The sequence below is a fragment of the Lytechinus pictus genome, chromosome 3 (genome assembly GCF_037042905.1).
Source record: "Lytechinus pictus isolate F3 Inbred chromosome 3, Lp3.0, whole genome shotgun sequence".
NCBI lineage: Eukaryota > Metazoa > Echinodermata > Echinoidea > Temnopleuroida > Toxopneustidae > Lytechinus > Lytechinus pictus.
In genome coordinates, this window is record NC_087247.1 from 17,696,165 (window position 1) to 17,820,283 (window position 124,119).

General features: G+C 36.3%; 2 protein-coding genes across 3 annotated transcripts; one reads left to right on the forward strand and one right to left on the reverse strand.

The window, feature by feature from the left end:
* Positions 1–714: 714 nt before the first annotated feature.
* On the forward strand, positions 715–10,371 carry LOC129257704 (carbohydrate sulfotransferase 1-like). Of its 2 annotated transcripts, XM_054896093.2 has the most exons (3): positions 715–1,246; positions 4,457–4,631; positions 8,664–10,371. In XM_054896093.2, exons 2-3 carry the CDS (start codon positions 4,535–4,537, stop codon positions 10,100–10,102), a joined length of 1,536 nt encoding a protein of 511 aa, XP_054752068.2. In that variant the 5' UTR covers positions 715–1,246; positions 4,457–4,534; the 3' UTR covers positions 10,103–10,371. The 2 variants fall into 2 exon arrangements, with proteins under 2 accessions (XP_054752068.2, XP_063952610.1); XM_064096540.1 differs by lacking the exon at positions 4,457–4,631 and having other exon boundaries at positions 796–1,246.
* A 4,991-nt stretch (positions 10,372–15,362) lies between these two features.
* LOC129257703 (atrial natriuretic peptide receptor 1-like) lies at positions 15,363–108,050 on the reverse strand. The gene is made up of 22 exons (XM_054896092.2): positions 107,392–108,050; positions 65,305–65,450; positions 63,765–63,923; positions 61,741–61,876; positions 58,210–58,304; positions 54,941–55,091; positions 48,674–48,755; positions 47,012–47,123; positions 45,227–45,301; positions 42,404–42,481; positions 41,312–41,416; positions 37,918–37,989; positions 37,162–37,330; positions 36,540–36,689; positions 33,991–34,159; positions 32,622–32,771; positions 32,158–32,281; positions 31,266–31,334; positions 30,237–30,411; positions 20,820–20,918; positions 20,205–20,296; positions 15,363–18,996 (listed from the first exon to the last, which is right to left on the reverse strand). Exons 1-22 carry the CDS (start codon positions 108,047–108,049, stop codon positions 18,949–18,951), a joined length of 3,114 nt encoding a protein of 1,037 aa, XP_054752067.2. The 5' UTR covers position 108,050; the 3' UTR covers positions 15,363–18,948.
* Between the last annotated feature and the right edge of the window lie 16,069 nt (positions 108,051–124,119).

The window sequence follows — 124,119 nt, forward strand, 5'->3', positions numbered from 1 at the left end:
CCACTAAAACACTCAATTCATAAACAGTTTCCAAAAAGACGTCGACTACGCCTGGCCGCCTGGCACACGGGACTTTTTTTTCCGACTTTTTTTCTTCACACTAGTGTGTATACTGCTATAGCAGTCCGTGTTGAGCATACCCTCCCTTCTGCATCAGGGGGGGGGGGGGCAGTCAAATGTATTGCTGTACACACGCGTGACCAAATTATTTCCAAACACCCGTAAACGAGTTTTTCTCTGTGTGCAAAATACCCCCTAAACAAGTTTTTAGCGGGCTTCATTTTGGCCGGCCCTAAACAAGTTGTCGCAAGAATATGACCCCTAAACAAGTTTTGTCTACTTGCTAACAATAAGCTTTAAAGAGGCGAGACTATATACATGGGTATTGCATGCCCCCCCCCCTAGTGCAGTTAAGGTTAAAATACCACAGTCGGGAAGAACCCGAACACTTTTCAGAAACGAGGAGGAAAAAGCCCCGGTGAAAAAACATACCCGACACCCGTTTGGCTAGTCTTTAAAAAAAAGCTTTAGAAAAAAAATACCCTAAATATATACGTTTGTCCCCGCGGGTTAACCACTTACCAGTCTTTCAAAATCACCTTTTTTAAAATAGGTGTTTTTGATACCCCTAACGAGTGCACGCGCGGCCCTCGTCCAAAACTGAAAAAACACCCCTTTAAACGCGCTTTTTTTTTGGGGGGGGCAGGCATGTGTACAGCAATATTGCACACCTTCCCTCGATCACACACTGAAAAACATAATATACTCTGATTTTGTCTAAACAGTTGTTTTATTGTTCCCGGTTCGTACGCACATAATAGTTTTCATACGAAACAATACTTTCTTTAAGTCAACAAACAGCATTATTTTGGTTTCGGTGGCATAATGCCTGGATTCTCTTGTCAGCCTCTGACGTAATCCTCGCATTAAACGCCACTGCATCAACTGCACTGCGACAGCAGCAGACCGAAGGCGACGGACGACGATACGTGGAAAACTCGACTCTCGCTTGCACCTGTAGAACATACTGCATCTTCAACCCAGAAATGATTGATGTCTTACAATGTATCATGGACGACTGATGAAAAAACTTGAAGATATGTCGAAGGTTTAACATCTTTGATTCGGGAGAATACACTAATTGAGTCAATGCAACCGGCAAATGATTATATAACTGTACCAGGCATTAATGAAAAAAACGGACAGAACAGAGAGAGCTAGAAATGATGTTATCATCCGAATTGCGGTGAGTTTTTTTTTACTGGTCAGATTAATTTTTCACCATGATACATTATCTTAAAAACCATTTCGAAATATTATTAAACATTCGTTATTATGGGTCGCTGTGCCCTTTCGTTTTTTTTAGGACAATGCAATCCCCAAATGATCATCAAACACATTTGTCTCTTACATCGTATACTCACAAAGATACATGGCATATATGCCCGAATATTTCATTGCTTGCACATACATAATTATATAGACAATAAAATTCAACTCGGAAAGATGTATGGGTACTTGTTATACAGTGGATAGAACCAGTCACTGAATAATACACTCGCTTTAAATCGATTCAGAGAGCGTAGTTAAAGCAGACGTATTACATAACGACCTTCATTATTTTCGCTTTTAGTGCTCAACATACAGCACAATGGTTCAAGTGTTGGTATTGGATTTAAAAACCAAACTCGAGTGATGACGCATATGCTATTCTGATAAGCTACCTTCAGATTAAATTTTAATCTTAAACCGTTGTAGATAAGATTAATCAAGGAATATACGAGACCATATGGATAAACTACACGGTATATGCGGACTGGGATATAATGTTATATGTTACATTTACCCATTCTAAATATCCAATAAGCCATCCGCTTCATGTACAAGATGTGAAGTACCAATTATCTTAAGCGTTTCGTGAAAATCCTCGGGAACATTCGATTTTTGTAAATTGGGTGAAGTTAACTGTATTTGACATATTGACTATTGCGAATGCGCAGTCCCCAAAAGGATAAATATTTTTTTTTCACCACAACAAATCAGTCGAAAATAATCATAGTCACTAGTACGTGAAATAAATCAAACATCGTTAATTTGAATAAAGGATTTAATTTTTGATACAAAGAGAAAAATAAACAAGCCGAACGCTGATAATTTCATCAAAATCTGATTGATAATAAAAAAGACGTGACATTTTAAATTTCACGCTTAATTCTGCAAAATAGTCATAATTATGAACATTCTAATCGATCAGGGAACCGATTATGTCATCCGCTCACTTTTTCTTTTGTATTTTATTATATGAAATATGGATTATTTTTATTTTCTCCTCGTTATATGAAACAAAATTTGATTCCTCCTTTAACATATGGTATTGTCATTATGACAACAGTATGGTGCTCCGTTGAAGGGTCTCCTTATTGTTGAATCTGCAAATAACTGAAATATCTTATAATTCTTATAATGAAAATTAAAACGAAACATCAACTCTCTTATTTGCATGAAAAATAGAAAAAAAAGTTGATAGTCAAAACTTCTAATATTCGCTTTGATGAAATTTTCAGCGTCAAGCTTATCAATTCACCGCCTTTAATTCAAATGAAATACATACATACATACATACATACATACATACATATATATATATATATATATATGTATGTATGTAGTATGTATTTATAAAACACGCAGATATTTTCATGTACTTCGGTATTTTTATATACTCCATATCATAATTGATTTAGGGCATACCCGTTTATGTGTTATAAAGTATTCACTGTAATAGTCATAGACGCATTAAATATGTTGTTATATAGACCAGAAAACCACTGAAAACTGACTTGTTTTAAAGGAAATCATTGATACTCTCTTCATCTCTCTATATATCTTTCTTTTTCTTTACCCTCTCTCATCCGCCTCGCTTCCTCTCCCCCTCTCTCATGGGAGAAGGTATTATAAATACCTACTTCATCAATTTACAAATATCCTTTGCAAACATCCACTGATGCAATATTATTTTGGTTCATGTCACTAGGTGCTCTTGAAAAATACTACAACATAAATTGCAAATTACATGGAAGTTGAAATATGTCCAAGCGATAGCAAATGCAAGTCTCAATCGATGAATTGATCTGGTGGAAAGGAAATAGTGTTTCCGGTCGTCGAAGGATCGGCATCCGGATAGGAATTGTTCGGTTAGCGATCGCACCTGTTTTGGAGTAAACGTATGATTATGATTATTATTATGAAGGACGAATAATGTCGCAAGATTATACAAGTACGTACATACATACACACACATACACACACACACCCCCACCCTTTAATACGCACATATATATATATATATATATATACATGTATACATACACACACACACATATATATATATATATATATGAAGAGCTCACTTGCAAAAGGGGTTAGGTCCATTTTTCATCAAATTAGATTTTTTGGTCTCAATGTATAGATTTTTAGTAGCTCTATATTATAGAGCTACAGATGATACCATAGAAAAGTTGAAATTCCAATTTAAAAGTGATCAAAAATGGCAAAGAAAAATCACTTTTTTTTCAAAAGGGGTTTGGTCCATTTCAGTTTAGTTGCAAAAGGGATTAGGTCCACACCGAATTTTTTTGGAAAAGAATATTTCAAAAAATATGAATAAAGGTAGATTTCTTTTATACCCAATTTTATGTTGTCATGGTAGGGAATCTTGAAAATTTAGTTTCGCATAAGAATATGCAATATAGGAGAATTAAAAAAAATGATTTTCTTGGAGTGGACCTAACCCCTTTTGCAAACAAACTCTTCTGAAGAGCTCATTTGTCAAAAGGGGTTAGATCCATTGTTCAAAAATTTTATTGTTTTCTGTCTCAAAACCTCTAAATTTTTAGTCACTCTGATGAAAACAAAGAAAATTTGAAATTTACATGAAAACGTGAAAAAAGTGAGAGGGAAAAAAAAATCACTTTTTTAATCAAAATAGATTGGATTCATTTCAGTTTACTTGCAAAAGGGCTTAGGTCCACAATGATAATTTTTAAAAGAATTTATAGAAAAAAATTGAAGACAGGTAGATTTCTTTTATACCCAATTTTATGTTCACATGATAGGGTAGTACATCATGACAATTTAGTTTTTCATAAGAATATTGCAGTAAGTGAGAATAAAAAACATGGTTTTTCTCAGAATGGTCCAAAGTGGACCTAAGCCCTTTTGCAACTAAACTCTTCATATATATATATATATATATATTCTGACTATTTTTATTATATATATATATATATATATATATATATATATATATATATATATATATATATACCACTTTGCATTTTGTTTGAAAAGAAAGTATTGCGTATATATAAACGTATACTATGCATCTTCTCCATCGACGCCGCTATAATATAGAAATGTTAAAATATCATTCATTATCTTTTCGATTTTTCATCAGGAGCGAGTTCCATAATTTTGATTAAAATGGAATCTACTATAAACGCGTCTTCCTACAGCACCATCTGCCTACCAAACAATGAATACTACAAAGTCAATAAGCTTCAGGTCGTTCTTGTCTCTCATCTTCGTCGTTTGTCTCCTCATCGTTTTGTACATTTTTCTGTTTGAAACAGGTATGGAAAAAAAACCCGGTGCATTATATTATATCGAATATCAGTTATGAAAATCAATTATAAATTCGGAGGTTTTCTGAGGACTTTCACAGAATCCTGCCGCCACATTCGGTCTCAATGCAGCAAGGGACAACAATAGTTTTGTGGATTTTCGAAACGACAAGGGGGAGAGGGCGAGCCTTAACCACTATAGATCCGATCGTAACATTATTGCTCTTGCGATTGTTTGCGATAATTTGGTCACAATATATGTTGCACACAATCGCAACGGTTGTAAGCAGTCGCACCACCAATTGTGAAAGGGGCTTCATGCATAGCCTGTACGGATGGACAATTCCACCCCTCCTTTTGCATGTTTTGGCATTGGTATTTCACGGATCAATTCTCCAAACTGACCTAGAGGAAGTGTACATCGATTTTTTTTTCATTAGGAATTAAAAATCGTCTTCTTCAACCCGTTGCTATTGTTATTATTCAACTCCAAATTCAAACTCCATGATTCAAGTCTAATATTGATCTTTGAATTCTGATGATAGCTAAATTCAAACTACATGCTAAAGTAGTTTCTAATAATGAAGAGCTCAGTTTCAAAAGGGATTAGATCAATTTTTCGTCAAATTTGATGTTTTTTGTCTCAATGTATAGACTATTAGTAGCTCTAAGATGATACCAAAGAAAAATTGAATTTCCCATTAAAAAGTGAACAAAAATGGCAAAGGAAATCACTCTTTTTCAAAAGGGGTTAGATCTATTCAAGTTTAGTTGCAAAAGGAGTTAGATCCACAAAGATTTATTTTTTGAAAAAGAATATCAAAATACCAAACAATGGTCAAGAAAAAAAAGACTACAAGATTTTTCAAGTTACCTTATGTTGGTAAAGCATCAAAGGAACTTGGAAAGAGAATCAAAATTATGGTTAAACAATATTGCAAAGATCTTCATATTACTCTTTCTTTCTCATCTTTCAAGCTCAGTTCTTTACTTTCTGTAAAAGATTAAATTCCCCAGGAACTTCGTGCTCGTGTCATATACCAATTTACATGTGCGAGATGTAAAGCTCGCTATATTGGTCAAACCAAGCGTCATTATAAGACACGAGTACAGGAGCACCTGGGGAAGGACAAAAACTCCCATATCTGGAAACACCTGCAATCATCACCCCAATACTTGTTACAATGCAATACCCACTGTTTCAAAATTCTCGACACTGCTCAAACAGATTTTCAACTAAAAATAAAAGAAGGGCTTTTCATCAAATGGAAACAACCTCAACTAAACCAACAGGTGTACAATTACCAAATAATGTTATCCATTTAATTTAACCCACCCCTATCTGATAAATCCATAGACGCTGTAAATTTTTACTTCACTCCATTTAACAATTGAATTCACACCTTGTAATCTTATGTAACTACATTCTTGAAATTTTACTTGACGTCCTAACTGTATAAATGCAAATGACTCTGTTCATAATTTTCAGGCTGATGATGAGGTGCGACACCTCGAAACATGTTCCGTTTATTAAAATGTTATGTTCTATTCTTTATTTTTGTCTTCAATATCAAAATAATATGAAGACAGGTAAATTTCTTTTATACCCAATTTTATGTCACATGGTAGGGTATCATGAAAATTTAGTTTCGCATAAGAATATTGCAATGTGGGAGAATAAAAAAATGATTTTCTTAGAGTGGATCGAACCCCTTTTGCAACCAAACTCTTCTGAAGAGCTCATTTGTCAAAAGGGATTAGATCCATTTTTCTTTAAATGTCATCATAACTTAGAAGGTATATAGACCTAGTTCATGAAACTTGGACATAAGGGTAATCAAGTATTACTGAACATCCTGCCTAGTTTCAGGTCACACGACCAAGGTCAAAGGTCATTTAGGGTCAGTGAACTTAGACCATGTTGGGGTACTCAATATCAAAATCTTAACCAAGGTTAAGTTTTTGAAATGTCATCAGAACTTAGAAAGTATATGGACCTAGTTCATGAAACTTGGACATAAGGGTAATCAAGTATTACTGAACATCTTGCCTGAGTTTTATTTAGTATTTTTAACTTTATGATTCATACCAAAATCAATTACCGATATATTATGTTTTTTACGTAAAGAAAATTGTATTGTATACAAATGTTATGAATGCAAAAGAAAACAATAAATCAAATCAAAAGTTTCAGGTCACATGACCAAGGTCATTTAGGGTCAATGAACTTAGACCATGTTGGGGGATTCAATATCAAAATCTTAATCAAGGTTTAGTTTTTGAAATGTCATCATAACTCAGAAAGTATACGGACCTAGTTAATAGAATTTGGACATAAGGGTAATAGTGTATAATTGAAGATCCTGCCTGAGTTTCAGGTCACATGATTCAGGTCAAATGTCACTTACGGTCAACGAACTTTGGTAATGTTGGGGGTATTTGTGGAATTGTCATCATACATGTAACTTTAAAAGTTTATGGATCTAGTTCATGAAACTTGGAGATAAGAGCAGCAATGTATCCCTGAATACATTGTGCGTGTTTTAGGAACATGGTCATGATCAAAGGTCATTTAAAGGTCAAGTCGACCCCAGAAAATTGTTGATTGAGTCGATAGAGAAAAATCAAACAAACATATGCTGCAAATTTCATCGAAATCGGATGTAAAATAAGAAAGTTATGACATTTTTAAGTTTCGCTTATATTTCACAAAACAGTTAAATGCATGCACAATTCAGCAATATGCAAATGAGAGACTCGATGATGTCTCTCACTCACTATTTCTCTGTTTTTTATTGTTTGAATTATACAATATTTCAATTTTTACAGATTTGACAAGAAAGGACCAACTTAACTTAACCATAAACTGTTAAAATAATGGTAATTATACATGTTCAGGGAGAAATAAAACTTTGTTTCAATTGACAAGGAGGAGAAAATAAGAACATTTCATATAATAAAATACAAAAGAAATAGTGAGTGGGTGACGTCATCAGTCTGCCAATTTGCATACCGACCAGGATGTGCATATAACTGTTTTGTGAAATTAAGTGAAACTTTGAAATTTCATAACTTTCTTATTTTACATCCAATTTTGATGAAATTTTCAATGTTTTGCTTGTTGGATTTTTCTCCTTTTTTTCAAATCAACTTTTTGTTGGGGTGGACTTGTCCTTTAAAGGTCAATGAACTCTGGCCGTGTTGGGACTAAGTGTTGAATAGGCATCATAACTAAAAAGTTTATGGATCTAGCTCATGAAACATCGACATATGAATCACGTATAATGATTGTTTTGCACATGTCTTAGGGCACATGATCATGGTCAAAGGTCATTTTGGGTCAATGGACATAATATTTTATTATCATATTAGTGTTTTCTTCTGTGAATAATTATTCATTACCTGTTTTCAAAGGCAGCACTGCTGCTACATCGAATTGCGTAATGCAGGCGAGACTGCCAGAGGCGTTACACTCGTTCATAAATTTTATTGTTGTTTGTCTCAAAACCTATACCAAAGAAAATTTGAAATTCACATTAAAACGTGAGTAAAAGTGGCAAAAAAAATCGCTTTTATTATTCAAAGAGGGATGGGATTAATTTCAGTTTGCTTGCAAAAGGTGTTAGATCCACAATGATAATTTAAAAAAAAAATGTATATAAAAAATGAAGGCAGGTAGATTTCTTTTATACCCAATTTTATGTTCACATGATAGGGTAGTACATCATGACAATTTAGTTTCTCATAAGAATATTGCAATATGGGGAATGAAAAAAAAACATGATTTTTCTCAGAATGGTCCAAAGTGGATCTAACCCCTTTAGCGATCAAACTCTTCAAAGAGAGATGCCGAAATAAACAGTTTCTTGTTCCAAATATAAACCGAAACCTCCTTTGGAGCTGTGGTCTTTGATATTCAATACGTGTCAAAGTCGAAAAGATTACGTTAGTGAGCAACAAATTTTCCCTCGCTTCTCAATGTTAATTTATATTCTTGAGTATGTGTTTCAGGAGTAAAGTGTTTATACATTTCATTCACAGGTAAATATCCCGTTCTGCAGAGACACAGGGAGACGGAATCTCGAAGACTCTTTAGCATATATGCAACAAATCAATCACAACCGGTAAGTGAGTCTAACACCAATTCATCAGACGATGACTGGCTCAACGAGATATTACAAACAATGTCTGAAAATGAAGATTATTCTTCTGAAGGAGCCTGGTTGAAAACCACAGAATCCCCAACTCAAACCACATCTAAACCTTATCAAATCGACCGACGGCAGTACCACAAACCAATCTTCGTCCCAGCGAGCAAAGAGGTAAAAATGCATGATACATTAACTGGCAACACTTCTCGTGTCCAAGTAGTAATCCTTACCTCTAAACGATCCGGTTCGTCCTTTCTTGGGGAGTTGTTCAACGCTAACCCGTATGTGTTTTATGTATACGAACCTCTATATGTGCCGATGGAAGATGTTTATACTCATAACTTGGCTGGGGATTGGTTCAAAAGGATTGCGGACGATGTTTGGAATCACACATTGAGGTGCAATTTTTCAACCAAGTATCCACCCGATCATTCCTGGTTAAAGCGCGGAGACGCCTCGTTTGATTCCTGCGAGTCCAATGCAGCGATCAAAAGGTCCAGTTTGCTATGTCCAGTGCTGAGGATACCTCTACAGAAGATAGGACCTGTCGTTTCTGGCCTGTGCCATGATCGCCCTTATACAGTTCTCAAGACAATTCGGGTCCAGAGTATCTTAGAACTGAAGAAATTTATTGAGGACCCTGGCTTAAATATCAAGATTCTCCACCTGGTCAGAGATCCAAGGGCTGTCATGAGCTCAAGATGGAATTTAAAGGAGTCAAATAAAGATCTTTTTCGACGGAAGGGTCCTGGAGCGGACGAGGTCTTAGACTTGTGCGACCACATGCAGCAGAACGTAGCACTTGGTTCTAGCACCCCCGACTGGTTGAAAGATAGGTACATACGAGTTCGAATGGAAGACATAGCCCAAGATCCCATTGGCGAGACAAAACGACTGTATGATAAGCTTGGAATGCGGTTACACGACGACGTTTTGTCTTGGATAAAAGAGAACACTCACGGATCGACGGATGGTAGTGAAACATTCAATCCCTATTCTAGGACACGTGACACTAAAAAGGTGGTTAACTCTTGGAAAAGTAAACTGTCAGTACCATCGATTCAAAGAATCGAATCATCATGTTGGAAATTGATGAACGCTTTATCCTACGAACGTTTTTCATTGAAAGACAGAACAATATATAAGAAACCAGAAAAGAAAGATAACGGCCTGAACATTCAAAGGTCATCTGATGTCATTAGGAGCAGGAAAAAATTCCCACCAGAAAGGCACAAACTTTCAAGATTTCAAAGAAATCAATATATTGGAAAGCCTAACAATACTCACAGACAGACACAACTGCAATTAACTCGGCAAGATAGGGTTTGATACTAGTAAAATTGCAGTGAATGTTTGGCAAATAAGTTGTCACTTTCACAATCCGCAGTTTGTCCATTTTACGTGACCCTCTTGAAGATCCCGGCCATGCGACCGGACCCAAAAGTGAAATTGACAAATCATATATCAATCGAAAATTTATAAACTTCTAAACACAGCGATGCAAGGTTTATGCATTATCACCGGTTCCCAGCTGAGTAGTTTGCTAAAGAATAGTTCCACTTATATCGGGCTTTGAAAATAACGTGCTTTTCGCCGGCCTGAGATTAGTTCAGATTCTGAACGATTTTATTTAAGAGCAATCCCCCAACCGCTGCCAGGCCGAGATATGGCGTGATCCCGAATTGTACGGGCGAGGAATCGCCCGTACAATTCGGGATCACGCCATCTCTCGGCCTGGCAGCGGTTGGGGGATTGCTCTTAAATAAAATCTTTCAGAATCTGAACTAGCCTGAGATGCGCGACGTCATTTTGTGTTAAAAACGATGTGGTACCACTAGCGTACCTACGGGGGGGGGGGGGGGGGGGGGGGGGCAGGGGGGGCACTCTGCCCCCCCTGACGAGTCACAACCAATGCAAAAGACGTATATTTGCCCCACCTGACGGACTTGAGAAACCTTTTTGCCCCCCCTGACGAGCTTAAAGACCTTTATTGCCCCCCTGACGAGCTTGAAGACCTTTTTTTTTTTTTTTTTTTTTTTTTTTTTTTTTTTTGCTTGTCAAATTTTTTGGCCTAGGTACGCCTATGTACGCCTAGGTACGCCACTGTGTGGTACCATTATGTTTGTACACGGAAAAACTGGGTGATTTTGCTTTTCAGATTACGCAATTGATGTTCGTAACCTTTGTAACAAAAATATATCAAAAGTACATATTCGTGTAAGCTTAAATTGATGAAATTTATAGCTTTGGACTCGTTTTTGCCATGTTTCATTTACCTTTTTTTTGCGCAGCTTTCAAACTCTGTCTGCATGGAGATTACATTTTCCTGCCATTGCCAATTAGGCCAAGTAAGAGCCAAACAAAGAAATCACACAAAATAGCGAAGAGTTGTAGGTTTCCATCCATTTGAGCACTGAATGATTGTTAGTACCATTTTTAATGGGAAAAAATCGAATTCATAATCTGGAAATTCGAAAAAATAATCTTACTGCGTACAAAATGATGTAATCACATTAACCATTTTGACACATTGTGACGTCATGTAAATCAGGACGTTAAGAAGCTCACTAGATCCTATTGTCAAAACCCGTTAATTTGAGGCTTAAGCAAAATTATACTCAGCTAGCAAGCGGGGAATGTGCACAAAACTTACATGGTCTGTAGCTTATATAGTTCCCATTTGTCTATTTCACTTTTAGCCCCGGTCTGGGCCTTTAAACCATAGTTACACTGTAGAGCCCACTTCCCATTTTCACGGATTTTATTTAGTCCTTGTGCAATTTCGACATCACCTTGAGCAGTTAGACAATCAGTGTTTTTTCTGTGTGTTATTAATCCTACCGTTTTATCCATATTTGTATGTATATCATAATATGTTGCTACATTCCTTTAGACTATTTTAATTCTTTTTCGGGATCTTTTTCATTGTTCGTGATGTGGTAATAAATATATACAATGAAGTTATTATGAATTCATATTTCATAAAGGCTTGAATTTCATGGATATGAATGATTTCGAGAATCATAATCCTATTTCGTTTCTGGTAACTATGGCAACATTTTTAAAGGCCTTGATATAGGTAGATTATTTGTACCCAAACAAGCAGTGGTTATAACAAAATGATAGGGAGTACGTGGGTATATTTTAATGTTGATAGATACTCTAAGCTCTTGACTTTCAGATTAAATCAAAATAAAATAAATGCTTTGTTCATGCCCAAGCAAATACCGATCTGTTTTGTAATGGTGTACAAAATGTCCTGCACTATGTTAAACTTGAATATCTCCAATTAAAAGAAAATAACCTCTTGCATAAACTTATAATGTTAGATTGATGTGTCAATTCCGCAAAGTAATTGTCATAAGGAACATTTTCTGGTAGATTAAACGTTTAGTCTAGTAGTCAGAAATAGGAGTTCCCGCTGTCGTAGAATAGGGGAAGACGGGGTAAGTTGTGACACTTTTTGTATTATGCACGTTAGAATTGATATGACTAATAATACTGTAGAAATAAGTACCTTGCCTTTAAATTTGATTCTTGGGAAATATTTTTCACCGATATATGACTTTCTACCCCCACTCTGAAAGTCATTGTGACCTTTGAAAAAAAAACGATGTCAAATGGCTCAACTTGCCCCATTTGTGGGGTAAGTTGTGTCACCTGGGGTAAGTTGAGCCACAAAAACTATGTACAAAATACATGCGGGAAGAACCAGCATGTCAATTTTTTATTCAAAGTCTTTTCACTTGCTAATTCTCTATAAATACTAACATCCTCTAAAAGTAAAAGAACTGCCATGTGAATTTGCTCCTTTCTGCCTGCATACCAATGGCTTTTTAAGATTTGTTTGTTTTTTATTATACATTACCATAATAATTACCATGGCTCAAATTGCCCCATGTTGGCTGGCTCAAATTAACCCAGTCTGAACTTCATGCGATATTTTCACATCCACACATTTCTTATGCATCCATCATGTAAAAGACTATGACAAGGATGAGTATCCATACCTGGACTAACAATATTTTTCTTATTTCTTTATTATATTTAAAGACGTGTGTGAGTGAAAAGCACTGATCTATTTCACACCCTTTTTACCTTTTTGGCTGAAATTTGTATTTTTCTTTCGAAAAAAGTAATTTTTGTTTCAAAGTTGAAAACAATGTGGTGGGGTTAAGGGTTATGTAATGGGTCATCAATACATGACACCACCACAATGTCTGACTCATTCATTATTGGCCTGGGGATGGTGGCTTAACTTGCCCCTATGCTCAATTTACCCCGCCTTAATTCCCCTACTCTTTAACTGACATTTTGTATTGACTGAAGTGTCTCGTTAATAATTATGTCCAAATCGTGTCCAAAGAGTTCGAAATCACAATTCCGTCGGCCATCTTTAAAGCTTAAACAACAATAAAAAAAAATAAAAGGCTATATTATTTTCATTTTCTGTGACCAAGAAAAAGAAGGAATACATTTTTACAGCATGATTTTGATAGTGCAAACCGATTGCAACTATTATCTGGAAAGTCCATGTGGTATTATTGGAAGAAAAATTAGGATTTATGCAACAAATTCGCATTATGTTAATTACTGCCTCGTATAATGAATGAACTGTGCGTAGCATATAAGTGAACGGTCTACTGCAGGAACTAAATGAAACCCCGTCTTTCAAAATCTCTTTGTATAATGTATTAATATCGTAAGAGGATTGAAAAAATAAAAGTGGCTTTACTATGTAGCAAAATAGTTTTCCCCGCAATGAAGGCATTGAAAGTCAATATTTGTGAAAAATTTGTGAGGAAAGTTTTGGAATGCCTTCGACAGGTTTCCGTGGGTGACCTGAAAGCATCCAACAAAACTAGTAGAAAATCCATTCATATTTTTACAAAATGCATATTGCGAAAATATATTGTTTTAATCACTTTATCGCTATGGCGCTTCTTCAATGAAAGAGGGGACGTGCAATATTTTTACTTCAATTTTTATCAAACATGGTGTTCTCTGTTTATTTCATACATGGTTCTTTCTATGTGTAAATAATATTTTATTTACACATAGATGAACTTAATTTGATACGATAATTCATTTACAAAGTTTAACATAATGGATGTAAATATTTGTGACATTTAATCGAAATGAATAATGTAATCAATAAATTGATTATCTAGTAAATTAATTCCATCGTGTCCATGCTTCGTCTGTAAATCTACTGCGCGTGAAGAAGAAACAAAATCCCACAGTCTAATATATTTCCTTATGTTTTTACTGCCCATGCATGAGATATTTTTTAAACTCCCCCTATGGGATGTCCAGAAAAAAATATGCACGTGAAATGAGTTTAGTTTGCATTGATTTCGTGCGGAGTGTTGGTATCTGAAACCATATTTTGTGTAATCCTCATAATGTGCGTTCATGGCTATCAAAGCGTTTCTTTCAGTCTTCATGTTCTTTGAAGCGTTTAGGGGGCGGTGTTTTTCTTCGTTTTCATAGTTTGCCATACCTTCAAAGAAAATTTATTCTATTCACAAAAAAGTGATTAACAAAGTAACACCCCGTCTCTCTTTACCCATGTTTTAACTTTCTTTCTCAAATAATCCCTTTTTAACCTTTTGTTTTTTTATCATTCATCGATGGTTTCCATTTTGTAATTCTCACATTCTTGAAAAACATTGACATTCATTTCACATTAGATTTATTGTATCAAAAGGTATTGTAAACCTGTCAACCGAACATAATGACATTTTATATGAATATAATCAACTTTATTAAAGTGAGAACTATCAATCAAACTAATAAAAGTGACACCCAGATGTTTGGAAAATCATCTCGTCATGTCTAAAATCCTTGGAAAAGACGGTGAGATGCCAAGATCTGGGAGAGATGATCAGAAGACAAGATCTCGGATCTTGTCATGTCTATATCCTGTGGGAGAGATGATCAGATGACAAGATCTCGGATCTGGTCATGTATACATCCTGCGGGATAGATGATCAGATGACAAGATCTCGGATCTTGTCATGTCTATCCTGTGGGAGAGATGATCAGATGACAATATCTCGGATCTTGTCATAATTATCCAGTTGGAGAGATGACCAGATGACAAGATTTCGGATCTGGTCATGTCTATCCTGTGGGAGAGATGATCAGGTTACAAGATCTCGGATCTCGTCATATCTGCATGTTGTAAAAAGGGATGATCAGATGACGTGAACTTAGATCTTACCATGTCTACATCACGTGGGAGAGATGGTCAGACGACAAGATCTTGGATGTCGTCATGTGTACAACCCACGTGAGAGATGGTCGGATGACATGATCTCTTATCCAGTTCATTTTTAGAAGAGATGATCAGATGACATGATCATGGATCCAAGATCTGGTTATCTGATCATCTCTCCCACAGGATCTAGACATGACGAGATCCAAGATCTTGTCATCTGATCAAGGGAGAGTGAGAGATATTACTCTTTCCTGTGATTTTAACGTTGATTTTACTCCATCTGAACTCTTCAATATTCATGATATTAGTCACACAATGTAGATATTCAGATTGTTTGAAATGCAATACACAGTGCACACAAAGCTATAGGGAAATTACTTTTAATGAATAAAGATAAAGTCCGAATAAGGACTGCCGGGAGAAAACTTCGAAAAATGAAATTGTAAGATAAAGATAGTCTCTCATTGTAATACACATTCATGCCAGAATGAAAATAAGTACATGCCATTGTAAACATCTTCAATATAAAGATTTGAAATATAGGCCTATTCCACGCTTTGCTTTTTAAATGAAAGGAGATCATTCATAATAATCAGATCGTAAACTTTTTATTAAATTATGGAGTTTATATATTGGATCTCTTCGCCACGAAGACAGCCTCTATGACATTTGACATTGTGACATTATATCAGATCAAATCAATGCCCCCAGGGGGGGGGGGGTCCCTCATGTATGTACAGACCGCGTACATTATAGAGTTTGAAGTTGATCCGTCAAACAAGGGTCCATGGCCAAACGATTTTTCATCGCAAGAATGAGCCATTTCCATGAATATAATGATATCTGCAATTGTTTACCTTATTAACCCCAAATCTGATAGGATCGTTGTATCTTTCACAGGTCTAAGTTTGTAGGCTAAAAAGGAAACCGGTGGTAAATCTCAAACCCCGTATTATTGAGCTCGAAAGAGAGTAGATGAGAAAACTAGAGAGTCGAATATCGCAATGAATATAAAGTCATGCATAATCCAGTGATTTACTTCCTTCATGGAAAATTAAACCTTTTTTTCAGTCAAAGGCTCAGTTCGTGTTACACAAATATACCGGATTTGAGAAAGTATAGTGGAAATATTTTATCCGAGGCTGGTTCGGATGCAGTTGTGTTTTTATAAATACGCGGGAATAGTATTCGAAGGTAATTCAATCGGAACCGAAAGCTGCGCATATTTATGCGGGATGAAACATTTAACCACCCATAGGAAAATGTGTTGCTGAAAATGAATACATTTGGACCGTTTGTGGTTCTACTTTTTGTTATGCCTTTAGCATTTGCATTTATTCAATGTAGAAAAAAAGCATTGTGGCTCAGGGGCATAAGTGCCGTGGCCGTGAATCGAACCCCGGATTTTTGTCGGTATAAATTTGAAACCGACATAAAGAATTGTCTTTAGAAATGAAGAAAAGAAAATCAGGAAAGCTCGCATAGTAACGTTGACATCTATAATGAAGAAGTTGTAAAGTATTTTCAGAAAAAATATTCCCTAATACTTTGGTATAAAACAGTACATAAGGACATGGCACAAATTGTATCAATGAAGGCAAACAACTATAGAAATGTGAGAAATTACAAAATAAAATACTAGTTATTTATAGACAATGAGGTACCTTCTAAAATTTACGATATATATTCAACAGTATATACATACAATATATTTAGTATAATGATAAATTCTTAAAAACTCCTTTGCACAATATTCTGTTGGGTTGGTAGTTGTATTGCACAAATATGACACTTTGTATTGCAAAATTAATGTTTTTGGGCAACATTTTTATATTCCGTTTAAATAATATTTATAATACACTAGTCGCCAGAACGACGGTATTAACAGTTAGAAAAAGAGTATGCATTACAACAAGAGGAACACAATTAGTTTAATGTACTGTATGCTATAGAGAGAATGCTGAATCTGCATAAATTTAGATTGAAAAAGCATAAAGATGCCTTATAAGAGACAAATGTTATATCATAGCAGAACCTATTATTGTTGTGGGGAGGAAGTGGGAAGGGGACTGTTTCAAAACGCAATCTATTTTTTATACATGAAATAGACATATCCCTACTATACCGCACATCTGTAAAGGTTAACAAAACAATTGTCATTTATTTTCTCTTGATTGTTGTGTAAACAGGTCTTTAAGCATGATAAACTGCAATACATCTGGTCTAAATATCTTGTTTCAGTATCTGGTTAATCTCCGTCAAACTTCACGTTTGGTTTCTCGGCAACAATATGCATTTGTTTAGGAAATATATATATATATATAAAACTAAAATCAACCTCTCCACTCCATATACTTTCCATGATTGATTCCAATAGTCTAAACTAAATCTAAAATATACGTTCTTGCAACCAACTCTGTGCAGAGGATATATAATAACCATGATAACGAGAGGAAATATTAGAATATACTTTTATACAACTTTATCATCATTTGCAATCATTACAGTACTGCACATATCAAGTACAATAAAATTGTGCAATGTTTTCTTGAAGAACAAAAACAAGATTGATTGTTATGACAAATGCTTGTCACGTGAGGAGTTGTATGTTCAAATACAAACCACTGCAGTGCCAACTAAAATACTTTCGAAACATTATCAGGATTGCATGAATACAATTTCAATTGACGTAACTATGACATGATAAATTGGAAGAAACTCACTATAACTGACGGAGTTTTCTTGCGGATTTTTAAAGCGCTCTCAAAAGATACACTCTAAAAGTGTTGGGCAACATACTTTCCACACAACAGTTGGTTAAAAAATGTATCCAACTCTGGGCAGATTTTAACCAATACTGTGTAGTTTTCGCCTAAAGCACACATTATTGGTTTAAAGCTACCCAGAATTGGATAAAGTTTAAACCAATTGTTGTGTAGACAGAGTTGCCCAACATATTTAAGTGTGTAAAAGCTGCTTGTGTAAATGGCGTCAAACAGAATTCCCATATCTGACTAAATATTGCACGTTTCCCACATCTTCTCAGTGTATATCACAATGGGTGATATTATAAAGAGAGGCATGTAGCTCTGATGAATTTTATACATAAATATAATTACCCTTTCCATCGGCAATTTATTCTAATTGGTAACAAAGAAATAACAAAAGATCGATTTGATAGTTGATATAAAGTTTGAATTGTGGGGAATTTATATCGTATACATAATACAGTTTACACGGAACGTGGGGGACTAGGTGGTTCACACGGTGATTGGCATAATATAGTGACACAGTGTTAACCCCATTTCTAAACAATATAAACAGTATGAACCACGGTGCATTACAAAGACTCATTACACATTGCAGCAACACTGCAATCACAATCGTTGAAACAGTGTGATGTAGAATGTATTAACACTAATTGTATAATTAATTCAATGCACTGTGTGAGAGCACTACGACACACACTGTGGCAACACTGGGATGAGTGACGTCATAATATATGTAAAACACTATGGTAACATCGGGATGCACACACTTTGCTGTCACTGTCTGATTTTCTTATGTAATTTTATTTGTGTTCGTCTGGGCTGGCGGGGTGGTCTCAGCATGATCTAGCACAGTGGACACAAAATATATTCCCTCTTCGCGATGTCCATCGGTCAAGAAGAACTTGTTCGTTTTTTTATAAAGAATGGATAACACAGTACCTGTCTGTTCCATTTTATGTTTGACAGGATATGGACAGCTGTAGCTCTCCTGTATTTGCAATTCATCTTTATAAGTGAATGCCCCATGCATACCTATGATAATAGGTATGAAGTTGTCACGATTGTGTCAATGTGATGTCACAATGGTGATTGAAACGTCTACATGTGACAAATTAGTGGCTATCAATCCTTTTCTCAATACAGAAGGCCATGTAGTTGAAGGCTAGGTGAGCTATGTATTGTTATACATCCATAGAAAGAAGCCAGTAGGTGAGATACGATCCTTTACCCTATAGGCAGTAGGGTGGAGAAATGAAAATTTATTTAAGATGTTTTTGTTGTTTTGCTTTATAAATACACCTTTGTAAATTATCTCGATCATGAATACAGGTAAAACCGACCTACTAGTACTACCACAAGACTTTTCTCACAGCTCTGTTTCCGGTCTGGTATATAGTAACTTTTGCGCCGTTATCCTACCGTCTGCAAAACCGCCAACGATGTTTTATAGTAATTTGTCGCCGGCCCTGTTGTCGGCTCAGTTTCATAATATTATCATAATGATACATTGATACCATATACTCTCAGAACTGTTGTGTGATTGGTCTCAATTCTATACGATCAAGTTGATTCGACAAGACCAGGGCATCGTAACATAAAGGTTAGTGATTGAGTTTTAATTTGAACATGTTGAAAGAGCACTTCTGGTTGGCTCCTAGTCAGTCTACTGAGCAAAATGTACATAAAAGGATGATTTTGATAGGCTGATTCATCTAGCGATTGATCGCTAACTTTTGTGTAACGGAGCTGAGGGGCCAATTGCAGAAAGATTTGGATCAAGGTAACTTAATTTTCAACCAATAAAACTAGCGTAGCTGCGTAGGCTTATTAGGGATTTTTCTTCAGAAACGTTTAACGGACCACCAGAATTTCAAACTGTGAAAATCGTACGACTGTCCTCGCTATTTTTACATCATGCTTATATATTCCCATTACCTAACAGATCGAAACGATTAAAACCCATCAAGATAGTTTCAGTCAGGTCAGTAGGACTCGGAAAGATGTTTGGAGTCACTCTCCCAAGACCAGGAGAATCAACAACGCTCTGGCTAAATATTCCAATATTTGTACATAGCTACATGGCTATTGATCCCGTCTTCCCGGGTTTGACCGACCCAGCTCCGAAATACCTCGATCATGTTGATCGTACCTGATTAAGTTGATAGATCTGTAGTCAAACCTACCACATACATATATCATGTATTACTCAAGACCAAATATATTTCTAATTAATTCTGTTAGTATTGTTTGGCCCACGTTATTCGAGGGTGAAACGAGGACGAGACAAGTAATGAGTCGTTCTAACATGAGAACATTTCGATGTAAATTTTGTCATTGACTTACATGTTTCAATCTCTTAATTTCTTTCGATCATTTCACATCTGTAGCCTGTACAGATTTAGAATAATTGAAATATATTCAGATGGTTTTCATTTACCTTGAGTTCGACCTTTCCCCTGAGAGTAGTCTGAAAACACTTGAACTCGTCCAGAATTTGTTTGGTTTTTTCGCTGACGTGGATCTTCATTGCTGTAACAATTGAGACAAATTAGACAAGAAATAAACAAAAGCAACCTGGAAAGGTAACATCATTGTCATATACCGTAAATGTTCGGCTGCGCGCAATATTTCTATTCATGTTTTATTATTTCTATAAACCTGAAATATTCCACTAAAACATACAAGAATTATATATGTTGTTTAAAATGAAAATATAATTAAACGCAGATGACCGTTCATTAAGTGTATTTCAACTAGCCTGTTTTAAGAGAAGGGTATTGCGAAAATACCCTAGTGCCTTGCCAAACGAGAATGCCGGTGGTGAGAAGGGATTATGAAAAGGCAAGTTTTGGACTGACAGTCCATTATTAGCCGCATATCCACTTCAAAAGTGAAGATTTGTACTTCGAGTCTCCGAGTATCCCATAACTGCGTCTTGAAAAATGGAACATACTTAACGGTGGATTGGCAGCATTTTGTAATTATTTTCATAATCATGATAATTGGTTAGCCTTTTGATTTACCCCGGTGATTTATTCAATATTACACTTACGTTCACCTGTAGATTCCATTCGAGAAGCAGTGTTGACGGTATCTCCAAATAGGCAGTACCGAGGCATCTTCAACCCTACAACACCCGCAACACAAGACCCTGCAATTTGATATATTTTGCAATAAATATATATTAAAGATTAGGCCTAACCATTCCGTAATCATCAGAGCTCCTTGATAGAAACTAAGAGATAATTGTTTTAACATATGACCTCAACACCATTTACCATGTACATCCAACCGTATGATCGCGGCAACAGTCAGGGGCGGATCCAGCTTTCGCCAAATCTGTTCACCCATATTTTCTCCGATCGGCAGCTCAAAGATGATCTTTGTTTGTTCATTTCAAGGGGTAGTCCTAATGGTCACTTCTTAGCTTTATTCTTTTAAAACAACATAAATGTATTTAACCTCATAAGCCCTATTCAAATATTGCGAACGCGAAGCGCGAGCTAATTTTTTTTTGAAATTTCATGTACACTACTCAAAAAAAGTTAAGGACCACTTTTTAAAACGTACATAAAGATTTTATACAAGGTGTTTTATTTCTGGAAATACCTCAGTACAACTGTCCTAAATGTCCTCAAACACGCTGTAATCAATTTCACGCATGGGTGGTTTCAGTTGTTGCACAATGTCTCTCGCATCACTGCACATCCTGAAAAGTGGGCCCCGAGGGGTATCAGCTACCGACATGAAGTGGTAAAAACGAATGTCTGAGTGTCTTTCAGGCAGTTCAGTAACGAGTGTGACCACCTCCTGCAGCAATAACGGCTTCACAGCGCTGTCTCATGGAGCTGATGAGGCGATTGATGTCTCTGACGTCCAGTGCATCCCATGCAGCCTCCAGAGCCACACCCAGCTGCTGCAGTCCAAGTGGATGGGCTTCGAGCTGCTCGAGACTCCTCCCCATCATGTCCCAGACGTGCTCTATCGGGTTTAAGTCCGGGGACCTCGCTGGCCACTCCATACGCTCAATCCCCTGGCCCTCAAGGAACTCGGTCACCACCCTAGCTCGGTGGGCACGGGCATTGTCATCCATGAAAATGATGTTTTGTCCCACATTTTCTGCAAATGGCACCACTATAGGTTCAAGGACCTCATCCCTGTACCTCACTCCTGTCATTGCTCCCCCTGGGACCACGTAGAGACGAGTACGGTTGGCGTAGGTGATGCCTCCCCACACCATGACGCTGCCTCCTCCATAACGGTCATGTTCTGCAATACAGGGGTCTGCAAATCTCTCTCCTGGTCGCCTCCAGACTCTCGAACGTCCATCATTGTGGTCAAGGGAAAATCTGCTCTCATCTGTGAACAGAACTCTACGCCATTGCTGTCTGGTCCATCTGACATGCTCCCGGGCCCAGTTGAGACGAATTCTTCTGTGAGCAGGGGTGAGTGGGACACACTGAGCTGGCCGTCTGGCATGCATATTGGCTCTGTGAAGTCGGTTACGGATTGTTTGAGTGGAAACAATCACTCCAGTTGCTGCAGCGAAGTCATTGTTGAGGCGGCGTGCACTGTGAAAGCGGTTGCGGAGGCTGAGATTCGTCAAGTAGCGATCATCTCTAGGGGTTGTCGAAACTGGTCGGCCACTGCGGGGTCTCTCGGAGTATAGCCCTGTCTCTCGGTGTCTTTGATTTGCTCTGCTAATGACACTGTGTGACACGCCCATCATTCTGGCTACTCTTCGCTGACTGAGGCCAGCTTCCAGCATCCCTAGGGCTCTGGCTACATCTGTTTCACTTAGGTGGTGTCTTGGCATTGCTATCCAGCTGTCCAGGATGCCATCAAACACAATGAAATCAATTTCACACATGCAGTTCTTTCATATCTCTTGCATCATTGCAATGTGCCCGTACAAAAGTGGCTTCCAAAGCATTTTCTGTCTTTAGTCTCTACAATCAACAACTTGCTGACAATAGCAATGCCAAGATACAGCTGTCCAGAATGCCATCAAACACAATGACATCAATTTCACACATGCAGTTCTTTCATGATGTCTCTGGCATCATTGCAGTGGGCCATAAGACAAGTGTCTTCCAAAGCATTTTCCGTCTTTAGTCTGTACAATCAACAACTTGCCTACAACAGCAATGCCAAGACACCACCTAAGTGAAACAGATGTAGCCAGAGCCCTAGGGATGCTGGAAGCTGGCCTCAGTCAGCGAAGAGTAGCCAGAATGATGGGCGTGTCACACAGTGTCATTAGCAGAGCAAATCAAAGACACCGAGAGACAGGGCTATACTCCGAGAGACCCCGCAGTGGCCGACCAGTTTCGACAACCCCTAGAGATGATCGCTACTTGACGAATCTCAGCCTCCGCAACCGCTTTCACAGTGCACGCCGCCTCAACAATGACTTCGCTGCAGCAACTGGAGTGATTGTTTCCACTCAAACAATCCGTAACCGACTTCACAGAGCCAATATGCATGCCAGACGGCCGGCTCAGTGTGTCCCACTCACCCCTGCTCACAGAAGAATTCGTCTCAACTGGGCCCGGGAGCATGTCAGATGGACCAGACAGCAATGGCGTAGAGTTCTGTTCACAGATGAGAGCAGATTTTCCCTTGACCACAATGATGGACGTTCGAGAGTCTGGAGGCGACCAGGAGAGAGATTTGCAGACCCCTGTATTGCAGAACATGACCGTTATGGGGGAGGCAGCGTCATGGTGTGGGGAGGCATCACCTACGCCAACCGTACTCGTCTCTACGTGGTCCCAGGGGGAGCAATGACAGGAGTGAGGTACAGGGATGAGGTCCTTGAACCTATAGTGGTACCATTTGCAGAAAATGTGGGACAAAACATCATTTTCATGGATGACAATGCCCGTGCCCACCGAGCTAGGGTGGTGACCGAGTTCCTTGAGGGCCAGGGGATTGAGCGTATGGAGTGGCCAGCGAGGTCCCCGGACTTAAACCCGATAGAGCACGTCTGGGACATGATGGGGAGGAGTCTCGAGCAGCTCGAAGCCCATCCACTTGGACTGCAGCAGCTGGGTGTGGCTCTGGAGGCTGCATGGGATGCACTGGACGTCAGAGACATCAATCGCCTCATCAGCTCCATGAGACAGCGCTGTGAAGCCGTTATTGCTGCAGGAGGTGGTCACACTCGTTACTGAACTGCCTGAAAGACACTCAGACATTCGTTTTTACCACTTCATGTCGGTAGCTGATACCCCTCGGGGCCCACTTTTCAGGATGTGCAGTGATGCGAGAGACATTGTGCAACAACTGAAACCACCCATGCGTGAAATTGATTACAGCGTGTTTAAGGACATTTAGGACAGTTGTACTGAGGTATTTCCAGAAATAAAACACCTTGTATAAAATCTTTATGTACGTTTTAAAAAGTGGTCCTTAACTTTTTTTGAGTAGTGTATTTTGTTCTGAAAATGGAACATTCCGGGAAATGTTTGTGATCCTGAACATGATGCGTATTTAATTAGATGATTAATGCTAAGCTGCTACTTTGTAGAAAAGTCGGGATTTTTTTTGTGTGAAAACTCCGGGGGAAACTCTGTCGAAAAGTGAGAGCTGTTGGTTCCTTTTTTTCCGCCATGTCGAAATCGGGCTACTAGTATGTCTTTGTCTTACGGCCTAACTGAGCGCATATGGTAATCCTCCTATTAGTAGACTTGTTAACTGCAAAAAAAGGGGTGAACGCTGCATTTTTGAGTACAAATGTCCCACTTGGCACAAATGTTCCTTGAGTCAAAAGAAAAGGATTCATCCAAAGAGACACGCTGTATATATGCAAATAAGCAAGTAATTTGCATAATTTGCATATTATGTCGATATAGTAAAAACAAGTATTTCAGAATATATTTTTAACCAGAACTGCCCTAAAATTGGAAATAAAGACTTAGGGTAAGAAAGGGAAGAAAATTGTCATAAAATAATTGGGATATCCTTGTTTATTATTACCTAATTTACATAAATTATGCAAATTATGATTTAAAAAAAAGTATTTTTTCATGAATCCTGAACTGTTTTATAAATCACAATAATTAATACACAATGTCAACATTCTACATGGAAGAGAATATATTAGCGAAAACATCGATATGCTTCATGACAGTATTAGTGTCTTAATTTGCTTAGAAAGAGGGCAAATATGTCAAAATGTATGACGTGATATTGCGCTAAAACGAGACCAAAACAACCTCTATGTCACAGTCACACTCACGAATCGGACAATAAAGCGATCAATGGTATGTCATTCGAGATAACACAATCTCAACACAATAGCTTCCATCGGCTTCTCGTATCGCTTTTGTTGGTTTGTCTGCCACACCGTAATCTATGGTATATACGGGCAAAATGCATTTCGGTATCGGTAAAACACTATTAATTTTGTTTTATTTGTTTCTAATTTGTTTCTCTTGGAAAATTTACAGGAGACATTGCTTTGCAGGTTACTGCTTTAATGAAGCTCTGGCACATGAATCATGACGAATGTACCCCACCTCAATCCATATTTTAACTTTATTAAAATATATATCTTTTGGAGACCCCGAAGTGGCAAAACTGCATTCCCCGCGGCATTCCCGCTACTTTACAAAACCAGTTTGACTTGTATTATCGACTTGGAAAAGACAGATGTATGATACATCAGTTAACATGTTTCCAGAAGATAGTTTTTTTTTTTTATTTAAGCCTACGTCTATGGGAGCCCTCCGAATTTACCCCATCCCCTCTCTGTATTTCGACACTAAATAAAAAAAAATATCGTGTTTTAAAGCCACCGGCAAGGCAAATTGCGTTTTTGGTATAATAAAGCAACTTTTATATCTATATTTCATATTTATCTATATTAATATTATTATTATCATTAATATTATTATTATTATTATTGTTATTATTATTATTATTGTTGTTGTTTTGCAGTTTGTAATAATGCTCTAGTACAGTAAAGGCTATAACCCAACAGGAGCATGCATAGGATACCCTTTCCCCTTTTGGTTTTATGTATTCAAAAATAGTTTATTGTCTTTAGAACTCATATCTTGGAATAGATTGAGGTGAAAATACTCTACAATTGACATGGAGAAGAGCTGTGGTACATTGAAGAAAAGCCACACGTAAGCTCTAAAATACCCCTTTATTGATTCCACTCTATGTTAAATTTAAATATTTTTAGAGTCCATTCGGAAGAAAGATACATTTCTACTACACACAGTAAAGCCTCTTTACTTTCTCCTCTTGAAAAAAAAAAACATAGAAGGCATTGTTTTATATCGCATAAAATAAGTTCGTGTACATGACGGTGGCCTGTCGAAGTTGCCCAACCCTTTATTTTGTTTTGACAATATATATTTAGAATATCGTCTAAATGAAGCCCTCATCTGGAAAAGGGCACTTATTAAAGGCAGCATCTACATTATATAGAGGAGGCCCTGGTACTTGGAAGCGGGGGCTGAAGCACCCGCAATATTTTTCTGAAGGGGGGGGGGTGGGCTGTGCTGTGCTGCGTGTGTTATTCTCCATAGATAGCACCCCCTGGAATTCCGGCAGATGTGACAAAACGAAAAAAGAAACGATACCCAAAAAACCCCTTCATTTTGTAGTGCAATCCATTTTGTTTATTTGCTTGTTAAATTTCTTGATGTTAGTTTGAAAAGCAAAAAAGTTTCAATGAAAAATTTTGGTCCCAAGAAATAATTTAACAAGCTTCAGCCCCCTCTTCCCAGTGCCAGGGCCTCCTCTATATAATGTAGATGCTGCCTTTAATAAGTGCCCTTTTCCAGATGAGGGTTTCATTTAGACGATATTCTAAATATATATTGTTGAAACAAAATAAACGGTTGGGCAACTTCGACAGGCCACCGTCACGTACACGAACTTATTTTAAGAGATATAAAACAATGCCTTCTATGTTTTTTTTTTTTTCAAGAGGAGAATGCAAAGAATATAAAAATATAGATATAAAAGTTGCTTTATTATACCCAAAAACGCAATTTGCCTTGCCGATGGTTTTAAAACACGATATTTTTTTATTTAAAGTCGAAATACGGAGAGGGGATGGGGTAAATTCGGAGGGCTCCCGTGGGCGTAGGCTTAAATAAACAAAAAAAAACCTTTCTTCAGGAAACATGTTGACTGATGTCTCATACATCTGTCTTTTCCAAGTCGATTATACAAGTCAAACTGGTTTTGTGGCGGGAATGCAGGGGGATGCAGTTTTGCCACGTCGGGGTCTCCAAAAAGATATATATTTTAATAAAGTTAAAATATGGATTGAGGTAGGATACATTCGTCATGATTCATGTGCCAGAGTTTCATTAAAGCAGTAACCTGCAAAGCAATGTCTCCTGTAAATTTTCCAAGAGAAACAAATTAGAAACAAATAAAACAAAATTAATAGTGTTCTACCGATACCGAAATGCATTTTGTCCGTATGTATCATAGATTACGGTGTGGCAGACACACCAACAAAAGCGATACGAGAAGCCGATGGAAGCTATTGTGTTGAGATTGTGTTATCTCGAATGACATACCATTGATCGCTTTATTGTCCGATTCGTGAGTGTGACTTGACATAGGGATTGTTTTGGTCTCGTTTTAGCGCAATATCACGTCATACATTTTGACATATTTGCCCTCTTTCTAAGCAAATTAAGACACTAATACTGTCATGAAGCATATCGATGTTTTCGCTAATATATTCTCTTTCATGTAGAATGTTGACATTGTGTATTAGTTGCTGTTTTTTAAAAGCAGTTCAGGATTCATGAAAAAATACTCTGTTTTAAATTATAATTTGCATAATTTATGTAAATTAGGTAATAATAAACAAGGATATCCCAATTATTTTATGACAATTTTCTTCCCTTTCTTACCCTAAGTCTTTATTTCCAATTTTAGGGCAGTTCTGGTTAAATATATATTCTGAAATACTTGTTTTTACTATATCGACATAATATGCAAATTTATGCAAATTACTTGCTTATTTGCATAGATACAGCGTGTCTCTTTGGATGAATCTTTTTCTTTTGACTCAAGGAACATTTGTGCCAAGTGGGACATTTGTACTCAAAAATGCAGCGTTCAACCTCTTAACAAGTCTACTATATGTAGAGCTACTCGGCCGTTGATGGCGTGCAGGAAACCCATGTGAAGGAGAATGTCTTTGATAGGCGCGCAGGTGCGGTAGCGTGGTTTGCGTACAGAACGCGGTGCCACTGCGAGTAGGCCTATGGGCGTCGGGCCGGCCGTTACGAGGCCGTAAATATTAAACATGGGTATAATACCTCCAATCTTACTTTTCTTTATGTTTTTTAAGCGTTTCTCTGCAGGTTGCCCCCAAAATAGGGGCGGGGCCGGCTCGCTCCCCCCCCCCCCCTTGGATCCGCGCCTGACAGTGTGGCTACAAGCAGAAATCATTGAGAGGTGAAAATATAATCCTATCCAACATGTCTAAGAACACTTGAAAGCGAGTAAGCGAGCTGAAATTGAACGATGTACATGATGTAGTGCACACTTTGGGTTCGCGTTCATGTACAATTTTACAATCCCGACCTTTCGTTGGAGAACGCGAACACTTATTTGCGACGGTAGTTGATTTTGGAAGAGACTTTTGGGCCCGTCGTCATGGTCGTAAAACTCTGTCCTGCAATGCAAATTGTGTGACATGATATTTTTTTTCGTTTCGCATCTGGAACGGAAACATTCAATCTGCGTTTCGTGTGCAAAATTCTGGTTGCTACTATGGTAACAGCGATATATCCGATTTAGGACGACTTTCCAAATCCACATTTGGTTCCTCCCAGAGCTCGAGAGGCCGCCCGGGGGGCCCCACTTCCATTGAAGAGTGGATACCAGGCGCGACCACGCGTAAAAAGGGAAAGAGTGGGCAAGTACGTTACGTATAGGCCTATGTAACGTTACAAGGGTGTCAAAACGATGTTTAAAATACTGAAAAAGGAGGATATGTTTTCAATACTTGTAGGGTTTCACTAGCTAAATACTTGTTAAGAGATGCATTTTCATAATCTGGAAAGGCCTTGCTTCCCTTGTTTAGGGTGCTTTTCGAAACCGCATGGTCGTGCCTGGTATCCACTCATCAATGGAAGTGGTCCCCCGGGAATTCGAATCTTATCCCCCATTTCTGGGGAAAGTAATACCTTGGTCACATTTGCTCTACGGCGGCCGTACGGAGAGTCGAAAACAGCCGTTCTAACATTTTCTTGTCCAACTACATATAGGTGGTTTGAATTGAAATTAATAAAACGGCTGTTTTCGACTCGCCGTACGGCCGCCGTAGAGCAAATGTGACCAAGGTATTAAGCATAATGCCCATTACATTGTGTGCTAGAGGCATATCGTTTGTGTAGGAGTAAACAAAAGAAAAAAAACCCGCACGTATACATGCTGTGTACATAATCAACGCATGCGAAATGGTTTCGGCTGGAGAGGTGATTTGACCCATGGAATCAATTGCCAGAGATCCACCAATAATCCACATTAAATGTAATATCGATTCGATGGACTGTAATGATCTATATCTAAGCCTTAATTCAGTAACTTTTTCCTCACTCAATATGTACTCGATTTGTTTGAAAACCACTTTTTTATGTCTTAATCTATTTTAGGTCCTGCATTTCGAATATCTCCAGCCATCAGTCGTAATGTACATGCATGTATGGTGCGGGTGTCGCGGGAAAGAATTTTGCACACGAAAAGCAGATCTGTAGGGCCTGTAACCCCATGTAACACAAAGCTTAGCATTGATTGTAGAGCAGTTCTCTACGTTTGATCCTATTGACTATAATGTACAATCAATCTTAAAAATCAAGCGTATGATTAAGCGTTAACTTTTGTGTTAGGGGACCCTAATATTAGCGTCCGTGAGGATTGCGAAAGGTGGCAAATTACAAGCTTTGGACATCGGGACATGGAAATTTTGCCACTTCAAATGACTGAAAGCAAGAGGACATTGTTACATATGCAATGCGCGTTATTGAAGCCATGGACCTACTACTTGTAGTAGGTCCATGTTGAAGCAAACACGCATGGACCCATGGCGTGTGAACTTTCTCTGAGCGTGCGACGAACAGAAAATTCAAGAACATTATTAATGTGTACTTTCAAGTGCCCATCAAATTATCAGGGATACAACGAAGTATGTCGAAAATTTGTGAACCATTAACCCATTTCGGTACAGATTCAGAGGAACAATGAACTGTAAATGATGTCGTTCACCTTGAATTCGCAAGCGATTTCATGTTTGATTTTCTGCATTTATCATATGACTTTATTTTGGACAAGATGAAGGCGCTGATCGTAAATGTTAGAAAATTTAAATCTAAACGATTATAAGTCTGTTCTTATTTGCTATATTTTTTACCATGACTTAATTGATATCTTTTCGTGGACCTGCTATTTTAGTTGAATATTATATAGGCCTACTTACCTGAGTGAATGCCTACTCTTAGTTTGAGCTTTTCTTCTGGTCTATGGCATATTCTGAATGTTGAAACCTCTCTAATAAGAGCTAGGGACATGGCAGCTATCTCCCTGGCGTGAAGCTTACCATTACTTATTGGTAGACCAGAGACAACCATGTATGCATCGCCTATAGTTTCTACCTACGATTAACAAAAATTGGAAAACATGCAATGTCATAAAGATTTATTGCAATCACGGTTGTACAAATTGGAAGACTTGGGACATGGACCACCAAATTTTACGAACAAGAAAAGGAAAGAGAAAATGAAGAAAAGGAAAAAAGAAAGGGTTGATATATATCATTTGTTTAAATATAATTATGTCAAAATCTATCACAGAATTATTTTTTGTATTTAAAAATGTGCTCGCTCGCCATGTCAGGCCCACTTAAGTTTTTTTGCGCATTGCGTATTCTACTGATTAAATACTTCTGACAATAATTCTTCGTTATCAAAAAGATAACCAGCAAAGTATTTGTATGTATACCTAAAAACAAGATGCTGAATGTTAATTGTAGAAAACGTATAACTGCCCTAACATAATTTACAGAAAAACATATGGATTAACTGATGTTACCATTGAGGTATGTCTGATATGTTAGCAATATTTTGCATTCTCATTTTCCATCTTGTAATTGTTGTTTTCCTTGCTTCAACTATGTCAATTCTAGATCTATCTATTATCATGATGATATAATAACAATTCATTTTCATTCTAAAAGCCTTGCTCTCGAAGTGAGGTTCACTGCGACTTTCGATATTGGTTCTAAATGTCGACTTAAATTGGCCCGAGATAAACTTGAAACCTTGCAAATTAGCAAAGGCAGGAATACATGGGTTTATTTTGTAGACAGTCAGACGAGTTAAAAAAACAAAGAAACAAAGAAAGTTAGTGTGCACGCTTCTGACTGATTGATTGTTGGAGTTCATTCGTTTCAAAGTTTTTGTTTCATGCAATGGCTCCCTGATCAATGGTTATTTCAAAGACTTTTTACCTTGTAAACATCGTAATGCCCAATAATTCCATCAAAACATGTATACAAATCGTTGAGAAGGGCTACCACCTGTAAATACACGAAACAAACGTTAAATGCGAGAATGTAAAAGCCTAATTATTGGCGTAACGAAATAACATGCGATCAACAGAGGTCACATGATATGCGATGTCTGTTGATCATTATATTATATTATAATAGTTAGGTCAGTTTATTAAATGTAAAAAATTGACCCTTTGACCTTTTTTCGTTTTTAAACATTCCAATCGAAATTATAACATGGAGTAAGCTTTAAATTTGTTCACGTCGCCTTAATTTGGTTAAATATCCTCGCTTACATATAAATAACCAACTGAAATAATCAATAATGAATCAAATCTGCCCTTAATACATATATTTTCATGATCATTCAACAAAGTGAAATTCATTTTGTGGTTATTATTTTGCTCCTAAAATACATCGGGAGAAAAAAGAATTATATCCTACTCTGTGATTGCAAAATAGATGATTGCAAAAGAGATAATCTGGTCACGCATCACACTCCTATAATTGAGACAGACTAACCCCACGATCCAACCCCACGATCCTCAGTTGGACCAAACTGCTAGTCTATCTCCTATATGAGATTGATAAAGGGATCAGATCGGCTCTTTTGCATTTATAGAGTGTGTGACAGCTATAAGTATTAACTGAACATTCAGAGCAAGGATGGACCTATTCAGTATTTTTAATAACCGAATTTGGCGAATGACCCAACAAATAAAAACAATCTTTTAAAATGGTATACAAGATATATAACTTTGCTACAAATGCAATATCAACAATAATGACAGCAGTCTTGCTATTCATATTACATTATTGCCGAAACCAAATTCTACCCTAAAAATCCTACCTGCATCGGGGTACTATCCGCTGAGAGTGTTGTGAAACCCACTATATCACTGAAGTAGATTGTCACACTATCATAAGATGTAGGATTGACCGCCTCCCCTCGCTTTAGTTGCTCTGCTACAGATCTGATAAACATGTAATTGATTGATATATATCAAGATTTAATAAAAAATGAAAAATAACAACGACAAAAAGAAAATGGAACCAATGAACTTGAGAAAATGGATAATCACACGAATTCGTAAATTAGCTTATTTTTGAAAAACGAAAAAAATATGCTCATACATTTTAATTTTTCCATTTTCAGACAAAGGTCAGACTGGCGAAAATCTAAGCTTGGGCATATTAGCATTCAAAGGATTCATTCATCACTGAATACGAAAGTTTTGCAAAGGATGTGAATGTCGTCAAAAATATATAATTCGTAGGTTTGTGAAAGAAATTATGCCCTATCTAAAACCTTACCTAGGTAAAACCTCATAGAGGAGTGTTTCAGATCTTTTCTTTTCTTCTAGGAATGCTGCCGTCCTTTCCTCCACAAGAGCTTCAAGGTTAGTGGCATACTGCTCCATACGATTCAACAGGTTATCCAATATACTACCTCCTGAAAAATTTCTGGAAAGGGGAAAATGTCACATACTATTATCTGGACACCGTTCAAATATTATTTACGCATATAATAAGGGAACAGTCCACAATCAAACTGAAGAAATTCTCTAAAATGACATATCTGCATTGTTCATTGCATTGGTTAAAAATAAATGCAAATGCATCTGCAATAAGAGACCGATCGAATGTCTAGATTTAATTTGGATCTTAAAGATACATAAAACAATCTCAAGGGTTTGAATCCGATCCTTTCAGATTTCAAAATAAAACTTAGGCATTCAAATACCATATCGATAGTATAAAGAATGTAAGGTTGGGATAAATCCTCTGTTTCCTCAAATGTACAAAATAGCTAATGTACAAAATATACAAAATAACTTGATTTAATCCTTTTCAAAAGTATGTATGTATATATGTGTGTATGTATGTATGTCTTATGTCAGGGTGTATGTATGTATGTTGGTGCGTTGATGTGATGATAGTGTGCTTGTGTTTGTATATATGTATGAGGTATGTTCTTCATTTTTATTACATTACAATTTTTAAAAATAATATGTGTATATTTCTTTATTTTGTACAGGACCCCATACTCGCAAGCTATGCTTTTCTTAGGGCCCTTCCGATTTTCTACTTGTAAATTTTGTATGTATTTGCTTTACTTATGCTTTTAATGGTAAATAAATGAAATGGAAAAAAAAATTACCCAGAATTATATTTCATGAAGATAGGTTACAATGTATACTATGGAGTTTCCCCGACACTAATCGCATTTACAAAACAAAAACCAAGAACTCCTTACGATACATTACAACTGAAAGAGTTGTCCTCATTATCTGTCACAATCCACTTACCAACCTGTCCATTTCACATTAATGCTGACTTAGTGCTCTATTTTTCCAGTCAGCCATACCCTTTTCTTCATTGCTTTGTACACCTTGTCCGATTTTTTCTTGTGTTTTTCCAATTCCCCTTTCTATTTGTTTCAAATCCTACAAAGTCGCATTTTTTTATAATCTGGCGCTTATATGTATAAAAAAGAATTGCCATTAAGTTGGACAATAAAACAACAATATAAGATTAATTCATTATTCTAAAGTACATTTAAGAAAAAAAGGCAATATATTTTGCTGAATGGATTTATAAGCCAAATTAAGATATATGGAAGCGAAAAACGAAACAATTTTCAATCAGTTTTAAATTCTTGGAAGGAAAAAAAAGGATTTACTTGTTGAGTTTCTTCATAGTTGATAGAAGCCATGCAGTGGATGGTCTTATCTCAGGCTGTTGTTCCCAACATGACGTCATCACTGCATGTATCTCTGGACGGCATGAGTTTGGCGCCACCTTGGGTCTGAAAGGAGGATCACTTTTTTCTTTGATCTTCATCAGAATATCTGCCAATGACAATTCAGTGACAATAAACAGAAATACAAAAGTGCAAATAATATTCTGTTATGTATATTCCCATTATAGAGTATTGTTGTGGATTTCTTTACCTGGAAAGAAATCTACGTTTTGGAGTGGGGTTTGGATAAAAAAAACAGGGTTGGAGGGCGATCAGCCTAAATCAGAGTTGATGGATGAGTATTATATATCTCATATTTTTTTATATATTATTTTCACCATTCCATATAAATATCATAATGATGATCATCTATAACAAATTATAACATTAAAAATTGTTACAATTCTACAAGAAAAGAAGGAAAGGGCTACAATGAAATATGGATATATACTTTAGCTTCAATGCAGGACTGAATTGCCCAAGCAGTGCATCGATTGGTCTAATCATGTTGGATTATGTTGCATAGTTCTAGAGCAGCATAAGGAAACGCCGGGTTACCATTATATTATAACTTGTTATCAAAGTAAAATTAAAGAGCAAACTATTTTTTCCGACGATGTCAGGGTGCCGCAACTCCTTGGTTGAATTCCGATCGATTTATGCTGCCTTTTCCTAAATATTAACTTCTTTGTTGATGTAGAGCTACCTATCTACTGTATCAATTATGCTCTTTGATCTCGCTAGAAAACTATTTTCGAAAAAAAAAAAACCTGATGGAAGACAAATTATATCGTGGAGAAAAATAAAAATTGATCTGAACATATTCCTAGTTGTTACTGAGCACTAGAGATGCATACATGTGAATACTAACTGAATCTATTATCCATGGGCGGCGGAACGTATTTTCCTTTTTTTTTTGAGGGGGGGCAAAGCCAAACAAGGAACTTATGTCAAAATTGGCATTTCGGTGCAAACGGATTTTTTTATAATGGGCATTTGTATAGTGCCATCTATCTAGAAACAATCTATTCTGAGGGGCATTGTTATTGTTATTACCCCGGCTTTAGCTCGAGCTGCCTTTTAGCGCTCGTGCATTCAAGGAATTGATAAGACATAACAATTAAATATTCCAGGCAGATTTTGTTATCATAAAAAATTTGTGTATATAACTAAAGAATTGACGCGAGCGCGAAGCGCGAGTTAAATTTTTAAAATATACTTACCAAAAAAGGGACCTGATAAATTCATATCTCACCAATCAAATAATGCGAGCGCGAAGCGAGAGCTGAAAACCTGTAATATTCCATCCTGAAAACGGGACATTCTAAGCACTTTTTATAACCAAGAACAAAATGTGGCCCAGTGGATCAGTCTCCGGACTTTGAAACAGAGGGTCGTGGGTTCAAATCCCAGCCATGGCGTAATTTCCTTCGGCAAGAAATTTATCCACATTGTGCTGCACTCAACCCAGGTGAGGCGAATGGGTACCTAGCAGGAATTTATTCCTTGAAATGCGTGTGCGCTGTAATCTTAGTAATTACGGCAGCCAAGCTACAGCTGGGGTAATAATATCCAAGTCCTTTGGAAGCGCATAGAGACATTATTCATAATTGTGATATGCGCTATACAAGAACTGTTTATTATTATTATTATTATTATATAATTAAAGCGAGCGCGAGCCCCAAAAATCGTGATTTTCTAACCTTAATTGTTTTATGAGTTACTTCAAAAAGGTTTTTTTATTTTGAAATAGGACACACTTTATTTTGAAAAAAGGGCACTTTCCATTTTGAAAAAAAAAAGATTTTGTTTCCTAAGATGATTTTTTTTGGGGGGGGCCGGGGGGGGGCACTCGACCAAAAAAGTAGTAGGTCTGTGCCGCGGGCGAGACAAAAAACGGGGGCCTTGGAGCGGGATTATTGTAAAAAGGAGGGTCCTTGGAACGGGCTTCGGAACTACAAATGTTTGTGAAAACGGGGGTCCTTGGAACGGGTCGCCTGCTTGTGAGTGCGTATTCATCCCTATGGAACGGGCATACGTGCATGCAGCTATAGCCCGGCGGCACGGGCGCCGGTTGCGCTAGCGCAGAGGCGATGGTCAGACAGCGCTTTGCGGCCGCTTTTCACCAAAATTGCAGCTCATTGTAGCAGATAAATACGGCCGGAACGGCGTAACGGAAAATATGCGAAGCTTTGGAGCGGATTTCTTTCTTCTTTTTCCTCGATAAGAAGAAGATGCTATGCTTTGGAGCGACTTTCTTTGCTCTTTTTCTCAATAAGACAAAAATGCTAAGCCTTGGAACGGAAATTTGAGTGTAAAAATGGGGGTCCCCTCCGCGGCACATACCCACTATGCATTATATACTGAGTGCCCCCCGGGCCTGCCCCCCCCCCCCCGGTTCCGCCGCCCCTGCTACCATCCCCCTTTTTTTTAACTTCCGTCACATTTTCGGACGCTCTCTATTTTCAAGTTGAATACATGGCTCTTACCATCGATATCCATGATCTGACGAACCTCTTCGTATGGCGGGTTTCTAGTAACTATCTCCTGCAAAATGATGCCAACACTGTATATATCACCCTCCTGCGTCGGTTCAACAGAAGGATTGTGGAGCCCTTCCGGTGCTTTCCATAACAACTCTGAAAGAGAGAGAGAGAGAGAGAAAGGTAGAGGGGGGGGGGGGTAATTTGTTTGGCTTCTCGCACTCAACGGATCCTAAAGATTTATTTTAAATCTCAAAAGATTTAAATTCACATCCTTTGATATTTAAAACTAAATTCTAAATTTTGATTGGTCCCTAAGCACAGCTCATAGGGAATTATTCATGTAAATTGTAGGTCGTATAGCAAATAGATGATATTGATGATCATATTCCCCCAAAACGTTTTATGTATCAAACATTAAAATATATGTTGGAAACAGAAACGTCAACCGAAAATAATCTGTTGAACAGACTGTTCAATACTAGTTTCATAACAAATCGATAAATGTGGTCATCTTTAACGCTGCGAACGTTCTGGGCTATTACTTGTAGAATTTTACAGTCTTAGAGTATTCCAAGTATTCACTAAGGAGACATCTAGCTTCTAGATGATAATTTATTTGACGTACTTTGTTTCTTTATCATTGCATCATCTTCATGCGAAACGATGTCCGATTTGCGGAATCTTGGAAGACCGAAGTCTGTTAGCTTGAGGACAAACCGGCTATCCACCACGCAATTTGATGACGTCAGTCGTCCATGTACTCCAATAACACTGTTGTGGAGGTAATGAAGTCCCTGAAATCGGTGTTTTAAAAAAAAAATCGATTGAGTCTCATGCACTACTACTACTACTACTACGACTACTACGACTACTACGACTACTACGACTACTACTACTACTCACTACTACTACTACCACCACCACCACCACTACTACCACTACTACTACTACTACTACTACTACTACTTCTACTACTACTACTACGACGACAACTACTACTACACTGTAAAAATGAAGTGCTAATTTAGCACTTACAGTGCTTGTATAATGACTGCACTACGAGTGCTGATTTTCTAATTCAAATTTAAACTAGAAAATCGGCACTCGTAGTGCAGTCACTATACAAGCACTGCAAGTGCTAAATAAGCACTTCATTTTTTTACAATGTACTACTACTACTACTACTACTACTTCTACTATGACTACCACTACAACCACTGTTACTACTACTGTTACTACTACTACTACTACTACTACTACTACTACTACTAGTAGTAGTAGTAGTAGTAGTAGTACGACTATAGCACAACTATCCTGTGCTAATCCTATTATTTGGTAAACATAGGCAAGCGGCACACACGGTAATACATTAATTACTTACCCGAATGATATCCATTATCAATGAATCCTTGAACATGGCATCCAACTTCAAACTGTCGTTTCCTAAGATATCCTTGAAGAAGAAACATTACAAAACAATTTTTCCTCACATTTGTTTTAATTTACACATTTACAGTTGACTGTATGATTTTATATATTTTAAGGACTTTTGAGACAGAAGAAGAGAGAAAGAGAGAGGATGAAAAAGGGGGAGGTAAGACATGGGGAAGATAGAGGGGATATGGATGGAGGGAGAGGGAGAAAGAAAGAGATCATTCTTCAAAATTCGTTCAAATCATTTATTCATTCATCCTATTATTTAACAAGATATAACTCGCATAAATATGTAAAACAAGAGTGTCGCTATACGCCGAGCAAATAATACGCCCGCCTGTAGCGCGGAAAATAGAGTTATTGGTCAAGCAAGAAAAGTGAAGGTGGCGACTTCACCTTTAACATTCTGACTTCAAAATCAATATAATTCCTCGGATCTATGCTAGTATCATACACACCAAATTATATGAGCCTATAGGTTAAGTTAAACTTAAGTTATCGTGTAAACAAGGACTTCAGAAGGGTAAGATGAAAGCATGTCACTGTGACCTTGACCTTTGACCTTTTGACCTCAAAATCAATAGGCTTCCTGGGATTCATGCTAGTATCATACATACCAAATTATATGAGCCTATGTTCAGTTAAACTGAAGTTATTGCGTTTACAAGGAAAAGTTAACGGACAGACAGACAGACAGACAGACGGACACCGAGCGTGATACCATATTACGTCCCGTAGGACGGGCGTATAAAAACGAAATAAAATTGGCCTTGCTTGCTGATGATATCCTCCGATGTGAAATAATAACAGGATACTTAGAAAAGGTCAAACTAGAAAACACAGTTTCCCTTAAGCACGGTGCAATTCATTTGAATTTTTATTAAAAAATTATTCATTTCCACTTTTTGATAGGCGATGAATCATTCTTGACCAGGAAGGGCATACTGGGCTGGTATCATAATTTTTTTTTAAATCTATTATAATTCACCTATCATAATCTTTCTACTATTGTAATAAAGCACGTGGAATGGACAATCAAGTATTTTATGACCATACAGGGGCAATTTAATGTAGCCATATACTCTTAAATCTTTGTTTTTATTTCCTTTACTGCTTACAATTCGTGCCCCCTCCCCACCCCGTGTAGCGCCGTAGTTAAATTGCCAATTCGTCCACTCAATACATGGTCTACCTTCATTTAGTCTAATGCCATTCCGTCCATCAACATTTCGTCGGACAACCATTTGGTCCAATCAACACTTCATCTAATTATCAGTTCGTCTATTACCATTTCATCTAATAACCAGTTGGTCTAATTTTCATTTTCTTTTCATTCCTTTTGCACAATTTAACACTTTAGTTTAATTAGAGCAAATGGTATATGGATTAAATGGCTATTGGATCAAATGGTTATCAGACGGAATGGCATTAGACTGAATGAAAGTAGACCATGTGATGAGTGGACGAACTGATGGTAGACCAAATGACAGTAGACGAGTTAGCAATGGGCAAATTGGCATTAGACTAATTGGAGATAAACCGCGCCGTATCCAGGTATGAAAATTATGTAATTTGCAACGTGTCGTATGTTGGAAACATAGGTCTGAATATACTACGCTCATAGTGGCGGATCCAGGGGAGGGGGGGGCACAGCCTGCCGTGCCCCCCCCCCCCCTCCACTTGAGAGGAACAATTACAATTCGTAATGTAAAAATGCCGGTAAAACACAGGTGTGCCCCCCCCCCTTTAGAAAGTGAAGACCCCCCTTTTTTTTGCTCGTCAAATTTTTCCTCGGAAAAATGTGCCCCCCCCCCCCTTTGGAAAATCCTGGATCCGCCCCTGACCACGCTGTTTTTTTTTCATAAAATTAAAAAGTCTATGGCAAATAGTCATTTGCATTTTCTTTCTGTATTTATGTGCGCCATCTCATGGAGTGAGACGATCTCACTCTTTTTGGAGTGAGATTTGCATCATTTGAGAGTGGATTTAAAAAGATAAAAATTTCGCTCCAAAAAGAGCTACAATGCCCTCTTTAAGAATGCAAAGCTTAATCTAAAGGGATTGGTCCCGATTCTCATCCCGAGAGGAGTATGAAAAGGAACGAGATTAGCTCTTTTTGCATTTATTACCAATTCAATTCAATTCTTTATTCCATTGCCATTTAAAACATAATACAAAATAATATAAAGTAATACAAATCAAATACAATTTTACAGACGAGCATTCTTACTTCGTAAAAAAGTATAATATTGAGCATAAATGGAAATGAGGGGGGGGGTCCACTACCTGGGTTGTCATAAAGAAATAAACGTTTTTTATTTGTTTTTTTTTATACATATATACTTTTTATTGTTTTTGAATGGAAATTATTGGAAATATTTTTTTCCAAATTATTAAAGAAAAAAGAACAAATAATGATACGGATTCAAATTTTGACGAGAATTCACAATTGGCTTAATACGTGAATCACGTTTTTGAGCAATTCGGGGTCTGACATGCATTTGTTGTGTTATATATTTCATAACCGCATAGCGCATACCAATGCATGCAGCCCTAAAATAGTCTTGAACGATAATGATGTGACCCTGTTGTGTTTATTACTTTATCATAGAACACACATTTTTGAGGGGGTCTTTACGGTCCCCGGCGATTGTTAGGGTTAAGTTTTGCTCGCTGATTATCTTATACTGTTTAATGTACTTTTCTTCATCTTTACGAAGCGCAAAGTTTCACCTGCTTTCGTGTGTACCTCAAGAGTACGATGTCAATTTTACAGTCTATTTGTAAAATATTATTATGCTTGTGCTAAACTTCCATTTCATTTAAGTACTACTATTACATGTACATGTATTTGAGCTTATTTCAAAAGTTTCTGTCCCTGTCCAAATAGTGAGCATAACACTCAGATATATTTGTTAAAATGAGAATATTCTCAATATGGATTGATGTGCACAATTGAAAAGGGAGGAAAGGTACATGAGAAAGCGATGGAGAAAGGGAGAATAAAGGGGAAAAGGAGAAAATGAGTGGTGTTGAGAAAGAGTTTTAATTAGTTAAAAGAAAATAATACACCAGTTCAGAAATAAAAGTATAAAAATTTCATCTAAAATCACATCCATGCAAATTTACAACACACAAGCCTATATGCGGTGTTTTAAAACTCGTTAAAAAAAAAAACCCGGTGTTTTAAAACGCGTCTTAGAACGTTTTAAAACACATCGTTTAAAACGTGCCCACCCTGTTCATTACATGCAGAATAAAAATCAATAAATAAAAAAAACCTGAATCTAGAAAAAGAAGTGTGTGTGCCAACGCAAATATATCCCTTTTTTATGGTTTACCTGTAAACTCCCTTTAGGGCAGTATTCTATGACAACACAGACGTTTGGGATATCCACACAGGCTCCTACAAACCGGGCTAGGTTGTTATGTTCGACTTGCCGCATCTGTGTGTATAGAGAGATGATTTTGAACTATTAATATTTTGGGTATTTATTACCGAGATAATGCAAATGCCCGGGGCACATTGATGAGCGGTGATATTAGAGACAATTTCAGCGGTGATACATAATCTCATTGCCATATAGCCTGTATGATTGTCGCATTTATACCAATTAAAACATTGTAAAGAAGTGGGATTTTATAATGGTACATGATTTGTAAAAGTGGCCAGTTTACGGCCACATTTGATAATTCAGAACAAGACGTCGCAACAACAAAGAAAGTTCATTTACTTAAAATCGACGGTTCACGTATATAAATTTGAATTGCAAAACAAATTTTACAGCAGTGCACGTGCCATAATCTCAGCTGTAACATTATTTGAAAAACGTTTTTAGAATGATATTCAAATAAATATGATAATAAAATGAAGGTTAGGAAAAATACAAATTTAAGATTGATAATAATGATACCTTTGGATTGGTAGACGTTCTCAGCCTTTAACACTTAATGGACTTATTGTTCATAATATTATCCAGTCACGTATGGACAAAAGAAATAACTTTTAATAGCAATCACACGTTGTACAGATAACATAGACCCAAACATCCCCTGCACAATATACATCTTTACCCAACACGCACATGTTTATAGTGATGTTTATTATGTTCCAGATTTTGGAGAGTGGATATACTCAAGAACTCACGGGCAACCACATAGGCTCAATGGGCTGGAAGAATAACTAAAATACATTAATTACTTGTTTAAAAAAAAAAACGAGGGGCATTAGAAAATGGGTTTTCTCTCTTTGTTCCCATGCCAAAATGTCCTATATTATCTGACGCTGCCGTGCATCTGGTGACTTAGAAAGATTCATTTGTGTGCTCTTTTCATTCAGCTTGTATAGCAAGCCACTAACGGATTTTTAGTTAAGTGGTGCTTTCGTGTTCTTACACAATAATCTACATGTATGATACAATCTCGTGACTTACGTTATTGAAGTCCTTCAATTCGGCTCGTGTTAGATCGACCTTCGTTTTCTCTATTCGTTTAACCATCACTAATCGACCCTGCAAAAAGAGTGATTGTAGAATAACATTGATTCAGGAAAGGAACTGACAAGGTGATTAATCAAGATAACAACCCATTACCCTAATGTACTTCATTAAAATATGATACCGGTGTATCAAAATATGCATGTAAAACATTCACATTTCTTGTCTTCATCAGAAGTCTTTTAAAGTGCTCTACAACAATCCAGTATGGTAAGTAACATGGCTATACATGTATATTACGTCGGCTGTTGCGCGCTCTGCATTTAAAAGGAATTCATTTCACTTTGTAGTTCCTCAAATTACCTGGGCTGCATATGGATGAATATTTTGCTGAAGGTATCTGGCGCCTGGGGATATTCACAATTATTACCATACCCACATTATCACTTAATTTGCCCCCCTCCCAGCCTGTCTCCCCTTTTCTCTCTCCATTTTCATATGGTTAGAATGTGTAACATGGTTATTAAAAAAAAACATTTGGTTTATATACATTAGAATAACGCCGCAGGGCTAAACCCATTTGGTCAACAATAAATTCGCTATAGCAAGGGTGTGATCTGACCACACCTCACTTGGTCTAATATGCACTTAGTCTAATTCTCTTTTATTCTGATACCCAGTTGGTTTAATTTCCACTTTGTCATGTTTCATTTTTTAATTCTCGAAATAAATTTTTTTATTAAATAGAACTACATAAATATATAGATTCTGTGGTGTCAGGCAAATTGGATATTATACGAATCGGTAAAGTCTAACCGGAAATAAAGACAAAATGGCAGATGGGCTAAAATAAAGTTAGATTATTATACGAACTGATTGCAGATGAAGTAGGATTAGACCATGTGGGATGGGACGGAAAGTAGACTAAGCGGATGTAGCCCAATTGACAATTTACCAGTATTTTTCTTTACTTGATGACTAAAGATTTAATTTTGAAATTAGATATATTCCATGCAATGGTTTATCTTACACTTTGCCACGATCTGAGTCAAACTTATAATAGAAATGAAGAAAGGAACGATCACAATCCAATTCTACAAATCCATATAAGTACTTTGAAAAGAACTGGAGCAACTCGTAATTGACTTTCGGAATCAAATTCAAAAGGCATATATAAAATTATAGTGCACCGTACGTATCAAAAGCCTTTCACAAAATCAACCCAATTTATTTCGTTCTGATAAATGAGGTCTGGATAGTAGTAGGCGATTTAAGACGCCACATCCAGAAGGATCATTTTGATAGTAACCCATTACTCTTTCACAGTAATACAACACAATGACGATCATGTAGACACTGAAATTAGATATTGAAGTCATGGATGTAGACCATTTTCCACTTCTCATTTAAAATGACTCAAGTTTCTGTTGCAGATCCTAGATAATTACAGAGTAAAATTAGATCATAATCCATGTCTATTCATGTATTTCTTCAATCACAATTAGCAAAGGGATTCTCATGATCTGAACCACATTAATTAATCATAATCTACGCCAATACAATATGATCGCCTTTACGGTTGTTCACGTACATTATTCTCATGTAAAAGAAAGTAGTATGTATAGTCTGGTAGGATCATCCAGTAATATATTATTATAATTATATGCAATTTACAATTTCGTTTAGAGCAGATGAAAATTATTGTGGAAAATACTGGAAAAATACTAAACGGGTATATGAAATGTTGGTACAGGGCTACAGAAAAAATATAACGATTTTTGTTGTTGTTGTTGTTGTTAATTGCTTAATGAAAAATATGAGCTCATTTTGTATGTAAATTCAATAGTTTTTCATGCAGAGCTCCAACAATCAGAAGACTTAAAGTATCACAAGAAAGCGTACATTTTTTATGTACATGTTTATTTTTTTATTTATTTTTTAAGTGATAAAATATTAGTAGGAAAATGAGCTTATCATTAAAATCGTCAAATAGGCATTACGATGAAATCATTATACAGGATCATTGGAAAGAATTTGCAATGAGAAAAATAGCAATATCGCCAATTCGAAAAATGGTATATAATATATCAACTTACTTTTTTAATGATTTATTATCTAGAATAAGTCCATACAAGATTATTTTGAGCTTCCAGAAACATAAAAACCCCATTTTTATGTAATTACACATTAAGCGAAAGGGCGGTTTCCTTTTCTTTATAAAATAGTAATGATATAAAACTGATTTCCAGCTAATATGTTTTTTACCACCCTCTTCCCAAATCGATTCATTTCGACAAATACAGGATTCGTACGTTGAGCAAGTCATTTACTGAACCATTTTTTCAGACTAATGTGATATATCCATCGTAATATTGGCTTACTCAACCAATTTATTGTTTTTTGTCTTAAATATACAGAATTAAATGGCGAGTTTTCAATAATCATTACGATTTGAATGGGAACAACTCGGGCCTGAAATTAATCCCCGAAGTTCATATCATAATTACAATAGATAGCAGCTGGATTTATACTGTGTTTTTTTTAATACGATACCGTAGTCTTAATCATGGCATAATATTGATGATAACGTGCATAGGCTACAACTGGTTTAAATGAAATGCAGTACTTAAGACTTTGGTATTTGTTAACCGAGTTTGGAGAAATGATTAGTATCTCGCTAGTTTGTTCTTACTTAAAACCTTTCTCATTTTATAACAATACCATTCATAAATTATAAAGAGCCATCGACCACCATTAATTGAGAAGCGAATTTTAGAGTTAAACAAGAAATGCTCAACAACTATAATCACAATGAATTACCTTGTAGTGTGCAATAGTAGCAAACACTTGTTTGGGATTATTCACAATGTTACCTCTCTCACTCAGTGCGCTAACCTAAGATATAAAGTGGAAAAAGGGAAAGATATATATATATACATTCATCATTACTGCACTTACTGTTGCAATTACAATTATGGTTTGATAAATTTCATCTTTATAATTATCATTACCAATATTATAGCTATTACGAATTTGATGATACGTTCGGACACGCTGGTTAATGAGTTTCGAAGTAAAATGCTGATATATTTTGCAAAAAAGAGGGAACAGACTGTGCGCATACACACATGGCCGTATTGGCGTGTGAGTGTGGGTGAGGATGTGTACATGGATATAAAGCTGGGTGTATGAAGGTGCGTATACTGCATACGTAGCATTGATACCTAATATAATAGTATGTTTTACAACAGAAACTTCTTTTTCACTTTGCTTTTATTTAGTAATATTGAAGAATAGCACCACCAAACCTTCCTCGTCCTACCAAAAAAAAAAATCCTCATCACGAATAGATGCCGACATTTGAGCTGTGTGCTATCATACATTATTAAAACTATTGATTGACGGATGAAAGATGGACTGACAGATATTCATATTAAAAGAGCTGCATAATTATGCTCTTCAAAAGGTCATTTCAAAGCGTATCAATCTAGTATACCGACACCCACCTAATGACGAGGAAAGCGAGATAGTATTATCGATGTTCATATAAATGTCTAGACTTATATTCACTCAAGTATAGTAATGCGTTTTGAAATCTACAGTATATAAAAGTGAGTGGTTGTGTATATGCCTATACATTTCCCAAAGATAATCTGCTTTAAACAAGACAAATAAAAGTAATTAAAGATTAATGATCCACTAGTACTTGATTTATACAAAGTGTCGGATGAAAGCTTTCTCAATATCGAACATTATTAAGGATAAACTAGAGGCATTGAGTACAGTTTCATAGCCAGGATGCGCATTAATTTTCACAATACAGCGGCAATGAAACCCCTATACTATAGCTTGTAACTAACAATGCTCATGAGACAAATATATTTAATTCATTATATGAGGTGGCAATTGGTTGGATATTGGCTGTTTTACTCAGGTGGATATAAAAATGGAATAAAAACGGTATTAGGTTGTAAACTAATGTGGGTTAGATTAATATGGCAATGGAATGAAATGAGATTGGTTCATGATTGCAATTGCCCTTTTAAAGATGAAAACGTGATCATAAATATCCTCATTTAAAGGATTATTGATCAATGTTTTTGTCCAAATGGTGTAGACTGTCAAAAGAATTGCAATAGAGATTTAACATGTTTAATTTTACTTCATGCAGACTTGGAACTATTGCCTTCTCTCTACGACATTTAATTATTTTGGGTTGCCAAATGTTACCACCCACACAATTGTGGTGTTCTACAAAAAAACTGTTTCTTAGTTATGCACGACTTTACGCCCGATAGGTAACTTACAAACAATGAACTCTTCACTAAATATCACTCTTGTTCATTTTATTAAGGAATAGTGCAATGTCACATTAATTGTAATTCTTCTTGCCCTCTACCCCCCAACCAATCAAAATACCCTGACGCAGCCCCTGATCCAAATATCGGTTGGTTGAGTAGACTAATGCCCATATTTTCCTTTATGTACGAAATAATTATCCTTTGAAAATATTTTCATTCTTAAGTAATCCTGGCAAGAGCATTTTTTCATTTACAAATGTGAATATACATGATGAACTAGGGATATGAATAAAAAGTTATTTACAAATGAGCCTGAAAATCTTGAATTTCCCGACTTGGTTTGCTCCGGAAAAATCAAATCAGACCAGGATATCTTCCATGACATCCTAAGAATTTCAGTGTCCAGCTTTATCTTCCTGTCAAAAGAAAAAAATAAGACCGATTCTTTATAATAGTTATGAAATTCAGCATTTTAAAGGGGTACTTCGCGGTCACTTATTAATACAAGTCGCACAATAAGAGAAGAATGAAAAAGTAGAAAACTAAAACATGCATCTGAAACAATCGGATGGAAAAATAATTAAGTCTTGGAATGTTTTAAACTTGTTTGGTGACAAAACTGGACGTCTATAATCGTCATTATAATAAAAATAATAATGATAATAATAATAATGATAATAATAACATTAATGATAATAATAATAATGATAATAAAGAAAATAATAATATGCAACATTCACATAGCACTTCATACAATGTTTCTAAGCACTGCAAACAACTACCCTAATCAGGTGCTCGAGCATCCAAGGAATGTACAATGAGAAAGCCGATGATCCTTTTCTACATTTTTTTCTTCCGTTGTATCTATTTTTGTTCACATGCCTACGGCTACGTGTACTATTAAAGATGTATGTAAACAATAATTTACATTACCATAATGAAGACATTACACAGTAAATCGAAGTCAGTCCTGTTTATTTTTTTTTCTGAGATAATTTTTCCATGAATTATAACAAAATACCAAATATGCGTTATTTATTCAATTCATACTGATTTTCAGGAAGTGGAGCGTTTTTGGAAGTTTGTAGGGGAATGGAAAAAAATAGATAGTCAAGTCACGTTTTTATTCACGTGAAAAGAAGTAAAATGGGGCTGAACCCAGATCCCCTCCCCTCAGCTCCGCACCCCCTGCATTATTTCTAGAAACCTGATATTCATTTCACGGATTAAACAAAAATGTCAGCTGTTGTCCGAATATGTTAGCAAACCGGTACTCTATAACAGAGCCGCGGCAATGCCAAATGCGGAAATATTATATGCACGGGGTTGATATTGAGGTCGACAGTCGTAATTAGCATAATAGCCGACCCGTGATTAGTAATTAAATACATTAAAAATGAATGATACTCCTACTGATGAACAGGTATGCTTGAGCGAATTTACGATTACTGCGGTAATGGTGCGTTGAATTATTGTAGTACTTTCAGAGAAAGTTCTGTCATATTGCTGTAAGCATAATGAAAGAAAATCTTTCCTTGAATTTCCTACTTGTAGGGCTGAGTTAAAAAAAAAATCCATATATAAATATATATTTGTAATTGATAAGACATTCGAAAGTATATATACATGTACAAGGCATAACAAAAGGTGGAATATTTAAAAGATTCAAAACGGTTACATCAAAGTACTGTATGAAGAGCGTAGCCTCACTTAATACCCACCCTAAATTAAATTTCACAGCCATCTTTTCATGAAATCCACCTCACTAAAAGCCAGAATATTCGAACATTAAGTAATCCAGCACAGTTATGAGAATTATGCACTTTACTTTAGTTATCTTTCTTGATTCTACAGATATAATAACCACCTTTCCTAAGAAAGACTTGTGTAGAAATGGGAAAAAATGAGCTGCTTCCTCGCAAATATTAGAGCTGTAATCAAGGAAATATTGTGTAAAACAAGGTACCTGTACACAAGGAAGATTATGAGAGTCCCGACTAGAACGATAGAAAGGCCTGTGATTCCTGCAATAACCAACGATGAGATACCTGTTGGATATTTGAATGGGTGGATACAAATCAGAGAAGAATGGCGATGGTTAGTCATTATCATTATATATTATTTCTCAGCTCAGATTAGGGACGGGAAAGTCCTTTTGGAAAAAATCTAGATATTGAACCGATTTTCAAATGATACTCATATTAAATATAATGTTTTTGTATATCACACATGTCCATCTTGTTCTCAAGGCGCTCTAATGTAATTTACCCTGGCTAAGTTAGGCTACGGATTTCGGGGCTGACAGATTTTTTTTAAAGGATTTCCTTCCTGCCAGTACTCATTTACCTCACATGGGTTGAGTGCGTCACACTGTGGATCAATTTCTAAAGGAGGCATATTCTCCTCCCCTGGATCTGCACCTCTCAAATAGTTACAAATAATACTTTCTTAAAAATTTCGGATCTGCTTGACGAGGTATTAAAGTAGGCGGCAAGTAGTAAGGATTCCCCCCCAAAAAATCTGTAGAATCTTATTTTTTGTGCCTGTCCCCCTATTTTTAGGGGGATGTGAATCTGCTTGTTGCCAAACTTATAAATACCATCTTTTTTGTGGGACGCACTGTATATATAAATACATACATAATATATATACATATGCATATATATTATAGCATATTTTATTTTACACAAAATACATGTATGTGAATTCGTGTGTGTGTGGGTGCGAATACGTTCATATGTATACACAAGAACACACCCACGAAAGCACACAAATTTAGATTTGTTTCTCCATTTGCTATCTTAACCTGATGTGAACCGATTGCGATAAATATAATTGTTAGATTAGTTCTACATCGTGTGATTATTTATTTCTGAAGATATAGATCTAGTAAATTTTACGATGTTTGGCAAGCGAACAAATTTCACTGAATTCCATGGGTGATGTATGTACACATTTAGCCTCATCTGTAGGCCTGTGTATGCGTGTGGGTGCTTCCGCGTATAAGGGTGTGTGTGCAGGTGCGAATACGTGTTGGGGCGGGGTAAATGTATGTGTGTATACACAACACACACGGACCCACGCCACACGCACAAACAGGCACACACAGCTTTGGATGTAATTCTCACTTTGCTATCTTCACCTGATGTAAAACGAGTGTGCTGAATAATGGTTAATTCTTCATCGCGTGATTATTTCGTTTAAATCAAATTTTCATTTACGAATAAAATGCAAATGGGGGGGGGGTGCATTTTACAATTAATGGTTTAACATAATTTGATCAGACAGGGTATCACACCCAAATCTTTCTAAAATGCCAAGCTATATTCGGGAAGAAATCATTAATTCATAAGAAACGAGGAACATTTGACTTACAGTGCATATATATTGTAATACTTTTGTAAAAAAAATCATTTCAAAATATGAAGTAGATATATTATTATTGATAGTTGGTCTAAAGCCTTTTCCATCAATGACACCACCAATTCAAATATCAATACATGCTTGAGCGAAAATTGACAATGAAACTCACAAATGGCTTTGCGCTAAAATAAAGAATATGGGCGATATGGGAACACCAGTCTAAATTTAATACTACCAAACATAAGAGTTGCTCATTACATTCATTTATGAATATATCGAGATTAGGTGTCAAATCATTATCATGATTGTAATTTGTTATTTAGTTTTTTGCTTGGCTGAGGATTGCTTACGTAATAATCTTCAAGATAACATCCCGGGAGGTGTTGGATTATTAAATGGATGAATAAATCGAGACAGGCCTTGAGGATGAATAAATAAAAGCCCGCTATACTCTATTACAGCATACATGGCATAATTTGCCCCACATGAATACATAAAATTTCGTGTATTTCGTGTATTTTATGGCATTTCGTAAGATAGAAAAAGCGATTGGTAAAGCCTTGACCATGATATTGAGTGGGAAGTACATGATTCAGGATTTATGCCGAGGGTGGATTGTCATTTGACCTCAAGGTTAATTCACCATTAGCATGAAGTCCATATTGTTGCATCGAGCTCATCGTGTGCAATTAGAAGGTAAATAATTAATGATAGGAGATATTTCTACGGGGGTTGTACAAGAAACTTGTTTGCAATTGATTTGTATACCTAACCTCAATTGCCCATGAATATAAATGTACGACCTCAACAAAGCTTTGAAACCTTTCTAAGGCATGAAGCTGACCAAATACATGCCCAGTTTTAAATAATGGGAAAGACTGTTTATTTTTCTTTTGCTCAACTTCATGTCTTCATCAAATGACAAAACCAGGAAAGCAAGCAGAACTGGTAATCAAAGGGATCGAATATACATGACATTTTTTACAGTGTGCATTATATATAGCATACAGCAGGGGCGGATCCAGGATTTTCCAAAGGGGGGGGGGGGCACATTTTCCAGAGGAAAAATTTGACAAGCACAAAAAAAGGGTTTTCAACAAAAAACAAGGACATTTCGTCCACGAAAAGATTTGACAGGCAAAAAAAAAGGTTAATAAGGACATTTCGTCCACGAAAAAAATGGACAAGAAAAAAAAGGTTCTCACTTTCAAAGGGGGGGGGGGCGGGCAGGCTTTGCTCCCCCCCCCCTGGATCCGCTAGTGGCATACAGCATATTTTTGGTACAAACATAAGATTAGAAAACGGATCGACATCCATCATGTCCATGTACACAATACTTCTCTCCCTCTGAACTAGGTTAACATTTCAATTAATTCGATCAAATATCATTCAGAGTCAGCTTAATGAATTTAGGTTTGTCTTCTTGAAGCAATTGCTTCAAGCACAAGCTATAGCAAATGATCATGCTTCAGCAATCGGAATGGAATAAAGAATTGAATCGAATTGAAATTGCTTCATTTTGCAAAACCTTTGCTATAAATGCTTGAACCCTTTCATGCATTTTCAAGCGGTTTGAACAATAGCGGCGTCACGCTGCACAGTTGGCCGGGGCGATACAAAAGTGCGCCAAAAGTCATTTTGGGCAATTTCAGATTTTCAATTTTTGTCATCCCCAGTTGAAAGACAACACTTTAAAGAATACATCAGCAAAATATTTCATTCGGGAATTTGCATAAAGGTTGTTAATTTCCTACCTCAAATCGTAAAATGTGACATTTTGCGAAATGCCGCGTATATGACAACTTAGTTGAAAAACAAGCCATTTCACAAGAGGTTTTTCATGTAGGAATCTGAAATGGCACCCACATAATCCTAATATATTCTTATTTTATGTGAAAGGGTTCAAAGTAGATAAAAGACACATTTCAGGAGGTTTATAGGATAATTATTTCTCGAAATAGGCTGATAATCCATGTTTTTGCATTTACATTAGCAACGTTTGGATTTCCGTGGATATCCGTTTAAACTCTATCATCATTTTGCCAGATGTCTAAGCTTTAAGTCGATACCACATTTAGCTGCCCGTTTTTGCCTGTTTTCATGTTAGAGCCGATTTTACTTGACACAACACCACCAAAACCTGTTAAAAAACGGTCATTTTTATACCGCGCAGTCATCGCAGCGCACCGTTCATTTTTGCACGGCGAGGACGATTCCCCTTCTATTCCATGAAAATGACATGAATTCCGGGCATAATGTAAAAAAAATGAAGGTTGATAAGTCATATAAGGGCTACCCGCCCCTCTTCCAGAGATAAAAGTTACTTGTAGAATAATTTCAGCCCAAAACCCTCCTCATAGTAAAACATTCGTGGTGTATATACTCTGCGTTTTACCCAAGTCTACCCGCTTGATAAAGCACGGTTAATATTTTTCAGATTTTTAAGTATTTTTTTAAATCTAATGATCATTTTGATGCCATAATTTTTTTTTCAGGATTACAAACACACTTTTTATGCAAGTGAGAAGCATAAACCAACATTCACTCTGGTCAATCTTAAAGTTACACATAACACAAAAGTTTATTTACTACACATTGTTTAGCGTAATTTGTCTTTTCACAGATAGGTTTTAAGTATCCAATCAAAATGTGGTATCAAAGTGACGTCATATCGGCTTTAAATTATGTTCAGTCGATTTTACGCCCAAAATTACCCTTAATCAACATGTTAAAGTAAAAATATAACACGGAATATAATTTTGGCGCACTTTCAACTCATTTTGGCCCACTGTGCGCTGGTGCGAACACGACTCACGGTAAAAAGCAGGACTCGAGCGCAAAGTTGTGGCAGTGCAAATTACCGCTTCTTTTCTATAACAGCTTTTCCTTAGGCGTGGTGTCAAATGACTTATTTTTTTGGATAGATTTATGTATTTGGCATTTGCTTTGCACTTATTAAGAAGAAAACATGAACATGTAGGCTACAGTACACTTTTTGATTCTCTCTCAGGTGCATAAACATGATTTAAAAAAAACCCGAAAACGCCCTGATCAAGCAAAAGCTCAAGCTGCTCTGACGGAGCTTGAAAAACCCCAAGCAAGTGCTTAAACGCACAAGCGAAATGTTCGCTTTATGCATACGCTTTTTAGCAATAGCTTAATTGTCAAGAAAAATGCTAGCAGTCAGTTAGCGATTACTTGAACTTACTAGTAAAAGCATTCGTTATGAAAGGGCATGTGGAACATTACAGGTCTATTAACAAGGGCGATTGCTCGTGACAATTTTGTATCTGTGAGAGTTGAGTAAATGATGACATGCCTTCTTTAATCAACCTATAATCCGTTTCTTTTTTCATTGTTACCAGAGCAAAGCTGGATTCTATCAACCCAAAGGAGTTGAGCAAATCACCAAATTGAACCAAATTTACCGAATCCTAAAAATCGCAATATTTACTTTCGTAGAAACCCGCCCACTTTGAGCATGCTGTGGACTTACCTTTGTGACTATGAATACTTTGGTCAATTAAGAGGCAATGTTTAAACGAAAAATAGTAATTTTTTATATTCAAGGACATTCAGGTGGTAATAAGTTTATAAAAGAATTACTTAACAAATGGAAATGAAGGTTGAGGTTGATGAATAATTATGTTGCATTTTTTTCGCATTTTCAGAACTTTAACAGGCGTATGGCAAAAAAAACACACACCCACACACACAACATGAAGAACCTGGCGCAAATTACCTTTTCACTTTATTTTTCAATTAATTTCTCCCAAAGTGTATAAATTAGCCTTTGATAAAAATGATCAAAGATTGTTAAGTCTCAGCTCAAGTAATTATTATATCTTTAATTTGGTTTTCTGTGCTAATGAACACCCCCCCTTTAATAAAAATCTTGATTAACCTAATGTCCAAGTTTCATGAACTAGGTCCATATATTTTCTAAGTTATGCTGTCATTTCAAAAACTTAACCTTAGGTTAAGATTTGGTGTTGACGCCGCCGCCGCCGTCGGAAAAGCGGCGCCTTTAGTCTCACTCTGCTATGCAGGTGAGACAAAAACCCCTTTACAATCCAAGCACAATATATGATAAGTAAAGACATTTATCCATGTCATTAAAAAAATACCCAATTATGTGAGAGACGTACACTCGTCTAAATATAATAGATACCTTTAAAATACACACAATCTAACGCTTCATAAGGCGGTGACTCTATGAAACAAATTTGGATGCAGAAAGATCGAATTGAAATTCTCTTCGAAAGGGGTTAAATAAGTTTACAGCACCACAATTAATTACTCGCGTAACAGCTTCTGGTGTGATAGAAACATAAAAGGAAATTTCAATTTATGAAAAAGAAAAATGTGAGAGTCTGAGAGACACATCGTAAGTTACAACTTGGGTCACTATTACACCGTACAAAATGCATTCTCCTTAAACTGAGAATAAGAAATAGCCATTTCAAAATTTGGAATGCCTTTCTTTCTACCTTGTCATGCTTGTGCGCGCTTCTTTGAAAATTACAAGACATTTAGTTGCAACCATTAGGCAATTCACCTTTCATTTAATAACTCCTAACCGATATTACTTTGGTCAAAAATGTGTCACCTGGTAGATAATGGACACTACGGTTATATCGAACAGGGACAACATCAGTCGTTGCAAATTATCGAGTAGAGTTTCGAAAGGGGTAAAAGACTTCTATTTCTACACAATCAAAGAAGAAAAGGAGCACTGTAAAGTTTGATGTCGAAGCATGAGTGAAATTTTAAATTGTATATTTTTCTTCAGTTTTAGGTTCTTTATGCCGAGTGAAGAGAATTAATGTTACTCCAACAAACAAGCACAACTTAATGATGGTATACATACCTTTATCTTCACATTCGGGGTTCTCATTGAAAAATCCACAGAAGGGGCTATCCAGGGGAGGGGACGTAGCTCCCCCTGGCCATAAGATTGTTCTGTTAGGAGTCGGAGTGTAGCGAAGTCCCGTTGCCGTTACATAGAAGTTCCCAACAATCTTGAAAATGATAAAGATAAAAGCAAATGTGATCATAATGCAACTGAACGCGTAACACAGGTGTCGAGTGAGGTTTAAGTTTCCAAAATGAGCTATATCCATACAAATTGATAAAATAAACATTCATTAATAATTAAATTAACTGCTAGATTTGTATAAATCATGTTTACAACAATCTAGCAGTTTATTATAAACAGTGGATAGGGTATAAAAAAAAAATAGATTTAGTCAAAAGTGTAGTTTTGGGTAATGAAACAAGTCTTTATATATAGGTAAAAATAATAATTATTTTTTACTATGTTACTTCTTGTTTTCTGCTTTCGTTTCCTTCTCGTATATTCTTTCTTTATTGCCTTATTCACTTTTTTATTCATTTTGTTATTTTTTGGATAAAGGATACCATTATCCCATTCATCAGCAACGTTGCTCTGACGTCACCTTATGTGGACGCAGCTTGCGTGTAGAAAAGTCGCAATATTTTCCTGTGTTTTTCAATTCTTGAATTCAAATACTTTTAGACGATTTGCAAAGAGAAATGTCTTTGGATTGATTTAGTGCTTAAATCAACGTTAACCCACAGCCTTAAACAATATTTATTTTTTTTGCCTCTTATAACCACAAGTGCTATGTCGGGTAAATGCGAACTCATGCAGATACGGATGAAAAGCTGTGCCAAATAAGCAACAATTGAAACTTGACCAAAAATAGGTTCTTGACCTTGGGTTTCAATATTATTGGCAGGAAATACTCTAAATGTTGTTTTCTGTAATTAAGATTGTAGTTAAAATGTTAAATTCGTTATTTGGAAAACAATGAAAATAATAATCATTGTCTTCATACAAACGCATTTAACTCCGACTAAATGGGATGACGTCATATAACATAAAAGCGAAATGAAGCCCGTTACACTAGAATCACGAATTAGAGTGTTTATAAAGAAAATACCTAAATAGCATGAAACTAGCGTTGACAAATTCTGATTCTTCACAGCTATCCAATAATTTATACAGTCAGACCACAGATCCCTATGCTAATGAGCAAATAGGACAGATTCATCCAAATCCTCTCATGTTTGAATCCTCCTCCCTGCAATATCTCGTGAATCATGAGATTTTGTTTCTCTGAGAATTTACTCACTTTATCCTAAAGTCAAATTAAATATCTTTGCACAATTGGACAGAGTAAATGTTTCTCTTTTATATTTGTCATTCATTTTGTATAAAATATTTTGAGAAATAAGTCTATTTCAGGCCAGGAATGTGCATCAAATCTAAATTTTGTTCCTCTGTTTTCTTTTGCAAACTGTGAAGACTTTTTTTTGAGCCTCGAAGATAATTATCTATATCTCCACAAAGTTGAATTTCTGTACTTTCTCACAATGTCACTCTTAATATGCAGCACATTTTAATCGGGTCAAGATCACACTTTTCCCACCAAGGTACAAGACGGGATTACTAAAATTTTGGAGTAGCATGAAATCTAGAGTTCTGATTGGCCGGATAATGCTTCAAAACAACAAGCGCGGGTAATTTGATGAGATTACCAATGTGACCTTGCCGTGAACCCAGCACTGGAACTGTTGAGTGTGTGGTCTCTTTGACCAATCCGAGTGCAGTATTCTTGTTTTCAAGCTGCTGAATGTACTTGACCAATGAAAGTGTGATCTTGACCCGATTAAACCAATTCTTCTTTGAAACCTATACCATTTTAAAGCATAGATATCCAGCTTTATCGTGATCTAAAAATCATTTGGGCTAAAAAAAAAATTGTCAGGTGAAAATAAGTATTTTGTAGCATATTTTAGATCAAAATTGTTACCTACATTACAAAATATTTAAATACATTGTGAAAGAATGATTCTCCTTCTTTACAATACCAAAACCATGAAATTTGATAAATACTTAGAGCAGCAATGACCGAATTAAAAAAGGTATTTCGGTCCGCATCAAGCTCGTTAAATATGCAAAACCTCTCTAGTCATGAATATCACTTGGATGAAAGAAGCCACTTATTTGGGACCTGCGTATGTAGGCCTATAGTTGTTTCGGCTTCTGATATGTTTTAAAAGCTATATATGTTAACACTGTTTTAGTTAAAACCTTTGGCGACCTTTTAAAATATGGTCGTAGATCTTCACTACTTCACTGTGTAAATAATAGGATGTCAGAACATGAAATATTCAGATAGATATTGTCATAGTACTTATATATATATATATATATATATATTATATTCACATGTGTGAAGTTTATGCGGGTTTTAATCTAAAGAAAAAAATATAGCTTTAAATCTCATTTCTTATTATTATTTTGGAGCTCTCTTTCAAGCCCTCTTTCTGGGCATCTCCAAACAAAAAAACACAACAAATACATAGAGGTTGTTCTCCTCATGAGACAACGACGAGTGATAAACGGTGTTCATCCTCAATGAATAAAAGACTAAGAAACTGGCGTAATTAGGAGAGCGGATTGGGATATAAGACAGCCGACGGGCACGGTTAGATGTAATTTTCTTCAATTGAAAGATGCAAGAGGAGAGGAATAATTTATTGGCACCAGTGGCGAAAAGGAAAGCTGTCCAATACATTAATTGTGTTTGGTGAAATAAAAGCAGCGGCAGACTTGTTGCTCTTTATCAAAGTAAAGATGTAGATGTATATATATCTGTGTTTAATAGCTCCATGGTGAAAGAAAGCTTTTAGAGAAAATAAATGGGTGTTTGTCTATAAATGGGCATGGAAACGAAACATGAACAGATGTAGGGTGGTCTAGTAGTGGTAGTAGAAGTAGTAGTGAGTAGTAGTAGTAGTAGTAGTAGTAGTAGTAGTAGTAGTAATGGTAGTAGAAGAAGTAGAAGTAGCAGTGGTACTTTTGGTGATAGAATCGTTAGTAGTAGTAGTAGTAGTAGTAGTAGTAGTTAGTAGAAGTAGAAGTAGTAGTAGTAGTAGTAGTAGTAGTAGTAGTAGTAGTAGTAGTAGTAGTAGTAGTAGTAGTAGTACTAGTAGTAGTAGTAGTAGAGCAACATCAGAAACAATAGTATAAATAGTATTGCTGGAAATTTTGATATTGGGTATGACAAATAAAAACAATAGTAATGAAAGTTGCAATATTATTCTTACCTCGAAGGTACCATTTTCCGTATTTGTCATATCCCATAGTGTGTATTCAGAATCACGATCACCATTTTCATTAATCACAACCTGTCCGTATAGCCCTAAAAGATACATGACAGGTAAAGAAAAATGACAATGAATTCAATGTTTCCCCTTTCTTTATTGACACATCATAACTTTGAAAAATGTCCAAAAATTTTACTAGGATGACTATAGACATTTGAAAAGCAAAAAAAACAAACTAATTAATGTTACAAATGAATAAAAAATAAGAAGTAAAAAAAGGTGCAATACACAGAGCGGTGGAAACATGTGTGATATTTTTATGACATTTTCTAGAGACAAACTACATGTATGCCAATTACTGTAAGTTTACACAGATCAGGGATGTATTTACAGTTTTCCTAAACGGCCTGACATCAGTTTTAAGGTTCGACACAAGTTGAAGACAAGTGTGATATTTACCAAATTACTCTCAACTTTCAATGTGTCAATCAAAGTAAGAATGTAAATATTTCGAGACGGTTTTGAGCTGCAAAAGAATCATCAGTATAAATGACATAATTTCAGATCTAAGTATTCAAATAAATATGTAATGAGGGTATTTATAATACGTCTTTTTTATCATTTAATAAATGCTCTTTTATTGAGTTTCCTATCCAGATTCATTGTTTGTGTTGCTGGGATCCGAACCCACGACAATCTGTTTCAAAGGCAAGAGCAATATTTACCAGACCACAACGCATGATGACTATGTGCCCCTCTTCCTTAAAGAGTTTTCTAATAATATTTCAATAAATTTAGTATGATTTAACGATCGAACGTCCATTTTTTAAATTAACGATTCATAGAAATTTTAAGTTTGACAACATTTTTGGAAACAGTTACATGGCAGACGTTGTGAATATGCAAAAGGTGGGCTCATAATGTTGTCATGTCCTGCTTTCCTTTATATTACATCATTATATGAAATCAGCATTTTCTTTCATATGTTCATGTGCTTCCCTTGTAACAAAATAAGTTTCAGCGATGATTATCTTACACAATATATCAGTACACACATTTTTTTTTCCATTCATCGATGGCACAATTTTAATAAACATATAATAACGTACAAAATAACAAGTTCGATGACGGTATAATCAGCTCCTTCGTTGCATAAACATGATGGCATGCATATAACTGTTCACCAACCTAATGCAAGAGTTTGTCATTACTTTGTTTTTCCGTCCAATTTTAATCATATTTTCAGTGTTTTGTTTGTGTGATTTCATTTTATATGTTCAATCATAACATTTTTAGCATTAAACACCAAACCCTTTTATAATGGATTTCTTTCCCCATCACTGATACACATTGAACTTTTTTTCTTTTTCAAGATCTTATCATTTCTCAACTCATTCCATCCATAAGTATCACATGCACAGATACATTGTAATTAAAAATAGCATACATTTCAAACTAATCCAAATGAATAGTTCATTATATTTTTGTGTTTATTTTATTTCCGAATCAGATTTCAAAAATATGTACAAAAGGAGCAATAAAAAATAGCAATAGGATGGTATATTTGGTGAATGTGTTAACGATAGATTATATTGCACACGGAGATGAAAATGCACACGGTGGCAAATATTAGCCTATTCTAAAGCAGTTCTTCAATACAATTTAGAGCTTCAATTTAGTCGAGGAAAACAGAAATTAGAGACAGCCCCCTCTCTATCTATTTCTCGTTTTATCTCTTTCTTTATCCTTCCCAATAAAAGGGACGCATTGTGACCCATAAACGTGACAAACTGGAATATATAACATGTATACTGTTAATCAAAGTTTACATTACTGACCTGTCAATATTTGACAATTTATTCAATCGGAAAAAAGGGAAAAGTGATTGCTCAAGGATCGTTCAATGAAATCAAAACTTTAATTGAAAATGAAATAAGATTGATTAGGTCTATCAACTTAGACTGGTACGATACATCACACTTTTTTGTAATAAATATAACATGTTTCTCACAAGCGTGTAATGGCATCGAAATTCAGCTTGACACTCAAAGTCATTCAAAATAATTCAAATATAATATTGCTAGTGCAAAGAAAAGTGAAAATAACAATGTCTACCTGCGAGACATCATCTTATTTATAATTTTCCAGTTTTTATACGCAACTTATTGGCATCTAGTAGCACGTTTCATAATTTGCATCAGACACCAGATGAGGGGAAAACCTTGTCAACGTTAGTTTTAAAATCGATCCATCAGTAATGCACATTTTAACAGTCGTGGGGAAAACACGTTGTGCCATCACCCTACTGTATCAATTACTTTACATCTCTTTTTTAAACAAGTTTTTGAAGAGAATTTCCTGCCCCCTCCTTTACCACAGCATATATAACATTTTACTTGTTTGCTAAACCATCTTGTTAGTCCGGTAGCATATATCATTGATAGTGGGGCAGGGGCGGCGGAGCGAAGTTGAAAGTGTGGAGGGGGGCACAGGGAAAAGGGGCATTTTTTTTCTTTCAAAAAGGACACTATCTTAAAAAAAAGGAAAAATGACTTATCTACAGTGGCGTAATGAGCCAAATATTTTGAGGGGGCTTAATGTCACATCACGTAAGATTTATAAGAAGTTGCGAGCGAGCAAAGCGAGTGAGGACAATTTTGACATTTTTTATGACGAAAATCCAATTTTGTGATAGATTTTGACATAATATTCAGAAAATAATATCATATTCAACCTTCTCTCTTCTCTTGTCTTCCTTTTCCCTTTTATCTTTGTCGTGATGTTTTTTGTTTTTTTTTTGTTGGGGGGGGCAAGAGCCCCCATCTGTACACCACTGCTTATCTACCCCACTCACTTCACTCATGAGGGATTTTTCTCCCATTTTTTTTTCCTTCATAAGTAGTAACATAAAAAATGAGGATATTGTTTTCTTGGGGCACTCATTAACACATAAAAAAGGTCCTTCTCAGGTGAAAGGGGCACAGAGCACATTCGTGAGGGGCACTTTTCTTGGGTAAAAAGGGGCACTGATACATGAAAGGGCACTTACAAGAAGGCAAAGGGGCACTTGTTCACACGTAAAACAGGTCCTTAGGTGAAAAGAGCACATTTGGCAATGATACGAGAAATGACACTTGCTAACACATAAAACAAGTCGTTCTCAGATGAAAGAGGCAGAGGAAACGTTCGTGAGGGGGCATTTTGCTTGCGTAAAAAGGCACTTATACGACAAAGGGCAAATGGTAACACATAAAACGGGTCCTCCTCAGGTGAAAGGGGCACAGTAAACGTTCGTGGGGGGCACTTTTCTTGCCTAAAAGGGGCACTTTTTCAGTGCTTCAGAAAGTGTGGGGGGGGGGGGGAATTGTGCCCCCGCCCCCAAGATCGCCACTCCTATAGTGGGGAACCATTTAAATAATCTCGCCCCACACCCTTAATCTAAGAATCATGGAGCCACGTCGCTAAGGAGTACCTCAATTCGAAGGAGGTGGGGGTCCATGGTTTCAGCTATGTTATAAATGTTATATTTACCTTCGAATGTTCTATTCCACATCCTATGTGTCACGGCGTGACCATCGTATACGTCTCCTCCTTCCGCTAACGTTTCGTTGACTGCTAATGAGTACAGGATCATGACGTCATAGAATGCTGACGCTAGAAATATATGCTACAAATGAGGTAAAAATATATTTAAAGATTTACTTGCATACAAATATACACGAAAATACGCGCATAATCTAGAAAACGAAACCACCCATACACACACTCATGCGTGCACAATCATCTTTTTTTCTCCCTCATAAACCACACAAAAAGTAGCCATTTTTCAAATGGATGAAATTAACGGGATGGTCCAGGCTGGAGATATTTATATCTCCCTAAATAGAGTAAAATTCACGAAGCAAAATGCTGATAATTTTATCAAAATCGGATACCAATTACTGAAGTTATTGAATTTTAAAGATTTGCATTATTTCGGTGAAACAGTTCTAGGCAAGTCTTTATGAAAATTCATTAAGTGTGCTGATGATGTCATATCCCCACTTGTTCCTTTGTATTTTATTGTATGAAATTGGTTTTATTAAAAAAAATTATACCAAGAACTTAAACAATTTGATTGACAACTTATTATATTAGTTATTTATTACCGCAACTTATTTCATCATAATGGAGACACATCATTTACACATGTATGAAAAAATGAGACATTTATGATTTCATGTAATAACATAAGAAAAAGGAAAGTGGTGATGTGACATCATCAACCCACCTAATTAATTTTCATGAAGATGTGCATTAACTGTTTTCACAAAATATTGATAAACTTTAAAATTCAATAAATTCATTATTTGTTATCCGATTTTGATGAAATTTTCAGCATTTGTGAATTTTACTCTGTTTATTTAGATATAAACATTTTCAGCCCGGACCATCCCTTTAACGTCAAACCACCTCAGAGTTCAGCGCAAAGCATAGGAATAAGTTTGGATTTCATTATTTCATTGAGAGTAGTGCGGATCAAAATAAATATATTTCTTTGAAAGTGTCGGATTTCATCTCTGATGGGTAATGTATTTACGTCTTGCAGCCATATCAGTACAATAGCTGAGCAGCTGCCTATACAGAAAATACTTTATCGAACGCTGGTAAGATGATATTCAATAGTTGTCGCAAGACTAGACGAATGGAAGTGAATTATCTCCATTGGTGTATAATACTTAGGCCTATGGGTCCATATACGTAAGTGGAGATTTAATTTAATCAGGTCAAAATATCACCAAACGCAGAATTGAAGAAGTTCGACTGACTCAATGAGATGTTCTTTCATTACAACTCATATACCTCAGTCACATTTGCTTTAAGGCGGCCCTACAGCGAGTCGAAAACAGCCCTTTTTAAACATTTTTTGTACCAGCTTCATATAGGTGGATGAATAAAAAGTAAATCTAATAACAAACACATACAAAGAGACCAAAACGGAGAAAACTTAAAATACAAATTTTGTATGTACAAAATGTAAAGAAAAAGGTTTGGAAACAAAGAAGGAAGTAAATGTAAAAGGGGTGTTTTTAAATCTTGCAGTGTAGAGAAATATACGGATAGATATTCATTTAATAAGAAATCGAGAAGCAATGATAAAGGAGGGGAAATGATTGACAGAAAATCATAATGGGGGGAAGCATGCATAAAATGTCAATATGACCGCTCTATAAAAATATTGTTTTACAAAGATCATGAAAGATGGACCTATCTTGTGATTTCCTTTAACCTCGTTAATGTATGGTATCTTTTAGAATGAAATCACTGGCCTTGATCTTACTTATATGTATGTTGAGCATCTGGGAAAAGCGATAGAAAAGTTGAATAGGCCTACAGCTTGCCTTCTTTCCCAGAACCATATAAAAAGATACGCTATCAAAGGAATATCATCTAAGATATAATTGTGAAATTGCAAAAATAAATCAGTGTCTTTAAAAGTAGGAATGCGTGCTGATGCTGATAGCAAAGAGACAAGCATGAATGATGAGAGAGAATCCGTGCAAACAATGTCTTACCGAGCTTTGATCGTGATCCATTGTGATATTATAGTTCATCTCTCGTCTCAAAATAACCTCCTTCTCAAAATCTTTATAAACAGAGGAGGTTGGTTCGAATACCCGAATCGTCATCAGAGCTTCGTAGGCTTGCTTTGCCTGATAATCGCGGCCATCTCCCTGTGGAAAGAGGTTTGCCAATCAACATAATGAAGAAAAAAAAAACCGCATCCAATGCTCTTAGTTAACTAGTCATTATATTGATAATGATGATGACAATGTAAATCAGAGTAGTAATGATAAAAATATTGCTGATAATGATAATACTTTTGATGATAATGATGATGTTAATGAGGATGATGATATTGATAATAATAATAAAAATGATAATAGTAAAAGCATAATGATGATAGTAGTAACAGCAATAACTAACGATAATAATGATTATAGAATAACGATGATAATAATGAACTTCCTTAACTTAAATTTTATTCAACCAAGTACCCACATAAGCCATGTTACATATTTCCATCCTAAAGCTGTAAAATTCCCCTCTCCCTTTTTCATACAAATACTTTGTACGGTTATATGTCAAAGTAAGTTTTACCTTGTTTACACGCTGCATCGGCTCGCGGTGCAGACCCGAGAGTTGGTGCAGACCATAGAGTTTTTTAATGCGTGTAAACGCAATAAACTTGCACCGAAACGGCAATTTTGCTCAGCCAAAGTACCGCGAGCCGGTGCAGACACGGCAATTTTTCTCCGTGTAAACACGAAGTCAAGTCTGCACCGGCAATATAGTGCGCGTTTCATGACGTAAATTTTATCCACTGACCTTTGTTTTTGCTTCGCGAGCCGAGTCTGATCCGAGAGCTGGGGCAGCGTGTAAACGCGACGCAGGATAATCCGCGAGCCGAGTCTGCAACGTGAGCTGGAAAAGCGTGTAAACGCGGTAACTATTTGACGATCAACGATTTGGAGTTCTTAAACATATTGAAACACAGTGCAGATGCATATGCAGGGTTTGTTTGGAATTGACATCACATCACATGTAACTTTGAGATCTCTTTAGAATATTGCATTAATGTTAAAATTGAGAAACCTCCCTGTAAGAGGATTCAACATCTGACGGTATTTATTCTACGAACATTGACAGAAGTGTGCCGGTTCAAAGGTGAAGGATTTTGTTTAATGGCTGATCTCTTAATCTTCGTAAATTCTCCTGTCGTAAGACTTTAAGGCATCTTTTACTTCTGTTTGCTCCTCCTCCTTTTCTTCTTCTTCATCTTTTTCCTTTTCTCCTTCTTCTTTTCTTGTTCATCTTCGTCTTGATTTTTTTGAGTTGATTTTTTTCTTTACAAACAATACAAGCTCTTTTCAACTATAAACCCTAATATACGTGGTGAATATCCTCTCCTTTATTGAGGTCCCCTCACCCCATAGATGAGTGACCTCCCCTCCCGAATGCCAGAGCAGAGTATGGCCAAGTACACCTGACTGTGGAGCTCAAAAACCACGCTTTCGAATAGTTTCCAGGGTAACCTTAATCTGTTTGACTTACCCTTTCCCAGGAATCGTTGCCGAAGATGTCGACATCACGGAACGGGATGATGTTAATGAAAGCATATTCTCCATTAAGGAGGTTCAAATCGTACGCATTGAGCATGATAGAACGTAAAGTGTCTCCATCAACTGCCAAGAAGATGACTGTGAAGAAGGAGGAAGAGAACGAGAAGGAGAGGATGGATGAAAAGAAGAGGTGAAAGAGAAGGTAAAGGTAGAGGGAAATGGCGAGACAGAGGAAGAGAAGAAGATGAAAAATAAATGAAAAAGTTGAATAAGATTGGCTTGAGGAAGGAAAAGGGTCAACAAAAAATGAGGAGGTGAAGAAAGAGAAGACAAAACAAAGAAGAATCAGGGGGAGAACAGAATATAAATGCCAAAGAACGAGGGTTATAATTATATCACCGATAAAACAAATTAATTCCCATATCTCCAACAATGAACGTATATAACTGTTAACTCGGTTTGCATAAGTTTTCTGAATAATGATTTATAGAACACATTAACTATTCAGTCACCGTCAAGTACTAGTATATATTTAGCGTTTATGATAGAAAGGACATTACTGTGTTGTTTATAAGAGCCCTTTATTATAAATACGATGTCCTTGATTCGGAAGGGTCATAAATTATGACTTCTTATTAGAGCTATGGTACACAGTCAAATTAATTTTCTTCGCATAGTGTTCGATATTTTTTTCTTTTTCATGTACCAAGAAAGTTAGTACCATAAAATAAGGGTAAGTACCATAAAATGTCAACGGTCATGATAGTAGGGTATTCATTCATTAATAAATATCAAGTATGATCGTATTCATTTACTGTTACATACATCTTCTCTTACACCATGTTCACTGCATTTATCTACATAGTTTTTTTACTGGCTCATGCATCACACGCAATTTTGCTTATTCAATGGTCACAACAATAATTTCGTTGTTTTATTTTTTTTTACTATTCGTCTTCTTTGATTCTGAAAATAAACTTTGTTTTTATGATTGAATAAAATCTATTGGAAAAAAATTGAATTGAACTGAAATCCTTGACTCATAATTTATCCTTGTCATTATCTGTCTTTGAGCAGTAGTAAGTATATTAATTTGATATTTTCAGATAGATTAAAAAACTGAGTTTGAACTTGGATTGCTTCTTCTCCGTTAATATCTTGAAATCTGCCCCCCAGAAAATATTTTCAATATAAAAAATGGCATAAGTTCCCTTGAGTTGCTACAAACCCTGGCAGAAAAGAAAATACGATTTATTTTTTTGTCAGAGGGGTAGTTCACAAATCCTTCCATCATATTCAATATGAATGCCTGATTGTGGTATATAATTCTTATTATATAGCAGGGCCGGATCCAGGATTTTCCAAAGGGGAGGTACATTTTTCCGAGGAAAATTTTGACAAGCAAAAAAAAAGAAAAGTTTTTCAACCAAAAATTAATGATATTTCGTCAACCCAAAATGTGACAAACGAAACAAGATTTTGCTTCTCAAGGGGGGGGGGGGGGCACGGGCCGGCTGTGCCCCCTCCCCCTCCCCTGGACCTGCCAGTGATATATAGTATCACATGGCTGCCAGGGTGACTGGTGAAGAGATTGGGATTTCAATCTTGTATTTATTAGAGATCGATCACCAAGAAAACAGACGCGATTGGCTGCGTATAGATTTCTTCTTCTATTGACATCAAACGAGGTTTAATTATTTTTATCCAAGCAAGAGTCACGCTCCTTTCATGAAATAACCCAGTTTGGAAAAAAAAATCATGTTTGCGATTTTCCTCGAATCGATGGTGTTCATTTTGATGTCAGTAACTTGGCAAATTAAACAGAATGCCAGCCAGGATGTCTTTTCAATTCCAAGCCTCAATTTCTTATCATGAGCTCAAACCATGTCATGATAACGTGCAATGAAAGTCACGTGATGTTAATAGCCTTAACCCAATTAGCATACAAATTAAGAACATGCTTAAGCACATTAAAGTTGAAGAGCACGGGGAACACATGCAACATCTCAGCGCATTCAAGATGATATATGCATCATGAAGCCAATAAAAATATCGTTTGCTATCACTTTTTATTTCTTTATGTTTAACACTTTTTATATTCATTAGATAAAGTTTATTATAAACAATCGTACATATAATTTCAATAAATTTGAAATACAGTAAAGAGTAATCAAACCAAATGCATAGTTGTTTATAGCGAAAGATAATCGAGTTGTTTTTTTACAATGAGTTCTTACATTAACTTGCTTTCCTTTTCATCATTTTAATGATGTAATGGATTGTCCGTTTTTTTCTCAATACCAACGGCATGTGTGGCACATACAAGTATGACTTAATTGGTGACAATTAAAACAAATACCAATGCATGAAGTTTAAACAAAAATAAGAAACAGAAACATCCATTTATAATTGTCTGATCTACTATTACGAGAATCTCACAAAATTCAACTCCGCAAGCAAACAAGGAAAGACATGAGATGGATAATGGTCTCGCTGAGTTGAATATTGTACTCTCTTTTCCATTCATACGGGGAATGTAAAATACATGGGAAAGATATGGTTACAAAATTGCTTGCCTTCCTCTGAAAGAATAATCAACACAAGGTTTTTACTACATCGAAAAATCGGATTATACATAATTGGTATAATCCTTGACCATTTAATTCAATTGTGATAATTCAATTTTAAATATAGAATAAATAGAGTCTTTCTTTCTCATAATTCCCAGTATGTATCAGTAAGTACCTCTGTTTCTCAACCTGCCGGTGTTCTATTAGGAGTACCACAGTAATCGATTCTTGGTCCTATATTACTTCGTATTTTCGTCAATGGCTCCTCAAAAGTGTAATGAGGTTGTATGCCGATGATAGCATTACCCCCTTAATTCGCAATGAAGTGACGAGGAAAAATCCCAGGAGGACCTCCAGAGAGTGTCTCAGTTGGCACCAGGAGAATGGTGTGAGAATATTTCTGTATATCCACTAGTGTATGTTCTTTCTAATACAGAATTGGGAAACGGGTTTTAAAATCAGTGTAAGCTTAATTATCTTGCCGTGATTCATTTGGTGTCACAATGATTCAGTCTTTTTTCTACCTCCTGCAGTATGGGCGCAAAACCAATATGACGAAAGCTCAGTTGTACACCTCTTACGCAACCTTCACACAAACTGCACTAAATGCAGCACTCCAAACGGTGCCGATGATCTCCGAGCTTAGCGGAGGACGGAAACAAGAGATGAATGGAGTACAAATCAAATAACGAAATTGGAATCTTAAGTAACAGATAAACAATAAATGTAAATTGCTTGTTCCTTTTACACCTTGAAATAGCATTGTCGACGGCAGTCATGTATTGGTTAACGAAAATTTTGGTTATTTGACTATTTAGCCGAACTATTCAAATTCAGTTCAAGATCTATCTTTCATGCCACATACGTAAATGGACATAAAATAATGTAAGGGAAGAATAACGAATCGTCTTCTAAGTTAATATAACAATCAAACGCAACTCCTCCAAAAGTTAATTACAACAATACTTTCCCTTTTTACTTTAAACGTGTTCGACCGATCAGAAGCGTGTAGTTCCGAGTTTCTCTTGATTTTTTTAAAGTTTCGCACAAACTGAGCCCTTCCTGCAACAGATACCCCTGATAAGATATACAGGAAGAGTATACCAAAAGAGGTTGCTAACCTATCCCTGTGAAGCGCCTTTAAAGTATACATCCAAAGAAAATTTACGAAAGTGATGATTATAGACAAATTATATATGAATGGAAAGGTCTTGTCTTTTTATACACAAATATGTCACTAAAAAGTCTTATTGATGTCGTGGAAATGCAAGAAATGAAATTATTAGAGACCCTTCTCAGCCCCCCAGCCGCCCCCAGACAGACAATCACGCGATCAAAAACAGTCGAGAATAATGACGTCACATGATCGACTCACTCAGCTCTCTGTGCAAGCCAGCAGTACACTGATAGCTGATTCACCTTCCTGGTCTCTATTTTTCTTCGAATTTACCGTTTTCTTCCTGTCAATATTGTGATATCCGAATTCTGTTTTCGACAATTTCAGACTATAAGGAAACCAGAACTGTGTTATTTTTCCCATTTTTTATTGAATTGTGAACTGGAAAGATCGACTTTGTCCACTCGACAGTCTTCGTTGTGTTGCTCTACTAACTATTGAAAAACTCCAAGCTGCACGGTCCCATTCACTTGCTCCCGATGCATGTTGCAGGTTACGCTGTTTGATCCAGTCAAAAGTCAAGGTAAGCATGTTTGGAAACTGTACTTGTTCTGACGATGCATTCAGGTCAGATGACAGATACAGATTTGATATAAGTTTAGAATCATGCATTTTGGCATAACTACTATTAAAATTAAAAAGTCTTTATTTTAGAAATAATGTTTTTGCACAATTCCAGCAGATTTTTTCTTCAGATTTCAAAAACTGGTCAGGACTCAGGCAGGCGATTAAATTATTTAGGAGCACTGGTATGGACCATGGCTGAAAATCTGCTGTTTCAGAGGAATGTTTAAGTTTTTATTATACACAGAATTATATCACCATGATGCCGATGTCATGAAGCCAGACAAATTTTCAGCAGTGATTACCCTGATTCCTGGCCAAAATCACTCACACGTATTAGTGGAGCGGTTATGTGACAAAAAATGGCCAAGATGCTCGGATCTGGCAGAAAGTGTGAAATTTGGCATACAGGGGTATTTTTGGGCGCTGATTTCAAAAATTGCCGGCCCCAAGCGATTTGACCATCGGGTCGGCCGCCATTTTGAAATCCAAGATGGCCGCCATGAGAAATCATTAATGTCATTTTCTTGAGTTTTACATGATATGTGACACTGAAAATTGGCACATAGGCTTAATTCGGGGTGCTGATTTCAAATATTGCCGGCCCCAAGTAATTTGACCATCGGGTCGGCCGCCATTTTGAAATCCAAGATGGCCGCCATGAGAAATCATTAATGTCATTTTCTTGAGTTTTACATGACATATGACACTGAAATTTGGTATGTTGGGGTATTTTTAGGCACTGATTTCAAATATTGCCAGCCCCCAGCAATTTGACCACTTGGTCAGCGGCTAAATGGCCGCCATTTTGAAATCCAAGATGGCCGCCATGAAAAATCATTAAATGTCATTTTCTTGAGTTTTAAATGATATGTGACACTAGGCTTAATTCGGGGTGCTGATTTCAAATATTGCCGGCCTCAAGCGATTTGACCATCGGGTCAGCCGTCATTTGAAATCCAAGATGGCCGCCATGAAAAATCATTGAACTCATTTTCTTGAATTTTACATATGTGTCACTGAAATTTGTAGTATATCAGTATCTGGGTGAGTTCATTAAAAAAATTGCTGGCACCAAGCAATCTGACAATTGGTCGGCGGAAAAATGGCCATCACCTTGAATTCGAAGCTGGCTGCCATATAAATATTGCAATTATTTTGTTGAGTTTTATATGATCTGCGGTATTGCACTTTGACATATATAGAAGTAGTGTGGGGAGCTTATTTCAAATATTGCTGGCCCTCAGCGATCTGATCCACTGAGTCAGGGTTATACGGGCCAAAGATATTCATTCGAGCCAACCCATTTAATTCTTAATTTTTAATTTTGATATTGCTGATTGACAAAAATGAATGAATATGATTGATATTCTAACACTGATTCTAGGGGGGGTAACTTTACTGAACTTCCTTTTTTTCAAATTGGGAAGATATATCACCACTTTGGAACTATTTTTATACTGGCGGGAGAAGTATTGCCATTTTACTGTCTCAAGTGATGAATTTGATCCTGTCAGGTGTAGTCTTCATAAATGCCGATTTATTTTTAAAAAGAGCTGGTCGAGGTACCCTTTTCTGGTCAGATATGGAATGTCAGACATATATCCTATTCACTGGACAGGTAGTAAACATTCAATTCTCGAATTTCATCCTTATTCTTTTTTTTTAGAGCGCCTCTTTAACACACGAGTCTATGGGAAATGTTTTAAGCCCGTGATACCTCATCTGCAAAATAGCAGCCATCTTGAAATCCAAGATGGCTGCCATAAAAAAAAAAAAAAAAAAAATCAAGTATGATAATTATTTGGCATCTTGGGGTACTGAAATTTTCCCCCAGTAATTTGTCCAATAGATATGCTGCAAAATGGCCACCATCTCGAAATCTAGAGAGGATCGGCTGTCATGAAAATTCATTAAAATCATTTTCTTGAGTGTTAAATAATTTGAGGCACTGCATTTTAGCCATACAGGCAGGTTTTGGCCTGCTGGTTTTAGAATATTGCTGCCCCAGTGATTGATCCACCGGGTCAGCTGAGAATGACCGCCACTTTGAAATCTAAGATGGCTACTACGAAATATCTTTCAAAAATGTTTTCCTGAATTCTACATTACCTGTGACACTGTAAATTGGTATTATGAGGCAAAAACTTGTATTGTATGTTAATTTCAAATATGGATAAATAATGAACATATAACACATAACACACTTTATCTGCCATTTTATATTCCCATATGACCCATCATGACACAAAGGACATGATTACCTAGCTTAGTTCTAAATATTGATTATTGTGGGGGAAAATAAGTACAATATGATAGCACGAATCAAAATTCATGTATGGTATAACTGATGGTAATCCATTTATTATTGCTATCAATCATTTATACGCTAGACGATTGACAGTGAATCTTACAGATCTCCAGGAATTACTTTGGAACAATTCGATTGGTAACCATCGTGTGTTCGACAATCTGACAATGGGAGCATGTTCGCCTCACGGTCGGGAGATCAAGCTCCGACAGCATCAGACCAAAAGATGTTAAAAGAGGGGAGTTGCTTGTACCCTGTTTGGCGGTAAACGAATTAAAGGGGAAGTTCACCCTGACAAAAAGTTTATTGAAACAATAACAGAATAAATAATGAAAAAAGTATTGAAGGTTTGAGGAAATTCCATCAAATATTTAAAAAGCTATTGGAATTTTATTTGGTGTATTTGTGACGTCAGATGCAAGCAGTTCCCCATGTTTCTTATAGTACAAAAATCAATGAAATGTAGCCTCCTCAAAAAACATGAAAATGTTTTTTATTGAACCCTCAGTATATCAACAAACAAATGATTTCACACCCGCTCCAGAAAGAAAAAAATTTCCCATGATGAACCATTTATGCATTTTATATCACACAACATAATGGGGCAGCTGCTTGTACAGTATATGACGTCACAAATCAAAAAATTAAAATTCTAATATCTTTGATGGATTTACCAATATCTTTTTTATATCTTATCTTCTTGTGTTTTTACGACAAACTTTTCTCCGGGGTGAACTTCCCTTTTTAAGAGATAGAGCAACGTCCGATGTGGCGCTGCTAAGTTGCTGCCGGGCTCACGATCTACAGGGAATGGGCAAAATAATTTTTTCGGAGCATTTCTGTTACTGAATTCTATTTTGAACAATAAAATATGTATTATTATCATCTATCATTAATATTAATTTCATCATCATCATCATGCCACTATATAACCATCAGTACTTCAAGTCTGGAGCAGTTTTCTTCATGTCGATTTGTAATAGAATATCACAATTATTGGAGCAATATTCTGAAACCAGCAGGCCAAAAACCTGCCTGTATGTCTAAAATGCAGTGCCTCAAATTATTTAAAACCAAGAAAATTATTTCAATGAATTTTCATGACAGTCGATCCTCTCTAGATTTCAAGATGGTGGCCATTTTGCAGCATATCTATTGGACAGATTACTGGGGGCAATTTCAATATCCCTAGATGCCAAATTTTAAAATAATACATTACGTGATACTAGATAAAGTGATATTTTTTTCAATGATCTTTTTTAATGGCAGCCATCTTGGATTTCAAGATGGCTGACATTTTGCTTCTGACTCAGGGGATCAGATCGCTGAGGGCCAGCAATATTTGAAATAAGCACCCCGCACTCCGTCGATATGTCAAAGTGCAATACTGCATATCATATAAAACTAAAAGAAATAATTTACAGCCTCTCAACAGAAAATGATAGTTTCGGATGGTTATTATTCAACCAAAGCCACTTCAAATGTGCAACTGCAGAAGAAGCTAGCTGGTTTGTGTATTCATGGTGCTTCATACTTACGTAACATCTATATCAGCAATTAAGGGTGCCAAAGTATTATAATCCTTGCAACGGACAAAGATGTGGTTGTGTTGGATTTGTTTTCAGTGCCAATACAATGGGTTTTACTCACCATTATAATGTTGTACATCATTCAAACTTGGTATTTGGTAACCATATTGGAATTCAAAAATAGCATCTATTTATTATGTTTTTTTCATTGATCAAGGATGCAAAGATCAAGTTTTTCTCCAAATTCAAAGTGTTAAAGGCCATACGTAAGACTTGAGCAAATTATCTTTCATAGCGGCCATCTTGTATTTCAAAATAGCAACCAAACAGGGGTCTGACAATAATCAGTGCCTAAATATATGCCTATATGACAACTGTCATGCCTAGTGTTCATATAAAACTCAAGACAATTATCATTGCTTTTAATTCATTGCGGTCATTTTGCCGAAACCCGGTGGTTACATTGCTGGTGGCCGGCAAAAATCAGCGCCACGTACTTCTGTATGCCAAAGTTTGGTGTCATAATTATATAATGTAAAATCCAAGAAAATTATTTTGATATGGTTTTTCATGGCAGTAATCTTGCCGCAGAACTGATGGTAAGATCACTTGTGGCTGGCAATATTTGAAATCAGCACCCCAAAATAGGTACTCTATTTGCCAAAGTTCAGAGCACATGTAAAATTAAAGAAAATGATTTTTAGTGATTTTCATGGCGGCCATCTTAGATTTCAAAATGGCGGCCGACCCGATGGTCAAATCACTTGGGGCCGGCAATATTTGAAATCAGCACCCCAGATTATGCCTATATGCCAAATTTCAATACCGCAGTTCATATAAAACTCGAGAAAATGATTGCAATAATATATCATGGCGGCCATCTTGGATTTCAAGATGGTGGCCATTTTGCCGCCGACCAAATGGTCAAATTGCTGGGGGCCGGCAATATTTGTAATCAGTGCCTCAAAATACCCCTATATGCCAAATTTCAGTGTCACATGTCACGTAAAACTCAAGAAATTGACATTTAATGATTTTTCATGGCGGCCATCTTGGATTTCAAAATGGCGGCCGACCCGATGGTCAAATCGCTTGGGGCCGGCAATTTTTTAAATCAGCGCCCCAAAATACCCCTGTATGCCAAATTTCACACTTTCTGCCAGATTCGAGCATCTTTTTCACATATCTACTGGACTATATTACGAGGTTAGTATTAGTATACTAACCTCGCACCACGAACCGCGTTTGGCAGTGGATTTCTAACTAGTGGGTCGCGCGTGCTGGGATCTCACTTCTTGGGTCCACAACACACGACTTCTATGGCTTGAATTTTCTGTGCGCGGCGGCATGTAATGAACCCTTGGATGAGCCAAAATTAGAGTCTGGTGTTTCTTTCTGATTAGAGTGTTGCTGCATATATGTATGCGTAATGCCTTCAACAACGAAGATAAATGCAATCTTTGTAATGACACAGAGACTCAGAGAGCACCGTACCTCAAGTGATGTTCGTGTAGTCTCCACCTCACTACTGCTACAGAGTACACTACGCTACACACCTACCCGGGTAGGTGTGGCGTACATGTATGGTAGTGTAGCGGTAGTGAAGTGGAGTGGGGCCTACACAAACATCACTTGAGGTAGAGCACCAGTGTTCTGAGTGGAACTTTTCAGGTGTCTAAACCTACTATCATTTGTTGTTGACCGGGAATTACATGCCACCGCACGTCATCAATCATCACGATAATTAAATTCATATTTTGATTTGATTATTTAAACTATTTCTTTTTTTCTCTCTTCTACACACAGATCTGCACACTTGCTGACTCTGGTGACTTCTGGTCTCTGCTTGCTACCTCAATCTGGGAGATTCCATCATGTCCTTTTACTATGATTTGGATATAGCCATTTTTTTCTTCACTCTTTCCAGGACCTACGGTTTGCAAGTTGTGGACTGATGATACAAAAGAAAATTTTTCTTTATCAATCTTGGAAACAATTTTGAGCACAGTTTTGGAGAGAACTAAGAAATTTGACTTGGACAGGAATACAGTTTGTCAAAAATAATACACAATTTAAAACGAAAGAACAATTTTAATGTTACTAGGGCATTTTGCGAGAAATGTTATACTCAATCACACGTCCCAAATCAAGGGTAAGTCCTTTGATTAAACATGTAGTTGAATTGCGATTGCAACTCGACCTTATTACGCTTGAATTTGAATTTAAGACTTACGCTTGATTTGCAATTGAACATAAGTTTCTCGCAGTGCCCCATAATTATGTTTTGTTATAAGATATTTAACGTGCTGATTTTTCTCGAAAGGTATAATATATTTGTCCTTTTAAACGGTATTTGAATATGGGTACGCCTTTTATTTGTTTTCCACAATATTTATTGCATGTATGAACAGAAGTGAAATATTTATTGTGAAGCACTGTGAATGTTGTGTGCTGTTGTGTGATGGTTCATCATTTTTGTTATAAGACTGAAAGCCTGGTGGATGTGAGGAAGTGGCCTGGATGAAAGAAAAGTGAACATGTGTCCAATTACTGATTTGCATATTCTAAGACAATTTTGTTTCTGGATAAATTTTGCTATGCATTCCCTACATTAAGAGTAAAGGAGAAGTCCACGCAATCAAAAATTCATTTGAATTTAAAGAAAAATAACAAGATATTGCAGGAAATTTCATAAAAACTTTGATTCAAATTTATATAATTACTATTTTAACAGTTCCGTAAATATATCCTATTGTGATCAGATGAAGAGTTTCCTATCATCAAATCTGCAAAGAATAAAAAACAAAATGCCACAAAAAATAGAAACGAATGTGATGTGAGTGACAACTCTAATTTGCATATCATTGTTTTGTGTATATGACTGTTTTGAGTAAAAACAAGGGAAATTACTCTATTCAAATAATTTTTAGTTGATGTGGACTTGACTTTTAACTCTACCCCTCCCATCCCAAATAAGAGTAGAAATAATCTAATCAAGAACTTGACAATCAAAAGCAGCAATTAAGAAGCAAGATTTTATAAATACAGGTCTGAATAGAATTTCACAAGAAAATAAAAAGAGAAAAAAAGATGGGTAGGGACGGGGAAGGAATAAAAAAAAAATACCCAGAAAAAAAAATCAGAGTTACGAACCAGGGTCCTCGCACATGACAGAACAATGGCCAACGCATTTGGCCACAGACCGTTGCCCTATCGAAGAGGCATTTTTAAGATATATGAAATAAAGTCCGCTCGCCGCTGTTGCCTAATAATGCTTCGGCAATTCAACTGCAATTTCAGTCATTTCGCGATGGATATTGCCGTGTTTTTTTTTTGTGGTTCCTGACTTTGCTACTTAATGAAATTTCATAAATTTTGTTCAGTCATAAAGAAGAATGTCTATGCTTTATATTGATTATAATATTAATGTGACGCAAGTGTGATTTCTACGTGAAAATATGCTTTGTTTATTCACATATATTTCTTAAAAAAAAAATTTCTAAGCTAAATATCGATTACCAAAATACGTTAAATGTGCACTTTTTTTCACTGTTCAGTAAATTCAAACTTTTATCTATATAACAAGACCAATCTTAAGAGGAATAAACAATTCTAAGAGCAAAAAACGCTGATTGGAAAGATCGTCTCCAATGGGCTGCTGTCAGCTCAGCTGCTCACTGCTCATTGTGTGACGTCACTCAGCTGGAGCTCGCAAGAGGACCGGTGGAAGGCAGAAATATGGCATGAAAATAAATCATTTTTGAGAGCTGATTTCTGCAAACTCTGATCACTATTTCGAAAAGTGAAGTTATATAAAATGATGACCACATAAAGTCATTATAAAATACTTTTGATTCTTCGGGTATATACTTTAAACCCTATTGTGAGTAATATACGCTATACAAGTAACGTTCATTATCATTTTTCTGTCCGGCTTTCCTTCTATCTGATGAAACTTGACAATGAAAATGGCCTATCTGTTTTGTAGTATAGTAGAAGTAGTAGTAGTAGTAGAAGTAGTAGTATTAGCATATTAGTATCATTAATGTATGGTACTTGTTAACATTAAAAAATAAATGAAAAAAACCCTCAAAAACTTATGACAATACTATGGAAAAAGTGTGAGAATGAAAAAAATCATATTTTGTCTATTTCTTAAAAGTGTTAAATAAAATCGTTCTGAATTGTACAAAGTCCATACACGGAACTTCGCTGTGCCCTCCTTTGGAGTAGTGTCCACCCCCCCCCCCTCCAAAAAAAGAAAATCTTCAAATAATTGAATTGTATCTTTGAAACTCTATTTGGGGGTATGTCTTCCAAGAAATTTGGTAACTCGATCGTTTTACATCCTTAATCTACCTCTCTCTCATCCATTTCCCATCGTACTTCGATGAAATCTAGAATTTTCAACGCTGTGAGCAATTTATATGAGTCAATACACACAGTGGTAACACAGGAAAGAGGTCTTCATCAAACGCTGTCTGAAAGAGCTCAGTTAACCCAAATTAGAACCCCCGGAATAGGATCAGAATAGAATAAAACTTCCTGATGCCCGTGAATTATTGATGATTTCACTTAATGTACCGTTCAAAATATGGTCCAAACACATAATTTTATGATCGTGTTTACAGCCAGCGAAGACTGCCATGGAAAGGGGGTCGGACTTCAACCTCGAATAAAAGCGGACAACTTTCATCAAGTGCCAAGGAATGGCAATGAAGTTTTTTCCCAGAGGTGGAAATGTAGGCAGACACATTCTATTTTTTTTCTGAGAAATCTTTTTCTTCCCTATAACGTATGAAATCTTCGCCAAAACACATCCACAGTATCGTTTATCATCGATTTTAATTGTAGTTTATTTCGTCATGAAGAAGGGAACGGACTTGAACCTCAACTAAATATCGGACTACTTTCATAACGAGTTATTGACTGCCAGTGTTGTTCTCTCCCATAGACTTGTATGACCTAACCCAGAGAAAGTTAATGGTATTGCTCCAAGTACAAAAACATCGAATGAAATTTTTACAACTTTATGGGAAGCGATCCACGGGCACGGTGCCCCCACTTTTTGAAGCACTATAGTCATGATAGTGCCGCCTTCTCTGAAGCAAATATATTCCCTTACAAACGTGTTCAGTACCCTTTTCATCTTACCCGTTTTATGTTCTGATGATGAAATACATTTATTTGCACCCATTCCCCCTTTTGACATATTCGTGCCCTTTTTTGGATTTGTTCCCCCAAACGAAAACAAAAGAAAATACGATAAGCCACCCTGATCCCTTTATGATAGTAACAGATTTTATGAAATTTGAACACTTCTGCGACCTGTCATTTAGAGTGGGGTAGACATTCTGTATTGTTTTAAGATTAAAAAGAAAAAAGAAGTACCCTTTTTACGATGCCATCCCCACTTTCAACTTCGGTCCGCCGCCCCTGGTCTTGTTAACAGCCATCGATAAAGTTGGGAAAGAGGTTGGACTGCATCCTCCAAAGGCAGACATTTTTTAATAATGTTCATAAGTTGTCAATAAAGGTATTTCTCAGCTTGAGCAGAAGTGCAGACGACGGAAGCCAGTTTCCTTTTCATTCAGAAATAGCAATTACAAGAAAATATTTATGATGAAATATCCATATATCTGTCGAAGGAAATATAAATCTCTTGATATCGAAATTTCATTGCATTTTTCTATTAAAGGCCTAAAGCCGATTTCCATCTAGATCAGACGATAAATTAGCACTCCTGACAAAATCACAACTTTGAAAATTCATAATATTCATAATTCTCTTTCTGTTTAATGTATTTTCGTGAAACTCTCTTTGTTTTGTCTCATTTGTTTTCTTTCATTAAAACCAACTTGTGGTTGATTTACCCATTATGAATAGTAACTGCTTGGGGATAGTTATCAATCTTCCAAAGGTCTGGATATCATTACGATTGCACATATTAATTGGTTTTGAGAAACGGTACAATCAGTACTAACCCTAAACAGTATATAAGAAGATGAAATAATGTAAATAGTGAATTAAGCTTATATGGTATTTTATGTTGAATTGAATCGGGGTTCTGGAATAGCATATCATCACCTATAGTAAATAAAGATTAATTCAAATGTCGCGTCGTGCATTCAACTCGAAAATCCTGCACAGTTCTATATTTGTATTGTAAGAGATAAAAGATTCGACACAAATGAAAATACGTTCTTTATACCCTTTTTACACACGCTAAAATTTCCTTAACCCCGTACTATAGGTGGGGCTAAATTGCCATTTAGCCCCACCTATAGTACGGGGTTAAGCTTAGCCCACTTTCTTTTTACACAGCATTTTTGCAAAGTGGGCTAACCCCACCTTTAGTACGGGATTATTTGGCCCTGCAAAAAAGCAGGGTTATCCCAGCAATTGCGGTGCTAAGAGCGATAGTACGGGGTTAAGATCGCTAGTGTAAAACGAAAGTGGGCTAAGCTTAACCCCGTACTATAGGTGGGGCTAAATGGCAATTTGGCCCCACCTATAGTACGGGGTTAAGGAAATTGTAGCGTGTGTAAAAAGGTACGAGTGAAGTACTTGTACTACGAATGATGAACAAAAACCACTAGTCCGGGGTTAGCGAGTTTCGTGTGTGAAAAGCAAGCATTCCTTATCCGGGGTTAGCAATAACAATTTGGCATGTGTAAAAAGGAAAAAAAATAGTACGGGGTTAAGGATAGTACGGGGTTAGCGATAGTCCGGGGCTAAGAAAATCCTGTGTAAAAAGGGTATAAGAAACATAGCATCTAATCGGATTAAATATATTAATGAACCACCATGACCAATATCACAATAATTACATTAAAAATACCATAAATACGTAAGCGATTCTATTCATGCATTCGAACATTGCAAGGTGCAGATTTTCTGGAAGATAATAGGATGCCCATGTTTCGAATACTAGCAGATAAGTGTTGAAGGCAAACAATTCATCCGAAAATTTTCCGATGATGAGGTTATTTAGAGGCTGGCTTTTTTACTTTTTCATTAAGGGCTTTTAGTGAATTCCCAAATGATGTTTATTTCTTCAATTAATGGAATAATCATTCAATCAGCGTGAGTTCAGGTTTAGGTCAATTGCATTTCATTCCCGACAACCTTGTAAACATGGTCAAACCAATTACTGAACAATTGCTATATAGGTAGTGTATATTTAGTAATATTACAAGATTATATCAAAACTGATTAATTTTTTTTCCATTTCGTTACAAAGCGACCGTAATTCTTGTACTCAGGTTTGTTCTCAACATTTTAAAGAAAACGCTACACAAAATAACAATCATTCTAGTGATTATGACAATCATGTAGACCTTAATAGAAACAATCTAATGTTTTTTAATAAGCAGAGATGATTCCGACCAAAACGAGTGAAACAAGTCTTATATCTTACCATGTATACATGGTCTGATCAATACAATCATTCGGTCTTTATTGGGGAAAATCAACATCAAATTGAGAGGGAGGGAGAGAATGTGTGTGTGACGGTAGGGTGAGTGGGGTAGTGTGGTGTGTGTGAGGACGTTTGTGTGAACCTTTAGAGAGGTAATTGGAGTTTAAAAATCAGTTTCTTAAATCTTTTTTTATATCGGAAAGAGGCACGTTAAACATATTTTCTATAAATGGATAGAATAGACAGTTCTCATACCTGGCTACATTGGCTATCTACATAATTGATGGTGTATCGAGTTCAATTTGAGATTAAGTCCATGTAAAAGCAAAAGCATATTAATTTAATGATAATCCTTATAATAGAACTAATTACTCGGCCGTTATCAATTCATTGTAACTGGAATGCTAATGAATGTTTCAGTAATGAGCGGGTTATCACTTATGCTGATGTTAAGAGAAGATGAGTGAAAAATTAGAAAGAGTGAAGCAAAAATGAGAGAAGATGTTGCACTTGAAAGTTATTTAATGTATAAGGAACATGTTTAACATTTATTTAAGGGAGATTTGAGATGAAAGAAAAATGTTGGGAGTCAGAAAATGTTTCAAACAAAATCTTAATTCAGTGTCGGAGTGGGAGCAACTGCATGGCGGGGGGCTCCAACATGAGATTTTTTTCTCATCCCCATCTCCTTGTTGGGGCTATTGGATGTATTACGAAGTAGAGCGAGAACAACGATGAGATTAATTTAAAAAAATCCTAATCAGATACTCTATCACATTCAGGAAGCTCCTGCATTCTGCGTTTTTGGTTTCCATGACATAATCAGGCAAAAAAGATGGGAAAATATGAATGGTAATTGGAAATGGTACCATCCCTCTTCGTAAAGTAATTACCCTAATAATGCACTGTAAAAACGCTGTTTAAAAAAACAAATGTTTAGACTTTTCAAACAACTGTTTAAACTTTTTAAAGAAGTTGTTTAAAAAGTTTAAACAATTACAAAACTACGAAGCCCCAAACCGGACATTTTTTTAAACGAAAAAAAAAAATGATTACGTACGTACGTAGTATTATTACGTACGTACGTAGTATTTATTACGTACGTACGTAACAAGCACCGCATCGAACCTGTCGGGGAACCTGTATAGTCGGATTATAAGAGTTTGGATTTATAATATATGGATGTCAAATTTTTTCATTCATTTATTTTGATTTCCACGCTTTTATGACTCCGGATTGTGACTACATATTATATTACAGCACATTTTAATGATCGCGTGATTTGCTGGACAATATGTGGGGGGGGGGGGGTCACCCCTCCCATAATGTTTTACACTGTACGTAACGTGTGATATCGAGCTTTATAGTCAGTTTGTGGCGTGGCAAGAATATCAAAATTAATTATATTGTACGGTTAAAGAAACATTGTCATTATTAAAGAAATTAATATTTAAAAAATCCAAGATCCAGAAGGTAACCCCCCCCCCCCATTGGCGGCGCGAAAAAAAGGGGGAAAGAAAAAAAAAGGAAGGGAAATAAAAGAAAATGATTTTATAAAAGAGGCAAAAAAGAATTCGGAGACGAGTGAATGAAATAAGGTATTTTGTGTGATTTACAAATTGATTTTTTTTTTAAGTGCTTTTTTTTTTAATGGTCTGATCAATCTCAAAATATCTCAGCTCGAGCTTCGCCCTCGCGCATTATTCATGTGGGAAACTAACCATTATTTTCATTAAAATATGAATAGAGTGGGCCTATCCTGTTTTGAGATCTAAATCTCAAACTTTTCTGCTCGCGCTTTGCGCTCGCATCAATAAATAATTGTTTAGTTAGAATACATACCTATCTGCCTATCATGTGCATAAAAAGTGCTTACATTGTCCAGTTTTTAGGTCCTGATTTTTTTGCAGCTCGCGCTTCAGGCACTTTAAAAGGGCACCGACAAAAGCTTAAGATTTAGATAGCAATATAACTAAACAATTTATTGATGCGAGCGGAAAAAGTTAGAGATTGAGATCTAAAAACGGAATACTCTTTTTGTAATTATGAAAAGGATGGTTATCTTCCTTCATGAATAATGCGAACGCGATATAGTTTGTTTGATGATAGTTTGATTTAAAATGACAGCTCACTAATATTATCACACCAGACTCAAAAGTGCACATTTGAGTTAGTCATATATAGGTAGCCATTAGATTGTTTTAATGTTATATCAGGAGCGGAACATGATTGTCATCACCATAAAGGCACTTCTGCAAACTCAAGATTCTGTAAACATGTGATAACTCTACTCCATTCTCTTCTACATCATTACATTGAACAGTTACCCCCGGATAATAACCCCTGAGGAAATACAAACTCAACATCATCTCATTGTCTCCGTCTTTCTTGCTCGCCTCTTGCATTGTCTGTAATCATAGTTCCTTAAAACTGACGGAGGTGGTTTGAATTATTTCGGTTGCTCAAGATCTTAAGAGAGCACTATATTCCCAACTCTCGAATTTATCTTGTACTGTGTTTTTTTCTGGAATTCATTGGCCATCCTAACCTATAACTCCCTAAACGTAGGACGCCTTTAATTTGCAGATCGTATATGTTTTTTTTTACATTGTCGCCTACTTTAAATCTCTCCGATTCGATATGTTCGATGCGTTATGTTCAAATTATCAACTCACTTAAATAGTTGAAGAGATTTAGCCTTGCCAAACTCCCTCTGGTTGTTGATGTGAATCTGCTCTATCACATGGGCTCCTGAATACAGACTTGATAATAAAACAACTTATGGAATTTGGTTGAAGACTTCAATTTTGCAAATCATTTTGTGATTTAGAAATGCGTATGTGGATATAATAAGTATCCTTTGAAAATAATTTTGGAACGCAATTATTCATTTGAAAGATATCTCAACATTTTGTTCGCAATTGCCATTCTATATCCATTCTGTGGATCCACATCTTAACATACTTCAAGAAATCTAGATATCTAGAAATTTACATATCCATTTTTATTTAACATATTTATAATAATTCAAATACAATCCCATCTAAATATTGTGAGTATTATTATTATAACTAGTATGTATATTTTTCAACTCTCCTAAAATTATACAACCATACGTTTTAATATTTTCTGATGGAATTGATAAGCATTATTTTGAATTTGATTTTGATCATCGTTTGTACTGTTACTTCGATTATATTATTTTGTTGAACGGAAATAAATAAATCGAAATTTTTTTTAGCATTTCATTCAAAACGGTATCAAGGTAATGTAATTTTAGTGTTGAGTACTTTATATCGTCGTTAGTCACTCAAATTAAGCAACATCTATCTAATATACATGATATAAGACAAGTATCTCAATAATCGTATTTACACGCCTTCGTCTAGCTTGTCACAATAAAGTGGTAGGCCTATTCTTCGTAATGAATAATGGACAATATTTTTCTCTTTAGATGGTGTCTTTACTCCGTCTCATCGTAAACAGTATAAATATCCGTTCTACGATGTATAAATACTCGCATAATCTTCGATGTATATCATGTAGCTATCTAGCTATCTATCATGTATATCATGCAGCTATCTTTTGTGCTATTTTACGCTGTTTGGTGCCATTGGGGACCGTTTCGTTATTCTCTATCTCTCTCTATCTCTCTTTTAGTTATCCTCTCGTTCCGATCAATGTTTTTCCCTGTACGTATGATGTCATGAAAAACACTGAAGGAAAATGTTACAATTTGTAAAAGTTATCTGGAATGCATAATACACACATCCTTCATAAACAGCAAATAAATGTAATTGAATTATACGTTCTATAATATAATCATTCTTTTGTACCCTGGAGCATTATCATTTAGAAAGAAAAAAAATTAGTGTAAGTTTTGCACACAAAAAAATCGATAAAACAGAGTATACTTTATCTTGTTTGTTGTCATAATCTTAGGGCCAGCACAAGGTATAAAATATGTAAGGAAATATAGTCATATCGCCAAGTTGCCTGCACAGACCATTGATAAAGAAAAGTTCCACGATGGCGAACACAAGACTGATACGAGAGGTGTCGCTACATGATGCAATCACTGATGGCAATAATGGATTGCCCACTTGTTCTAAATGCGATAGTACTTTTTTTCACAAAGCAAAGTATGGACGTGGCTACATTAAGAGATCTATTATCCATTACGACATGAAACGACACTCTTTAGCGATGTTTTGCGGTTTTTACAAATGGCTACATATTCTCTTGTCTTTTTGCTCAAGACGGACTGATATAACGTCGAAATGTCAGAACGACTACTGTATGTGACGATTAGGTGTAAACGAAAGGAAAAGTCACGGTACAATGGCTGAATTATAGAGGCAGAGAAGGGACTTCGATTAGCATGGTCGATTGAAACAGAATTAAATGGCGATGTGGGATTTCAATGTGAAATTGAAGAAAATGTGTTTATCAGGTTTGGTTGAGAACTTGAGATGATAAAGAGAAGACATGCGTGAATAGTACTTTCTTCTATTTTTCAGACGGGGGCTTTGCAAAGGACAAACCTGGGAAACAGAGCAGTTTGTTCGTATAAGAACAAATGTTTATATCAAAATATGTACCACGAGATTTGCTTTCCATGTTGTGGGATTTGGTTGTGACTTCTTCAAGCATTACGAAGAATGCAGCTAGATGATTTCATTAAAACATGTTAGTGGAAACTTTTAGTTCTTTGTTACGTAAAGTCATCTCATTGAGTGTTCAAACATAATGGCTTGTTCGAGGTGTTAGCAAATTTAGCAAACATTATCATGATTATAGAGATGAGTAACCAAAAATGTCATTTATTTCTGAAAATACGGTGTGGACCTGCTGTGTTAACCAGTAAAACTCCCATTAAAATAATTAAATTTATTATGCATACTGTTGTCTAAAAAGTGTGGGGAAAGGTGGACCTCGGGCAACATGGGCAAGTAACATGGTTGTAAGGAAACTAGTGATTAATGCATAACATAATCCATATTCTAGGGCTTTTTGAAGGGTGATATGTGTGGATGCTAGTGGGGGTGTTGGAGAGATTGCGTATGAGTGTAAGTTGCGTGTGTATATCAAGTTAGGATGCACAGAGTTTCCTTTTTGAACCATGAAAGTTAATATGCATTATAATTAAATTTTTCTGCCAGGCAGCGGAAATTGTAATAACATTAATTTTTACAAAGCTGCAGTCGTTCGAATACGCTTATAACTTACCCCTTCCTTTCGTCATGGCATGTTCCAGAATGTCTTTGGTGTCATCAAACTCCCAGCTTTTAATTTCCACGAAATCGAAACCTTCCTTGAAAAGTTGGGCATGATGATCCCTCAGACCTTCTGTGATAGCTCCCCAGTATCCCTCCTCTGATTGGTTGATCCAGATGATCATGTGCCAGTTGAAATAGTACATGGCGGATTCCACAGCTCTTGCGAAGTGTTCGGCCAGCGACGATGTTCGCGTCAGAGTGTGGAATTTGTCCTTATCCCCCAGCATGAATCCTGGGGACATACCCGAAAGGACAGGTAAGTTCCAGGCAGAACACAATATGGCCACGTTTTCCATGGCCGAGTTACAAGTCGGCCCCATGAAAGCGGCCACTTTTTTGGTGTGGTAGTACTTTGCAGCTAGCGAAGCCCCAAGCGATGGGTAAACATGCTCACAAGTGTAGCTATAATGATGAAAAACGATGGAAAAATTCATATACTCGCCCTTTTTTACCATGGTATTGATGCGTTCGACGGCGATGTCGATCACAGGCACGATGGTGGTTTCAAAATAATTGCTGCTCAAACCCTCAACAAGTATCTCCATCCCCAAACTATCACCGACCGTGTTAAAGGCGTAGAGGAGTAGAATAGTTGTCAGAATAGGACAGACTTGCCCCATCTCTGCTCACATGTTCAAGCACATTCGGATTACACCTGTTCAAACGACAACCAAAATAAGAAACTGCATGGGGCCAAGATCACGACCAGCAGGTAAAACATGTCCGATCCCTAAGTGACGAATATCAGTCATTGCTAGGTATTTATACCCATTATTGACATCAAACCTTTCCCTTATTATCCACATGACTCATAGCAACTCTCTGGAAAGGAAAAGAGAGGGCTCGTACAGGTTGATAGTTCATAGATTGTGATTGTCACCTCTGCGATAGAGAAAAGGCTGGAATCCTTTCCTTCTGTAGTCATGATCATCATTGGAGAAAGTACCCTAGGTGTAATCGTGCGATCACAATGGGTAACGCATAACTTCATGACTATCATAGAACAATCATGACAATAATCTTTACGAAATTTACGGATGAATTGTCTTCCAAGCTAAAAAGGGGTAACCATCATCAGTACCCAATGAATTCACGACGTCTTATCCTGCGTCAAACTTCACACATCAGATCATATAGCATATTGATGAGATCAAATACTGCGTAATCTAACTGCTCTCAATAAATTGCACATTCTTTCGTTTTAATCAAAATGGGTGTTGAATACCCGCGGTTAACTATTCCAACAGCTAAAAGATTATAGCTGTACAGCGAATAGTTTTATCGTTTAAAGATTAGGGTTTGAAGCTTCTGTACTTTAACAACGACTGTCCATTATTTTGAACCCCAGGAAAAGAAACATGTACTTTGCTCTTAATGGACATAATTTTGATTTAGTAACCAAACTTTTCAGGTCCTAATATAAACTTGGGGATTATCAAGGCAAATAATAACTCGAAGTACACAGGTCCCTTTCACTCCTCGTCACAGATCGAGGGGTTATCTTGAAATTGACTGGAGTAATCCCTTTATTAGTTAAAATCATCATTCCGTTAATTCCTACATGGGAAATGCAATCAGATCTAAGCATAACGTGTCGAGTTCATTAGTTCCCGCCATTGAAATACGAAAGTACTTGAATAAGTTGCCTTTCAGAATTTCGCTTCCAAATGCGCTATTCAAATTTGATTAGATTTTCACAGGTATGAAAAATAAAACAAACAAAACGAAATCAATATGTAATAGAGTGCGTAGCTATCAAATCAATCGAAAGAAATGACTGTAACAACTTCAAATGAAATTTCGATTCATTTTCCGCTGAATTTGTAGAAATATTAACGCAATTAAGAAATGTCCCTATGGTAATTTATTCCGATGCAACACAACAAATGTGTAGAAGTGATGGAATGAGTTGAGTGAATTACGAATTCAATGAAGACATCCGTTGTCAAATGTCAGCATGCCATTATTACTCCAACAATCCAAGGAATATTAATTCTCCAGTGACCATAGTCTTGACAGTAAAGTAGTAAAGTATTTCCGTTGGAAACCACTGAAATTCGTTTTGATGACAAGTTATTTTGCACGAGCGAGAACTTTATAAAGCAGACATGGCCAAAAAAAAATCATCACACCTGCCAAGTCAAATCTGAACGAAATCGCGAGGCATTTAGGATATCTGAAAAATAATGTTTCACCTTTAGATCTCCTAGCTTGCTTCGATCAGAAATTGGTATCTCGTGTCACTGGATGACAGGCCTAATGTGACCAATGGGAAATAATGAAACACATCCTAACCTGCCGTACTTCTTGTACCACTATCCGATAGGTTGAGATGAATTAGTACTGTTATATATTCTGAATTCCGTTCGCAATCGATGTTCTTCATACACTGAAAGCGAAATTTGTCATTTGATGGGTGCGCGCGTGCGTTCATTCAAGAAGCGCGGTCGGATGACGGTATTTAAGTGAAATTTGTTCTTAAAATCATGGATTTTTGTTTTGGGGGGTATATAGATGTATTTGCACACCTTTTGTAAGTATTTTTTTAACTGTCTTCGTTGTCGATGTTTAAAGTTTACCACCGCCTAATAACGAGAGGTTGAATCTATATGAGACAATGGGCCTTTTAAGAATTGGCCTAAAACTGTGTTGAAAAATATAATGTTCTGCATTACCTTGTAATGTATAAATTAATTCATACAGCACCTAACACATATGTATGAAAAACGAACGTTTGGAAATGGCTGGTCGCCCGTTTATCTGGGACTGGTATTGGTGGTTTTAACTTAGACCTTATATGGTGACTCAGTGGAAGGGCACCGGGGTCGACTAATGTAGTGGGTTTGATCCCCGGCTGAGTGATGACTTTAAATGGGACCTTCTGCCTTCATGTCAGGCGCTCTACATGTGAGAATGAAGAAGGGTATAATAACATGTTATGCAGGGCCCACTGGATGAACATCAGCTTACAGGTGAAGTGGCTACCCTTTTGGGTAAATAAGAATTTTGTTATTATTGTCATCATTATTCTCACTGCTCAGGAAACATGAATTCTTTTCTGAAAGTTATCTGTGGATCGACGAGTCGGGTCATTCCTCACGACGACTTCAAACTCTCTTCGAGGCTTCGAGGGTGTTTCTGACTCTGGCCTTGTAATTATAGAGGAACTTGTTTTCGAAACCAGCCGCGGTTTATCGTCCTTTCGCAACTCTCCACCCAGGTGCTCCCGATAGCATGCGAAAGTGTATAGGTTGTACGCCAATCACTGAGTTGAGGTTGAAATGCTCCTCAAGAGCGGGTAAGCAATGATTCGATGACCGGGGTAATAATTCATCTGTAAGGTATTTACAGACGTGCTGTGATAGCCATTATACGAAGTATTATAGGGCACTTGAGCACAGACTAGTCTGACTGGGTTCGAAAACGGTTACACTTTGCAATTCCAAAGGTTCATATTCCCGAAGGTTTGTAATTCCGAAACACGTAAATTGCCTATACCTGGATGTTCGTTAATCCGTAAACGAAAAAGGGTTCGTTGATCCGAACATTTGTGGCGTTATTACGAAGGTTCGTTTATCCGAAATCAAAATAGGATTCGTTATTCCGAAGGTTGTTAGTCCTAAAACGAAATAGGGTTCGTTACTCCGAAGGCTCGTTAACCCGAAAACGAAATAAGGTTCGTTATTCCGAAGGTTGATCCAAAAACCTTTAATATACTGACCATAAATGAAACCTGTTAAAGAGGACATTTGGTGACTCATGAAAATGATACATATTTTAACCAATCGAATAAAGCGAGCACGAAGCGCGAGCTGAAAATTTATGATATTCCAACCTGAAAACTGGATATTGTAAGCATTTTTATAATTTTTTTTTTGGACTAACGAACCTTCAGATTAATGATCCTTATTTAGTTTTCGGCCTAACGAACCTTAATAATAATAATCACAACATTCATGCGCCATCTATCTTGTAAACTATTCCGAGGCGCAGAGGGATGGAGGGATTACAGAAATAAAATGTTTGCTTATGTTGGTGTAAGGTCAGATCAAATTACATTAACTTTATTCAACAAAAGTAAGAAATAAATCAGAAAGGATTTTAAATACTTTTTAAATGCTTCAAGCGATTCAATTGTTCTGATCCTCAGTGGAAGAGCATTCCAAAAGAGATGGAGCTCAAGAGGCAAAGGCCTTTTCACCTAGGGTTAAATTTGTTCTCTGTACATTTAGCTGTTTGTTGGTGGAGGAACGGAGATTTCTTGCGGGAGTGTATTCTGAGATGAGGTCTTGAAGGTATATACGGGACTGACAATGCAATACTTTACTTGTGGGGAGTAAGATTTGGAATTATATTATTTTAGATACCGGTAACCCTCGGATTAGCGAATCTTATTCGTTTTCGGCCTAACAAACCTTCGGATTAACGAACCTTATTTCGTTTTCGGACTAAGGAACCTTCGGATTAACGAACCTAATTTCATTTTCGGACTAACGAAACTTCGGAATAACGAACCCTATTTCGTTTTCGGACAAACGAACCTTCGGAATAACAAACCTTCGGATTATTCGAACCTTCGGATTTACGAATGTAACCCTCGAAAACACAGGTCGCAAGATCGAGACCACCGCTCCTCTCACCTCTTCGTTTAAATGTAATATCAGTTACTTATAGCATGGACCGATATGTACATGCTTGTAGTTGTATACGCTCAAACTACTTTCATTTCATTCTTCAATTTCATATACTGAACATGCTAAATTTATATTTATTCCATTAACTTCTTTTATTTCTGAACCGTTATTTCTATCCTTTGTCAGCAGAATTCCGTTACTTTTCCCGTCATTTTTGTTCTCTAGCTGTTGCTATGTATATCGACAAGCTGGAAGTGTGCCTCGCCAATTGTCAAGAGGAGAACATTTGCTTTAAAAAGGGGTAATATTGTGATGTGCATATTACACTTCCTGTTTCACTATGCTCTGCAAATAGGCAATGGACAGTCGAAGTATGGCGAGAAAAAATAGGCAAGGACATACGTCTATACATCTCAATGTCATTCCCTGGCGCATCTCATACATCTATCATCGTGTTGTTATACTCATGAGAAACTGCTGGTTCATGGGCATGGTGCGTTCCATGACTGCTGTTGGCAGAAAATCAATTTTTTTTTCAGAGAGAATGATTGACAAAGATTTCCCACTTAGAAAACACTATATTGCTGAGCGAAACGACGGAAATGTGGACACTTGAAATAGAATAAAAGGAGTGTATTGATTACCTCTGAAGGTCAATTCATAATCAGGTGGGTGTTTTATAAAGCTGTTAAGAAGGACTTTAAGAATGACTGGTGAACCTTTTACGGGCTAAATAATCACCAATGAACATTGAATGATAAATATGATTTACCATAAGAAAGGATCACCAGTCGTTCTTAACTTACGAACATCTTTATGAAACGGCAATCTGTTTCACCTGTTTGAATGACTGTTTATGCCTGGATATTAGGCATATGAAAACACACTAAACCCGGTATAATATGTATTCCTTTGTTTTTGTTTGATTGCCTTTGTTATGCCGTTTTACAGCTTGTTAAACTTTTTTATTGGCGGGGTCATATCACAAAGTTTTTGGAGGCAATTAGGGTTTTTTTCAGGGCGAGATACGTAATATCTTTTAAGAAACCTAAAAGAGAGGAATCGAAGAGTCCGTTCTCATTTCTAAGAATAATTTGCATTTTCAAATATATCTTTGAATAAATGGGAATTGAAGTCACATTTTGGTGAATTGGATTAAATTTTGTGCTTTGTTGTTTCAATGGAACGGTCCCTTCCCCATGCAAACTCTTGCTTCAACCATGGAGATGATCCCATATTTTGCATAACATTGCATTAAATGAGCTCTTATCCCCCATGCATACATACGTATAATGAAGAGTTTGGTTGCAAAAGGGGTTAGATCCACTTTGGATCATTCCGAGAAAAATCATGTTTTTTATTCTCCCATATTGCAATATTCTTATGAGAAAGTAAATTGCCATGATGTATTACCGTATCATGTGAACATAAGATTGGGTATAAAAGAAATCTACCTGTCTTCAATTTTTTTTCTTATTTTCTTTAAAAGTTAACATTGTGAATCTAACCCCTTTTACGAGCAAACTTAAATTAATCCAATCCTTTTTGAATAAAAAGTGATTTTTCTTTGATATTCACGTTTTATTGTGAATTTCAAAATCTATTGGTTTTTAGAAAAAAAATGAAAAATGGATCTAACCTCTTTTGACAAATGAGCTCTTCAGAAGAATTTGGTTGCAAAAGATGTAAGATTCATTCCAAAAAAAAAAAGAATTATTCTCCCATACTGCAATATTCTAATGCGAAACTAAATTATCATGATACCCTACCTTGTAAACATAAAATTGGGTATAAAAGAAATCTATATACCTGTTTTCATATTTTTAAAACATTCTTTAAAAAAAAAATCTTTGTGGGTCTAACCCCTTTTGCAACCAAAATGAAATGGATCTAACCCTTTTTGAAAAAAGAGTAATTTTCTATGCCATTTTTGTTCACCTCTTTATATGGTAAATTCAACTTTTCTTTTGTATCATATTATAGAGCTACTAAGAATATACATTGAGACAAAAAAAATCAAATTTGATGAAAAATGGATCTAACCCCTTTTGAAACTGAGCTCTTCGTATACTCAAAGAGTATTGAAGAATAACCATGCCCTTCCCTTCACACTAATACACGTTTTCGTTGTTCTTGGCAACTGCCCTTTTTGAAAAGGGCACAAATATGAAAGACAAAAATGATATATCTCTCCCACTCTAAATGACAGAACGTATATTTCATAAGAATTAACGCATGAGAGATCAGGGATAGCAAAACGTTGTTTTATTTTTCCTTTTTATTCCAGAGAGCAAAACGAACCTGTACAACATAATATGAACAAAAATGATAACCAATTATTTTACATAACTCTTTTAAAATCATTTTTTTATTCATATATTTTCTGCAAAACATACATTTAATAAATGATTGAGTACTAGTGATGCCTACTTTATAAAGTAATTCATAAACGCCCATTTCCGATGGAATTTCTCACATTGGTTATTTTCCATAGAAATGTACTTTTTAAGAACAAATTATCTCTGAACTTCACTTTTAAGGAGATCAAATTTTTTTTTAATCATTTATTTTTATTATATATACATGGGAGCGAGAGATTAATAGTATGGTATTTAGAGAACAAGAATTAAATTATCTAATTCCAAATAAACAAAATTATCGAGAAAACTGTAAAGTAATATTTGAAAGTTCTTTCAACCAATGTATAAATTTTGTTCCAAAATATTAAAGTTATCGGACATTCAGAGAACAAATTAATTAATGTTTCTTCTTCAAGTTTACAAAAAGAACATAAACCTGAATAATGATGATAATAATAATCAAGTCTTATATAGCGCTTTTCATAAGATCCATATAAACGCTTTACAATGTAGAAAATATGAAATATACAAACAAAGTGAGATTATAAATAATAATTATAATTGAAGAGTATTCCAAAAAACGTGGAGCAGAGCTTGAAAAGAACCTATCACCCAATTTTTTTTTGCTTTTTTTGTTGTTGCTTTTTTGACAGTTAAGAAATATTGACTTTCTGAAAGAAGAGAGCTCTAATGTGAGTGTATGTCTGAAATTCAGAGAGATATTTTGGAGCATATCCATGAAGAGATTTGAATGTTAGGAGAATAATTTTGATTTGTATACGAAATGTGATGGGAAGCCAGTACAATTGTTAAAGAGTAAGTGCTATATGGTCTTAGTGAGGGAAACTAGACGGGTTGCCGAGTTTTTAATTCTATGCAGGTTTGAAATATCCTTTTCTGGGATTCCATGGAGTAGGCTATTGCAACTGTGAAGAAGTGAAGTAATAAATGCATGAATGAGGACTTCAGTAGATGAATAAAACAAATATTCACGCATTTTACCAATTTTTCTTAGGGCAAAGGATGCTTTACGACAGATACTGTTGAGATGGGGACACATTGATAGGTTTTTATCAAACAAAACACCTGAGTTAGCAACCATTTTAGAGGGATGTGTATGAACATTTGCAATTTGAATTAGAGGTAGTATAGGGGTACATCTTTGATGGGAGGACAGATGCAGGACTTCCATCTTGTTGTCGCTAAGGAGTAGATAGTTCTCAGTCACCCAGGAACGAATGGTATCAAGAAAATCTTCCAGTTTCTGCAACATTCGGAGAGCTTGACCAGACTTGGATAATTGTGTTATCAGCATATATCATAGACGAAAAAACATATGAATGAATAAGATCCTCTAACCGAGCCTTGCGGCACCCCCCCCCCCCCCATTTCAGTAGAGTAGGATCAGATCGTGAGCCACCAATGATCACCTGTTGATATCGTCCAGTGATGTAAGAGGTAAACCACTTTGCTACAGTTCCAGAGACGCCGAATCGTGGATAGAAGAACATCTTGATCAACTGTGTCGAAGGCTGATGTTAGGTCCAAATGTATGAGGTTACCATCATCTCCAGTATCCAAAGCTTGTAGAATATCATCATAAACACGAAGTATGAACACGAAGATTTGAGCGCCAAACGGAAGACTCCGAGGCCGGTATCTGGAGCTCTACTCACTGGCTAAGAATAAGTGCTGGAAGAGGATCTAGGTCACATGATTCTATCTTATGTGACCTGATTCTCTTTAGTACATCTGCTTGGGAAACTGGCGCAATAAATTTTATTGATTTTTAAAAGAAATGAATTCACGCCCGAAATTCTATGAATGAGCCGAACAACATTCCACAAAAAAATCGTACAACAGACACTAAATTAAGGCAAAACGTATTTGGCGAAGCAAGAAATGTAATCATACATGTACATAATATGTCAAAATGCATATTGGGTGCAAACATACATTTTCACAATCACATAGCGTTTCTGCCTAAAGTAGCTGTATATTTCGTGGCAATGTAAGTTAAGCAATACATTTTTGAAGGGGATTTCTAATCATCGAATATAATATACTGTACATGATATGCATATGAGCTATATAGACCTATCGTCCGCAAGCGGTATTGAGAAGAAAAAAAAAATCGAAATTTAAAGTCGTAAAACTTGCTTTGTTGCCTATTTTGGCGCTGATTACATCTCTGATTTTGGGGGTAGTGTTTTAAATATGTATATAAAAGTTTTCTCCCAAAGTTTGTTGAAGGGTGGTTTTCTCACAAATGACCCTTTTTATAGCTTGAAGAGAATATAAACATAGAGTCATGTTATCACGGAAAATTATGTGTTACGTTATAACCCTAATAAGACTGGGGACAGATTCACCCCCTCCCCCCTCCTCCCCCATCAACATTGTCGACAGCGCTGATCGCTAACGTTTTACTTTCAAGTCTCGCGCAACTTTTGAGACCAAATTTGCGACCAACGGGTACGCGGTTCCGAAATGACGCAATATTTTTTAGTGCAAGCAGACCAAAAATTGCACAAAACGTGAAGTCATGTATAAATCCAATGCAAATTGTGTTCTTTACACTGTAAAAAATATTGGGTAATTTTTTTACCACCACGAGGGTAATTATTTATGTGGCCAGCCAAATGGGGCAGTATTTTACCCAATGCGGGAAGCATATTTAAGGTTAAAAAATAAACAGCAATTACTTTAGAATGGGCAAAGGTTTCATCACACTGGATGAATAAAAATTCACACTGGATGAATAAAAATGCACAATGTCGGTTGGACACAATATAATTACTCTCATGGAGCACTTTCACCCAATATTTTTAAGAGTGTACTATCTATACACTAAATTCACTTGTATTAAAGTGTCAATTCCCCGTCAGGGACGAAAATTCCAAATCCTTAGTTGTGAAAGTGACAATATACAACAAGAGTGTATTTTGTCATTGATTTTTTTTTTACTTTTAGGGGGCTCATGGGTGCGAACAATATTGGGGGCAAGTATCCCCCTTGCCCTCCCCCCTCCCCCCGTCGCCCGTGGACAAGATAGTACAAAATGTAGAAATGAAACACAGAATCGTAATATCTATATATCAATGTTACATACATGCACATCAGCCCTATTTTGGTTAGATTAGGTACAGTGTAGATGACTTGTTCTCTATTTGAATAAAGTTATTTATAATGAAAGGTGAGAACAGAACTATCGTCATCGAAACTTAAGCTATTGTAATATCACCATCACACGTACGGTTCATGCCATTTCGATTTATTCGTATCAGTATTTGTACTTCAAACACCGAAGTCAATCATCCATTCAGATCGATGTTCGTCTAATGATCTGTCAGAATTTCTTTAGGATGACTGAAAGTACCGAACGAAACAAACTGCCTACAGATGGCGCAATGCTATTTCTTTACAAAATCGACGATGGACCTCTCTATTTTTTGTTTCTTTCAGTCCTTCTGAATAATTTGACTCACCTGATTCATCCGGCATTGACAGATTAAAGATAATGAATGTATGGAATTGTAAAGTTCTACATTATCGTTGCATGTTAAGCATCCTGAATATGCTACATGAGAGAGCTGATGATAATTTCATGTCCTCACTTTTCCTATTTTAACAAATAAAATCCCATATATTCGTCCATGCATTTTTTTTATTATCGCTGCGTGATTTCAAAATAATATATATATATTTTTTTTTTGGGGGGGATATTATTATTATTTTTAAGCATTCGGAAACGAGAATAGGATGATGGGTTGCCTATATATGGGGGCGTGGTGGTCTAGTGGTTACGACTCTCGTCTTTCAATCAGAGGGACGTGGGTTCGAATCCAAGCCATGGTATATTTACTCTTCAGCACAAAATTTACACACATTGTGCTGCTCTCGACCCAAGTGAGGTGAATGGGTACCCGGTAGGAAGAAATTCCTCGAATGTTCGAGCGCCCGATCAATAGCATTATCATGTTGAGCAGGACCCGCTGAGAAAACAGTCTCCAGAACTGAAGTGGCAACCCTGGGTAAAATATGATGTTTTATTATTATCATTATTATCATTCTAAAATTTCTTTGGTTGATGACAAATTAACATTATTTTGTAGGACATTTTTAGATTTCGAAGATTATTGATGTACTGTTTAGAGAAAGAATCACGGAAAATAATGGGAAAGGGATACAGCGGGAAAGAAGATAAAGAGAAACATTGAGGGATTATTACCAAGAATCGCGTTAATAAGGGTACAGAGTTTGGCACACATGCCAATTTCTCTCTTCTGAACCCCCCCCCCCCCCGGGAAAATATGGGGGGGTTGAAAGACAATGGAAAATGAGTACATTTTTCTTATTTTGGCTCAACCCATCCCCTCCCACCTCCCTGTTTTGTTGTGATTTATCACCCCCCCCCCCAAAAAAAAAAAAAAAAAAAAAAAAAAATGACGGGAAAGCCGAGAATGTGGTGACCTTTGGGGGTTTGGGGAATCTTTGGGAATCTTTGGGAAAATGCGTTTACATACCCGACACATTTTTTTTATCACATGGCTGATTTTGTCGTGCGAAAAGTATTCTTTATAATCATTATACACCGTAGGTTTATATAAGCCTTATTCGTGAATAGACATTAATTTTATTCCAGAACCATCGTATTTCGTGTCTTGGCAACATTAGTCTGGTTCACTGTGTTCAAATTGTAACTTTTGCCGGATTTTTTGTACAAATTGAAAATTATACATTTTTGAAAACATCATGGTATGAGCTATCAGAAAAAACAATGTTTTCATTTGCACCGACCCCTATAAATTTGGCCGCCATCTTGGATTTTTCAAAATGGCCGCCGTGAAAGGGGTTTTAGGCAATACCTCGGCTTCTAAATAACCTAGAATCATAATTTTTGCATCTAAACCACCATTTCTGAGGTCAAGGAATCTACTGTTATCAGAATAATCAACCCTTTTTGAGAGAAAATAACATTTTAATTCAATTTTCTGTCTTTTTCTATGATATACCAGACTCAATATATATATAAAAAAATAGAAATATATATATATATATATATATATGTGTGTGTGTGTGAGCGGGTGGATGTATGTGTGTGTATTACAAAACATTAATTCTTATCCAAGCTAATTTATCTGAGTTGACCTTTGACCTTGGGCCATTCAGTACCCCCAAATACTATATCTAATTTTTGATATCTGTCTACAACCTTATTCACAACCTTAACCTTGGTTAAGATTTGTCAATGTTGATGCCACAACTTAATCAAAGTTCATGGACCCTTAATGACCTATGAGGCTATGACCTTGAGTATGTTAACTGAAACTCATGTCAGATGACCAGTGATACGTGATTACCCTAATGTCTAAGTTTCATGAAATTGACCTTAACTGACCATTTGACCGTGATCATGTATTGAAGTGCATGTTAATGATTAACGGAAACATTTACGACATCCTGGTGTAACATTAACCTTACTGAAAAGTAAAGTTTGGGTCACATGATTTGACATTTAACATAAGTTTGAGTCTGGTAATTCACAGAAAAGACAGAAAATTGAATTAAAATGATAAGTTCTCAAAACTTATGATTCTAGGTTATTTAGAAGCCGAGATATTGCCGAAAACCCCTTTCACGACGGCCATATTGAAAACTCCAAGATGGTGGCCATATAGGGATCGCTGGTAATGAAAACATTGTTTTTCTGATAGCTCATACCATAACGTTTCCAAAAATGGAAAGTTTTAAATTTCTCCAAAAACATCCGGCGAAATTACACAGTGAAACCTACTACATATATATTGAGCTAGTCCAGTGTAAAGATTCATCGGTTCATCTTCTGAATAGTCTATCTAAAAAGCAAGTACTGTCCCACGAAATGAAATATATATGACAATCATCATGCTCTGTTTAAAAATGACTCTGAAGATATTGTAAATTTTATCGCCCTTGCATGCTCCGATAGTGTCCTTCTCTCCTCCTTGTCGTCTCTCCCCCACCCCTCCTCCCCCTCTCTCTCTCTTCCCCCATACCCCCCTCTCTCTCTCTCCGCCAAGGCCCAATAATAATAATTACGTGTGAATCTCAGTATATTAGTTCAGTAATGGAACACCAATCAAATAAAAGTATCAAATATCGCATTGCTGGTAATAATGAGTATTCAAGCGGAGAAAATAAACCGTGTTTCTTATAACAAGACTGTGCACTTGAAAATCAACAAAGAGCACTATATCTATTAAACAAAAAATATCATACGCATTGTGATTTTACAAAATAGCAGTTTTTAAGTATAATTTGAAGGTATGTCATGAAGTAGTAGTAATAGTAGTAGCAAGTAGTAAATTTGGACAAGTTACAAGGACAGTCAGTGAACCAGTATGTAAAAAAATCCAATATGGCTTTCAAATTTCATTACATTTTGTTTGCAAAAGGGGTTAGATCCACAGAGCAATTTTTTTGGAAAAGAATATTTAAAAAAAATATGAAGACAGGTAGATTTCTTTTATATCCAATTTTATGTTCACGTGGTAGGGTATCATGAAAATTTAGTTTCGCATAAGAATATTGCAATATGGGAGAATGAAAGAAATTATTTTCTTGGAGTGGATCTAACCCCTTTTGCAAACAAACTCTTCCGAATAGCTCATTTGTCAAAGGGGTTAGATCCATTTTTCATAAATTTTATTGATTTTTTGCCTCAAAACCTATAGATTTTAGTCGCTCTGATGTTACCAAAGGACATTTGAAATTCCCATAAAAACGAGAATAAAGCGGCAAAGAATAATCAATTTTTAATTCAAAAGGGATTGGATCCATTTCAGTTTGCTTGCAAAAGGGATTAGATCCACAATGGTAATTTTTTGAAAAAATATTTTAAAAAAATGAAGACAGGTAGATTTCTTTTATACCGAATTTTATGTTCACACGGGAGGGTAGTACTTCATGACAATTTAGTTTCTCATAAGAATATTGCAATATGGGAGAATTAAAAACATGATTTTTCTCGGAATGGTCGAAAGGGGATCTAACCCCTTTTACAACCAAACTCTTCATATGTATTCAGCAATCGTACTCTGCAACGTGGATAATCCCTTTCAAGCTCCTTGTAGCTTTTTTATTTTTCCCATATTTCTCTTTTAACATAAGTTTTATAATTTCAAATTCATATATCTCTTCACTACAGGGGTGCGTCTAGGATTTTCCAAAGGGGGGGGCACATTTTTCGGAGAAAAAATTTGACAAAAAAAGGTCTTCATTTTCAAAAGAGGGAACACACCTCTGTTTTAATCGCATTTTTACATTACAAATTTTTATTTTGCTTCTCAAAAGGGGAGGGGGTGGGCCACGGGTCGGCTGTGCCCCCCCCCCCCCTGGATCCGCCAGTACTTCACTTTATATTATTGATTCAATTATTATGCTTTTATTGCTTGAATGTATGTATTTTGTATTGTTTTTATCGTGAGAAATAAAATCTATCAATCAATCATAGATTGCTGACGAATCAATCGGATACATTATGTTTTCAACCCTCGGTATAAAAAATATGGCATAGACCACAATTTCTGAAATACAGTCACCCATAGAAATAGTTAAGTAGAACCGCTACATCACGGCGCTTCCTAAAATTAACCTAAAATGCCTAAAACACTTTTTCTGGACCTGACTTTATAGCCGATCGGCGCTCCCCAAAGTTCCTTTGAATAATTTGCAATTTTTTAATGTTTGTTGGTAAATCATGCCTACATTTTTGTTCAAAGGAGAATATGTGTAGCAATGTGTCTGATTCTGATACACAAGTATTTGAATTTGGTAAGGAATCGACATAATTATATTCATCAGACCTTCAATTAAATCATGTTGCATGTTCATTATGTTTAAACAATTATCAATGATCCATTTGGGCAGTTCCACGGTTACGGAGTGACATTCAGAAACAAGGTTTTAGCATTCAAACAAAGATATCACCCATATCTGAATAGTTATTTGCAAAGAAATGGTACCTGACAGTAGTTGCTGAAAACCCACTTTTCAAAATAATAACATTTGTTATCTTGATCCACTGAATTAATGAGATATGAATATTCATAATCATGGTTACGGAGTGACGTAAAATGGACATGCATATTTGAAGAGAAAACATATTGCTCAAACTCTGTGAACTATAAATGGCTATCAAAATGTTGAGTTATTGATTAGATTCTATGTTGTTCTAGCTTTAATATGCTGCATTACATTAAAAAAATGGTGTATTTGTTCAATCTTTACAACTTAAAACATAAACCCATACCCGGTTACGGAGTGACATCTGAAATATTCACACACAGGCAACGTAAAATGAACTTATATTTTAAAATTTTCTTTTGATATGATGCAAAATGATGACCTTCAGATTTACCAAAAGAAAATTTTACAAAACAAGCAATAGTTTTCTGTTAAATTGAAATTAAGTAAAAAACAATATATGTAGTCCCAAGTATGGAATTTTTTGTATCGTTTGAATTCTCCTATGAGGAGCTGTGTAAGAAAAATAGGAATTGCCCATTTCTCTTTATATGAAAAATTAAAATGTTTTGTTGATTGTACTATAATATATATATATTTTTTTATTTTGGAGAGAAATAAAATATTACTTTAAGAAATAGAAAGTAAATATACAAAAATCAGGGTGTGGTATTGAGAGGGTATGATGCGATCATTGATAATTGCACACATTCGTCTACCATGTTTGTACTATTGCTAATTTTATTTGAAGTTGTTACGTTTTTGCCTATTAAATATGACTATTCTGGAGAGGGACGAGGATAGACTCTAACATCTGTGCTGTTCATGGTCCCATTTTACTAGCTTTTACCCTTTACTGTTCCGAAGCTGGAACAATTAATTTTTCAGAGATCTTTGAACCGATAGAAATTACGTTTTTAGCATACTATCTATAAGTAATTTCCTTTGTATTACTATGCTTTGTGACTTGTAAAATTGTCGAAATTAGAAAGTTTAGGAATAAACAGCTCTGAACGAGAAACATATATTTTACTCAAACGCAATTTTGTCATACGTACCTACCCACTACCTTTCACTAGCCTACTCTATGACCGTTTTGAGGGAGTTGTTGCTCCTCCAAAGTCTTCAGGAAACTGGTACATTAAGGGTAAACTCATCGTGGCACTTATTTTTCAACATAAGAATGTTCATCAAAGAACACTTGGCCGATTCTACTTTCTTTCACTCAAGATTTGTATCGAAGTAATTTCTTTTTCTTGTTAAGGTTTAAATTATAAAACGTATAGAAAGGTCAGCCCTCAATACGCCACGACACTGGTAGCTTTAACATAGTTATCAACAGCCAACAACACAACACTTTTGTTCGATAAATAATGTTCGTTCCATTTCATTTCTATGTTCTTCGTGTTTAAGTGGAAGAATATATAAACCGCATTCCTGACTTTCTTTAGTTCTTGGGAAGCTACATGGCATTTGCATCGTCTTTCAAAAGCATCATACGCATGATTGACATCCTTCGATTACAAGAAATTGTATGGAATTATGTATAAAAGGTAAATATAATAGCTCCATGGTATAAGTTTGAATATAAAAGACGGCCCATTAGTGCCTTTAGCTCTCAGTCGATACTAATGTATCGACTATCTATATTTCACATGACTATGAGTATATGGTTTGTGATTATCTCAACTCCATGAACCCCACTGTAGAATCTCTATTTATTGAAATTAATATTCCTGGTAGCAAAAATATGATTATTAGTGTAGTTTATAGACCCCAAACTCAAATACGAATGACTTTCTAACTTACCTTTCCGAAACAACAAATAATCCAGCTCTCGTTAATAAGGATGTAGTATTTATAGGTAATTTTTAGTGGAGCGTTTTGGCCCAGTGGATTAGTCTTCGGACTTTGAAACAGAGGGTCGTGGGTTCGAATCCCAGCCATTGCGTAATTTCCTTCAGCAAGAAACTGATCCACAGTGTGCTGCACTCAACCCAGGTGAGGTAAATGGGTACCGGTAGGAAGTAATTCCCTAAAAAGCTGTGTGCGCTATGAACGCCTAGCTTAGCCGGGTAATATAGGAGCGCCTTGAGCACCTAACAAGGTGGATATGTGCGCAATATAAATACCCTATATTATTATTATTATTATTATTATTAACAATGATTTATTGAAACACAACAATATATCTCAAGATTTTATTGAAACTTTTTTTTTCGGCCTCCTTCTTGCCGCTGATTTCTAAACCTACTCGTGTAGTTATGAAACTGGTACAGTTATTGACAATATTTTCTGTAACATTCTCCCTCCTCCCGATTCTTCTATAATACTTTCTGACATAACGGACCATTTCCAGATTCTTACTCATTTTTCATTAAGACGACCAACTAGACCGATACACTCCCAACAACGAAGACGCAGACCTACGCACGAAAATACAGCCAGTTTAGTGCTTCTTTGGATAATGTCGACTGGTCAGTTGTATACAATTCTGTAGATGTTAATTCGTCCTTTAACCTTTTTATGAATATAATTAATGAGAAATTAGACCTGCATATACCGTTAAAAAAGGACAAGCGTAGTACATATAAAACGATTACTAAGTCACCATAGATATCGCCATCTCGCTTACGTTCGATTAATAGAAAAATAACTTATTTCATAAATTCAAAATGAAAGGTACACAACAATCAAAAATAAAATAAACATCTTATAAGAATACACTCACTAAAATATTACGCATTGAAAAGAAAAATTACTTTGCTGGGCAGTTGGCTCTATATAAACACAACATGCAAATCACATGGAAGGTTCTAAAACAGACCATGAACTTATCCAATAATAAATCAAATATTTCCAAAATTAGATTTAATAATGCTATTGTTGATGATGGTGACAACCTTTCAAATATGTTTATTAACCATTTCTCTTCTATTGGCGCAAATCTGGCTAAAGATATTCCTCCCGCGACAAAAAGTTTTCGGACTATCTCGGCCCGCCTAACCCAAATTCAATATTTTTTGATGAAATTAATAATTTCATCTTAAAATCCGTAATAAATTCTATTGTTTCCCCGTTGGTGCATGTATTCAATCTTTCCTTAGAAAATGGTTCAGTTTCAAATCAAATGAAGATAGCCAAGGTAATTCCTTTATTTAAAAAAGGTGACAAGTTTGATGTCGGTAATTTCCGACCTATTTCTCTTTTGTAAACATTTTCTAAGATCCTTGAAAGAATAGTATACGTTAGAACCGAAATTTTTTTGTCAATGCATGATATTTTATCTGATGTTCAGTTTGGGTTTCGCGAAAAGCACAACTTCACTCATGCCCTGATGAATTGTGTCAACAAAGTAGTCAATGCTCTCGACAAATCTAGTCACCTTGTGGGTATTTTCCTGGACTACTCCAAGGCCTTCGATACCATCAATCATGAAATCCTACTTAAAAAAATATTTCACTATGGTGTGCGAGGGAAGACCTTGGAGTGGTTCAGGAGCTACTTATTCAACAGACAACAATACGTGTTTGTTAAAGATCACAACTCCAATTTGAAATATGTCAACTGTGGTGTCCCTCAGGGCAGCTTATTGGGCCCGCTTCTTTTCACAATTTATATAAATGATTTCTGTAGATCTTCCAAAATCTTGTCCCTTATCTTGTTTGCAGATGATTCGACCTTATTTTTTTCTCATCGGAATCCACAAACTTAGTTGATGTTATCAATTCTGAACTTATTAATGTTATTGAATGGATAAGAGCCAATCGATTATGTTTGAACCTTAACAAAACAAAATACATGTTATTTAGTAATTCCATAGACAAGATACCGATGAACATTATGTTTGATAATACCCCTATTGAAATGGTAACGTACACCAAATTTCTTGGAATATGCAGTTGACCGGAAACTTTCTTGGAAAAATCATATTGAAAATATATCCAAAATAATTTCACGAAATATAGGTATTATTAATAGGCTAAAATTTTGCATTCCCTCCACATCATTAATCATGCTTTACTCATCCTTAATTTTGCCTTATTTAAACTACGGGATTTAATTCTTATTTGGGGTAATACCCATCAATATTTATTAGATAAATTGTTACTTTTGCAAAATAAAGCACTTTATTATTTATAGTACAGCTTTCCGTTCTCATACGGACCCACTTTTTCTAGAAAGTAAACTGTTAAAAGTCAAAGACCTGTATTTACTACAGTTAGGGCACTTCATGTATAGTTATAATAATAATGCACTTCCCCATATTTTTGATGCCATGTTCCCTAAAAATCAATTTTATCATAACTACCCCACGAGACAGTCTGACGAACTTCATACGCCACTTTACAGAACTTTACTGGCCAAAAATACATTCCTATTCAACGGTCCTAAATTCTGGAATTCCCTATCTAACAATGTTAAAGACAGTGTCTCTTTAAATTCATTCAAACGTAAACTCAAACTTATCCTGCTTCATTCCTATAATTCTTCGCAACGGAACTAAGACTTCATTATCTTGATTATCATCCTTACATTTTTAATTTTTATTGTTTTATCTTTTTTCATCTTATATTGTCCAGTTATATCATATTTTGTTACTTCACCAGATCAAGCTGGTTTGTGGTCAGCCCTTCCCCATTTTGACTTTTCCTCCTTTTAATTTTTTTAAACTTATTTTGTTATCATGTCTTGTACTGTCCTGTCTCTTGTTTTGTCTTGTCTTCTATCTTTTGTCATTCCCTCTCTTTGCTTTTTCTTCTGTCTATTGCGCAACATATTCTTCACAGCGAAGTTCTGTAATCATGCTTACATCAATATGATTTCGACCTGTTTGTTCCTTCTCTTTTTTTCTTTCCTGTTTATAAACGCATATATGAATAAGTCGATTATATTTTCTTCATTTTCAATGGGGATCCACACTTTACAAGCTTTGCTTTTAAGTGGACCCCCCTCATTTCCATTTATGCTCAATATCATACTGTTTTTTGTTTTACGAAGTAAGAATGCTCGTCTGTAAAATTGTATTTGATTTGTATTACTTTATATTACTTTGTATTATGTTTTGAATGGAAATGGAATAAAGAATTTAATTGAATGTCACCTCGGATATTTCCTTTTTGTGGAGTTCTATGAACATCATTTTACCATTTTTGCTGAACGACGACGAGGATAATGATCGGTTTAAAAAATCCACTCATTCCTAGTTATTTTGCTAAGTTGCTACAGGTATTAAAAAATTGGTTCATTTATTTTTACAAACTGTGGTTCGGGCCAGATTTCAGGATGTTGTAAAGTGAACATTCATGTCGAAGTATTAACATTCGTCACCACTTGCGTACAGATGGGCTTGGGGTTATAGACCACAAATTTTTCACGACTAAGAAAAGAAGGAGGAAAACGAAAGAGAGGGAAAGAGAGAAGAGGGAAAGAGAGAAGGGTGAAATATGATATAATTTTCTGAATATTATATCATTATGAGAAAGGTGGGATTTAATTCGATTCTCGTTGTTTGAGCTATTGAAACAAGGTCTACATGGCTGCAGATTGTTAGGTCTGTATTCGAATTCCAACACGGAAGTAAGCAAAATAAGGGGTTTTCACAATTGCACAATTGCTCGTGCGATCGTTTGTGATCATTTAGTCCCAATATATGTTGCACAAAATCGTAACGGTTGTAAGCAGTCGTACCACCAATTGTGAAAGGGGCTTAAAGTAAGCAAATAAACGTACCCTATACCTTAATTGTTGCACACATTGATCGTTAAGTTCTTAAATTCTTTTTTTTTTTTCAATTTGAGATCAGGGCCCCGGGAACGATTTTTGGCTAGGGGTGCTGAAGTAAATTTGTAAAGCAAAAAAAAAAAAAAGGGGGGGGGGGGGCTTCACGTTGGCACGTTGGTCGTTTTCCTTAAATTTTTCTCATTTGCCATACCTACCAGAATTCCTGGGGTGCTGCCTATGGATAATAATACACGCAGCACCCCCTGGGAAAATCTTGGGGTGCTACAGGGCCATGTTTGAGATACTCGCGTTTTAAAGGTATATATCATGATCATCCGGTGATTCAATCACCAGTACCACTACCATCGTCTTTCTCACGGATTCGATTATATCTAGCAACCTCAAACGGCAATGTATCGAATCTGATGGTTAAAGGAAATGATCAGATGAACATTGAATAATCAGCTAAAATGAAATAATACGAATAAAACCTCTATCACTTACTTCTGCTTATGGTAGCCATGTCCTGGACATCTTTCCGGATATCGAACGGGTTAATCAATTCACTTTTAAAAGTATAATTCAGCTCCCTGAAGCTGCTAGCTATGGCGTTAGAGAAGACTGTCCATCGAGGGTGATCCAAGGCAAGGATTGAACAATGTGACCAACCAAACGCCTTCATCAACTCCGTGGTGGCTTTGGCAGAATCTCCAGACAAAAATCCTGTCCGTGTTACAGTTCTGTACCTGGATTTATCATTTAGTATGGACGATGATGAGAGGCCAGATATCAGAGGGAGGTTCCAGACCGCGGCAAGATCTGCCAGTCCCAGAGCTTGATCGCTGCAAGGTGGACCAATAAAACCAGCCAATTCCATTTCGGTATTCCAGAAAACCTCGGCGCCCAAGGCAGGAGTGGTCTGAGGATAAGGCTTACAAACAATGCTTCGATGATCCACCTCGATGGAGAAATTTAAGTACACGCCTTGTTTCACCAAATCATTGATGTGATTAACCGCTAGATCCACCCCAGGTGCAATACTTGACTCGAGCAAATGGCGAAAGTGACCGTATATCGCAAGTAAATGCAACTTTGGGTTGGGTTGTAATGCCAAACATGGCGTAAGAATAAGTAATAAAAATGCATTTGTTAAACTCAACATCGTCTTCATGAACAGATACACGCACGCAAAGAGAGATTGATAAAGAGCGTCATTACAAGTTGAATAGAAAGAATGTTGTTTTTTGTCTGAAACAGCTGCTATATGACATGTATGAAGAGTACGGTGTAGGAATTTGTGGCGCTTTTTAGAATGTTCGCGCGGATTTCATCCATGAGACTTCAATCACATCGTAACGGATGGAGCTGTGCGCTCTAATTAGTACATTAATTTGGTGGTGCAGTAGGAGTGGGTGGGCGTTCGTTGTGCCCCCCCCCCCCCCCGGGGGGGGGGGGGAGTCAAATGTATTGCTGTACACATGCGTTCGGTTCGGTGGGGAAAATGTGTAATAGAGAATAATGGTAGAATCTTGGGCTTCATATAAAATTCATATAAAGTCAATAGATAAAAGCTATGAAAGAGAGAGAAAGGAGAGTGAGAAAAGGTCGGCTGGAGAGATTAATATATAGAGGGAGTGAAAAAGGATGAGAAAAGGGGCAAACAGAGACAACTTGAAGTGAGAATTGACGAGTAGACTGGTCCGTGCCCATGAACACAAAATAACAATGATTATATACATTCAAAATTGGAATTCATCGCAGATTGTGTTAAGAAGCTTTGATGGATACCGCAACAAAGATGAAAATGATAGGATGAAAGTGTAGCTAGGTATAGGGCGGTCATCCTATCAATTTTTCAAGCGATAATAATCGAAAAACATAAATGAGAAAAATGAAGAAAAAAATAAGAAGAAAACTGAAAGATTATTGAAAAGCGATGCTAGATAGTGTAACAAACCAACAATGATATTGAACATCCATATTTTCATTCAAAAATAAATCAAACTATCTTTGGATCACCCCCCCTCCCCCCTACAAGCAAAGTACCCTCATGGTGCCGCCCCTGGAAAGGGAAACGAAGATAGAAAATTGTAGTCCTAAATACGATATATTGTGGTTGATGCCAATATCGTATCTGACAACTATCTACATGTACGTGTTCAGAGCGATGAGCAGCGCCGAATTTAGCTCATAAAACAGAAAATATACACAGTAAGACTTAAATAAAAAAATCTTCATCTTATAACAAATGCATTTATTTGCCTGGCTGCTCCGTGAAATCAATATCATAAAGTGTGACCATGGCACTGAAGTGATATCCTTCTGTTCGATTGGAATGAAAGGTTTTATCAATACTAGATGTGAAACCGTCCTTGTATGTCCATTGCAGCAGGAGGGGCGTCGCCAGTGTTTTGTGATGATCGAGGAGGGGGGAGGGGCTCTATTACCCAAACGTATACGTTTTGTTTTTGTTGTAATAACTGAGGTTAACGATCGATTGATCTTTCAGTGTTTTTCGTTGTACCTTATATTCTCACTCTCTGTTAATATTTAGAAAATATATTGGGGGTTCGTCACCCACCCCTGAAGTGTCATCCCCTGTGGAACATAGGATATGGTATTAATGCAAATTCGTGGCCGTCTTGATCATTCCAAAGGAATATGTTGTTTTAAATCATATTTTTTATTATTATACATAACGTGTGAAAATAATGAATAACACAAAATCATTAACATGATTGAATCAGAATTCATGCAAAACAATTTAAACTGAATATTACAAAAGTAAACTAAGAATCAATCTGCACGTACTTCTTTAACAATTTATAGGTTATAATTATAAGGTATAGTAATACAAAATAAAATCTTCTAGAAATTTTTTTGAAAATAATTATTATAAAACATACACATACTTAGGCTTATAATCTATAAATTTCAAGTTGAACATGATCTCTTTTTCATGTACAATAGCATTAAACAAAAATAATTTGAGGAAGTTATGATAAAAAAAACACACACCCTCACACAAAATAAACACACCCTCCGCCGCACTTCGCCCATTCCACCTCCACCCAACCCCCAAAAAACAAAGCGAATACGGGCCTATCGATTGCTGTCAGTTACAGAATCGATTCAATTCTTATCAGAGTCGTACGCATGGGCCGCGGAACAGTTTTCAAAGTGTGGGGGGGGGGGCAGACCATGCAAAAAAAAAACAATCATATGGTAATTTTTACGTTTCTGTACACGGTTTTGGAAAAAAAAGTGGGGGCTAAAGCCCCTGGTACGTCCATACCACTTTGGTGTAAATGATAAAACCATGTTTCTGTAGCTAGAATTGAGACTTAATTTTATAAATTATACCACATATAACTGCGTATGTGATCATTATCCTAGCGTTATTCTGTGATTAGCCTGAAATAGGAGAAAACCTGGAAAAAGATCGGAGAGGTGGGAGCTGAGTAAATAGAGGGTATGTTTTCATGGCATAGGCCTACATTAATAATAAAAAAAAAACGAGTCACATTTTGCAACCTCCATTTAATGTAACACCAAGAACTCATTTGGCAGTATTACTTTGCACATTTTGGACTCTTATTTAGATGCGATATGTCTAATGAGCCTTTATTGGACATAACACTGGGTGCAAACAAGTTTGAAACGATGCGCCTGTGCACTCTGCTTTTGCTTTGTTTGATTTATCTTATTTTCTTTTACATTTTGAACTTTTGCAGAACTTTGGCGAATGTGATCGAAAAAGTACGTACATAAAAACATGACAACGAATGAAAGCCTTATTATCATTATTTTATCAAACATATTGTAATTGCCGGAGAAGAACGATCGTTTATATGAAAAAGGAGTTTGCTTGAATGCATTTATACAGCCCTGTTACAACCGATAATGTCGCAGCAACGCATAATGTCACACCAACGCATAATGTCGCAGATTGCGACATTTGCCACCTTTCGCAATCCTCACGGACGCTAATATTAGGGTCCCCCTAACACAAAAGTTGACGCTTAATCATACACTTGATTTTTAAGATTGATTGTACATTATAGTCAATAGAATCAAACGTAGAAAACTGCTCTACAATCAATGCTAAGATTTGTGTTACAGGGGGTTACGGGCCCTACAGACCTGCTTTTCGTGTGCAAAATTCTTTCCCGCGACACCCGCACCATACATGCATGTATTATGACTGATGGCTGGAGATATTTGAAATGCAGGACCTAAAATAGAATATGACATGGATAAGAAAGTGGTTTTTCAAACAAATCGAGTACATATTGAGTGAGGAAAAAGTTACTGAATTAAGGCTTAGATATAGATCATTACAGTCCATCGAATCGATATTGCATTTAATGTGGACTATTGGTGGATGACTGGCAATTGATTCCATGGGTCAGATCACCTCTCCAGTCGAACCCATTTCGTATGCGTTGATATGTACACAGCGTATGCAATACGTTTGAACATGTGGGTTTCTTTTGTTTCTTTTGTTTACTCCTTCTACACAAACGATACGCCTCTAGCACACGATGTAATGGGCATTATGTTTTACTTTCCCCAGAAATGGGGGATTAGATTCAAATTCCGGGGGGACCACTTCCATTGATGAGTGGATACCAGGCACGACCATGGGGTTTCGAAAAGTAGACCTACCCTAAACAAGGGAAGCAAGTCTTTTCCAGATTATGAAAATGCATCTTTTAACAATTATTTGGCTTGTGAAACCCTACAAGTATTGGAAATATATCCCTTTTTTCAGTATTTTAATCATCGTTTTTGACACCTTTATAACGTTACATAGGCCTATACGTAACGTACTTACCCACTCTTTCCCTTTTTACGCGTGGTTGCGCCTGGTATCCACTCTTCAATGGAAGTGGGCCCCCGGGCGGCCTCTCGAGCTCTGGGAGGAACCAAATGTGGATTTGGAAAGTCGTCCTAAATCGGATATATCACTGTTACCATAGGAGTAACCAGAATTTTGCACACGAAACGCAAATTGAATGTTTCCGTTCCAGATGCGAAACGAAAAAAAAATCTCATGTCACACAATTTGCATTGCAGGACAGAGGTCTAAGACCATGAAGACGGGCCCAAAAGTCTCTTCCAAAATCAACTAACGTCGTAAATAAGCGTTCGCGTTCTTCCAACGAAAGGTTATGCCAAGTGCGTCCAACGCATAATGTCGCAGTCATCGCATAATGTCGTAGCTTTTCTACTAACGCATAATGTCGCAGCGATATTCGCTTCAGGACTCGAGTTAAATATAAGACATAAAATATGTTTTCACTGATTAATTTGTGCAAGCTCTGTCCTATGAACGTTTTGAAGAGCGTGTTGGTGGGGCAGGTGCGGATGCAGGGGAGGGGGTCAGTATCGAATTCATTGTCAGGAGAGAAGGGGGTGGACTTTGAAAAATTGTAATGTGTGGACTATTGAAACGCAAGTATACGCATACCACCATTCATCTGTACACTTCAACTTATTTTGCGAGAGAGTAAGGTCATCTAGGTGAAAACTAAATACAAATTTACAAAAAACATTATATTTCATTGTTGTTCATGACATTTTAAAAAATAAATTATATTTCGTATTGTTACTCGGAAAGTGCCATCATTAGGCCTATATTAAAAAAATAGGGCGCGATTCGCACTCGCATATCTTATACTGCCAGAAACTGCTCAGAATGTTCATTGCTTTGGTCGAAATGCATCCAATATCCAAATCTTGTTTGTAAGAATAAAGCTTATTAAATGTACTTAGAACTTCAGTCTTTAGTTGGGACTATTGAAACGCAAGTATACGCATACCACCATTCATCTGTACACTTCAACTTATTTTGCGAGAGAGTAAGGTCATCTAGGTGAAAACTAAATACAAATTTACAAAAACATTATATTTCATTGTTGTTCATGACATTTTACAAAATAAATTATATTTCGTATTGTTACTCGGAAAGTGCCATCATTAGGCCTATATTAAAAAAATAGGGCGCGATTCGCACTCGCATATCTTATACTGCCAGAAACTGCTCAGAATGTTCATTGCTTTGGTCGAAATGCATCCAATATCCAAATCTTGTTTGAAAGAATAAAGCTTATTAAATGTACTTAAAAATTCAGTCTTTAGTTGGGACTGCTCCCTTTATAAACCAACATAAAAAAATTGGCTTTTAAAAGCGGCCGATCGGGGAAACATGGATGAAAACATTCTGCGCCCTACCCCTTTTGGCGAAATCCCGCTCTAGAAACACATATGGACACCTACTGGACTCCAACAGGGACCCAAACTTTGGATCACTCTTCTTGACCACTCTTCATCATAATGAATTCAATACTGCCCCCCCCCCCCTCTGCATTCGCGCCTGTCCCTCCAAACACACTTTCAAAAACGGTCAGATGACATAACTTGAACAAATCACTGAGTGAAAACTTATCTTATATCTTATCTGCAACTCGATTCCTGAATAAAATACCGATGCGACATTATGCGTTAAGACTTGCGACTTTATGCGTTAGCAATTTAAGCTACGACATTATGCGTTGACTGTGACATTATGCCAAAATCATCCAATGCATAATGTCACAGTCAATGCATAATGTCGCAATTGCGACATTATGCGTCGCTGCGACATTATCGGTTGTAACATGCCCCACCAGACACGCTCTTCAAAACTTTCATAGGACAGAGCTTGCACAAATGAATCAGTGAAAACATATTGTATGTCTTATATTTAACTCGAGTCCTGAAGCGAATACCGCTGCGACATTATGCGTTAAGACTTGCGACGTTATCCGTTAGTAGGAAAGCTACGACATTATGCGTTGACTGTGACATTATGCGTTGGACGCTCTTGGCATGTCGCAATGTGCGACATTATGCGTTGCTGCGACATTATCGGTTGTAACAAGCCCCGAACGGAAATCATTAAAACAGACAAAATACACTACTCAAAAAAAGTTAAGGACCACTTTTTAAAACGTACATAAAGATTTTATACAAGGTGTTTTATTTCTGGAAATACCTCAGTACAACTGTCCTAAATGTCCTTAAACACGCTGTAATCATTTTCACGCATGGGTGGTTTCAGTTGTTGCACAATGTCTCTCGCATCACTGCACATCCTGAAAAGTGGGCCCCGAGGGGTATCAGCTACCGACATGAAGTGGTAAAAACGAATGTCTGAGTGTCTTTCAGGCAGTTCAGTAACGAGTGTGACCACCTCCTGCAGCAATAACGGCTTCACAGCGCTGTCTCATGGAGCTGATGAGGCGATTGATGTCTCTGACGTCCAGTGCATCCCATGCAGCCTCCAGAGCCACACCCAGCTGCTGCAGTCCAAGTGGATGGGCTTCGAGCTGCTCGAGACTCCTCCCCATCATGTCCCAGACGTGCTCTATCGGGTTTAAGTCCGGGGACCTCGCTGGCCACTCCATACGCTCAATCCCCTGGCCCTCAAGGAACTCGGTCACCACCCTAGCTCGGTGGGCACGGGCATTGTCATCCATGAAAATGATGTTTTGTCCCACATTTTCTGCAAATGGCACCACTATAGGTTCAAGGACCTCATCCCTGTACCTCACTCCTGTCATTGCTCCCCCTGGGACCACGTAGAGACGAGTACGGTTGGCGTAGGTGATGCCTCCCCACACCATGACGCTGCCTCCCCCATAACGGTCATGTTCTGCAATACAGGGGTCTGCAAATCTCTCTCCTGGTCGCCTCCAGACTCTCGAACGTCCATCATTGTGGTCAAGGGAAAATCTGCTCTCATCTGTGAACAGAACTCTACGCCATTGCTGTCTGGTCCATCTGACATGCTCCCGGGCCCAGTTGAGACGAATTCTTCTGTGAGCAGGGGTGAGTGGGACACACTGAGCTGGCCGTCTGGCATGCATATTGGCTCTGTGAAGTCGGTTACGGATTGTTTGAGTGGAAACAATCACTCCAGTTGCTGCAGCGAAGTCATTGTTGAGGCGGCGTGCACTGTGAAAGTGGTTGCGGAGGCTGAGATTCGTCAAGTAGCGATCATCTCTAGGGGTTGTCGAAACTGGTCGGCCAATGCGGGGTCTCTCGGAGTATAGCCCTGTCTCTCGGTGTCTTTGATTTGCTCTGCTAATGACACTGTGTGACACGCCCATCATTATGGCTACTCTTCGCTGACTGAGGCCAGCTTCCAGCATCCCTAGGGCTCTGGCTATATCTGTTTCACTCAGGTGGTGTCTTGGCATTGCTGTTGTAGGCAAGCTGTTGATTGTACAGACTAAAGACGGAAAATGCTTTGGAAGACACTTGTCTTATGGCCCACTGCAATGATGCCAGAGACATCATGAAAGAACTGCATGTGTGAAATTGATGTCATTGTGTTTGATGGCATTCTGGACAGCTGTATCTTGGCATTGCTATTGTCAGCAAGTTGTTGATTGTAGAGACTAAAGACAGAAAATGCTTTGGAAGCCACTTTTGTACGGGCACATTGCAATGATGCAAGAGACATGAAAGAACTGCATGTGTGAAATTGATTTCATTGTGTTTGATGGCATCCTGGACAGCTGTATCTTGGCATTGCTGTTGTCAGCAATTTGTTGATTGTAGAGACTAAAGACAGAAAATGCATTTGAATCCACATTTGTACCACTTCACAATGGGCCCACTTTTCAGGATATGCAATAATGCGAGAGACATCATGCAACAACTGAAACCACCCATGTGTGAAATTGTTACAGGGTGTTTGAGGAGATTCAAGACAGCCATATTCGGGTATTTCTAGAAATACAACACCCGGTTTGAAAATTGTATACACACATTAAAAAGTGGTCCTTAACTTTTTTTGAGTAGTATATATGTTCATTGAACAAAATAACGTAATCGTGATCATGATGGCTGTAGTTATGAGAAATGATGTTGATGATGATGATGATGATGATGATGATGATGATGATGATGATGATGGTGGTGATGATGATGATGATGACACGATGATGATGATGCTGCTGCTGCTGATGATGATACGATGGTGCTTACGAGGGTCGCACAAGCAGAACAGTGACGGATTTACAGGAGGGAAGTGAGGGGGTAGGACCATAAACAAATAAATACGTAGGGTAGGTCGCAGCTCATCGTCACTGGGTCAAACGACCTGGTGAATCACCCTCTTATCAAAAAGCTAGATCCGATACTTAGTAGACTTGTTAAGCGGTTGGACGCTGCATTTTTTAGTACAAATGTCCCACTTGGCACAAATGTTCCTTGAGTCAAAAGAAAAAGATTCATCCAAAGAGACACGCTGTCTCTATGCAAATAAGCAGGTAATTTGCATAAATTTGCATATTATGTCGATATAGCGAAAACAAGTATTTAAGAGTATATATTTAACCAGAACTGCTCCAAAATTGGAAACAAAGACTTAGGGTCAGAAAGGGAAGAGAATTGTCATAAAAGAATTGGGATATCCTTGTTTACTTTTACCTAATTTACATGAATTATACAAATTGAATAATTTAAAACAGAGTATTTGTTTCATGAATCATGCTTCATGACCTTATTAGTAATTTGCTTAGAAAGAGGGAAAATATGTCAAAATGTATTACGTGATATTGCCCTAAAACGAGACCAAAACAAACCTCTTTGTCACAGTCACACTCACGAATCCGCTATAAGCGATCAATAATATGTCATTCGAGATAACACAATCCCAACACAATAGCTTCCATCGGCTTCTCGTATCGCTTTTGTTGGTGTGTCTGCCACAACGTAATAATTATATGGTATATGCGGGCAAAATGCATTTTGGTATCGGTAAAACACAATTTGTTTTATTTGTTTCTAATTTGTTTCTTTTGGAAAATTTAGAGGGGACATTACTTTGCAGGTTACTTTAATGAAGCTCTGGCACATCAAAAATATAAACACATGAATCATGACGAATGTACCCCAACCTCAATCCATATTTTAACTTTATTAAAATATCTATCTTTTGGAGACCCTGAAGTGGCAAATCTGCATTCCCGCTACTTTACAAAGTTTGAGATGTATTATCGACTTGGAAAAGACAGATGTTTGAGACATCAGTCAACATGTTCCCTGAAGAAAGTTTTTGGTTTATTTAAGCATACGCCCACGGGAGTCCTCCGAATTTACCCCCACCCCTCTCCGTATTTCGACACAATATAAAAATATCGTGTTTTAAAGCCACCGGCAAGGCAAATGGCGTTTTTTATAAAGCAACTTTTATATTTAGGGAACCTCTTTTATTTAGAGGGGATATTGTTCTGCAGCTCTAGCACAGTAGAGGCTATAACCCAACAGGAGCATGCCTAGGGTACCTTTTCCGCTTTTGGTTTTATGTATTCAAATATAATTTATTGTCTTTAGAACTCCAAAAAGATTACTTTTGTTTGTATTGATATCTTGGAATAGATTGAGGAGAAAATACTCTCAAGTAACATGTACATGAGCTGTGGTACATTGAAGAACAGCCACACGTAAGCTCTAAACTACCCAAACCTCTTTATTGATTCCACTCTATATGTTGAAATAAAATATTTTTAGTGACCCATCGGAAGAAAGATGCATTTCTACTACACAGTAAAGCCGCTTTACATTCTCCTCTTGGTAAAAAAAAAAACAGAGAAGGCATAATTTTATATCGCATGAAAATAAGTCCCTGTGCATGACGGGACCTGTCGAAGTTGCCCCACCCTTTATTTTGTTTTGACAATATTTATTGAAAATATCGTCTAAATGAAGCCCTCATCTGGAAAAGGGCACTTATTAACAGCAGCATCTACATTATATAGAGGAGGCCCTGGCACTGGGAAGCGTGGGCTGAAGCACCCGCAAGATTTTCGGGGGGGGGGTGCTGCGTGTATTATTCTCCATAGACAGCACCCCCTGGAATTCCGGCAGATGTGACAAAACGAAAACAAAAAGTTACCAAAATTACCTTCATTTTATATTAAACCTTTTTGCTTTTCAATTTACATCAGCAACCCCTGTAAAATCGTTCACAGTGCCCAGGAGGAGGCATTGTTCTAGTGCACAGGCTATATAAATAAGAAATTCAGGCAATTCGAGCCTACTTCTAAGGGAGCTATTTCCCCATCCCTTTCCATATTTTGACTATATTGAAATATTTCATGTGTTTGTAGCCCCCACAGTGGCAAAAAAGGCGTCTTCAACACCTAGTAAAGCAAAGTTTAGTTTTATGGAACCTCTGTTTTATAGATAGAGGAGACGTTGCTCTGTCGATTTCATGTTATAAGTTCATTAGATCCTATTCCACAAAGGAGCCTGCCTGTCGAAAGTATCACATCCCATCCCGCATTGACTCTATGTTTGAACTAGCGTCCTTTTGGAACTCTCAATTGGGACAAAACGTCATTTTTTTCTACATGGAAAAGCCACTTCCATTTTTTTTTAACATAGAGGGGACACTCTGCCTGTCTGCAAGTAACAATTAGAGAAAATCCGGCACATTGAAGCATATCCAAAAGTGTGTGCCTGTCGAAGCACACCCCCCCCCCCCCACAATTCTACATATTAATTTAGGTAAATATAGGAAGCATCATTTCACAAGTTGCATGTAGAAAATTCATGGTACAGAGCGTACCTTCATGGTTCCCCACTCCTTTCTATACTACATTTTTTAAACCCCCTTTGGGGCAAAAATCATTCCTCTTACTTTTTGATATTTACCATGGCTAGCTAATGTATAGTAAAGGCACATTTTCCAATGGAACATCTTCATATTTTGTATTACATTACAAGAGGATAGTGGAAAATGTATCAATACCCATCTAAATGAAAGAATACTACATGATTGTTACGAACAATAATATATTTTGATGCGTGCTCGTGTACTATAAATGCCATGGGGGCTCCCATTGGGAAAGGCTTTGATGTTCCAAATGCAAATGTAACCACTGGTTACATGCTCTACTGGTTACTAACCAGTAGAGTAGGTTCTTTTATTTCTTATCCAAGAGAACATTAAGTATTGAATTGGTTTTACAGTGTAGCAGAAATTGCAGAAATGTAATTGATAAGAGAATGAGTCGTGCAACTTCTTATAGGTTTCGATGGGGAGAGGATTTAATTTGTCAGGATTTTTCTTCACTTAATCCTTATGCCTCCTTTATCTTAGGACGTTAATGAAAATAGAAGCTGATTTAATTTTCAACAAAAGCGCCCCTTTTACAGAAGGGGCGTTATCAAAAGGATATTTTAAATAGAATAATATAGTCTAAGGAAAGTGATGGGGCTACTTTGACAAGCAACGTAAAATAGTAAAGGGTATAGGCTTCAATGTACCAGGACGTCTTTTAATGCAACCTTTAGAACAATGTGTCCTCTGTCTTTTTTCAAAAGATCAGTGGAAATGATAGCGATAATTTCGAATAAAAATGATATAACTCTTGATATTGAGAAAGGGGTGGGGAGTACCTTCGAGAGGCTCCCAATGGGGTTAGGCTTTCGTTACCAGAACGTTATTGCATGTAAAATCCATAGCAATTTTTTTTAATTTTTCTCCATGCATAACAAGAAATAAATTGACTGAATATAATGTTACATATAATACAAAGTAGGAACTATGAAAGCATAAACAAGAAAATGTTTGAAGTGCAGAGTTCCTTAAATAACATCGTATGTAAGTTATTCATTTGACTAAACATGGCTCAAAATACGCATTCACAGAAACCAGAACAAAAATTAATTCAATACTAAAACTACAATAATAGTACCCTTTTCAGTCTTTCTCTAATTTTACCAACAACAGAGGAGGTTTCATAAATATAAAAGTTGTTTTGCTAATTGTGGCATCGCAGTGTTTACAGTGGTTTAGGAAAATATAAAAGTTTCAGACTATTAACTCTAAACTCTAAAATTTTCTTTAACTGTGGGACCAATTTTTGTAAATATAACCCCATGTATATGTTAGAAGAGAATCAATTCAGTTGATACAAGCAATTAAATAACACTGTCTGGAACTATATAATTATACCAATTGTAATTAGCATGATATGAAAAGTTGTGTAGTTCTACACCAAATAAACTATTCTATCTGTATTTACTTGTCTCTTCATGTAATATTGAACTTAAGTTTTAATTGTGCCACAATTTTAATTGGGAATCAGGTATAAACTGCGAAAATTAGCCATTTTATGTTCGAATTTGCATAATGTATGATAATTTATGAATAATCTACACATAATTAATGTAAATTAGACGACAATATGGACTGATAAACGGCTCGTTGGTAAATGTTTTCTTTTCCTCCATCCATAGAACGTTAGTACTGATTAAAATGCCTCAGTTTTGTTGATTGAAGTTTTTTACACTACTCATGGAATTAGTATAGGTAAACACATTAATATGTATTTATGGTAATAAGTGGTCATTTGCATATATGTAGTGAATTCTTTGTGCCCGAGTACTTTATAATAACCCTATTTAACACATATATCATTATTTATTAAGTTTAGATCATTCAAACTCACACAAAAGTTTAATATAGTACTAATTTGCATAATTTATGCAAATTATGCACTGAATATAACAAACAAATGAAATTAACGCAAATATTAAAAATTACAAAGATATAGTTTTCTCATGTATAGTTTTCCTTTTATCATCATTAGATTGTCACGAGTAAGACATGCTTTACTATTAAAGCGGTTTTTCTAATGTTCAGAGCATTTTGCGGTTTTATGCATAAATTGTGATAATTAGGGATTATTTGCATATTTAAAAAAAGTTCATTTGTCCAATGTCTTTCCCAGACTCTAAGACACATTTCTACCATTCATTATTTACATACCACATTTATTGATACTTTTATCCAATTCAGATTATCCAGAATCATTTGAAAAAGGAGCACTTTTTATTGAAAATTTTTGCAAATAAGGTAAAGAAATGTATGGTTACTGCATTTTTTTTTCATTAGTTTTCTTTTGCTACTTCCACAAACGCTTTGCATCAAATTTGACATTGCTATGAAGTAGCTTTACATTTTTACAAGTGTTTTTAGTAAATTACTAATTTTAGAGGCTAATTAACATAATTTATGCTAATTTGCATAGATACAGAGTGTCTCTTTGGATAAAAAATTTCCAATGGGTTCAAGGAATAAACATGCCAAGAGGCACATTTGTACTAAAAAATGCAGCGTTTACCCCTTTTTTTTTGCAGTTAACAAGTGTAATGTTTAACCTTCATTTCTTTCAGGAAGCCACTGAGCTATCGCTTTGTTTTTACATTGAACATTTTAAATACCCATTAATAGCCCCCGATTCCCAGCATGTTTATACCCGGATTTTTTTTTTTGCTCTTTGCAGTTTAAACGACTTAATCAGTAATTCTCATATTTTGCTCACACACAAGTCTTGGGGTAAAGATGGGCAAGACATATTTTTCCATGTGTTGGAAACTGTTGCCATGATAACCGCGTAGGGCGGGGTATTATTTAGTCTTTAGCGATATTCTATTTAAAGCCTGTAAACATTTTTTTCCGGGGCAGAGCGACACCTTTCGTGCAATAAGAGCCTGATTTTTTTTCGTAAGATAGAGTTTCATAAGTTAGAGTAAAGTTACATCCATTTAAATATTTTTGATAAGATGTTGAAGGTACAGTATAAAAAATATAACTGATATTCCTTCTTTTTTCTCATCTACATATTCCTTATTCTCTTCCCTTTGTCTTCCTTCTATTTTCTAAATTTCTTCTACTCATTTTCATCCAACTACAAATCCTCTCGTCTTTTTTCTCCCTTTTCTCTCATTATTTTCCTTATATTTCTTCTTCGTTACGTTCTCCCCGTTTTCTCACGTATCTTCTCCCTTCAGTTCGTCGTATTTTCCTCATTCTTTCTTTTTTTTCCTTCTTCGTCCTACTCCATTTTGTTTTTCTTATTCCGTTTTCCTTTTATAGAGTGTTATCCTTTCTTTAGTATGCATGTTATTTGTCAGCAGCTACTTGGCAACCAGAAAGTTGGTCTTCACCTTCTAGGGAGCCTTTAAATAAATGATCATCAAATCGTAAGAAACCATCTTTTAGCGAAATGTTGATACACGGAAAACCAAGTATGCGGAGTGCGATTGAGGACGAGCAATTTTATTTGCGCCTAAAAATGTTCATGTATCACACCGGGAAATGAATAGCTCTCGATATTTTACTTAAACCTTTAGAATGTGTGTTCAATTTGCAGTTTCATGAAAAGAAAGTTACACGAATAGCCAAAGAAAATTTTCTCATTTCGAGCAAAGTGTACCTATAAATGCAATTAAAAATCTAAAGTCCTTGGTAAATTTTCTCCCGACATGCATCATTCATAATGGTCAGTAAATATGTTCATATAACTTAATACAATATAAATATATCATAATTATATTCCGAACACTAAAATGCCGTCCGAATGTCAACAAAATTAATTTGCTATTAGAACCACTCGTACGAGTTTCTTAGAATAGGCCAAAGTCAATTCCGATATTAAGTTGAATAAGTACATATATATGAAATATGTTCCATAAGAAAACACATAGAAGAAAACAGAGAACTTAATTTAATCTAAAATAATAAAATACAGAAGATAGAGCGTGTAGAACTATCGGCTCTCATTTGCATAATGCCAACGATGTTTCATATCACTGTTTTGTGAAAATAATAGCAAATTTTAAATAATTAACTTTCTTTTTTTAATATGATTTTGATGAAATAAACTTGTTTGATATTCATCTATATATTAAACCCATTAAACTCATTTTTCTTTTGGGGAGGAAGGAACTGAACTTTACGAAACTAATATCTGGACTTTCAATTTTATGGTAAACATCCACATAAAACAGCTTTTGATGGTGAACAAGGTAAAGTTGATCCTGTCAATATCGTTATAAAATACAATTAAGTTAAAACACAACGGAAAAAATGAAAAGAAAAAAACCACGAAATATAAATGTGGTTTTAGTATTCAAAAATAACTTTTATTCTGATCTGGCATTTTTATTACATCAGCATTTGTATATATAGATTCACAAATATAATAAATTATCAAATATAGAGAAGATATAAAATTCATTTTGATTTAAGAGAACAAATTGACATTATACCCCAAAATTTTAAATTTGCACGTACATCAAGTGTGGATCTGACTATCAACATTCAAATCAAATTCAGAAAAATTAAGGACCTGAAGAAAAAGGAGTGAAGAGAATAAAATATAATAATGGGCCATTGTTGGTTACGTGTGTGACCAAAATTATGAAAAATTTTGACTTTAATTTGTTATAACTCAAAAGTTTATAGATTTAGCAATTTGATGTTCATGTGACAGTAACATGTTTGGTCAACTATCATTTGGAAATATTTCTTGGTGACAACAATATGCACATTCAAGGTCAGTGGTAAAAAGAAGTGGGTGACGTGTGTGACTTCAAAGTGTCACACACGTGACCCACTTTTTTTTTACCTCTGACCTTGAACATGCATACTGTTGTCAGCATGAAATATTTCCAAATGATATTTGACCAAACATGTTGCTGTCAGATAAACATTGAATTTCTAAATCTATAAACTTTTGAGAGTTATAACTAATTAAAGTCAAGGATTTGTCATAATTTTAGTCACATAATTGCTAAGAACGGCCCTAATATGCCTGTTAAGCCTTAATACAAAATATTTTATAAACAGCAGAAAGTTTAATGAATATTCTGGAAATACTAATTCCATTTTTTCATAGAAAGCAGATGCAGATGCTCAGAATATTAATTATCAACCTTATCAAAGGCTCACAACGTTTAGTGACAACACAAATAAGAATATATTTCTTAGAAGTTTTCAGTATATATATAGAAAGATAATTAAAATATGTGTAAATAGAAATATAATTGTTCACCATATATGTATAAATATTTGTATAATCTGCAATGTCTCTTAATAAATTATTTAGTAACTGAAAGCGATGATTTCCAAAAATTCAAATTCTTGTTTTGTAGGAAATGATCATTTAATATGGTTTCTTCTGCTATATTAACACAAAACTATAGCAGAAGAAATTGGACTTTTCACATAATATGAAAGATTTGCATTGTCATCGTTGCAACCTGTAAAGTCTATTTGTGATATTATATGACTTGCATGCATGCTTGAGATAGGCATGTTACAGCTATTGCTGCTAATTTCTCATATTTCCCTAGTAGGCCAACATATTGTCTATTGACAGA

Excerpts from the sequence above, each read along its gene's own strand:
- LOC129257704 (XM_054896093.2), top strand. The coding sequence starts at position 4,535 with ATGAATACTACAAAGTCAATAAGCTTCAGGTCGTTCTTGTCTCTCATC. Across the intron at positions 4,632-8,663 it reads CATTTTTCTGTTTGAAACAG|GTAAATATCCCGTTCTGCAG; the intron begins GTATGGAAAAAA and ends TTTCATTCACAG.
- LOC129257703 (XM_054896092.2), bottom strand. The coding sequence starts at position 108,049 with ATGTTGAGTTTAACAAATGCATTTTTATTACTTATTCTTACGCCATGT. Across the intron at positions 63,924-65,304 it reads GCAACGATTCCTGGGAAAGG|GGAGATGGCCGCGATTATCA; the intron begins GTAAGTCAAACA and ends CTCTTTCCACAG. Across the intron at positions 55,092-58,209 it reads CGGAAAATGGTACCTTCGAG|ATTGTTGGGAACTTCTATGT; the intron begins GTAAGAATAATA and ends ATCATTTTCAAG.